At 38.3% G+C, this 121,896-nt stretch overlaps 3 protein-coding genes across 8 annotated transcripts; 1 reads left to right on the plus strand and 2 right to left on the minus strand.

The window, feature by feature from the left end:
• Positions 1-7,313: 7,313 nt before the first annotated feature.
• Positions 7,314-37,127, minus strand: kbtbd3 (kelch repeat and BTB (POZ) domain containing 3). Of its 4 annotated transcripts, XM_059964292.1 has the most exons (4): positions 36,976-37,127; positions 30,063-30,128; positions 29,693-29,923; positions 7,314-23,416 (listed from the first exon to the last, which is right to left on the minus strand). In XM_059964292.1, the coding sequence occupies exons 3-4, from the start codon at positions 29,896-29,898 to the stop codon at positions 21,817-21,819; spliced, it is 1,806 nt and encodes a 601-aa protein (XP_059820275.1). In that variant the 5' UTR covers positions 29,899-29,923; positions 30,063-30,128; positions 36,976-37,127; the 3' UTR covers positions 7,314-21,816. The 4 variants fall into 4 exon arrangements, with proteins under 4 accessions (XP_059820275.1, XP_059820274.1, XP_059820277.1 ...); XM_059964291.1 differs by lacking the exon at positions 30,063-30,128; XM_059964294.1 differs by lacking the exons at positions 30,063-30,128; positions 36,976-37,127 and adding an exon at positions 25,476-25,635 and having other exon boundaries at positions 29,693-29,826.
• A 3,414-nt stretch (positions 37,128-40,541) lies between these two features.
• Positions 40,542-85,627, minus strand: elmod1 (ELMO/CED-12 domain containing 1). Of its 3 annotated transcripts, none has more exons than XM_059964305.1 (11): positions 85,501-85,627; positions 81,414-81,559; positions 78,428-78,456; positions 67,289-67,386; positions 65,507-65,636; positions 63,377-63,510; positions 63,217-63,285; positions 59,468-59,491; positions 48,875-48,925; positions 47,470-47,603; positions 40,542-45,292 (listed from the first exon to the last, which is right to left on the minus strand). In XM_059964305.1, exons 2-11 carry the CDS (start codon positions 81,556-81,558, stop codon positions 45,120-45,122), a joined length of 987 nt encoding a protein of 328 aa, XP_059820288.1. In that variant the 5' UTR covers position 81,559; positions 85,501-85,627; the 3' UTR covers positions 40,542-45,119. The 3 variants fall into 3 exon arrangements, with proteins under 3 accessions (XP_059820288.1, XP_059820290.1, XP_059820289.1); XM_059964307.1 differs by lacking the exon at positions 85,501-85,627 and adding an exon at positions 68,052-68,109 and having other exon boundaries at positions 81,414-81,524; XM_059964306.1 differs by lacking the exon at positions 59,468-59,491.
• On the plus strand, positions 85,592-121,467 carry alkbh8 (alkB homolog 8, tRNA methyltransferase). The gene is made up of 11 exons (XM_059964304.1): positions 85,592-85,825; positions 87,085-87,325; positions 89,645-89,773; positions 90,258-90,353; positions 95,188-95,292; positions 97,548-97,618; positions 107,051-107,157; positions 109,787-109,938; positions 110,407-110,675; positions 112,830-112,979; positions 119,504-121,467. The coding sequence occupies exons 1-11, from the start codon at positions 85,697-85,699 to the stop codon at positions 120,050-120,052; spliced, it is 1,998 nt and encodes a 665-aa protein (XP_059820287.1). The 5' UTR covers positions 85,592-85,696; the 3' UTR covers positions 120,053-121,467.
• The last annotated feature ends 429 nt before the right edge of the window (positions 121,468-121,896 follow it).

A 121,896-nucleotide genomic window follows, 5' to 3' on the forward strand; every position in this document is an offset into this window, starting at 1 on the left:
GATGTGCCAACTAGTGGAGTGATGTTACAGCAACAACTTTTCACTCAACGTCAGTAAGACAGAAGACCTGATTATGGACTTCAGGAAGGATAAGACAAAAGAACACATACCAATCCTCATAGAGGTATCTGAAGTGGAGAGAGTGAGCAATTTCAAGTTTCTGGTTGTCAAAATCTCTAAGAACCTAACCTGGTCCCAACATATCGATTCAGTTATAAAGAAGGCAAGACAGTGACTATACTTCATTAGGAGTTTGAAGAGATTTGGTGTGTCACAAATACACTCAAGAACTTCTATAGTTTTCTGATAGGTTGCTTCACTGTCTGGTGCTGGGGGGCAGGGTACTGCACAGGACCGAAAGAAGCTGTAGAGGTTTGTAAATTTAGTCAGCTCCATTTTGGGTACTAGCCTACAAAGTACCCAAGACATCTTCAAGGAGCGGTGTCTCAGAAAGGCAGCTTTCATTATTAAGGACCTCCAGCACGCAGGACATGGCCTTTTCTCACTGTTACCATCAGGTAGGAGGTATAAAAGCCTGAAGGCACACTCTCAACTATTCAGGAACAACTTCTTCCCCTCTGCCATCCGATTCCTAAATGGACATTGAACCCTTGGACACTACCTTACTTTTTTAATATATATTATTTCTGTTTTTGCACAATTTTAAAAATCTATTCAATATATGTATACTATTATTTATTCCTTTTTCTGTATAATGTATTGCATTGAACTGCTGCTGCTGCTGCTAAGTTGACATATTTCATGACACATGCCAATGATAATAAACCTGATTCTGATTCTTCTAAACTCCAAATAAGGGGCCAGAGCCATCAAACGCTTCTTAATTGTTAAACCGTTCATTGCCAGGAACTTTTCTTGTGAACTTTCTCTACCACCTCCAATGCCAACACATCCTTTCTTAAATAATCAGACGAATGAGGGGTGACCTCATTGAAACCTATCAAATGGTGGAAGGCCTTGATATAGTGGATGTGGAGAGGACATTTCCTATGGTGGGAGAGTCTAAGACCAGAGGACACAGCCTCAGAATAGAGGGGTATCCTTTTAGAATGGAGATGAGGAGAAATTTCTTTAGCCAGAGAGTGGTGAATCTGTATAATCTGTTGCCACAGGCAGTTGTGGAGGACAAGTCTTTATGTATCTTTAAGAAAGAGGTTGATAGATTCTTGATATGTCAGGACATGAAGGGATAAAGGTAGAAGGCAGGAGACTGGAGCTGAGAAGAAAACTGGATCAGTCTTGATGAAATGGCGGAGCAGACTCGATAGGCCAAATGGCCAATTCTGCTCCTATATCTTATGGTCTTATAACAACCCTAGAACTGCTTGCAATCCTCCAAGTGCAGCCTGACCAATGCCTTATAAAGCCTCAGTATTACATCCTTGTTTCAATATTCCAGTTCTCTGAAAATGAAGGCTAACATTGCACTTGCCTTCCTTACCATTAAATCAATCTATAAGTTAGCCTTTGGGAATCCTCCACAAGGACCCCCAAGTCTCTTTGCAGCTGATGTTTGAATTTTCTCCCCATTTAGAAAATAGTCTATACATTTATTCCTTCTACCAAAGTGCATGACCATACATTTCTCTACATTATGTTCCAACTGCCACTTCTTTGCCATTCTCCCAATCTTACTCTTTCTGCAGACTCTCTGCTTCCTCAACACTACCTGCTCCTCCACCTGTCTTTGTATCATCTGCAAACCTGGCCACAAAGCCATCAATACCATCATCCTAATCCGTGATATATAATGTGAAAAGAAGCAGTCACAATACTGACCCTTGCAGAACACCACTAGTCACTGGCAGCCAATCAGAATAGGCCTTTATTTCCACTCCTTGTTTCCTGCCATTCACCCAATCTTCTATCCATCCTATTATTTTTCCTGTAATACCATGGGCTCTTATTTGTTAAGCAGCCTCATGTGCCGTACCTTGTCCAAGGCCTTCAAAAAATCAAAGTAAACAGCATCCACTGACTCTCCTTTGCCTATCCTACCTGCTATTTCCTCAAAAAAATTCAGCAGATTTGTTTAGCAAGATTTCTCCTTAAGGAAATCACGTTGACTTTGGTCTGCTTCATCATGTGCCTCCAAGTACTGTGAAACCTCATCCTTTAATAATTAACTCCAACATCTTCCCAACCACCAAGGTCAGGCTAACTGGCCTATAATTTTCTTTCTTCTGTGTCCCTTCTTTCTTAAAGACTAGACATTTTCAATTCTTTAGTCCTCCAGAATCTAGTGATTTTGAAAGATCATTACTAATGCCTCCAGTTTCTTCAGCCACTTCTTTCAGAACCCTGGGGGCAGTCCATCTGACATATCTACTTTCAAACCTTTCAGTTTCCCAAGCACCTTCTTCTTAGTAATAGCAACTACACTTACTTCTGCCCCTGTCACTCTTGAAATTCTGGCATACTGCTAATGCCTTCCACAGTGAAGACTGGCACAAAATATTTATTAAGTTTGTCTGCCATTTCTTTGCTCCCCATTACTAGCTCTCCAGCATCATTTTCCAGCGGCCCAATATCCACTCTTGCCTTTCTTTAACTCTTTAGATATCTGAAAAAGCTTTTGAGCTCTTATATTATTGGCTAGCTTACCTTCATATTTCATCTTTTCTCTTCTTACGACTTTTTAGTTGCCTATTGTTGGTTTTTAGAAGTTTCTGAATTCTCATACTTGAGGCTAATTTCTGTAAACAAGAGCGGTATGGCGGTATCTTCATTACTTAAGCCAGCCATGATAGAACTGCAAAACTGTCTCCCTCAGTGCTGACGGAACTAATATCTTACCCTCTTCAATAAACCTTGATAGCATCACATAGCATGACATTAGCATTACGTGTCTGGTGTAATAAATTCGATAGCCTAAAACTGGGTAATAGTGAGGAACCATGGTGATTTAAGGAACAATTGAATACCACCATATTCTGCAATGTAATACCCTAAGTGACAGGGGGAAGAATTGGTAATATAGTCTTTTGAGCCTATTCTGACATTTGTTAAGATCTTAGTTGATCTAATCTTTAGCCTCGCCTTTCCTGACCATCATTATCCTCATAACCGTTGATTTTTTTCTGGAGTTGAAATGCCATTTTAGTGTCTCAGCCTTGAATATGCATGACAGCATCTAGAGGATGAGGATGAAAATTCCAGAGATTCATAAAACACTGTAAGAAGGAATTCTTCATGTTTTGTTCTAGTCTAGTTTTCTGGATTACAATTTAACCACCACACTATAATAATAATCAAAAGTAGTGAGTCTAATCCAACCAGATAATGAGGATCATATTCTAATCTGATACACAGATTAGACGGTATAATACTAATCTGATATTCTGATATATAGACTTGGCAGATCAGGAGCCTTTGAGAAGTGTAAAAAATAGGCCTGGATGTTGTCAATATGCATGCACAGTTCACTCCAACATTGGTAAGTAAAATTCATCACTAAGAGAGGATAAAATGTGGATCCTTTAAGGGATTTTAAAAGTGCAAAGTAATTTAGTATTGCCTATCTCTTCTTTTATTGGCACTGTGATCAGAAGCCCATATTTGAAAGGTACCTTTAGTAACACACTTTGCACATGTGAACCTGCAACATAAAATGCGGAATCTTTGGGGGATTTTAAAAGTGCAAAGTAATTTAGTATTGCCTATCTCTTCTTTTATTTGCACTGTGATCAGAAGCTCATATTTGAAAGGCACCTTTAGTAATACACGTTGCATATGTGAACCTGCAACATGATTTAGGTTCTATCAGGATTGACTGCTTGAACATCTTTTCAATTTCACTTTTATATTGTCTCAAATCCAGACTGAGCAATTTGAAGATTAAAAACTGAAAATCTATTTGGATTGTGGTAATAAAATCACATTGATTTTAGTTTATCACTGGAAGATCAGGTGAGCAGTACAAGAAGTGCAAAATGAGAATAGAAAATTAGAGAGGCAGAGAGTGCACGATAAAGGATATTGACAGGTTAAATCAAGGATAACACTAGTAATTCTACACATATGTGAAATGAAAGAGGATAAGAAAGACAAGAGTAGATTCAATTAAAGGTCATTGTAGAGCCTGACTGGAGTCAGAAGATATGTAAAATTTTGAATGACAAATCTCATCTGTGTTCCTGGGATGAGGAAGACGATATACATTATATCAATAAGGAATAAAGTGAAGTTTTCAATATCGTAAATGTAGAAAGAAGAAGTATTAACATCCTGCATTTTTAAAAGTGGATAGATTTTCCAGTTAGATGGAATGTATCCCATGTTCTTAAGCAATGAATAAATAAAAAGCAAGTTTCTATCATTTTCCAATGCTCTTTAGCTACAGGTGTTTGATTAAAGATTGCTGTATGGTAATATTGTGTAAAGGGATACAGCAAGCAAATGTAGGACTGTCAACTTGACAGAAACAAAGTGTGGAAAATTTTCTTGGGTCTGACATCTAATCAATGTTTAGAAAGACGGGTAAATCAAGGAGTCAGTATGCAGTTATTAAAGAGAAGGTAAACCAACATAATTCAATTTTTGAAAGAGGGTACAAGAAATATCAATGAAGCTAGGCCACTGATATAGTATAAATAAATTTTATCAAGCTGTTTTACAAAATCCTACATGGAAGATTGAAGGTAAAGATCTAAAGTCAAAGGAAAATTTATTATCAGAGTACAAACACGTCACCACATAAAACAATGAAATTCTTTTTCCTGTGAGCATACCTGGCCAATCTATAGAATAGTAACTGTAAACAAAATCATTGAAAGAGCACGAGCATAAAAGATAACAAACTACAAACGCAATTAAAAGTAAATAACAATAAATAATGAGAGCATGAAATAACAAAATCAAGTGTCTTTAAAGTGAGATAATTGGTTTTGGGAACATCTCAACAGATGAGTGTAGTTATTCTCTTTTGTTCAAGAGCCTGATGGTTGAAGGGTAGTAACTTTTTGTGAACCTGGTGGTGAGAGTCCTGAGGCACTGCACCTTCTACCTGATGGCAGCAGCAAGAAAACAGCATGCTCTGGGTGGCGACGATCTTTAGTGAAAATGTTACTTGTCTACAACAGTGTTTCATATACCTGTATTCAGTGGTTGGGAAGATTATACCATGATGTACAAGGCAAAATCCACTACCTTTTGTATGATTTCCCACTGCAAGATATTGGTGTTTCCATACCAGACCATAATGCAGCCAGTTAATACACTTTCCACCACACATCTTTAGAATTTGTCAAGGTTTTTGACAAGTTGGGCTTAAAATTAGCTCAGTTTAGTGTCATCAGCAAATATTGCTATGCTACACTCAGTCCCTTCTTCCAAATTATCAATGTAAATAGTAAACAGCTGCAGACCCAGCACCGACCCCTGCAGCACCCCACTTCCAACCGGAGAAACACCCATTTATACCAACTTTCTGCCTTCTATCAGTTATATGACATCCACCTGCTCCCCTCTATCCATTGCACTTATTATGTCCTCAAAGAACTCCAAAAAGTTTGTCAAACAGGAACTGCCCTTTCTGAATCCATGCTGCGTCTGTCTAATGGAACCACTCCTTTCTAAATGTTTCACTATTTCTTCTTTAATGACAGCTTCAAGCATTTTCCCCGACTACAGATGTTAAGCTAACTGGCCTATAGTTGCCTGTCTTTGCCTTTTTTAAAAAGTGGCATAACATTTGCTGTCTTCCAATCCGCTGGGACCTGCCCATGAAGTTTTGATAAATGATTACCAATGTGTCTACTATAACCTTCGCCAATTCCTTCAGCATCCTGGGATGCATCCCATCAGGACCAAGGGGACTTATCTACAAACCCCATTTCCAGAAAAGTTGGGATATTTTCCAAAATGCAATAAAAACAAAAATCTGTGATATGTTAATTAACGTGAAGCTTTATTTAACTGACAAAAGTACAAAGAAAAGATTTTCAATAGTTTTACTGACCAACTTAATTGTGTTTTGTAAATATACACAAATTTAGAATTTGATGGCTGCAACACATTCAACAAAAGTTGGGACAGAGTTAAAATAAGACTGAAAAGTGCACAGAATATTCAAGTAACACCGGTTTGGAAGACTCCACATTAAGCAGGCTATTGGTAGCAGGTGAGGTATCATGACTGGGTATAAAAGTAGCGTCCATCAAAGGCTCAGTCTTTGCAAGCAAGGATGGGTCGTGGCTCACCCCTTTGTGCCAAAATTTGTGACAGAATTGTTAGTCAGTTCAAAAGGAACATTTCCCAACACAAGATTACAGAGAATTTAGGTCTTTCAACATCTACAGTACATAGTATTATGAAAAGATTCAGAGAATTCAGAGACATCTCAGTGCGTAAAGGGCAAGGTCGGAAACCACTGTTGAATGTGCATGATCTTCGAGCCCTCAGGCAGCACTGCCTAAGAAACCGTCATAGCCACCTGGGCTCGGGAGTACTTAGGCTGCATGTCAATAAATCCTTGAAAGTAGCATGTACAAAGAAGTTGTTAATTGGGTACATAGGAGATTGTGGAAATATTAGCAGGAAATTAGTTATAATTAGACTACTGTAATTATGTATAATTCCGGTCACCCAAACCGTAGGAAGGGTGTTAGTACAAGAGTGTGTGAAGGAATTTCATGAACATGTTGGGGTGGAAAGCTATGGATGGGATAACAGAATGTCAACGTTGCAATTCTATTCTTTCAAACAAAGAAAAGGGCAGTTACAGGTTAACAATCTACTTTCTTTAGTATAGACTAAAGGTTTGTTAATGATAGATGGATTAGTAGAGAGCTTAGGAACATTTCACTCAATGAGCGGTGGAAATCTGGAACTCACTGCCCGAAACATGATAAAGGTAGGAAACTTCATTTTTTAAAAAAAAACTGCATAATCACTTGAACAGTCATACACTGCAGGTTAGGGACTAAAAACTGGAAGACACCAGAGACGCTGATGCTGAAAGCTGAAGCAAAAAAAAAGAAAAAGTTGCTGGAGGAACTCGGAGAATCAAGCAGCTTCTGTAAGATGAAAGGAATTGTCCACATTTCAGGTTAAGATCTTGCATCAGTACTGAGAGTAGTGAGGAAAGATAGCCCGTTTGAAGAGAGGGTGAGGAGGTGTAAGACAGAGGTTGGTAGGTGATAGTGCTGGGGAGAGGTGTAGGTATGATACCTCAGTGATGTGGAGAGCGGTATGATAAAGATGGGAGGACCAGAGTTGGAAGGACAGAAATAGGAGAACATGGAAGGTAAAGGTTATCTGAATTAGGAAATGAGATTAATATGAAATCCAAGTAACCTCAATTTGATGATTCTATGATTACTTATGCTGTATATGATCAAGGCCAGTCAAGATCAGCATTGGGCCTCTCTTGAATAATCAGCAAGTTATACTTGCCACATTAGTTGCCATCAATACAACTTGCTAGTCAGGACATTTCAAATTTTAAATTAAAAAATTTTAATTCTGAAAAGGTTTTCAAGATTGTTTTCAAACAGCTTCCAGTAATGCCTTTAAGGACTGTTGACTTATAGCTACCAAAGGGCAGGGGGTACTTTAGTCCCACAACACGACATTCAAGAACAGCTTCAACCACTTGGTTCTTGAGTTAACCTGTATAACCCTAATCACTATCTCAGTATAGCAACAATATGGACACTTTGCATTACCAGACTTCTACAAAAATTCTAATTGTATTTTTTCTTGTAAAATTGTGTATAATTTATGCTTTACTTGGAAATGTGTTTCTGACGCTATGTGCACGTGATGCTGCTAGTTTTTCATTACAGCTGTGCTGACAAGTACTTTTGACAATAAACCCAACTTTTGAGTCCAGCTTCTTGAAAAATTCCTTTACTATTTTCAAACCTTACCCTCTAATAGTGTGCTTTAAAACCAAGTACTGTTTTCAATTTTTTTGGCCTTCTTTTTACTATTGATAACATCTTTCCACTTTCCTTGTCTGACCCTGAAACTAGCAAAAAAAAGATTGAAATGCAAGTGATACATCCTTCAGTTTTTACAGGTTTATTATCGGTCTTGATCCATGTAAATGCTCCATCCATGAATATACAGTGTGCTTTGGATTACATTCAGGACTAGATTAGGTAAATAAAATGACAGTTGGTGCAATGTGAGAAAGAACATACATGAACATGCTTCTTCACTATTAATTGACTGCATTGACAGCATGCTAAACTCCTGAATCTTACTGTTGCTCTGCAGCCTAAAATTCTTCATCCTCTTTGGGTCTAAACAATGCAGCATGCACTCCAGTGTAAAAGCATATTACTTATTATAGGCTTTATTTCAGCATCCCAGATACATTAAACTTCGGGAGAAGGTGGTGCAGCACAAGTTTTATTGCCATATTCTTCAAAGCCAAATAGCAAATTTAAGGAGATAACAACTTGAGTAATTCATTTATTTTATTGTGGTTAATAAAGTTAAATAGTTTTACACAGAATTCCAAAACGATCACATTTAAATATTTTGCCATTTTGCACTGCTCCTTTTGATAAATATATTATTGTGCAAAAGTCGTAAGCACCCTAGCTATATATATGTGTGCCAAACTGTTCACTTTGGAAAGGAGTCAAAAATATTGTTTCAAATGGCAAAGGACTGCAGACACCAACAGCACTGTGAATTAGAGGCCCTCCTAGCTGAAACAGAAATACAGCATTTAGTCACTGAAGGTCTATTAGGAAGGCTAACGGTTTCTATTTTGAGGGATCTAGAGAAAAGTTATCATTTGTGACACTTAGAATTCATTGGGGTGAATCTGGACATGCAGGAATTGTCAATGTGGATCAGAGAGCGAGCTTGTAAATCTGGAAGGAGTATAGAGTGTTGGGAATGGTGAGGGTGGAGCGCTGCAGGAAGGGTATAGGTATGGAAGAATATGCAGGCAGAAGGGATGAGCTGTGATTACATTAATTATCATTGGATTTTAGCACACTTTTAATAAGTTAGTGATGACTTTAAGCAGAAAAGACATTTCAAATCATTTTCAAAGTTCAAAGTAAATTAATTATCGAAATACATATATAACCCTGAGATTTATTTTTGTGCAGGCATTCACAGTAAATACAAGAAACAGAAGAGAATCAATGAAGGATTGCACCCAACAGGACAATCAATGTGCAAAAGACAACCAACTGTGCAAATACAAAAATAAAGATAATAATAAAAGAATAGTCCAGAAGTTCCCAGCAATTGAGAAGTGAGTGTGCTTGGCTACGCCCATACCTCAGGTTTTGCTAGCTTGAGTTGAGAAGAATAAAAATACAATATTAATAATAAATAAGCAATCAATATTGAGAACATGAGATGAAGAGTCCTTGAAAGTGAATCCATAGATTGTTAGAACATTTCAGTGATAGGGCAAGTGAAGTTGAGTGGGTCCTGAGACAGCGGTGCTTTCTTCCTGATGGTAGCAATGAGAAAAGAGAATTGCCTGGATGATGGGGGTCCACGATGAGGGATGTTGCTTTCCTGCGACAGCACTATTGTACACGTATTCAATGGTGGGGAGGGCTTCACCTGTGATGGACAAGGCTGTATCCACTACTTTTTGTAAGCATTTCTATTCAAGGGCATTTGTGTTTTCATATCAGGCCATGATGCAAGCTGTCAATATACTCTCCACCATGCATTTATAAAGTTTGTTAAAGTTTTAGATGCAATGCTAAATCTTTACAAATTTTTTTTAAGAGGTGCTACTGTGCTTTCTTCATAATGGCACTTGCGTGCTGGACCCAGGACAGATCCTCGGAAATGATAACACCAAGAAAATTAAAAGTTTCTGACCCTGTCCACCTCTAATCCCCCAATGAGGACTAGCTCATGGATCTCCAGTTTCCTCCTCCTGAAGTCAATTATCGGTTCCTTGGTCTTGCAGACATTGAGTGAAAAATTGTTGTGGCATCACTCAGCCAGATTCTCAATCCCTCTCATGTATGCTATCCCTTAAAATCTTTGATTTGGCCAATTAAAGCAGTGTCATCAACAAACCTAAATATAGTTTTGGAGCTGTGCTTAGCCTCAGTCATAAGTATAAAGTGAGTAAAGCCAGGAGCTAAGCACACAGTCTTGTGGTGCAACTGTACTGATGGTGATTGTGGAGGAGATGTTGTTGCCAATTCAAACCGACTGGGTCTGCAAGTGAGTAAATCGAGGTTCCAGTTACACAAGGTGTTGAGGTCAAGGTCTTGATACTTACTGTAGTCAATGAAGAGTATCCTAATGTAGGCATCTTCGCTGTTCAGATGTTCCAGGGTTGAGTGAAGAACCAATGAAATGGCATCTGCTGTTGACCTGTTGTGGCGTGAAGCAAACTGAAGCAGATCCAAGTTGCTTCTTAGACAGGAGCAACTTCATTTTCAGCTTTATCAAATATTTTAGTTAAAACACAACTGCATCAATTTAAAGCATACGTGTCCCAAATCACTTTTTAAAAGCATTAGCTGAAATAACTTGCTAGTTTATACATTAGTTGTATCATTGTACACTCATTTCAAATGGAATTTCCATCACATTCATTGGAAATATACATTGATGTAAGGAAGGGTTCACTACAATTTCAAAAGAAAATTTGCAGATGCTGGAAATCCAAGCAACACACACAAATTGCCTGAGGAACTCAGCAGGCCAGGCAGCATCTATGGAAAAGAGTACAGTTGACATTTTGGGCGCAAACACTTCATAGGGTCTTGGCCTGAAACACTGACTGTATTTTTCCATAGATGCTGTCTGACCCGTTGAGTTCCTCCAGCATTTTGTGTGTGTTCACAACAACATTGTATTCCAAAACTGTATGAAAGATTTATGCATAAAACAGTGCAGTCAATTCAATATTTGATTTGGAAGCTCACTGTTAAAAAGTCACCTTGAGGAAGATAGTAGCAATAACCCTTTGTATTTGGTTGCAGCAATTTTACAGTGGGTTGCACAGGGGAAGCATTTCTGTACTTACAAATTGCATTCATATATTACAAAACACTACTGCTTAACAAAAAAATTACGATTCTACTAGTAAACATCATTTTAAACTGTTCAGCCTTTTTATATTTTAAACCAGATGTAAACCTGAGCTTTCATTTTTGACATTCACAGATAATAAAGTTGCTAGCTACTGCTATTGTAAATAACCTTCATATGTAGAGGACTACTATTTATCAACGTTAATGTTCATTTGCTCACAAAAACACATGTATAATGACTAATTTCATTTTTTAATATTTTATATTAATATGATTGAAATTGTCCTTTTACGATTGGTAATTTAAAACTTTTATCAGAAAATGAAATTTCCTGGGTAGTAATACAACATGTAAAATACTTCTTCATTTCCCTGATCATTATGGTTCAATATTATCAGTCAATCAGGATGAAGAATCTTTGTCATCATCGAAGGCAAAATACCTCTCAGACCTGTTTTGCCTTAAAAATGAAAGCAAAAAACCATGTCATATTTACTTTATTTCTTTACATTGGGGGGGGGGGGGTCATTTTGGTTCATTCAATCAAAGGCAGATTACACAGCAAACCCATTCATCTACTTCTTTTTCCTGTAAACATTCATTTCGCATTTCCTCAAGCTTTTACCATCCACCAACACACTGAGGGTAATTTACCAGTACAGATATTGTTGGAATGGTGGAAGGAAATAGGAAATTGAGATAGTCACAGGAATATTAGAACAAGAACATCATCAGAATTGAACCCAGATCTTTGGAGCAATCAGGCACTGGCTCTACTAGCTTTGTCACTATGTTACCCATTGCTTTCTGTCTGGTATATTACTCTTTATGTATTTTCAGCTCCCTTCCATCATTGCTATAGTATCATTGATGATATGCAAAGAACAGAACTGCACTTTGTAAAGAAGAAATTGTTCATATATCTAAACTTAAAGAATAGAACACCAATTATAATGATAATGATGCATTTTTAATTAAAATTACTTGAAAAACATGATTTCATTTTCAGCTAGTTATGCTTAGATAGTTAAAATTTCAGCTAGGGTTGCCAGAATTCACAAGTACATCTTCAGGACATGTCTAAAGAAGTGACCTCAATGGCCATTAACAAAGCAACTCTCAAGGCTTCCAAAGTTACTAGTAGGAAATTGTGAAAACTCCATTGAGTTTCCAAGCAACAATATGGACCAAAGTTATCAGCGTTCAAAGTAAATTTATTATCACAGTAAATACAAGAAACACAATAGAACCAATTAAAGACCATAATGCAACAGGACAAACAACCAATGTGCAAAAGACAACTGAACAAATACAAAAAGAAAGAAATAAAAAAAATTACAATAATAAGTCAGAGTACCAGAAAAATACAACAGAAACAGGCCCTTTGGCCCATCTAGTCTGTGTCAAACCATTTAAACTGTCTATTCACATCAACCTGCATCAGGACCATAGCCCTCCATATCCTATATGCACCACTTGTGCTGGCAGCTCATTCCACACTCTCACAACCCTGAGTAAGAAAGCTTCCACTCATGTTCCCCTTAAACTTTTCACCTCCCACCCTTAACCTATGTCCTCTAGTTGTAGTCCCATCCAACCTCAGTGGAAAAAGCCTGTTTGCATTTATCCTATCTATACCCCTCATAAATTTGTACACCTCTATCAAATCTCCTCTCAATCTTCTATGCTCCAGGAATAAAGTTCTAACCTATTCAATTTTTTTCAGATAACTCGGTCCTCCAAACCTGGCAATAACCTTGTAAATTTTCTCTGTACTCATTTAAACCTTATTTGTATTTTTCCTGTACGTAGGTGACCAAAACTGCACATAATACTCCAAATTAAGCCACACAATGTCATACAACTTCAACAAAACATCCCATTTCCTGTACTCGATACTTTGATTTATGACAACCAATGTGCCAAAAGCTTTCTTTATGACCCTATCTATCTGTAACACCACCTTCAATGATTTATGGACCTGTATTTCCAGATCCCTTTGTTCTACTGCACTCCTTGGTTGGTCCTACTGAAGTGCAAGAACTCCAACTTGTCTGCATTAAATTCCATCTGCCATTTTTTCAGCCCAGTTCTCCAGCTGGTCTAGATCCTGCTGCAAACCATGATAGTCTTCTTCGCTGTCCACAATCTTGCTTATTTTATTGCTTATATATATTTATTTAATAGTAAATAAACAAACAATAATTATCAAGAACATGAGATGATTGTTAGTGTTCACTTCCTGTAGGGCTGGAGAGAAAACTGATAGCTGTCTATTAACTCAAATAGTGCCAGTCCTTAACCAAATGTTTTATTCTGCCTAAAGTGAAAATTAAATTAAAATCTCCACATTTCTTTTGAGCTTGTTCATTTTTTATTCATCAGTTCTCAACGCTTCTATAGATTTTACGTTATGATATAAAATACAGACGACAATTTGTAGTAATATTTAACCATGCAGAATTTTAAGATTATGCTCTAATCAATTTATGTACTCTCTGTAAACCTGAGATCAAAATTGAGCCTGTCCTAAGTCACACCTCTATTGTCTCCAGAATATCCTAGCTTCTGATCCAGAATTCTCATCCTGATTTTCCTTCTTAATGTTTGTGACTCACTCCAGCCTGGTGATATTTCTAGTTCTCATTTTGTTTTTTTTTATAAAACTTGCCCCTGATATTTAATGCTCTACCACTAAATGCTGTACACAAGTAATGAGATCTGTAATCTCTCCTTAAACCTTTCTTCTAAAGTTCCTAATACTGCCTTATGTTGTTTGGTGTTAATTGTGTCTTTTAATGATCTGACATGCCATATGGTATTTTGTTTTTGTCGGAAGTGCTATATAAATTGCAGCAATTTTTAAAGATATTATGCAATGTGCATGCATATTTATAAAAAGTTACTGTAAACAGCAGAAAAAATTCCTAAAATTTAAAAGCGTATGGTGCAAATCATCTCCATTATGGAACAAGAATAATTTTCTATCTGAGGGAAACCATTCACTAACAGAACTTGGGAAGATAAAGGTATTAATACTCTTCAAGATATTAATGGGGCAAGTACTACCCTTAGCTTTCAAGAACTGGTATCTCGATATAATATTTTTAAATACTCTCTGTTCTTCTACTTTAGAATAAGATCAGCTTGTAGAACCTACGGGGTTCCCTGGGGATCAGATTTAAAGGACCACTCCATTTTAAGTTGGGTACAGAGTTTTCCAAGACAGACAGTGTCATATATCTATGATAAATTAAACTCCCAGAAATATATGCCCACAACAGGAATGAAAGCCTGGGATAGGGACATATCTGAATCGGGACACTTAGACTGGGATGCGATTTGGTATAATGCTGCCAGTGCTTCAAAAAACCCAAATCATTGGTATATACACTTGAAATTTTGTCATAGAGCATATCTAACACCAAGAATTAGACATCAAATGGGACTGGTTCCTGACCCATATTGCTCATTTTGCCCCCACAAAACCATTGGCTCATTTATATACATTGTATGGGAACGTCCAGGGGTTTTTGGTTTGTGGGGAAGGCTATCAGTACTCTTACAGAACTAATGGGGGTACAATTACCAATGGACCTCGCTGTACATCTTCTAAATGACGACCACAAAATCTGACTGACAGGCCTCACTGCAGCTAAGAAGATTGTAGTCCAGTGTTGGAAATCTCCTCATGATACTTCAAGTACTCATGGGCTTCGGAGCTTCTTGGACATTTCTTACCTGGAATTATCATCAGCAAGAGTAAATGATGCATGACCAAACACAATCTTAATGTGGACAAATTTGATATCTAACTTAAAAGATCCTCTGTTAAAATAGGAATGCTCTGTCTGTGTAAGCACTACTATTCAGCTGGTTGGTGGAGGGGATGGGCTGGGGGGGGGGGGAGAGAGAGAAGGGTGGAGAGGGGAATGGGGATGAGGGTTGGGGTGGCTGGGTTAAACATTCAAAATGTAATCAGCAACTGGTTGTATTGAATGTAATTTGTTGGTGTTGCAATAAAAATTAGTGATAAAAAGTTACTGTATAGAATTCTAACTCTCAGATAGCTATCAAGATCTTGAGAATTAAACGTTCACATTATTTTGAAGAAATATCAGGTGTTCTCCTGAAGCTGCTTATTTTTATATTTAAATACTAATCTGACTCATCACATCAAGTTGTGCTGAATGATAAATGCACTCAATAAAATTCGATGATGCCAAGTGCAAACGATAAATGGTTACAATTTTTAAAGGAACATATACACCAGGAATCTGACAGAAAGTGGAGCTTTTAAAAGTTTATTTGCTGCTTCATTCATTATTTAATTTTACTTTGTAGTAATGAAAGTCTAGAAATGTGGGTATTTAAATCATCCTTAAGATGGGAAAGAAAGGAAACTGATATACTGTATAGCACTGATTGGAAATGAGGCAATAATTGTTTACAGGTTTGCTGTGGTGAACATGGAATATGTAGAACAGAGATTGCTTATGTTTACTTCACGGAAGTTTCGTATTGTACTGTAACTTTCAAAATAAACTGCAACTGACTAACACAGCCTTCTAAAATAGAACAAATAGCCATGTCTCCAGCTGCCGATGTTTTTTAGCTGCGAGTGTTAATGTAACCATAGCCCTAAATGTAACTGCAACAAACAAATGAGTGTACATAAAAATAAGTACATCAAATTCTCCTTTAGTCAGCAGTTACAAATTCTGGAACTGAAATTCTTGGAATTTCAGAGGTTCTTGGAAACAAATTACAAATGACTGCACACAAGATCATCATGCACTGCCATTCCTCAAAACAAAAGGGTAATCCTTTTTAAAGAACAACTGTTTTATTGCCAGCTCGCAAGTTGTAATGTCAACACTGAAGCATTTGCAACATGTTAAACCAAAAGTGGACAATAAATGATCCATCTTGACTTCCCCAAGAATCACCCTCATTTTAGAAGCTAGCCTTCAGCTACATTATTTCAATTCACTTCTTATGGCAGTGAGGTTACAGGATCAGAAAGCATTCTTCAAAAGGAAAAGTGCAATAGATGGGGTGACTGACAGTACGATTACTCTTACAAAATAAGTTGCTCGCCAATGCTTAGTAGAGTTTCTGGGACCACTTGGCTGAGACATCACCACAAACCTAAATATGACCAAAAAGTAGAACTCAAGAAGTAAGTTGGGAGAAGTGAGCACAAGTCACACCCTGGATGAATTTTATGAATATAAAGAATTCAACAGCCTCTTAATTGACACCTATTCATCATCTTAAATATTCATTCTTTCTACTCTTGTTCAGTAGCTGCCGTGTGTACTACATTCGGCCCTCCTTATCTGCAAGGGATTGGTTCCGGGACTCCTCGCGAATACCAAAATTTGCGGATGCTCAAGTCCTTTATTCAAGCTGTCTCAATGCGGTGGATCTTAGGACCCAGCAGAACTCCAGACCTTATTTAACCTGTCTCAGTGCGGTAGACATCAAGACCCAGCAGCAGAGATCTGAATCCACAGTGTTTCCGTTCATGAAAATAATCACGATCACAACTGAAAATAAAGTGGAAATAATAAAGCAATCGGAAAGAGGTGAAACGCCATCGGTCAATGGAAAAGCGTTAGGCTACGTCAGTCAACGATCAGAATAATCTTAAAGGATAAAGTGAGAAAGGCTGTGTCCCGATGAAAGCTACAATTATTACTAAGCAACACAGTGGTTTAATTATTGGGTTTTGGAGTTTTGGGTTTTTGATCCTCCACATCAACCCGGCACAGTGGAGAGCACACTCCATAGCGATCTGTCACTAGATCGAACTCAGGAACTTCCCGAGTCCAGCGCTGAAACATACGTTCTTAAGTGTTTTATATGCATAGAAAGGGAAAATATATACTATATACAAATGCAAACGTTTGACTAACTGATGCTAAATAATACCGGATGTACCTGTTCCGACTTACTTAGTAAAGAGAACTTCCGATCTTTATCGATCCCGATCCACGATAACCCACGCACATCCTCCCGTACACTTTAAATCATCTCTAGATTACTTATAATACCTAATACAATGTAAATGCTATGTAAAATAGTTGTTATATTGCATTGTTTAGGGAATAATGACAAGGAAAAAAAGTCTGTACATGCTCGAGCAACAAGTGCTGGAAGAGCACTTCTGAGCTTTCGCAATTCGTGGTTGATTGAATTCATGGATGCAGAATTCGTGGATAAGGAGGGCCGACTGTATGTACAAACAGCACTGCAGTTACTCACTTACAATACTCCCAAACAGATGACCTACATCAAAATGAAAATAAATAAGAGAAAGAACTTGGGAATATCACCTGCAAGTTTCCCTTCAAATCATATACCATTCTAATTTGTGAAAATACTATTAAGATCCATTGTTACTGGGTCTAAATCCAACAGCATTGTGGGTCTACCTTCACTGGGAAGACTGCTGTTATTCAGAAGGGTGGCATTCCACCACCTTTCTCCAGGGCAATTATAAATAAGCAGTAAACCCTGGCCTCATCAATGCTGCCCACATAATGAGAAATTAATGAATGAAAATACTTATCTATGGCAGCAAACATGATGCATATAAATTTTGTCAATCCAATGAAAGGCACATTATTACCAAACAATAGGGGGTTAATCCCTTGGTACAGATCCTTCATCATTTCTTTGAAGGAACATTTCTGGCTGACGGGATAGACAAAAAGCACCACATCGAACACTATAGGAAGAGCACACAAATGTCATCCTGAAACGGAGCTTTCAGTACCTTGACAGAATACTGTATTTCTTCAGTGTGGACCATGAAGAGAACTCAACATGTTTGCAGACCAATTTAGTAGCTCAAAGAAAGAAAAAGGAACCAGCAAAAAAAAAAATCCAATAAAAAAGGGCTCAAGGATAATAAATTTAGTGGGTCGGATGAAGTAAGAAAACAACTTACATAACTGTTAGCTACCTTTTTTTCTTGTGTAATGTTCCCCATGCAAATACACACACCTGTATTAATAATCATTTATCAAAGTCCATACACTGCACAATATGAAACCTCTATTTATTGACAAATGTACCACCTTCCTCTTTTGCACAGAACACAAAGCACAAGTTTGTTAACATCAGGATTTTGAAGTTTGTGGATACTTCAAAGTAAGTGAATGAATAAAATCAAACTGATGGAAATCAAAGTGTAAAGCCACTGTCTCCTACCTAGAGGAGCCTGCTGTGGCATCCACAAAGATCATATGCTGTTTTGAAAATCTGTATCAAATAAGAGGTATTTTATAATACCACCAATAATTTCAAACAATTTTCTTCCTATCAGACAAACCTTTGAAGTCACCATTCTGACTTTTGGAGAAAAGATCTAAACACCCAGACTTTACCATAATGAACCATATCCTCAGCTTTTCTTTTCACTAGCATGTGTTCTACCTATGTTCTAAATCACCATAAATTTATCTGAAGTGTTAGTTCACATGTTGGTGCCTCCAAAGTACAACAGTGCCCCCTTCTGATGACTGATTTCCTTCAAGGCTCTGAACCTTGGCAACAAATACAAAGGGAGAACGTTCATCTGTTTTGGAAAAAGTTATACAGATGACTGGCAGCACAGAAATGTTAGTTGGTAAAAGAACAAATGTGAAAAGCAAACTTGCTGTTGCCATGAGCTGCTTGTCACTGACGTTTTTCATCGATAATCAGAAAAGGTCAACACCCTTCAAGATTGAAATACTTTTCCTTCAATGAGTTGGAATGTTCACATGTACTTGTGAAGAACTATCTTGTGAGGAGTTGTACATCTCTGCAGCAAATTCATTTAGTGTGCATGCTGGAATGAAGTACAAGCTGAGAGAAGAATGGGAGAGCTATTCATGTGCAATGGTGGGGCTTCAGTGAGAAGCAAATGAGTAAATTCCATAATCAAGAATAGTTTCCATTTGCAGTCAAGTGAACAAAGACTACCTTTTGACACATAATGTGAGACCATCTGCAACAGGTGACTGGAATAGGGTAAAGTGCTGGTACAATGACAGACTAGACCAGATGAAATAAATGAGTATTTTGCATCAGTACTCACTATGGAAGACACTAGCAGTGAGCCAGATGTTGAAGTGCATGAGGGGAGAGAAGTGAGTGCAGTTACTAATACAAGAGAGCAGGTGCTCAAAAAGCTGAAAGATTTAAGGTACGCAAGTCACCCTTGCGCAAGGATGAACTGCATCCTAAGGTTCTGAAAGAGGAAAGTGGTAGAGATCGTGGAGGTATTAGTAACGATCTTTCAAAAATTATTGGACTCTAGCATGGTGTCAGAGGACTGGAAAATTGCAAATGTCACTCTACTCTTAAAGAAAGGAGGAAGACAGCAGAAAGGACATTATAGACCTGTTAGCCTGACCTCAGTGGTTGGGAAGTAGTCGAGTCAATTGTTCAAAATAAGGTTATGGAGTATGTGGTGACATAGGACAAAGTCAGCATGGTTTTCTTAAGGGAAAATAATCTTACCTGATGAATCTGTTGGAACTCTTTGAAGAGATTACATATAAGATAGATAAAGGGAATGCAGAGGCTGTTGTAAATATGGACTTTCAGAAGGCCTTTGACAAGGTACCATACCTGAGGCTGCTTACCAAGTTAAGAGCCCATGGCGTTACAGGAAAGTTACTGGCACGGTTAGAGCATTGGCTGATTGGTAGGAGGTAGCGAGTGGGAATAAAAGGATCCTTTTCTGGTTGGCTGCCAGTGACTAGTGGAGTTCCGCAGGGTTTGGTGTTGGGACCACTTCTTTTTATGCTGTATATCAATGATTTAGATGATGGAATAGATGGCTTTGTTGCCAAGTTTGCAGATGATACGAAGATGGGTGGAGGGGCAGGTAGTGTTGAGGAAACAGGTAGGCTGCAGAAGAACTTAGATTAGGAGAATGGGCACAAAAGTGGCAACTGAATTACAAAGTTAGAAAATGTATTGTCGTGCACTTTGGTAGAAGAAATAAATGTGGAGACTATTTTCTAAATGGGGAGAAAATCCAAAAATCTGAGATGTAAAGGGACTTGTGAGTCCTTGTGCAGAACACTCTAAAGGTTAACTTGCAGGTTGAACCGGTGGTAAGGAAGGCAAATGCAATGTTAGCATTCATTCCAAGAGGTGTAGAATACAAGGGCAGGGATGTGATGCTGAGGCTTTATAAGGTACTGGTGAGGCCTCACCTTGAGTATTGTGAACAGTTTTGGGCTCCTCAGATGTGCTGGCATTAGAGAGGGTCAGAGGAGGTTCACAAGGATGATTCCAGGAATGAAAGGATTATCATACGAGGAATGTTTGACAGCTCTGGGTCTTAGAATTTAGAAAGATCAGGGGAGATCTCATTGAAAGGCTGAAACAGAGTAGATGTGGAAAGGATGTTCCCCATGGCGGGAGAGTCTAGGACAAAAGGGCACTGCCTCAGGGTAGAGGGGCGCACACATAAAACAGAGATGTACAGAAATTTCTTTAGTCAGAGGGCGGTGAATTTATGGAATGTATAACCATAGGCATCTATAGAGGCCAGGTCATTGGGTGCATTTAAGGCAGAGCATGGAAGATTCTTGATTGGGGACGGCATCAAAGGCTACAGGGAGAAGGCTGGGCAGTGGGGCTGAAAAGGAGAAAAGGATCAGCCATGATTTAATGAAAGAGCAGACCCGATGGGTCAAATGGTTTAATTCTGTTCCCATGCCTTATGGTCTTTTAAATGGAGAGAAGTAAGTGGAGTGATGGCCACATATACGCTTAAACACAAAAGGTAATGCAAGTCAAATACAAAGACAAAAATATATTCACTGCTTTTTGATGGCTTTATCAAGCCCTTGTGGCATTGAACTTGTGTACTCAGAACACAGCTGCAAGCATATGATAATATCAGCCATCTCCTAGACAGTTTCATAATCAATTCTTTAGAGATCCCAGTGTGATTCTAAAGAATGAAAATGCATACTTTTGCCTTTAAGAGGCTCACCAGGAGCACCACTAAGATGTCACAGAATTAGAGAATTCATTTTGCGGATCATTGAAAGCCTTACAAATACACACAACCAGCCATCATTTTTTAAAATCGGTGAATGAACATTCCTTTTTGAAATGCATTCATAACACTTGCCTAAAATATCAGAGGGCAGGGTTGGGGAGGCTATACATCACAACTGTGAACAAGTGTTTACTCATTAATAATGTTTATTATTTATGCTTGAAAGTCAATATGCTCTTACGATGTTGGAAACAATGAAAATTAACCCCAGGTTGTTCCCATGCCAAGGGAGAATAGCTATTCACTGCTCCCCACTGATGTATGTTACAAAATGCATGAAAAAGTACTTCAAATAAGAAAAGGATTAAACACTGTCAATGGGCCTGTAAAAATTAATGACATAGAACTCAAGTTGAAGATAGATCACTGGATAAGGAACATGTACTGTGTACATGGAATCAAATTCCAGCCTCTATCCAAGAAGTATTGCAGTAAAGTGGTTAAATTATTGTACTAAACAGTCAAAGGTCTGGGCTGGAAATCAGAATTCTGTCGGTGTAGAAGCATACATCTGACTCCAGACACAGAACCCAATGAATTCAATATTCAAGTAATTAAATAAAATCAGGAATTTTGAAACTGGTCTTAGTAAGAAAAATTGAATTGCCACAAAAAGCCATGGGGGAAGGAAAATGTATGCTTGGAAATTAATATTTTAAGTTAAAAAGAGTTTAAATTAAAAAAACAGAATTTAAATAAATACTTGGACTAAATAATTTGTCAATTAACAAGTGATTATAATAGAGCTTTCCAAGGATCTTGATATCTATTGAACTGAATCACTTGACAATGAAACTCTGTTAAAGCCCTGGGCATTGGAGATACTTCCTCCCATTCAGATCTACTACTGTGGTACACTTGTACCTCATCTGTAATTTCATCAGGAGCATAATCCCCACCCAAAATATAAATTTTGTCTGCAATCCCAACAGCTCCAGCATTGAAACCTGCACATTCAAATGAGCCCTCACCTTTCCAAACACAGGTATCCGGACAAAAACTATAGACTTTGTAAGTAGAAAGATCACAAATATACAAGGTGCAGTTTACTGGGACAGCTTTCACTAGAGTAGCATGAAAAAACTGGCCAAATTCTGCAACAAGTTCTGACCATTGATCAGAAGATACATTGTACTTGAAGAAACAATCCAATGATGGATTGAACACATCAGCTATTTCTACCTCAGATCCAAGGACATATATAATGTCTTTGCAGGCACTTGCTTCTGGATAATAAATCCCTCTTGGCAAATGACTCACTGATCTCCATTCTTTGGTAAGAGGATTGTAAGCTTCAACATTTAAAAGAGTCCGGATTTCTCTTGCTCCTCTGGTTTTCCCACCTACTACAAAAAGCTGGTTCATTGCGATAACTGATGTGTGCATGGTCCGAGAGTTTTTCATTGATGAAACTGCATTGAAATTGTTGCTCCTCGGACAATAGCACCATGACTGATCAGTTGCATCATGACACCTTTCTGCAATATGGAGTCGTATGGACCTACTGCAACTAACATTACATCCTCCAGTAATAAATATTTTTTCTCCAAAGGTGACCAAACTTGATCCAGGAAAATCAATAATATTTGTAGCAGGCAATTCTTTCCACGTATCACTCTCAATGTTATAACAAAATGTATGTTTAACCATACTGGTTTCTTCTGTTTTGTGAACAAATATGTATTTCTCTGTTGTAGATGGTCTTGCATCAGGAAAGAGCCCATTAAACTCCTTAAGTTTGTTGAGAGCATCATCAATGGATTCTATACATTTAGGATTATTTACTAATAAACTTTCAGATTTCATAAAATCCTCCAGGGTTTCTTCGGATAACTGATGCAACCTTACCAGATTAATCAGCTGAGGCAAATGTTTTTCTCTTGAATCAGCATCATATCGAGTCCAGAGAAGAAGGGCATCTAGAACAGTGTCCTCATCAGGGACATTCAATGCATCTGCTTCAAGGCATTTTTCTAGCAGTCCAGCATTCATTTCTAAAAAGTCATTTGATTTTAACAGCAGAGCAAAATGCTGCACTACAAATAACAAAGCATGATTGTACAAAGCAGTAGAACCATAACTTTCAGACAAAGACAAAAGTTGTAAGCAATTGGTGAGATCAAGGGTTTTGATAAGAAAGTCACTGCAGGCTTTAGCTAGTAATGATACTTGAAGAAATGAAGACATCTGAAAGAACATTTCAACATTGGTCTCAGAAATCTCTGCGTGCCCTGTGTAAGCAAAATCCAGAAATGCCTTCACAGCCTCCGGAGACAAATTAGTGATTTTTACACTCCCATCATCCCTTTCCCTCATGTGAACTTCAAACATGGCTCTGTAAGGGAAACAGTAACATGGCTACAGCCTTTAACTGGATATTACAAAACTGAAACTCAATAATTTCTTAAACAATATGCAGTATTTTGATATACAGTACAATTTGCAGTATACTTCAGAATTTCTCAAATCACTTTTAGTCAGGTTTTGTACAAACTTACAAACAATATTTTATCTTAACCAACAGTCAATATCTACATACACTAAAACTATTCTTCTAGATCATGCAGAAAACTGAAATTACAATTTCACCAAATATATTTAGAGCAAGCATAATGCAGGGTAATGGTGAACAACCACAACAGTGAGATAGAGCATTTTAATAATGATGATGTTAATGATGGAGGCCACAAAAAAAACTGTGAGCATTAAATGAGTATACCTAGGGCAGTAAGGAGGTTATGATGTCCAATACCAATTTGACCAAAAATCCCAATATTAGGCATCCTATTTACTATCACAAACAAGAGAAAACCTGCAGATGCTGGAAATTCAAGCAACACACACAAAAGGCTAGAGTAACTCAGCAGGTCAGGCAGCATCAATGGAAAAGAGTACAGTTGAGGTTTCAGGCCAAGACTCCGCTGAAAGGTCTCAGACCAAAATGTCGACTGTACTTTTTTCTCATAGATGCTGTCTGGCCTGCTGAGTTCCTCCAGCATTTTGTGGGTGATCCTATTTACTTAGGTAGCTTTTAAAAACTGCAAGAAGAATTTAAAGTTTTCTATAATGAGAAATATTGCTATTTTAACTACCTTCAACTTTTTAAAATAGTATACAAGAGGAATGCATATGATGGTACATAAATGGACCAGCTGTGTATCTGATAAAGGTGTTGAAGAATTTCACATGAAAATTAAAGCAAGGAATAAATAGCTGGCATGTGGATATTAACACGATTGACCAAAATAAATGTTGTATAGTCCCTTGTCTTTTCAGTTTAATTTACTGGTTTCAGATTGGCATAAAAAGAATAATCTTGAATTTGTAAATTGGAAGAAAACTAAAACTTTTAACAGAAGTACCAAACAGATGGCATGTCCTTTAAGCAGATAATTCTGAAATAATTTGGGTAAATAAATTTTGTGGGTACTGTATACATAATACTAATATTAATACAGCCTGTACTAATATTTTCTGCTATATATACACCATCTGATTTTATACAGATCAATCAGTTCAGCTCGCATACACAGTAAGGAATATGATAGCCTGACTTTATTATAAAAGAACGTGAATGCAGGATTAACTATAACTATATAAGGCTTTGGTGACCCTGCATCTATAGTACTGTCTATGCTTTGGTCTTCTTATTTTAAAGAGAGGATACATTTGTCGAAGAGAAAGTGCAGTGAATTCCAGGAAGGGCAACTGATTCCAGAAATTGTGGATTTACCACATCAAAGATGAATGAGTTAAAAGAATCTCATTGAAATTCACAGCATTTTTACGGGGCTCAACTGGCTGGATGCAGTAAGGGTGTTTCTTCTGGCTGAGTGGTTTACCACCAAGAACTAGTCTCATTTACTACTGAGATATGGAGGTATTTCCCCATGAAGAGGGGAATGAAGCTTTGAAATTCATTATGTTAGAGAACTGTGGATTCAAGACAGAGATAAACAGATTTCTGGGTATCAAGGGAATCAAGAAATATGGAGACAGGAAAGTGGTGTTGATTTAACTATTATTTTGCTGATTGACAAAACATTTTGAAGGACCAAACTTGTACACTCACACTTGTAATTCTTTTATTTTGAATATAAATGGATTAGCTTAGAACACCTTCATGAACTTTATTCTTTAATTTATTTTCCATTTAATACATAACACAATGTATGAAATTTACCTTGCAAATTATTACTTTCATGACCTCAGAATATTTCACTGTCAATTTAGGAACTTACATTAAGTGAGTCACTACTGTAACACAGAAGGGCATGGAGCTCTTACAAGTTGCAAAGTGGAACACGTGATACTGAATGTTGTATAAATATTGGCCAAGACACTGAAGATTACATCCTTGCTGTTCTTGAAAACTGTTGATCTTATATACTTACCTGAGAGACCAGATGAGGCTGCTTTTTATATTCATGGTTGACGTGGTACTTTCACTGCATGCACTGGTGCATCTGTCTAGATCTTTGGCTCCTTAAGCACTTGCACAGGGACCCACATCCAGATCCTCCGACTCGAGAGACAAGAGAGCTTGCAACTTGCCTGCAGAATAATGGTATTACTTGCCAAACTCAGCATTTACTGTCCATCTCAAACTCCTTGGTGAATTAGGTGGGCAGTTAGGCCATTGCAAGAGGGAATTAAGTATCAACTACATTGATGATGGTCTGGGCTTGTTATCAGGCCAAAAAGAATAAGGATGGCAGTTTATTTGGCTGAAGAATGTTAATGAATTAAATATATTTAACATCAGAATGGTGGTTTTATGATTCTTATATAATGGTTAGATTTGAAGATTTAATGGTTTAGATACGTAAATAAATGAACATGTAAAGGAATAGGTTATCACAAGTAAGCCAGGGAATAGGATTGCTTTGAGATCTGGCATTGACTGATACACCAAATGGCCTTCCTCCACATCTTCATAAAATAAAATCAGTAGTCCAAGCTGCTACTTAGCTATATTGCACTGTCATAAAGGACATACCATAAGGGGCACACTTTTGGAAACCAAAATAAATTAAAAGAACAATGCAAATATAAGCAAAGAGAATGTATGGTGTGTATGGTGAAGCAGAATTAGCCTATTATTATTATTAATATTATTAAGCAGTTCTTACATTATTACAATATTTTAATAGCTACTAATTAACAGTGCAAATTTTGCATAAAATGACAAAAATGGATTGCAGTTTACAACTTAGTAAAAACACATGCTGGAAACAATGAGCAAGCCAACCACCATCTGCAGAAAGAGAACAGTTATTTTTCAGATCAAATCTTTGCAGAAAGGGGAAAAAAACAATTAAGATTGCATTTACAGATAAAATTAGGGAGATATAGATAGGAAGAAGAATACATCTGAAAGAGCAAGGCTAGGACTGCCAAGGTTGATTAGCTGTCAATAATGTCACCTGGTTGGTAGGTTAATGAGAAAGGTTACAGAGAAAGAACACAAAAGAATAATGTTAAAGCTAAGAAAAGCAGAACTCATAATCAGAATCAGGTTTATTATCACCTGCATGTGATGTGAAATTTGTTAACTCAGCAGCAGCCGTTCAATGCAATATATAATCTAGCAGAGAGAAAAATAAAGATAATAATAATAAATAAACAAGTAAATCAATTACATAACTGGATAGATTTTTAAAAAATCATACAAAAACTATATATTAAAAAAAATGAGGTAGTGTTCAAAGCTTCAATGTCCATTTAGGATGGCAGAGGGGAAGAAGCGGTTCCTGAATCACTGAGTGTATGCCTTCAGTCTTCTGTATCTCCTACCTGATGGTAACAGTGAGAAAAGGGCATGCCCTGGGTGCTGGAGGTACTTAAAAATGGATGCTGCCTTTCTGAGACACTGCTCCCTAAAGATGTCCTGGGTACTTTATAGGCTAGTACCCAAGATGGAGCTGACTAGATTTACAACCTTCTGCAGCTTCTTTTGGTTCTGTGCAGTAGCCCCTCCATACCAGACAGTGATGCTGCCTGTCAGAATGCTCTCCACGGTACAACTATAGAAATTATTCAGTGTATTTGTTGACATGCCAAATCTCTTCAAACTGCTAATGAAGTATAGCCGCTGTCTTGCCTTCTTTATGACTACATCGATATGTTGGGACCAGGTGAGATCCTCAGAGATCTCGATACCGAGGAACTTGAAGCTGCTCACCCTCTCCATTTCTGAGCCCTCTATGAGGATTGGTATGTGTTCCTTCGTCTTACCCTTCCTGAAGTCCACTATCAGCTCTTTTGTCTTACTGACGTTGAGTGACAGGTTGTTGCTGCAGCACCATTCCACTAGTTGGCATATCTTACTCCTGTATGCCCTCTCGTCACCACCTGAGATTCCACCAACAATGGTTGTATCAACAGCAAATTTATAGATGGTATTTGAGCTATGCCTAGCCACACAGTTATATGTATATAGAGAGTAGAGTAGTGGGTGAAGCACACACCCTTAAGGTGTGTCAGTGTTGATCGTCAGCGAGGAGGATATGCTATCACCAATCCGCAGACGGTGGTCTTCCGGTTAGGAAGTTGAGGATCCAATTGCAGAGGGAGGTACAGAGGTCCAGGCTCTGCAACTTCTCAATTAGGATTTTGGGAATGATGGTATTAAATGCTGAGCTATTATTGATGAGCAGCATCCTGAAGTAGGTGTCTGTGTTGTTTAGGTGGTCTAAAGCCGTGTGGAGAGCCATGGAGATTGCGTCTGCCGTTGACCTATTGTGGCAATAGGCTAATTGCAGTGGGTCCAGGTGCTTGCTGAGGCAGGAGTTCAGTCTAGTCATAACCAACCTCTCAAAGCATTTCATCACTGTCGATGTGAGTGCCACCGGGCGAAAGTTATTAAGGCAGCTCACATTATTCTTCCTAGGCACTGGAATAATCGTTGCCTTTTGAAGCACGTGGAACTATTGTCTGCAGCAATGAGAGGTTGAAAATGTCCTTGAATACTCTGCCAGTTGTTTGGCACAGGTTTTCAGAGCCTTACCAGGTACTCCATCGGGGACTAATGCCTTGCGAGGGTTCTCTCTCTTTAAAGACAGTCTAACATCAGCCTCTGAGACGGAAATCACAGGGTCATCAGGTGCAGCAGAGATCTTCACAGCTGTAGCTTGGTTCTCCCTTTCAAAGTGGGCATAGAAGACATTGAGTTCATCTGGTGGTGAAGCATTGCTGCCATTCATACTATTGGGTTTCGCTTTGTAGGAAGTAATGTGACCCTGCCAGAGTTGCCGTGCATCTGATATTGCCTCCAACCTCGTTTGAAATTGTCTCTTCGCCCTTGAGAGCGCCCTCCACAAATCATACCTGATTTTCTGGTACAGGCCTGGGTTGCCAGACATAAACGTCATAGATTTAGCCTTTAGCAGACGACGTACCTCCTGGTTCATCCACGGCTTTTGGTTTGGGAATGTACAGTAAGTCTTTGTAGGCACACACTCATCCACACAGGTTTTAATGAAGTCGGTAACAACTGCAGCGTACTCATCCAGATTCAAAGATGAATCCCTGAATACAGTCCAGTCCACCGATTCAAAGCAGTCCTGTAGGCACTCCTGTGCGTCCCTTGTCCATACATTCTTGGTCCTCACTGCTGGTGCTGCAGTCCTTAGTGTCTGCCTATACTCAGGGAGTAGAAGTACAGCTAGGTGATCAGACTTCCTGAAGTGAGGGCGTGGAATAGCAAGGTAGGCATTCTTGATGGTTTGTGTAGCAATGGTCCAGTATGTTGTTTCCTCTGGTATTGCAAGTGATCTGTTGATGATAGTTATTTAGCGATTTTTTCAGACTGGCCTGGTTAAAATTTCCCAAAACAATGGTGAAGGCATGTAGGAAATGTCCAACAAATTCTGTTGAACATAAAAATTAAGAAAGAGTCTCTGGAAAACAAAAAACTGAATAATACAGATGACCGACAGCAAACTGGGCAACTCTGATGCAGAGAAAGTAAAAAAAAACAAATAATCTGAAACTGCTGAATTTGATGGAGTACAAACAGCTACAATATGCTCAGATAGAAGATCAAATGCTGTTCCTCAAATTTGTGCTGTGCTTTGTTATCATACAGGATGCCAGACATTTAAGTCAAAGTGCAGTGATATATAGAATTAGAGGAACATTTCCCTGTATGCTTTGATATACATGTAATAAATAAATCTAAATCTGAACAGCTACTGCAAGTTTAGGATTGCAGTTGACAAGTTAACACAGTAAAATGGTTATCCAATTTTGTCTTGGTTTTCCAGTGTAGGGGAACGCAGTACATTAGATTAAAAGTTCACTTTAATTCACTATCCCATTTTAACCTATTTGTCGGTGTCTCCTGCAATTTTCTGTAATTTTAAAAGTTACTTTTTTTGCTAATTTCTAGTTCTGTTAAATAATCTTCATCCTGATCTCTTTACTGTTGCTCTTTCCACAAATATTACCTGATTTACTGAATGTTCACAGCATTTTCCATTTTCGTTTTAGATTGCCAGCATCTGCAGTTTTTTTGATTATTAACTTCACTTAAATATTTGCTAAAATACTGTACCATAACAAATCAGAGAAGCAATACTGTATTTAAAGGCTGCCCCTATGAATTTACCTGAAGAAATCACTGCATGCAGCAAGAATACACCTGTGACATGGGAACTTTTCTCCTTTGACAAATATTGTGAAATCAAAGAATACGTTCTGCTCCCGGAAGTTCTGAAGTACATTTAAAACCTGCTGTCCATGAGTCTCAGCCAGCAGAGAGATAGCTCTCTTTTCAGTCACTCCATTGCAAGCAGCCCTAGAAACTGAATCCATGATTGACTTGGTTTACTTCTCTAATCTGTAAAGAGAAGAAGTTCATAAATAAAAATAGAAAATGCAGGAAATACGAACAGACCTTAACAATTAAGAACTCAAATCAATGTGATTTCACCACATGATGTGAGTTTTAAAAAATCATTATTGATGAAATTCCTCACCTGCAGTAATTGGTTGAGTCAAGTTCCTTTGTTCAATAATTTATTTGAGCACAAATAAGGAGCCACCTAAACACAGAGTTCCACTGTGACTTACAAAATCACAATTTATTACAGTGATTATTATATTCCAAGCAAAGTTTGCATCATCCGGTTCCAGGGGCACATATCATTAACTTCCCAGTGTATAGACAAGTAGCTTTCACTTCTTGACCAACCCGAGATGATCCATAACAAGACTTCATTTTTGTTTCCATCAGTCAATAACACATCTACTTACAGGTCATATGTACTCAACAGGCTTGCTGTTGATACTCCACTTCCACTGGCAACATCTGTTTATAGACCTGTTGAAATTCATAGACTATATATCTGGAGATAAAAAGCTAGTTTAGTCTTTCCTATATATCTGTATCTGTGCTGTCCTGCTTGACAGATCCTAGGATATTATCTTCGAGAAAACATTCCAGAGAGATGTTTCCTATTGTTTTTGTTCTCACCAGGTCGACTTGTTTAAAATGACAGGGATATCTGTTTCACTACAATATGTTATATAAAAGTTTGTAAATGTACCAAATGGTATAAATGTGCCTTAATTCTTCACTCATCTTTATTCATAATCGATTTTCATAATTTACTAATAAGATCAACTATATTATCAAAAAAGGCATTTTACTTAGAAGTCTGGTAGGTATACAGGTATTTTAAGTAAATTGTGCACGAGTTCACCTTTTAAAATTTTGATTTAATTTGATTTTAAAAATGTTTAAAATTATCTCAATCCTTCTTTAGTTCACTGTAAGTGATACTTTAAACCTGACTTTAGAAACTATTTTTTTTCAAATTCTGTAAACATAAGCAAACAAATGGTCATCCATTTCCAAATCAACTATCACAGAGAGGTGCTGAATAGATGCCAGCCATATCTCAGAAAGGAACGTCAAATAATTAAGTACTTCTGGACTTGTACCTCAGTACCTCTGCGAATACATGGCTCCTCCATAGAGAGAGTTAAATGCACTAAGTTCCTTGGAATACACATCACGAATAACCTCATTTGGTCCCTCAACATCATCTCCCAGAACAAAGCACAACAGTGTCTCTACTTCCTAAGTAGATTGAGGCAAGCGAGGCTTCCCCTCTTACCCCCATCTTAACCGAATTTTACAGGAGCACCATTGGGAGTGTCCTGACAAGTTACATCTCTATTTGGCATGGCAGCAGCCGAGCATTGGACCAAAATGCCCTACAAAGAAACGTGAGAATGGCTGAGAGGATCATAGAGGTCTCCCTACCATCCAATGGGAACATTTATCCAGAGCGCTATGTACCTCAGGGCCCTGTGGAGGATTTTAGCCAATGACCTTTGTGAAACTACAGAATTCTGTGTCTGTATTGCTTAATGCCTAGATCAGCAGAGGATCGTGGTGCTGCCCTTTAGCCAACTGCTCTAAACACAAGATTACATGGTACTGCCCTATAGCCTACTGCTGTACACTACAAGACTACGTGACTTAATTGTGGAACAAACTTCTGAATAAAGGGTCAAAATATCGGAGTGGTTAACACCTTGCACCTTCCTTTAATTAGCAATATGCCTAGAGCTGATCTTAGTGCATAACACAGCAGTGTAAACAAGATGGAGACAGTGAGGGTCATAAATTGTAGAGAGGACCTTGTGGGCTGACAAGTTTCTGACAACTAAATAGTGTGTATGGTTTTCCCTAACCTGTGTAGTAATAACATATAAAACAAATTATACTTTTGTACTTTAATGACTTACTGGATCTAAGGATTTAATGAACCTTCTTTGTATCATAAATAAAGATTCATCATTCGGTCTGGGTTCTCAGCACATTTGCAATAATCTATCTTAGTTTCAAGGATGTTCTGACAAACTATCTCTGTGTGTTGTGGGCAGAAAAAAGTGGCATTTTTGTGGGAATTGATAAGATGCACAGGATTGGTTTTTAAAAAACTGACTGATATAAATGACTTTCAGTGTGCATGTATGAAAAAGGCTGAGACTATTGTTCTTTGGAAGGCTTGACAATCGCACCGTTGGTGAGTTGTTCTTCCCTTAGTCAAGAATAAAGGTATTCTATAGACACTTCGAAGCCCATGTTCAATTTATTAATTGAAATTCCTTAGCAAATTAATTTCCCTAACAGGCTCTTACTATCATCCAGGTTCCCACACATCCATTCAATATCCTCTTTGACTTTCTACCATCAGGCAGGAGACTCCAATGCACAAAAACAAGAATGGTCAGGATTAGAAACAGTTTCTTCCCTCATGCCATTAGGTTTCTGAACTCACTGCCTCACTGCATTCCAAGTGTCACCAATTAATTTCTTCTGAAACCTGACAATATTTATTTATGTGTAATTCATTTGTAGATTTTACCCTTGCTTTCCTAAGTTATTGTATGTTATATGTGTGTTATGTGTAATACTGTTCTTTACACCTTGCTTTAGAGAAATGTTGCCTCATTTGATGATAAACATGTAGCTAGTTAAATGACAATAAACTTGACTTGGTTTGACTCTGGGATACCTGACTGTTGAATCTAAAATAAAATAAAATATATTTTCAAAAGTATTCAGCTTCACATAGCACTTCCCTCAAAAGTAGATTCAGATTAGTTTGGAATACACATGGAGTCACATAGCATGGAAACAGGGCCTTTACTCTCCCATACCTAAGCTAATTATCAAGTACCCTCAGTACTAATTCATTTACCAGCACTTGGTCTGTAGCCTTCCATGCCTTGATGATTCAAGTGCTCATCAAGATATTTTTGAAATGCTGGGAGGGCACCCACCTTCTAGGTAATGCATTCCAGACTGCAAATCCTCCCCGAGTGAAAAAATAATCTGCAGTTCTCTTTATCCAAAAGGGTTAAAAATCAGTTCATCTCTCAATTATCCTTTTAGATACCTCTATTAGATTCTTCCTTCAGCCGCCTCTGAAAACAAACCTAGACAATCCAACCTCTCCTCATAACGGAAACATTCCATCACAGGCAACATTGCGATAAGTCTCCTCTGAAACCATCTCCAGTGCAATCATGTCCTTCTCCCAGACTATGGATCCCTTAGTTAATGCATAAAAAAGGATGAGAACCCCTGCTTACAATTCTCTAGCTGAGGCTTAATGGAAGTTTGTCTACATACCTTTCTACTCTTAAAATCTATGCGCTGGCTAATGAAAACCCATACAACCATATAACAATTACAGCATGGAAACAGGCCATCTTGGTCCTTCTAGTCCGTGCCGAACGTTTACTCTTATTTAGTCCCACTGACCTGCATGAGTGTCATAACCCTCCATTCCTTTCCTGTCCATATACCTACTCAATTTTTTTTAAAAAGACAGTATCGAACCTGCCTCTACCACTTCTACTGGAAGTTAATTCCACACAGCTACCGCTCTCTGAGTAAAGAAGTACCCCCTCGTGTTACCCCTAAAATTTTGCCCGCTAACTCAACTCATGTCCTCTTGCTTGAATCTCCTACTCTCAATGGAAAAAACCTATCCATGTCAACTCTATCTATCCCCTTCATAATTTTAAATACCTCTATCGTCCCCCCTCAACCTTCTACATTCCAAAGAATAAAGACCTAACTTGTTCAACTTTTCTTGGTGCCCAGAACTATACATAATACACCAAATTTGGCCTCACCAATGCCTTGTACAATTTTAGCATTACATCCCAACTCCTACATTCAATGTTCTGATTTATAAAGGCCAGCATACCAAAAGCTTTCTTCACCACCCTATCCACATGAGATTCCACCTTCAGGGTACTATGCATCATTATTCCTAGATCACTCTGCTCTACTGCATTCCTCAATGCCCTAACATTTACCATGTATGTCCTATTTTGATTAGTCCTACCATATGACTTCTTCACTACATTAACTACCCGTAGTGCTAAGTTCAGGGATCTATGGACACATTTGCCAAGGTCCCTCACATTCATGGTATATATACTTCCTTGTCAGTCCTCCCAAAAATCATCATTTTGTACTTCTTGGGATTAAACTCCATCTGCTTTAGCCAATTTATCAGATGATCAATATTGTCTATAATGTAAGACCATCCCTCTCACTATCAAAAACACTCAGAACTGTCATTTTATCTTCAAACTTATTAACTGTATCTATATTCATATCGAAATCATTAATGCATATGGCTAACGATAGGAATCCCAGCACCAAACTGATCACAGGCTTCCAACCATACATTTTCATCCCGTCTCCTTTAACCAAGCCAACCTTTTATTCAATTTGCCAACTTGTCTTTAACCTTTTGGACTAGCCTGGGACTTTGTCATAGGTCTTAATGAAGTGCATGAAGACTACATCAACTACACTACCCTCATCAATACAAACTGTTGATTTTTTTTGAAGAAAAATATTTTTAATTAAATCATTCAGACCAGATCTCCCAACAACAAAGCCAATGCTGACTATCCCTGCTTGACCTGTCTATCCCTGCTTTTATTCTTGGGACTGCTGTCCTCCATTATCTGGCACAATTTTAAAAGACTCCACAGCATCACACACTTGCTTTGGATAACAATGGAGAAATATCTCATCCACCTTAATAACCTCTGGCAGCTAAAGACTTTTTTCCGGAGTGGAAATATCTAATACAGTGGGGCATAATTTTAAGGTGATGAAAGGAAAGTATAGCGGGAATGACATAGATAGTTTTTTTAAAAACAGAGAGTTGTACATGCATGAAATGCACTGCCAGGAGTGGTTGTAGAGGCAGATACATTAGGACCATTTAAGAGACTCTTAGAAAGGTACATGGGTGGAAAAAAGTGGAGGGCTAAAGGGGAAGGAAGGGTTACATTGATCTTACAGTAAGTTATAAAGGGAGTACAATATTATGGGTCAAAGAGATTGTACTGTTCCACATTCAGTAGCCACTGTATAAGAGACACCTGCTTGTTAATGCAAATATCTAATCTGCCAATCACATGTGGCAACAACTCAATGCATAAAAGCATACAGATATGGTCAAGAGGTTCAGTTCAAACATCAGGATGGGGAAGAAATGTGATCTAAGTTACTTTGAATGTGAAATGATTGTTGGTGTGATATCTCAGACACTGCTGATCTCCTGAGATTTTCACACTAGTCCAAAAGGTTAGAGAGTCTCGGGAGTTTACAGTGAATGGTGTGAAAAACCAAGGGAAAAAATCTAGTGAGCAGTAGCTGTATGGGCAAAAATGCCTTGTTAATGAGAGGTCAGGAGATAATGGCCTGACTGGTTCAAGCTGACAAGAAGGCGAAGGTGAGTCAAATAACCATGCATTGCAACAGTAGTGCACAGAAGAGCATCTCAAACGCACTTATCAAAGCTTGAAATGGATAGGATTCAGCAGAAGACCATGAACGTACCCTTAGTGGTCATTTAGTGTTCATGATTTCTAAGACACCAAATGCGCTGACCTTTATAAATGATAACATGTTTTGGAATATCCTCATCCTCCTATGGTCTTTAAATGAACCTACCCTTTCTTCAGTTACCCTCATGCTCTTAATCTAGAGAATTCCAAGGGAATTTTCTTAATCTTGTCTGCCAGTGATACTTCATGACCCCTCTATGCCATTCTAATTTATTTTTGAAGCTTACATCCTTCCCATATATATTCTATGTACCATGATGTCTCTTCCCCCACCCATCATACCCTCAACATTGCTTTGTAGATTGCTGAGTTGAAAACATCCTTGGTAAAAGATGAACTGCATGTTTCAGTTTTGCAGTAAGAATGGGTATCCAGTCTATTAAATGTTATTACAAACTGTCAAAAAATTTTATGCAGATAAAAAAGCATCACAGCCACTCGGGTGACAATGTGACAGAAACTTTGGTGATATGGAAATAGGTATTTGTGTATTTATGCTCATAGGTCAATAAAACCCTAGAAAATAATCATTTTAATTGTATTCCTTTCTCTGTGTGTGAACTGAAAAATCATAACTGGCAAATTCAAAAAGAGCAATGGTTCATGTGGTTACCTTGCGTCTTCCAACAATGCACAGTCATGCACTGAAATCTTGACCAAAAAGAACCAATCACATCAACGTAAGTTTGTGTACGGTTACGGGCGGATTTGTTAATCATTTTCTTTGCCCCTCCATTGTCTTTTGTTTTATCAACATAAATATGCTAATTTTAAAAGTTACCTTGAAAGTATAAAAATAGAAATAAATATTTACCGATTTACTCCTTTCTGAAACAATGCATTCGGCAAAGCTATTGTAACATACTGAGGAAACTAGTATGGTCTTGTTAAGTTATGCGGATCATATTACAAGTAATTTTGGAATGAACAGAAAAATTTTGATTTTAACCTGCGCCTTACATCGTTAATTGACAACGTTTAACACACAAGTACAGCCACCAACTGAAAGATTAAACGGAATATTTAATTCAATCAACATTGGTTCGATGCAACTAGAAAGTTCCATCGTCTTGACTACATTTTCCATTAGCTTAATTCTGCACTTATCAGCACTTCTCAATAAATAAAATGGTGGAATGCATATTGTATGTAATTGGTCTAACAGGAAAACACTTAAAATTTCCATTGTGAATTCGGCCAGGCCAGAAAATCAAAATAAGATCCCTATTTGCTGCATTAAAGAAGTAGCAACAAAAGGTGCCATTCTTATTTTACCTTTACGCAAAATTTGATTGAGAAAAAGTGCTGTTAAAACTCAACAGAGCTATGTTTTGATTTTCACCAAAGACCTAAAATAGTTTTATGCTCCTGGAAAATTTTCAGAGCCCCATCCTAGCAACGGCCGCTTTATCCCCGTACTTTATGCGGCGCCAACGAACAGCCACCCTCCTCCCGGGATTTTATTGACAATAACGTTCAAATGCGCCCTACCTTTATACGGGTGACACGTGTGGAAAGAGGTGGCCGACACAAACGGAGGGAGCACGGCCCGACCTGACACGGCTGCCGAGGATCGCGGCGCGCTACCATAGCGGCCAGACCGAGCGGACGTGACGCAGCCAGGTGCCAAGGCGGACGCGACAGTGGCTGGTGGTGCATGGGGCAGGGTCTAAGTGCTGCACCGGGCTTTAATACCCATTACACACTGGAGGTTTGGCTTGACGTAACTCTGTCTTAGCCAGTATCACTGCGCTCGTGTGAATTTAAAACATGAGCCACTGCAATACAAATACACCTGGCCGGCGAAGTGAGAGTTGTGGCGTGTGGTGCCAGATGCGCAGCTTGGTTGATGGTGCTGCTGCCAGGATCTTCTCACTGTGGAAGCCACATACTGTAACAATATTGTATCATCCATTCTATGACACTATACTGTTGCATCAAAATAGGACTGCACTGCGCTGGTATTGTGATTACTTTAGAACGGATTATGTTGGGAAAGTATTGCAAGCAATATTTTCACGTGAAATCGTGCCAGTTGTGGAAATAATCCAGGCAGCACTGTGCGGAGATTAGCTTGTCCAGTCTTTCTTAGGCTGTGAGCCATGCATCTCACAAGCACATAAGAATATACAAAATAAAAGCAAGAATGGTGAGCCCGCACCTAGAATATTGTGTGCAGTTTTGGTCCCCTAATCTGAGGAAAGACATTCTTGCCATAGAGGGAGTACAGAGAAGGTTCACCAGATTGATTCCTGAGATGGCAGGACTTTCATATGAAGAAAGACTGGATCGACTAGGCTTATACTCACTGGAATTTAGAAGATTGAGGGGGAATCTTATTGAAACGTATAAAATTCTAAAGGGATTGGACAGGCTAAATGCAGGAAGATTGTTTCCGAGGTTGGGAAAGTCCAGAATGAGGGGCCACAGTTTAAGGATAAAGGCCTTTTAGGACCGAGATGAGGAAAAATTTCTTCACACAGAAAGTGGTGAATCTGTGGAATTCTCTGCCACAGGAAACAGTTGAGGCCAGTTCATTGGCTATATTTAAGAGGGAGTTAGATATGGCCCTTGGGGCTAAAGGGATCGGGGGTATGGAGAGAAAGCAGGTACAGGGTTCTGAGTTGAATGATCAGCCATGATCATACTGAATGGTGGTGCAGGTTTGAAGGGCCGAAGGGCCTACTTCTGCACTTATTTTCTATGTTTCTATGTTAATGGAACATTTGGACTCATTTAGGCCATCCAATAAGACCATTGTTAATTTTTATCTTGCTATTTCTTTCCTCATGAACCCCTTATCCTTCTATTCCCCTAAAAATCCAAATTACTACACATTTCTATCTTGAGTATACATAGCAATCTACCCTTCACACAGCTGTCTTTGGTAAAGCATTCCAAAGACATGCTATTTCTCAGTGAAGATATTTGTCCTCAGCTCTTCCCTAAACAGCCCCTTGTTCTGAGGCAATGACATCGGTTTCAGACAGCCAAGCCAGAAGAAACCTACCCCATAAAACACTTAAGATAAAATCAGCACCAGTTCTAATTTCAAGAGAATGCAAGTTTGGCGTTCCATCAAGTGACAACCTCTCCATCCCAGATATCAATCTGGGGAATGCGTTACAAACATTTCTGTCTGCACCAGTACAAATAAGAACAAAAAGCTAACAGTTTCATTTGAATCATTATGAAGGACCCCATGCACCCCTCATACAATCTCTTCTCCCTCCTGCTGTCTGGAAAAAGGCTCCGAAGCATTCGGGCTCTCAAGACCAGACTATGTAAGTTTCTTCCCCCAAGCTATCAGACTCCTCAATACCCAGAGCCTGGACTGACACCTTGTCCTATTGTCATGTTTTTGCCTGCACTGTTTTTGTGCACTTACACAGTCCTGTGTAGGTCTGTAGTCTAGTGTAGCTTTCTCTGTTTTTTTAAAAATGTAATTCAGTCTAGTTTTTGTACTGTGTCATGTAACATCATCGTCCTGAAAAACATCTCATTATTACTATGCACTGTACCAGCAGTTATGGTCGAAATGACAATAAAAGTGACTTGACTTGACTTGAAAACCTCACTGGGTTGAGTAGCATGGGTGGAGGAAAGAAATTTAGGACAAAACCCTACATCAGGACTAAGAGGAAGGACAGAAGATAGCCAGTATAAAGAGGAGGGGCGCAGAATGGTAAGACAGAGGATTGGTTGAGGAGGAGAGGTTGAGGATGATGAGCAGATCAAACCATCAGTTTTTTAAATCAAAATAATACACACAAAATGCTGAAGGAACTCAGCAGGCAGAGTAAACTGTTGATGTTTCAAGCTGAGACTCTTCATTAGGACTGGAAGAGAGAGATAAGAAGTCAGAGTAAGAAGGTGGGGGAAGAAGAGAAAGAAGTACAAGGCAGTAGGTAAGTACAAACCGGGGGGGGGGGGGGTGAAATAAAGAACTGGGAAGTCGATTGGTGAAAGAGGTAAAGGGCTGGAAAAAAGGAAATCTGATAGGAGATGATAGAAGGCCATGGAAGAAAGGGAAGGGAGAGAAGCACCAGAGGGAGTTGATGGGCAGGTAAGAAGGTAGGTGAGAGGGAAATGGGAATGGGTAAGGTGAAAGTCGGGGGTGGGGTGTCAATTACTGGAAGTTTGAGAAATCAATGTGACTTTATCTAATTTAGAATTAAGCCAAAAGAGATGAAATTTCCACTATCCACGGTAAACAATATGTTGTAACAAAGCTGTGTGTATGAATGTATTCTCCAAGGTGTTTGAACTGGTATGGTTTTTTTCATATTTAATGACTAAAATCACAGCTATTTTAAAGTTAATTATTTTAGACTGTGCTGCAGCATTAATTTTACCAAGAATTCATTCTCCATTATTAGTACAAGTTGGGAATGCTGAAATTTTTTTACTATACACTACCGGTTCCATATAGTCACTCTTGAATATCAGAAAACAGTTTAATCCATTAAACTAAAATATTATAATTGCTTAAAATATAGAATATAATTACTAAACATAGCTTGTAAAGCGTAGATCAATTGTGGATGTGAAATTCAGTGATCATCTATCTGTCTATTATATTTTTCTCATATAAACCTGTGTCAATGGATCTTTAGTTGTTTAAAGGAACAAAACAAGCAATATACATTGACATAGTATCTTCTATATTACACAAAAAATTGAAGTGACTGTTACATGTATATTCTTTTCTCTTGCTTATGAACAATGAGATATATCATAGGACACTGCCTATTGTTCCCATGATGCATTGAAACAGAGTTTTATGCGTCATATGAAGAGTAACACTTCTAATATATTAGAATATATATATTTGAATATATTAAAATATATTTATCTGTAAGAAAACTAAAATACCAGAAATAATTAATTTGCTCAAAAAATATTTGGGTCTGATTATTTCAACTAAGAGAGTATATTATTAAAAATAAATATAAAACCATCCAATTGACAGATCAGAATGGGAGAAACCTCTAGGTGTGGGCTTTAAAGGAAATAACAGAGAGAGAAAAAACACAATCTAAGAATGAAAATTTAAATGTAGTACTTTTATTTCAGTAATGAACTAAGGATTTTAGATTATTCTACATGGAAAATAGCATGTTATAGATACAACTTGGTATAGCTTGCTCTTCCCATTGGGGGAAAACAGAATAAGAACCTTTTTAAATTTTTCATTATTAAAGTTCAGATTTGTCTGTTACAAATTCCTAAGCATTTAGAACAAGCTATTGCACATTTTGAAATCCAAATTCATACACAACTATTCACATAACTAAATAAAAATACTTTATGAACTTCAAGAGTAAAGATACACTTAAACATCATATTGATTTAAACACTTTAGAATTGAGCGCTGAGTGCAAAATATACAAGTATGATCAACAAATTGTTTAAAGAATACAATCTGCTTAAATATATACAAATATTGAAGTTTGGCAAACATGATCATCCAAAATTACTCTCATTAAATATTTCATGGTTCAAGTTGAGCTAAAGGCTATTCAAGAGAAAACTGCTGATGAACTAAACATAACAAAAATGCATTTTAATCATGTCCAGTGACAATCCTGTTAATTGTTCAAAAACACATACTGTATTCGTTAATACATCATTCAACACTTCTTTGCCAAAAATCTAGAAAATGATAAAAAAATTAACAGAATTATGGAGCATCTACTGAAAAGGAAACTTTTAAAAAATATTGTTTCTTCTATATTGTTAGTTCTTTTGAATTCTCATAATAGACTTCAAATAATTGCCCAGCTGGCTCTGTATTGAGGTACACTGAATTTAAACTACATATTTCTCATCTGCCATTGTGAAGAAGAACAATAAAACCAATCTTCACAATAGAAAATTTGTGCAATTACACTTCACTCAGTTTTATGCCATTGAAAGCAAACAATAATATTGAGTGTAATGTAAACTGGTGCCTTGTTCATTGCTGGTTACAAGATTAGGTCAAGATTACACCAATGATTTTATTCATTTTTAATTTCATGTTTCCCTTGCCTTCTGCAGTTTTTTCATTGTTCCTGTATGGCATAACTTCATCATGCCTTTATCTTTTACTGCATTAAACTATATAATCTGCCAACTAAAACAATCACAACAGCATTTAAAATATAAAATTTTATATTAAATTTATGCGGGAATTTGTTTCCATCATTTTCTACATACAGTGCTCAGAAAGAGATTCTGCAGCAACCTTGTTCAAACGTAAGAGAGTGGATGGCAGGTTAGCTTTTGTGGCTCTGTTCTAGTGTTTTGGATCATCTTAGCTATAGCAGTATTCTTTTTAAATTATAGAGAGTTACAACCAATATTTAAGTTACATGTGCATATTTATTTAAAATAAATTTATATTATTAGTTATTTTAAGTGTAGAATAATAAGTTAATGAAGTGAACATTGGTTCTAATAAAAGGTGAATTTTGGAATTAATGAGAGAAAACAAGGAGCTGGTAAATTAATTAGACAGATATTTTATGTCGGTCTACACTAAACGAGATACAGGTAATGTTCTAGAATAACTGTAAATCAGGAAATGAAAGAGAGGGAGAAACTCTAGAAAATTACAATCACCAGGGAAGTGTTCCAGAGCAAATTGTCGCAGTTGTTGCCTGACAAGCTGCCTAGTGCCGATGGACTTTATCCCAAACTTTTAAAAATAGTAGTGGTTTTAATTTTCCTAGATTCTCTAGATTCAGAGATAATTCCATTAGACTGAAATAAAATAACTAACTTATCTATTCAAAAAAGGGAAATAAAGTAGGAAACTACAGACCATTTAACATCTGTCATAGGTGAAAATATTGGAAGAATTTATTAAAGATATTATAGCAGGGCACTTGGGAAAATTCAAGCTAATAAGACAAAAATATGGTTTTGTGAAAGAGAGATCACATTTGATAACATTATTGGAATTCCTTTTAGAAACATACTATAGATAAAGGGGAACCAGTGTGCCAATATTATAATTAGATTTTCCGAAGGCATATGATAAGAGGATACATTAATAGTTACTGTGGAAATTAAAAGCTCACATATTGGCATGGATAGAAGTCTGGCTGACTTACACAGAAAACAAAGAATCCATTATAGATAGCAAGATATAACAGCGATGTACCACAGGAATTAGTACACAGGCCTCTACATTTTACAATTTTTATAAATTATTTGGATGAAGACAAAGTTGCTAAGTTAGGAAAATAACTTGTGACGAGAACACAGAGGAGTTGCAAAGGGATGCAAATAAGTGAATGGGTAAAGGTCTGACAAATGCATCCGACTAGGTAGATATGGAAAGTTTCCTCTCAAGGGGAAATCTGGAAGATGAAAGCTTGGCAGAATAAATGAAAATCCATAACATGAATTGGGAGAAATATCTGAGCTGAGATATCCTTGGTATATCCACTTTATCAAGACTCCACTGAACTTTACACCTTCACCAAACTGTTACCTATGTTTGTGTCCTTTCCTAATAGATCAATGATGTATTTAGAAGAGATCCTACCTAAGCAACATGTAACTCAAACATTATATTCTATTTTTGTCAATAAATTTCTAAATGCTTTCCTATTTACTGACTGTGGTAGCATATTAGCCTTTTGAGGATCACTCCCCATGCCACCCAGATCCTGTTGACTTTCAGAGCTCTGCAATCTCTCACCTTCTGGATCATATGCTTCTGTATTATTCCTGCCAAAATGAATAACCTCACAGTTTTCCATACATGTGAACTAAATATCTAAAAGTGAAAAAACATGAAGAAAATTCAATACTTATTACAAAGATTACATATAGGAATTATCCTTTAAGATATTTTGCTCATGACAGAGGAGAGAAAAAATTAAATTTAGGTCAGTAAACATACTGTAGCTAACTTGCAAAAATTATGAAATGTATTGACTGCAGGCAAATAAATTTGATAATTAGTGAAAATATACATGATTAAAACTTTGGTTTGATCAGAGTATTCTTGAAGTTAGTAAGAATAGTAAATACAGTAAATACACTGATTCTTATCATTAAAGTTCAAAGTAAATTTATTATAAAAGTATGTGTATGCCACCATATGCTACCTTGAGATTTATTTTAATGGGATGTTTTGAGGTTAATTAGCAATACAGTATCAAAAGTTACATCTTCAAACATTTAGAATCATTTTAAACAATACCTGGCGTATCCTACGGTTACAACAGCACTATAATATTTGAATTAAAAACATTGAAATTTAGTATGCTCAAGTATAATCTTACTTCAAATTCTGAGGTGGTGAAAATGAGACATTAGTTCAAGGAATAATATATTTATAATATATACATTAAAATCTTATATTTTGTTTCATTAAGATACATTTTGAATTATCACCAATGAAGAAGTAAAATGACAGGTATACAGCTTGCTTAAAAACTAAGTTATAGCTAATCTGAGGGACATCAGCTTAATTGATCAAAGATTTGCTTGGTGGTTAAGAAAAAAACATACATAGTTTTCATATGATGTACATACAAGCAGTGGGTTGCAATTAAATACTATGAATTTTTATATTTGTTTCAGTTAATAAATACGTTTCATCTAGGTGATGCCCCTTTAACAAACTTAATAAACTACAATATTTTAAGTATAGATTCACCAACTGTTGTTTTGTAAAACAGTACCATATTTTTCTGTTTTCATATTCATACCGGTATATATGTATTGTCATAGCAGGGTTAACAAATCTTAAAAAAAAGTTTATCCCTTTTCAATCAGACGTATTTTAAACTAGATATGGCACTGATGTGATAATTCACAAAATACCTGTTTATTGGTCCAGAAATGCACTTAAAGCCAAATGTGTGCAATCTACTGCACCTTCACATGCTCCAATAGCTATTCTATGAATCAATAAGCAAGATTATTAATAGCACACTGTGCCAAGCTGCACATCACATTTCCTTTTGGGAACAAATAACCTTCTGGACATTTGACACACAGTCCAAGCTATTTGCCTCCAAACCTTCAAAGCAAATCTGTCAAAACACAAGATATTTGCTCTAATTTGTGCTGAAATGGAAGTACAATTTAAATAAACTCACCGAACAATATTTGCTGAGAAGTTAAAAGTTACCTTATAGCTAAATCCCAGAAAATGATATTGTGTGGTTATGAAAATTCTTTGATCAAAATACAGTATATTCTTCTACAATAAATATTGTTTGTAATTTTATGCAAATTATGAAAGAATTTTTTTTAAACTAAAGGGCTATATAGAATCATTGATCACAACATTATAAAGCACAATAGGAGAAAAGCAGCATATGAGAGATAATGTATGAAAACATTGAAAACATTTCTTCAAATTATTAAAAATGTAACACTCCATGCTGCCACAATATGAGCAAGTGTTTATGGAAAATATCTCCATTGTTCATGTGAATGTATAGCATGTGCAGTACTTTTACTGTTTCAAATAGAGAACTGTTATACTTAAAACAAAGCATGCATACAGTCACCATGGTCATCAGATATGCTGGTCATGATCAATACTGTGATTTAAATTCAGTTTCTTAAATTCAGCTCACAGACAAGTATGAAGTGAGGCAGTGATTGGAGAATGGGAATATGGTTTACAGATTCATTAGACCCTCAGAAGCTGCAAAATGGGGGCACAAGGTCATGTCTGGGTTTTGAAGCTGTTTTATAATCCGCTTGTGGAACTTCTCTCGAACACGATTAAATTCCATTATATCAAGAGGATCCTCTTCAACCCAGAATTTATGAAACTCATGCATCAGGTAGCCTGCGTGAAACATAGGTAAAGCAAAAAAAATCATTTGAAGGAAACTGTATACAGAATAGTAACCAATGCAATTTTATAATATTGCAATTTTATTTGTTAAATCCCAAGAATGAAAGCAGAGCCAGTTCTGAACAAAGCTTCTGAACAACTTGGATGCAGGATGTGTTGCATTAAAAAGACAACAAAAGTGTGAGTTTACAACAATAGAAAGAACACAAGGTGACAAGATGAATGAAGACGAGACTGCAGATGCTACATTCTGGTGCAACGAAGAATTTGCTGGAGGAATGGTTGGGCAAAATCTGCATTGGGGGGAGATGGAAAGAAAAATTGTAGAGGTTTTGGGTCAAAACCTTGCGTCAAGACTGAGAGTAGAAAGGGAAGATTGTTAGTATAATTTGTCTCCCAACTTTAACTCACCCCATTCCTTATCTGGTTCCATTTGCCTGTGATCTTTCATCTGTCCTCAGTGCACCAATCACCTATTAGCCCCTGCCTTACCACCCACTTTCCTCTTTATACTGGCTATGTTTCCTTTTCACTCTCAGTCCAGTTACAAAGGTTTGACCCCAAACATTGACAATCCTTCTCCCCCACTGATAGCTTCTCTACTTGCTGAGTTTTCCAGTGAATTGTTTATGGACAAGTTTACTATTGGTGGTTATAAAGATGGAAAAAACCTGGACAATTTGCATTAGATTAAAAAAAGAAAAAAAACATTATACATCAGGATCAGAGTTTTGCAAATGATAGTATATCTGAACAAGAGGTATGATGTCTCAGAGTTCTAAAATAGTGGTCGCCAACCCGTCGATCGCGATCGACTGGTTCATCTTTGAGACTTTCCCAGTAGATCCCGAAAAAAAAAGAAAAATAAATACACAAATACTGTTGAGAGATTGCTTCCAGGTTGCAGGGTTTTAGTTCCGTTCTTTCTGCCCAGTGTGCACGTGTCTAGCTCCCTCACCATGCACTACATAGTGTACTTCAGTGGTCCTCAACCACCGGGCTGTGAGGAAACGATATGAGTCAGCTGCACTTTTCCTCATTCCCTGTCAGCCCACTGTTGAACTTGAACCCACGAGAGGTCATCAGTCGCCTAAACGCAGTGATACCCTCGCGCCAAGGATCACTGGTTGGCCTCGGGTAACCGGCCAGCAGGAAGTGCCGTTGGTACTGGCCTGGAGTGCGGACAGATGGGTGCCGCCTATAAACCTGTTTACTACACCGAATGTTTGTGGGGAACCCGGTGCTAAAATATTCGTAGACAAACTAATTCAGGCTCAGAGTTTTGTAAGTAGCAGAGCAGCTACCTCGCTGCTATCTGTTGAAACAGACTTTTGTCGGCTGATAGATCCTACGGGGGGGAGGGGGGGGAGAGGCGTGTCCTGTTGCACTCCTCACTCGGTTGTTCTCTCTCTCTCCGGACTACAATCACTGCGGCACCGGTATGGGAATTTCCAACCTTGTCCTCTCACCCCACCTGTGACCACCCGCACCTGGCCAAGGTGGCGGACGGCGGGTGGGTGGGAGGCTGGAGTTCAGGCCTGGAGGCTGTCTAATGAGGCAATGAAGCCCTCAAAACTGCTTCGGCACCTTAAGTCCAAGCACCCAGCACTTAAAGACAAACCCGTTGAGTTTTTCTAGCTGAAAAAACATGAGCAAGCGGGACAGCAGCGAAGTGCCAAGAGCCGCAAAAACAATTGCGGAACAGACTGAACATAAGGAACCTGCTTCGAGTATCGCTGTATTCCCGTCGTGTTTAACACCCGCCCCCCCCCGTCGTCAGCCGGTCCACAAGAAAATTGTCAGTATTAAACCGGCCTGTAGTGCAAAAAAGGGTGGATACCCTTATTTCCACCATTTCCTTATTATTTCCACTTCCGGGTTGTGGGGTTTTACGTCCGGTCTTTCTGCCCCGGTGCGCATGTGTGTAACTAATCAATCTGGGGTCGATCTCGCCTTTCACTAAGGCCGAGGTAGGGGATCTTGGGCTTAAAAAGGTTGGTGACCACTACTCTAAAATGACAGCTGAACAAAATATAACTGGCAACCATGCATCTACACCCAAACTTTCAAGGAATACTAAAGTATATTAAGATAGTTATCAAAACTACATTTCAACAGAAATGCTTCACAGCAAATGATACTTAAGTTTATGTTTGGTATTAACTTACAGAAGACTTTGTGGAAGTGAAAGAGTGATGGTGATTCAGGAGCAACATTATACAAATGGGTCTTCAATGATCCACTTATAAGCAGAGAATATGCAAGGTCAGTTATATTAATTCCTACTATAGCAAATGAAAACCTGTAAGAGAATAGATATACATTTAAAAACGTAATCAAATCAGAATAACGTGGAATCAATACAAAAATTTCCCTGACAGTAAATTCTTATTTGGAGGGATTTTGGAGGCACTAAAGAAATAAAAAGCAAATTGCTGATGTTATTTATTCTGCCTAGGCAGTCCATCAGGATAAAGGCTGACTTGGTTGTTCTGCTCTGGTTTTATAGGTTCCATAGGTGGTGTTTACAGACTCTGCCAGAGATGGAGCAGGTGGTGACTGATGTGTGCAACTCATGAGGTGGTGTACTTCCTTAGCTATTCACACTTAACTTCTGTGTGCTTCCAACACGTTGCCTTGAGGTTCTCTGTACTATCTTGAACAATCTTTCTCCATTTTGAGCTAGAGATTTTCGGGAGCTGGTAGATTTGTTGAACTTCTTCAAAGAAGCTTTGAGCATGTCCATGAATATTTCTTTTGCTTATCTTGTAAATACTTTCCATGACAGAGCTCAAATTATATTATCTCTTCTGAGAGGCTGGTTTTGGGCATGAGAGCACATATACACAGAGTAACTAGGCCCTCGATGCTGGGGTTATTGGGCTGGGAGATCATTCTGATGTTGGGTTGTTTATCCTTACAGTGCCTTGAAATGCTTGCTGAAGATAGTCCAGGTCTCAAAATAAAAACATTTAGGAAGGATCAAAGTATCTGGTAGATCGTGACTTTTGTGCAAGAACTGAAATCTTCCTCTCCAAATCCCTTTTCCTCAAATGAGTAAATGACTAAAGACTAAGCTGGTACATTGACCTACTGATGATCTTTAGATCCCAAGCATTACTAGATAGATCTAGAAGCTCATTATTGAATACCAGTGGCAGTGGCACAGATCTGATATCTGATAAGAGTTGGTGTGTGTGAGGGATAGCACGAGAGAGAGCGTGAGAGAGTAACAGAAGTGGAAAACTTTTCATATTGTTGAAGTGCATCTTGCTAATGTTGCATAGGTATTTTGATACAACGTGGAGGAGACTGCAGAGAACTCTGGATGTAATAAACAAATGAAGGAGATGCATCTTAATGTTTGACCCTTTCAATTTCCACATTAAGGTCTTCTTTGAAGAATTTATTTTAAATGTCTAATCTTGAAAGTTTTTGTACAGCTTTTTATCTTCCCTCAACAGATGATTTTTACATCATGTTTTAAGTGAATGATTTGTATTGATACAACCAATAATTTCCGAATCTTTGTAAACATTACTTTGAAATGCAGAACGGGAGCGAAGTACTCACCCAATTGCTTGATCAATTTTTTTCTTTTCTAACTCTTTTTTATTCAATTTGCTGTTTAAAAATGTAAACAAAATATGGATTAGTTTTCTCATATCAATGTTGTTATGCATAAGCAGTAAATTTAAACAATTATTCTAAAAAGACAGCAACTGCATTTTGCTTACATCATTTGTATACTTTCCAATCTGAAAGATCTTGGCTGCGACCCAAATCACATGAACTAGGGCAGCAAGTAAATCCTCAAAATGTTATATCAATCTGCTTTTATAATGTTTAATTTGTAAAAGGAGAGATTTTGAGTGGATATGAAAATCAGCTTTGAAACAACAGGAAAATGCCAGATGGACAAGGTCTGTTTCATCATTCGATAATTGATTACTGAGCCTGTACCTCAAGCACTTATAACTCAATTATTATCACCTCTAATATCCATAGTTTCCAAAACACTATCAATATCAGCTTTGTATGACAAAGTATGGACAGTCCCTTTTGAAAAATAAAATAGCAAATTTACAGTTCTCTGCCTAAAGAAATGACGTCTTCATCTCAGTCCTAACTAACTGCCCTCTTATCCTGAGCTTCTCTGTCCTGTCTGAACTCTGCACAGAGGAAAAAAAGGCAGCACATTGGTAACTGTCTTGTTAAGCCCTCTCAGAATATTTATATGCCTCAATGCAAATATCTCTCATTCTGCTAAATTCTTTCATTCTGTTATTGTTCAGTTGTTAAGTTGAGTCTGAATCTTCGTGTCTTCATAGACCATAGAGTCCATCGGGTTTTCATGGAAGGATACGGAAGGAGATTGCCAGGCCTTTCTTCCGCCCAGACACTGCTACAGCCCAGGTTGGGACCCAGCTGGGTTTGAACTCAGGACCATCTGCCTTGAAGTCCAGTGCTGATGCCACTACTCCACCAGTCAGCCCAGGGTAAATATCAAACACAAATTTTAAGCTCAAATTTAATATCCAAATATTTCTGAAAGGTGCTCACAGATGCATGGATGGATGAAACCTATTGAGAAGTACTTGCTGCTATCATACCAACTGCACTAAGATATTGAATCTTTAACACAAATCAGCAGCAACAAGTCCTACAGTTTCTTGCAGATATGCTTTATAATCTGCCACTAAACCTGTGCCCAAGTAGATCTGGCGCTGGTAAGCTGTGGCATATTGCAGCAGCCTGCTTGATATGCTCCCTATTGACAACCAGTTCATTCCACCACTGATACACAGCTGTTCAATGACAAGATGCACTGCAGCAATTCACCAAGACTCCTTAAAAAGCTGCAATCTCAGTTTAAAAATTAAAGATCACAATTTAGGACGGTGATGGGGTGAATATTTCCTTTCCTCAGAGATTAACAAGCCTTTGTAAATCTTCCCCAAAAAGGATGATAGAAGCAAACTCTTAGAGAATTTTTAAGGCAGATAGACACAATAAATAGGGCTGAAAGGTTATGAAAATAGATGAGGATATGAGCTGAGATTACAATCAGATCATTTATGCTATTATTGAATGTTGAAGCTAGCGTGAAGGTCAAGTGACTTACTCCAGCCCTTGCTGCTTGTGTGCACATATGACTCAATTAATTTCAATGGAAAAGAATGACTCAAGGAAAATTCAGGTAACTTATAACTTTGTATTTTACACATTGTAAGTATTTTTTTCCAAAAGTATCACCAATTTTTATTGTAACATAATGCTTATTTTTCTCTGAATGTCAGAGCGATACCGGGTTACACAGTTTAAATTTGCTGTTTGCATTGGTAGGGTCCTGCTGGGCTGGGTGTTGTCAGTCAAGGACTACCTGCAAGTATAAGAAAATCTCCAATAATCTGGCACACAGGATTTATCAGTGTCATACTATTATTAATCCAACATACTTCTATAAACTTTAATTTAAAAATGTTACATAGCAAGTTTTAAAATGTATCAGACAAATTTAGATGGATCAACTGAGTGGAAAAGGAGTGGAGCACATCATCTGGTGAGTTGCCAAATCATTGGGTTATCAGAGTTCATTGTAAATTTAAATAGTAGAGTGCAAGTGTAGGTAACTGCTTGCTGTGGAAGGTTGGATATGAACATACCATGGACCTACAGGTTCTATTCTCTGTGCTTTTTTTTCCTTTTTAGTTATCACTGACTTTGTTGATTCTACCAAGGCATCCTTTAGAGAGTTAAACTTAATTTCTAAATGATTGCTATCATCTTCAACATATTCTATTTCTAGACTTAAAAATCTATTCCTTACTTCAATCGTAAATTTTTGTCTTAAGTTTTCTTCTTTAATCAATTGCGAGTAGTCAAGGGATTGTTCAGGTTTTTGAAAGGAGACGAAAGAAAACAAGTCCTATAGAATATAAGTTAAGAAGTTAAAGTCTGTCCTGAGCCTTATTGACTCATCAGGCCAGTGCTTATGCCGGTGTCTGTGGTTTGAAGCGACTGAGAGTACAAGACTCCACCCTCCCCCCCCCCCCCCCCAAGATAGGACGCCAGTCTATCGCGAGATTAAACCCAGCATTTTTGCCAGTACCCATTTTCAGCTGGATGGACTGGAGCAATGTGTGGTTAAGTGCCTTGCTCAAGGACACAACACGTTGCCTCGACTGGGGCTCAAACTCACAACCTTCAGATCGCTAGTCCAAAGCCTTAACCATTTGGCCATGCGCCACAATACACAATGTAAGTCCTTAGATAAAAAAGTTAAAAGCTTATGTCAAAAAGCCAAAGGAGAGGAATGTGAGCAGCTAGAAAGAATCCCTATTACTGATCCAAAAAAGTTACATCAACAAATTAAGAATATCACTGGTAAAAAGCTCCTCTGTTCTTCAGGTGGATATTATCATTATCATGGAAAAAGATGAGATTATGAACAGATGGACTATATTCAGGAATTGTTTGAAGACGATCAAAGCGAAAGACCAGAAATTAAGAAGAACATTGAAGGTCCAAGTATTTTAAAATCTGAAGTTCGTAATGCAATAAATAAGGTGAAGAAAGGAAAGGCATTAGGTCCTGATGAATTAGTAATAGAACAAATTATTGCCCTTGAAGATTATGGAATTGAAAAACTTACTGATTTAATCAATGACATATATGAGACTGGAATAATATCAGAAGAGATGGAAAAATCAGTATTTATCACTCTTCCTAAGAAACCTGAATGTGAACAGAATGTGAATTACATAGGACCATAAGCTTAATGAGTCATATCACCAAGATACTTCTAAGAATTTTGATGACAAGAGCTAAAAGTTACATGGTAAAGAAATAGGTAAAGAACAAAGTGGTTTTGTGAAAGATAAAGGTACAAAAAAAGCAATATTGATGTTAAGGATACTATCAGAATGAGCTATTCAAGTGCAAAAAGATTTGCTTGTTTGTTTTATCGACTACACAAAAGCATTTGATAAAGTGAAGCACAGTAAGCTATTTGAAATATTACAGGAAACCAGATCTAGATTCAAAAGACCTCCGCCTAATTAGAAATCTGTACTGGGAACAAACTGTCGCTGTAAGAATAGATGGAGAAGAGAGTCAGTTTACGAAAATCAAGAGAGGCGTTAAACAAGGGTGTGTTTTCTCCCCTGATTTGTTTAATGTGTGCAGTGAAACAATATCACAAAAAATAAGAGACATCTTGGGAATCAAACACAAAGTACACTGCAGATGCTGTGGTCAAATCAACATGCACAAACAAGCTGGATGAATTCAGCAGGTCAGGCAGCACCCGCTGAAACGAACAGACAACGTTTTGGGCCGAGACCCTTCGTCAGGACTGAAGGAGGAGGGGACAGGGGCCCTATAAAGAAGGTGGGGGGAGGGTGGAAGGTGCCAGGTGAAAAACCAATCAGAGGAAAGATCAAGGGGTGGGGGAGGGGAAGCTGGGAGGGGATAGGCAGGAGAGGTGAAGAAGGAATGTATGGGTAGTAGAAGAAGGCAGATTCATGAGAGAGATGATAGGCAGCTGGAAGAGGAGGCAGAGTGAAAGTGGGATGGGGGAAGGGAGAAGGAGGGAATTATTGGAAGTTGGAGAATTCAATGTTCATACCAAGGGGCTGGAAACTATCCAGATGGTATATGAGGTACCATCCTGAGTTTAGCCTCATCATGGCAGTAGAGGAGGCCATGTATGGACATATCCGAATGGGACTGTGAAGCAGAGTTGAAGCAGGTGGAACCGGGAGATCCTGTCTGTTGTGGCAGACAGAACGGAGGTGCTCGACGAAGTGGTCCCCCAATCTGCATTGGGTCTCGCCAATGTAGAGGAGGTTGCACCGGGAGCACTGGATGCAATAGATTACCCCAACAGACTCACAAGTGAAGTGTTGCCTCACCCGGAAGGACTGTTTGGGGCCCTGAATGGTGGTAAGAAAGGAGGTGTAGGGACAGGTGTAGCACTTACGCTTGCAGGGATAAGTACCAGGTGGGAGATCGGTGGGGAGGGACGTGTGGACCAGGTAGTTGCGGAGAGAATGATCCCTGTGAAAAGCAGAGAGGGAAAGATGTGCTTAGCAGTGGGGTCCTATTGAAGGTGGCAGAAGTTGAGGAGGATAATATACTGGATCTGGAGGCTGGTGGGGTGGTAGGTGAGGACAAGGGGAACTCGGTCCCTGTTGTGGTGATGAGAGGATGGGGTGAGGGCCGAAGTGCGGGAAATGGAGGAGATGCGGGTGAGGGCATCATTGATGACGGCAGAAGGGAAACCATGATTCTTAAAGAAAGAGGACATTTGGGATGTCCTAGAAAAGAAAGCCTCATCCTTGGAGCAGATGTGGCGGAGACGGAAGAACTGGGAATAGGGAATAGCATTTTTACATTTGGCTGGGTGGGAAGAGGTATAATCAAGGTAGTTATGGGAGTCAGTGGGTTTATAGAAGATGTCAGTGGACAGTCTCCATCAAGAGATGGAGACCGAGAGATCACAAAAGAGGAGAGAAGTGTCTGAGATGGACCAAGTGAGTTTGAGGGCTGGGTGAAAGTTAGAGGCAAAGTTGATGAAATTGATGAGCTGAGCATGGGTGCAGGAAGCAGCACCAATGTAGTCATCAATGTAGCGAAGGAAAAGTTGGGGAGCAGTACCAGTATAGATTTGGAGCATAGACTGTTCCACATAACCCACGAAGAGGCAGGCATAGCTGGGGCCCATGCAAGTGCCCATAGCTACACCCTTGGTCTGAAGAAAACCTTGGGAATCAAAGCTGGTGGTGAAAACAACAATAATTTCAGATATGCGGATGATACTTGTTAATTGCAAGTACGGAGGAAGAATTACAAAACTTAATTGATATAGTTGTTGAAGAAAGTGCAAAAATGGGTCTATCTATCAATTGCAAAAAGACAGAATGTATGGTGATATCCAAAAAGAAGGAGAATCCTATCTGCAAGCTGAGAATAAATGGGGAAGGCATAAAACAAGTACAGAGGTTTTGCTGCTTAGGAAGCTGGGTGACAGCAGGTGGCAGTTGCGATATGGATATCAAAAGAAGAATAGGGATGGCAAAAGACACCTTTATGAGAATGAAGAATATACTGACCAACACTAAACTAGGCATGACAACCCGCCTCAGAGTACTGAAATGTTACGTTTATCCAGTTATACTATATGGTTCAGAATGTCGGATAATATCTAGTAACATGAGGAAACGAATTGAAGCAGCAGAGATGTGGTTTTGGAGGAGGATGCAAAGAATATCATGGACGAAACAAATATCTAATGAGGATGACATGAACAAAGCAAGCACAAAAAGAGAAATAATATATGAGATCATAAAAAGCAACGTAACTTCATTGGACGTGATTAGGAAAGAGGAGTTAAAATGCATGGTAATTATGGGAATGATTGAAGGGAGAAAGGAAGAGGAAGGCAAAGACAAATGATGATGGAGGCAGCAGCTAGTGAACTGGAAATGAATACCAATGAATTGATCCACTTGACCCGAAACATGAGTGTGTGGGCCATGGCAGTCAAAGCTCAAACTGGGCATGGCACCTGATGATGACGACGATGACAAGTTCTATGTTGTGTACTGATAAATGCTAAGCTTCCTATTTACATTTCAGATGACAAACACCAAAACCTTACAACTCTTCTGCACTAATTCTATGGGAGATCTTCTTGGGCACAGAGAATAAAATCTATGCACTGTACTCCGAATGCGGTCTCAGCAAACACTGCATAATTTCTGCAAGACTTCCTTTATTATTCCAAATTGTTTCCAATAAATTTTAATGAACAATTTGCTTTTCCAGTTGTTTTCTATACTCTACATTCTTCACATTTTGAAGCCGCACACTCAGATTCTTCTGTACATATTTCACACCATTTAAAACACATCCAGTTTTCAGCACCCAACACCTGTAGTCTCATGTTTCCAGTTTCTTCCAAAGTACACCATCTCATATTTTTCAAACATTTACTCCATAGACCACCTTCTTCTCCATTCACCTGATCTATGCCCTTTAGAAGATGCTTTGAGTCCCCTTCACTTGCCTAAACAAACTTGTATACATTTATCTTATTGACTTTGAGGAAAAGACATAATGAACAGATGCATGCCTAACACTCTGTAGTTGCTTTTTTGCTACTTACAAAAGAATTTCTATCCTTGGTTTTCTGTTCATTATTCAATCTCTTCCCATGCCAATAAAGTTAATCAGATTATTTTTATTAGTTCAGCGGAATCCTGAGCTGTATGTCACATCATGGCTGTGGTACCACAGATCAGCAGATGACACCAGAACAAAAGTTGCTTCAGACCCCCGAACACATATTACGCCTGACCCTTTGTGGAAATTATTGTGAAAATTCTCATTGGTGGCATTTGGTAAGTAGGTAATTACTTTTAAATTGGTGAAATACATGATTACCATCTTTTTCTTTACTTGCTTGATAATTACATTTTATGATAATTAGTGAGTGCAACCGTGAAATACTTTGACATATTATCAAATTAAGTAATATATGTTTTATTGTACCAGTTATACACTGAAATGTAGTGATAGGCTATAATCTTGTTAATGTCTTAACTATCACTATATTTTTGTGGAGCTCTGGAATTCATATATTTCTTTCATCTTGGTTTACTGCTTGACATTATCAGAAGCCCTATTCATATGTGTATGTCACATCAAATTTGTGTAGCTGCTTATTACGTGAATGAGGCAAAGAAGTTGCCAAGTACATGAAATGAGCAGGTACACAAATCGGGTGTGACATATACATAGAGAGGATATAGGAAATGGCAAGCATTTTGTCAGCTCCGACACCTAAAACATTAGCACTGCACCCCTGGTAATAATCAATAAACCAATTGTTTGGAATCGAATAACTTACCTGTGTTTCAGAAATGGGTGTGTCTGCACCTGCACCACCCCCCCCCACCCCTACACTCCTTCTCTGCCACCTGTTGCACACCCATCCCTTAATGGTTGACCCTCGCTATTCTCAACAACCTTTGCCTCTGCCAGATTTAAAACTGTCTCTGCTCCATGCTGAAAAATACAGTACTGTACAAAAAGTCTTAGGCACCCTAGTTATATATATGCACCCATGATTTTTGCACAGTAGTGCAGATATACTACAGCCCAATAGTATTTATTAAACATGGTTTCCCCATCCTAAAAATCATGCTGATGTATAAAAATAAGATTACTCACAATAGTCAATCTATCAACTTCCCTCCTCAAGGAGATAATGAAAACAATTCAACACCCAAGGACTACTGGATGACATGAATTTCTCATAAAAAATATTACACCATGAAATTTGAATCTATTACCCTCAGTCTTCTGATCATGACCTGGAGAAATATTGAATTTTTGCAAAGAACTAGTATTTTCATTAACTGTGTAGCCTGGAGCAGGCTTGGGGCTGCTGTGCACGCACATGCAAATGCAGAAGTTCCAAACTACTAAATAACTGATCACTGTTGACAAGTCTATTGCACTTTAAAGCTGCTTGCTGCCGTTTCCTTACAGTTATCCCACTTGCATTGAAAGGAATTTATATTGAGTTAATCAGATTATTTTTATTTTCCAGTTTTACTTTTACTTAAAAACATGAATAATATGTTTTATTAAGAGCTTTTGACTATGAATGGCTAATATCAATGACAGCGGTTTCAGCTTGGCAATTGCAGCTTCATAAACTGACAAAGCTTTTATGTTGGAAAAATGATCAGAGGGCTCTAGACTGCCATGTCAGTAAGCATGGACTGCAGGCCACTCAAAGGAAATTCGGGGCCACTATACAGTATCTCACTTAGCAGTTAAACATATTGTAACAAGAAGTGTGGACAAAATTATTTATTCAACACACAAAATGTGATGTAGCACTTGATCACAATGAGCAAGTCAATTGTTTTATTTCCCACAGCACAATGATCACAGTCCAAAAGCGCTTCACCGGTTACAAAGCACTCTAGGAAAGTTGTGCATTTCTAAACGCAGATTCTCTCTACATAAATGCAAATTGTTCTTTTCCTATTGTCAGCAGCTACATGCCTTGCTGCAGCTTAGATGATACACCAATATCTTCAGTTTGGTGAAAAAGAGAGATTTCAACCTCTTAGCTTTTTCAATGTTCAACCTCAATGTTGTGAGCCTGACTTACTTATCATAAGGTCCTTAATGCAGATTCTTATGCAAGGGAATCTGGCACCATTGTCTTTTACCACTTGGTTCTGAACACAGTATGCTAAATTAAGTTATTCTACTGTGAGTTTCTGAACATGAAGAACTAGTTGAAAATATATCTAATTTGCCTCTCCTGTAATGAAAGGCCAGAGTGAATGTCATCCTTTTTTAGCATTGTCCTATAGAATTTAAAGTCAACTTTCACCAGGTATTGATACAAATCATAAGTTAGAGCCACTGCACTTGACCCAAGTCAACACCTCATAAGTCGTAACTTCATATCCATAATATCCTATATGTAAAAACAGAAAATGCTAGAGATGCAAGGTCAATAGCCTGAAATGTTAATTCAATTTCTTTCTCCACATCTGCTGCCTGGCCATTTGAATATCTGTACCATTTTATCATTTTATTTCAGATTTCCAATATTTTAGCTTGGTTAGCCTATATTCAAACAAAGGGGTTGAGGAGGGTTGACTAATGCATATTAATAACCCCCCCCCCCCCGCAATAGTGCACTGCACCTTTCAATACACTGATAATGAATTGTTTCCAAATGGAAGTAGAGCCCATGGCCATGTCTGGTAAGAACCCAGGTTTTTACTAAATATTCATACAGTTTCTGCAATAACAAGCAAGTGGGATAGCAAAAGGGCAAGAATCTCTGGGGTTGAATAGCTGAAAACTATTTTTCCAGTGAAATATTCCTCAGAGGTCTTGAGAAATAATCCAAGACTGAAGGCTTGGTGCCTCCTTGTGCAACTAGCTCTTTGATTTCTTCAGCTGAAGACTCTAGTCAGTTCAAATTGGCAACAACATCTCCTCCACAATACCCTGTTCTACTCACTTTATTGAGGCTAAGTATAGCTCCAATGTCATATCGGAAATTTGCTGATGATACAACTGCTGTTAACTAAATCAAAAGTGGTGACAAATCAGCACATCAGAGGAAGATAGAAAATCTGGTTGAATGGCTCAATAACAACTTCTTACTCGATGTCAGCAAAACCAAAGAACTGATTTACTCCAGGAGGAAGAAACCAGGGGTCCATGAGCGAGTCTTCATCAAGGGATCAGAGGTGGAGAGGGTCAGTAACTTTAAACTCCTTGGTGTTATCGGAGGAGGGTCTATCCTGGGATCAGCACATAAGTGCCACGTCAAAGAAGGTATGGCAGTGCCTCTACTTTCTTAGATGTATGCACAGGTTCAGCATGTCATCTAAAACTCTGATAAACTTCTATAGATGCACAGAGAAGAGTATCCTGTCTGGTTGCATCACGACCTGGTCTGTAAACACCAATACCCATGAATGGAAAAGCCGACAAAAAGTAGCAGATACAGCCCAGTCTTTTACGGGAGAAGTCCTCCCCGCCATTGAGCACATCTACAAGGAGCAATGGCACAAGAAAGCAGCATCCATCATCATCATCCCCACTATCAAAGCTATGTTCTCTTCTCACTGCTGCCTTGGGAATGAAGTGAAGGAGCCTTGGGGCACACACAACCATGTTCAAAAACAGTTATAACTCTTCAACCATCAGACTCCTGAATCAGCATGGACAACTTCTCTCACCTCAACACAGAAATGATACCACAACCTATGGACTCACTTTCAAGGACTATTCAACTCATGTTTTTAATATTATTTATTAATTCATTGCATTGCATAGTTTGTCTTCATTTGCACATTGGCTGTTTGACTGTCTTTGTATGTAGTTCCTCATTGATCCCATTATATTTCTTTGTATCGACTGTGAATGACTCCAAGAAAAAGAAACTCAGGGTAGTATATTGTAACATATACATACTTAAATAATAATAAATTTACTTCAAACTTTGAATACAATAACAATATTGCCTTTAAATGACTGTCCAATGACCATGCTTATCAAACAATAATAAAATATAAAGAACAATGCATGATTATGAAAGATGTTTTACAAAAGTACCTTACATCTTCTTTAGTTAGTTGCCTAAAAGAAAGGATGAAATTAAAATAATGGTAATGTCAAATATTATAAAAAGGAAAATAATATACAAAATGGAAATGAGGTGAAGATAATTTGCAGAAAAGGTTTGCAACTGGATGTGTTTATTATTTCACAGATACTATTCTTTTGCATACGAAAATGCTCAAGTCAGCTTTTTAAAAGATCTCAAGATATTTTACTGCATTTGAACAAATGTTGTGTGAGGTAGAATTGATCTTGCATGTACAAATGTGCACAAAAATCTTTCCTCTGAATGCCCTGCCTTAGATCTTAGTGGAGGGTGCATAGTAATTGGGCATTAGACAGGGGAAAGGTGAAGAAGTGTGGAGGTGACCAGGAAGATGACTGGGCAGAAGGAGCTCAAGGACACTAATTTGAAGGGGAGTAGAGTGGGTTGAACATGAACAATGAAAAGTTAAATAATAAACTTATCTCTGTGAGGAAAAAGTCCCAAGAAGCATCAGGGCCTTTTATCAAAACAGGTTTAAAGCCTTCAGTTTGGGCCCATTTTAGCCTTCAAGTCCCTAAATATAATGTTCAACCAATTATCAAAATAAGCCTATGTAACTTGGTGTAAATAAAAATCCACTACAATTGTCAACTGTTCATTCATTCAAACATTGAATGTGAAAGGGAAAGGTATAATTTTTATCAATGGCCTGAATTGCTGCTATTATCACAAAGTTTCACAAAAAATGGTGCAAGCACAATTTTCAAAATCCCTCCCACCACCAAGGTGTTTTTGCATGTAGTACACACTGAAAATCCCATTGAGCATAAAGTACCTGGTCTTATATTAGCAGTTCTTAAATATTGTGATTTGTTGCTTTGCTACTGTGAAATAACAAATTTCATGTCATCCAAGTCAGTGATAACAATTCTGATAAAACAAAATAAGGTATTCAGTAAGAATCAATGAAAATTTCAACAGTTCAGGGCTCCAACATTATGTTTATGTGGTCACTTAATGCCTGAGAAATGTGACAAAAGTAATCATCCTTCTGTTGATGTTCAGTGCTGTGATGAATTTAGCTTTCTGTGTAATGTTTTATACAAACTTCCATCTTTTGTCTTCCATCATCAAATTAGATTTTCCTAACCTTAAATGCTCATTTTTATGGTTGCTAATATTTAACTTCTCTTTTTAAAAAGTTTTTATTTTGTTTGTGGCATTTTAGTAAGATGCCACTGTAGACTTTATTTGGAGTGAAATCAAAACAAACTTTTAATGCCATCACTTTACTAGAATAAAGAATTCCATTTTTTTTATTACAGTGTATTGGATGAACTAAGTGCAAGTATTAAAGACATAGGAGCAGAATTAGTCTATTCAGCCCCAACTCCGTTCTCCTGCTTTCTCCCTGTAATCTTTGACCTCTTACTAATCAAGAATCTATCAATCTCCGCTTTAAGCATGACTTCCACAGTTCTCTGTGACAATGAATTCCACAGATTCACCATTTTTTGGCTAAAGAAATTCCTCCTCATCTCTGTTCTAAGAGGATGCCATTCTATTCTGAGGTGGTGCCCTCTGGTCCTAGACTCTCTCACTATTGAAAACATCCTCTCTACTAGGCCTTTCAATACAGTGGATTCCAGTTCATTGGGCCATTCGTTAACCAGGGCATCTGCATATTTGGACAAGTCTTAAAGAAAAAAAACTAAGAGAAATTAGACAGGATTCTCTTCATTTATTTGGGACAGGAGACTTCTGCTGAGCAGTTTCTATCTAATTTCTGTGCACTTCTGAGGCCATTAGATACACCAGCCTTAGAGCAAACAATTTTTAAATAGCACCCTTTGTGTTCTAAAAGCAGTGAATTCTGTCACTGATAGAGGGCGAGAAATAAGCAGTAAGACAATTTCACACTGTTTTGCTCACTGCAATTTCAAGCATTCAGACTCGGAGATGCCAGAAATGGCTGGGAGTGAAAATGAAATGATTTCACTATAAGTATTCAAAGATACAGTATTGACAATTATCCTGAAATTTATAATGAAATTGCAATTGTTGAAAGGGTTGTATGAAGGCAGCCCACGATCTGTACAAAGTCTCTGCAGTGATTTTGTTTATTTATGGTCAATCAAAAGAACATGGCAGCGTACAGGGGATGAATTCCTCTGTTGATAAATACTAGGAACAAATACACAGTTTTACAGTACCGTCATAGTACTGGTAATGTTCTAACTTGTTCTGTATTTCATTTATGTATATAATTTGTTACTCAGTTAGATGGTAGTTTGTCTCTTTTTAAATACCTTTTTAACTATTTCCATGAAAGTTCGATTAATTGGGACAGCCACTTAAATTGGGCTGAAATGTACTGATCCCGATGTGTCCTAACTAAGTGGAAGCCACTTTATTTGACAAATTTCAATGACATTCCCCCCCTCCAATTCTTCTAAATGCCAGTGCCATCAAACACTCCTCATACACAAACCCTTTCATTCCTGCTGTTTCTTGTAAACCTCCTCTGGACCCTCTCCAATGCCAGCTTCATAGATATGGGACCCAAAAGCTGCTCACAATACTCCAGATGTGGTCTGACCAATGCCTTATAAAGCCTCAGCATTACATTTTTGTTTGTATATTGTCTAGTTCTTTGGAAATAAATGTTAACATTGTATTTACCTTCCTTCTGCAGAGTCCCTGCTTCCTCAACACTACATGCTCCCTGCCCCAACTACTTTTGTTTCATCTCCAAACTTAGCCACAAAGCCATCAATTTCCATCATCCAGACCATCAACATTTAGTATGAAAATAAGTGGTCCCAACACCAAACACTTCGGAACACCACTAGTCACCGGCAGCCAACGAGAAAAAAACCCTCTTTATACCCAGTCTTTGCCTTCTTCCACTCAGCCAATCTTCTGTCAATACTGATATCTTAAAAAGATACCATGGGCTCTTATCTCGTTAAACAGCTTCAGCACAGCACTTTGTCAACAGCCTTCTGAAAATCCAAGAAAGCAACACCCACTGATACCCCTTTGTTTATCCCTGCTAGTTATTTCCTCAAATAATAGGCACAGATTTGCAGGCAAGACTTCCCCTGAAGAAAACGATGCTGAATTTGGCCTATTCTATTCTGTGCCTTCAAATATCCCAAAACCTCATCCTTAATATAGACTCTAATATCTTACCAAGTACTGAGATCAGGCTATGTGTCCTATAATTTCCAGTCTTCTGCCTCCTCCTTTTTTAACATCGAGTGACATTTATGAACTTCTAATCTTTTGGAACTATTGTAAAATCTAGTGATTCTTGAAAGATTGCTGCTAATGCCTCCACAGTGTCTTTGGTACATCTTTCAGAACTCTGGAGGGTAGTCCTTCTGGTCCAGGTGACTTACTTACTTTCAAACCTTTCAGCTTCCCAAGCACCTTCTTCTTAATAACAGCAACTACATGCATTTCTGCCTCCTGGGCTGCTGTTGGTGTCTTCCAGTGAAGACTGATGCAAAATACTTATTCATTTCATTCACCATTTATTTGTCCCTCATTGCTATCTCTCCATTATCATTTACCAGTGATCCACTGTTGCTTCTCTTTTGCTCAATACGTCTGAAAAAATGTTATATGTTATACATGCAAAAGGTGCAGATTTGGTTCTGGAGTAAAAACATGTTACCTAATTGAAATATGATCTACAGGGATTGATAACAGATTCTGAATAAAGGAATTTGGTAAAATATTATCCACTTACCTATACTTTGGCTGGTGAGAATCAAAGAGAACTCGGCGAGCAGTTACATTGTCATGTTCTGCAAAAAATCTGAACAAAACAATTAATGAATATAAACATGTGTTTTATATTCAGAAGTGAAGGAAAGCAAAAAAAAATCCTGCTTGTAATGTATACTTACACCAAATTATATAACCCCAACATTCCCATTCCTCTGAAGTCCGTCTTTGGGTCATCACCTTGGAAACCTATTTCACACCACTGCTTACTAATTCGACCATCCAATGTTACATCAGGACGAAGGGAGGTCCACAGCTGACAGCAAACATAGAGAGGAAAGAGCATCATTTTTCTAATTAAACTATAATGGTTAAATAATCAAGTTGGTTTGAATTGAAATGCAATGTCCTATCATCAACATTTGTATGGAATAAATGTATACCATAGTTTTAAGCAAAGCAGGTCTGTACAATGCAGTTACTATAATTGATGTTGACTCTTACAGTGCTGAAGGAGCAGGGAAATATGATAACACAGTGTAACAGGGAAACATTGAAATGACAGGAATTCATATGTCCTAATAAATATAACAAAAAACATAATTATTAATATCTCCATGTCCAACCAGTTGCCACCCAAAGTGATGACTAAGTAGAAAAATGTTAGTGTAGAAGGCCATAACTGAGAACCATTTGGGATTACCCTGACGTCAATGACAACATGCAGAGAAAATTGGAGGAAATTATTTTGTCATCAACATGGTGATGATGATTGATAAGACAGGTTAAGCACCCATTATCTTTAACACTTGGAGCAGGAAGTGTTTTGGATTCTGTATTTTTTAATATTTGCATCTATGTAATTTAATATTTTGGGGATTTGTCTCAAGTCTAAACACAAAGTCTACTTACATTACATATACAGCTTATACATATATCCTTAAGTTAGTTTTATATAATATTTTAAATAATTTTGTTAATGAAACAATAATGTGTACATTGAGTCATCAGAAAGTAAGCTATCACTAGCTCGGCTGCCCAGGTAGACAGTCAGTGGTTGTTCGGCATTGCCATCAGTCCTGACTCTGAATTATACGCTACCAGGAAGCAGTCTTTGTCTTACCCTTGTTACTCTCACTTATGTCCTGATGCAGTCATTCAGCGTGTTAGATTTTCATCAGCAACGATCTTGGCAAACTCAATGAATTTCTCTGCTTCTTTGTGATCAGCACTTTATCACCACAAATCTTTAAAGATTTAATGCTTGACTTTTCTTAAATTTCTGCAACTACCCTACTGAATATTCACAATTACTTTCAATTTTCAGTTTGTTTCATGATCAGCATACCATTAAGAGGCATATGTTCACTCCATCACTGATGAATCCACTCTATCAGTATACCAGTGAGGTCTTCATTTCTCACTTTATGCAGTATTATTCTATTTTTCATTAACGTGTTCATTACATATGTGAGGTCACTGCTCAGAACTATCTGTGGTATGCAGAGAGCTGCACATTGCCTGGAAACCTTCCATCGCCTCTGGAATGATCCATTTGTGACGCCATGTCAGTGCTTAAAAAAAAGGTTGGATTTCAAAGGCTTTCAGATTTTGAAATCTCAGTTAAGGGATGCTCAACTTGTATTTCATGAATTCCTGGATGAGGATTGACTGATTGATTGGTGGTGGCATAAGATTTGCTTGCAGAGCTTGGTGCTAATGCCACACCGCAAAGAGTGCCATATAAGGGATTTACCTGGAGACACAAGAGAGATTACAGATGCTGGAATCTGGAAGAATAAGCAAACTGCTGGAGTAACTCAGTGGATCAGGCAGGATTTATGTAGGATTGTCAATGTTTCAGATAAAGGCCCTGCATCAACTCCTTTGCCCCCACAGTTGCTGCTTGCTCAGCTGAGGTTCCTCCAGTAGTTTGCTTTTTGCTAATGCATCAAGATATTCCTACCTCTCTTTAACTACCAAATTTCCTCAAGCTTTGGGAATCCTATCTAGATAGCAGTTTTTGCCATAACTAATACAATTTATTTTTCTTTTCAACACCCCTCCCCTTCCACTGCAGACTGCTGAAAGACACCTGGAAGTCAGTATTAATCAATGGTTAATAGAAATGTTTAAGTTTAGCATACATAGTTTAAATAGGAAAATAATTTATTTGAGAAATTAGCAAGGAAAATCTACTCAATGCCATAGGTTCAGTACACACTAATAATTTCAAATAGATCATCTTCCATGATTACACTGGAATGGAAGATATAAACAAAATGTATTCTGTAGTCTGTCCATCTACTAACCTTCATTAACATTTCTTCATGATGTGGATTTTCTGAATCATATTGATCTTTGCGGAGTTTTTCCACTTCTGTAATCAATCTTGTATATCCTACAATCTGTAGGAGACAGGCCTGCAGAGAAATTCCAAACCTTGGCAGAAATGAAAAGCACATGTATTTTGAGAAACAGGTTATTATTCAAGTGCAATTTACCATTGTAAATTATTTTATCTATATGAAATATATATTGCATATTGATACGAACATGATTTTGAAATTAGAAAGAAACCTAATTGTGTTGTCTTCTGCCTTGACATTGCCCGTTACTGCCATTAATATAACATTGCAGAGAAGGTAAGGCAATCAAAAATTTCAGAATCATAATTTGACCAATTCCTTTCTTGTACCTGATGGAAATGGATGATGAGGGAAAGTGATTTGTTGAACTTGAGCACAAACTCTGCAACCTTGATTTCTTAAGGGGAGCAAAATTGCACACAATATCTGTCCTGACCACCAGTTTGTGATTTCTCTTGTTTAGAGCATAATTGCAAATGGAAAACCAGCAAAGGACAGCTAAGGCCAAATTGACATTGAAAACTGTCGAGCTAGAATTACACGATTGTGTAATTTGCTGTTAGCGTGGAGTCCCTACAATCTTTTTAAAAGGAAATTAAATAATTGTTCCCTAATCTGATAAATCATAAAGGGTTAAAGTTTCTTGGGTAATTTAACAAATATAAATATAAAATGTATAAAAGCCAAGTATACCTCTGCTTTTGTGGTATAACAAAGCAATGAAGTAATCTTATTTCCCTTTTTCCTACTTTACCATATTCCTTCCTTCCCCACGATACATTCTTTCCTTTCTTGCCATACTTTCCAATTTCTTACTTCCTATTCATCATCCTTTTCCCCATCTCCAATGTTATCTTTCTCTCCATTAACCCTATTTGATGATTCAAGTTCAGAACTGGTCCTAAGTACTTGCATGCAGTGCCATGAGATTGACCAATGATAAGGTTGAGAAGTCTTATCTATTTAACAATGATTCTTACTTATTAAAACAAAATGAGGTCCCATCTACCCGCTCTGCTCTTCCATAAATGCACAGCTCTTACTCTACCTCAATGCCACTTTCAATCAACCCACACTCCCCATTCCTTTAAATGGAAAATTCACTCAATATCTGCCAAAATTCAAACAATTTTGAGCCTCCATACAATCCAATCGTGCAGAGAATTCCAAGAGTCATAATCTACTAAGTAATGAAATTGCATTCATCTCAATCCTGAATGCCTGACCCAACGCTTTGAAGCTCTGATCGCAGTTTCTATATACTGTACTATATCTTGGCCAGGAGAAGCATCATCCAGGTGTCACATATTCTAATGACTTTTTCAATGTTTCAATAAGATCATCTATCAGTCTGCTAAACCCTGGAAAGTAACGGTTCAGTCTGCTATATCTGATGGCATTAATCTCTCTAATGTGCTTTGACAACATTGGAAAATTGTCTCATCCTTCATGAGAAGCATGAGAAATCATATCTTTCACCTTCCTTAGGTAACCAACTATATTCCAAAGTTGAGGTTGTTTTATTCATCAGCAATTTTCAAATTGTTTTATAATGCTGACTTCTGGCATGAGTGGCTTCAACATGAAATTGTCTTAGACACAGTCACTTTCATATTCTCTGTATGTATATGATACACTACCACATATCAAGTATTTACATTTCAGGTTACAGAAAATTTATCATATCTGATAAAAGATCTTAGAATAAAGTTAAAGTTTCATTACTGTGGATTGGTGTCAGGATTAATCTTTTTCAGCTGCATTATGTTATCAACAGTCTTTTCTATATCATCCATTTGGGCAAATACAGCTGACTGGAGTACCTGCAGACATAAAGAAAACAGACCGAAACAAATACAATGAAAGATATTGCAAAACAATAGCAAAACAGCACCTACTTCAATAAAACTAAATTGAAGCAATCTGATTTCACCATGTTGTTATAAGCCTCTAAAAAGTAAATTGCGGAGACCTGTTTCTTTAATACATTGTTGATTTGAGATTACAAAAGATTACAAAATGAAAGGCATTTCAAAATTAAGCTGACAGCTATTGAAATTTCTAGGTCATTTGAAAAACACTGAAATTTTAAGTTAAAATACTGTTATTTATATCTCATTTAATGCTAATCATATTATGCAATCTTCAAATTTTACAAATACATGGAGGATATTTATCTCTGAATTACTATTTTCTTTATAGTTATCATTCTCAAATTGTTTGTTTGAACAATTAAGTTTATGCAACTTTCATTCTCAGTGGAGAGATCAATTAGAATGAGGCAATAAACTGGAGAGATATAAATAACTGGAATCATGGAAGGAGAAAAAGTAGTCCTGTGGTCTATGCTTAAAAATAGATAGATTCAACAGGGAAATTAAGTTAAATTTGAATAGTATCATCAGCATGTATTAAAGGATTAACTCATTAATGGACTATTTCAGTTCAATTACACCACTGTGATCTACCAGACAATATAGAAAATCACCTGTTCATGTCCTGTTGAACAAATCAAATACAGTCTGGGTAGTTGCAGCTTAATCTGTCTAATGAAAAATGTGATAATATTTGTCATCAACCAAATCTAACCTAGAAATATAGCGCCTATAAAAAGTATTCATCCCCCCCAGATGTTTTCACGTTTAATAAAATATAGTTTTACAATATTGAATTGTAGTGCGCTTAATTTGGTGTTTTTTTTACACTGATCAACAGAAAAAGACTCTCCTCTATCAAAGTAACAACAGATCTCTACAAAGTGATCAAATTACAAATATAAAACACAATTAATTGCTAAGTATTAAACCTCCTATAATATGACACACCAAATCATCACTGGTGCAGCAAATTGGTTTTAGAAGTCACATAACAGGAGACCCGTGTGCAGTCAATGTGTTTCAATTGATTTTAGTAAAAATACACCAGACCCTGGAAGGTCCAACTGCTGGTGAAACAGTATCCTAGCAAAATTACACCATGAAGACAAAAAAACACTCCAAGCAACTCCACAAAAAAGTTATTGAAAGGCACAAGTCATGAAATAGATACAAGAATTATTCCAAGACCCTGAATATCCCTTGGAGTACAGTTAAGTCAATCATTAAGAATGTAAAGAATATGGCACAACTGTAAATCTGCCAAAAACAGGCTGCCCTCAAAAACTGAGTGACTGTGCAAGAAGGGGATTAGTGAGGGAGGCCACCAAGAAACCCATGACAACTCTGAAGGAGTTACAAGCTTCAGCGGCTGAGATGGGAGAGACTGTGCATACAACAACTGTTCTTCGGGTGCTTCACCAGTCGCAGCTTTATGGGAGGATGGCAAAGAGAAAGCCATTGTTGGAAAAAAATTGCATGAAATCTCAGCTAGAGTTTCCCAGAAGGCATGTGGGAGACTCTGAAGTCAGCTGGAAGAATGTTTTATGGTCTGATGAAACCAAAATTGAGCCTTTGTAGCCATCAGACTAAATGCTATATTTGGTGTAAGCCAAACACTGCACGTTATCAAAAACACACCATCCCTACCATGAAGCATGGTGGTGGTTGCTTCACTGCAGCAGGCCCTGGAAGGCTTGTGAAGGTAGAGGGTAAAATGAATGCAGCAAAATACAGGGAAATCCTGGAGGAAACCCTGATGCAGTCTGCAAGAGAACTGCAACTTGGGAGTTCCTTTCCAGCAAGACAATAACCCCAAGCATAAAACCAAAGCTACAGAGGAATGGCTTAAAAACAGCAAAGTTAATGTCCCGGAGTCAGAATCCAGGCCTTAATCCAATTGAGAATTTGTGGCTTGAGTTGAAAAGAGCTGTTCACTCACGATCCCCATGCAATCTGACAGAGCTTGAGCAATTTTCTAAAGAAGAATGGGGGAAACTGCAGTGTCCAGGTGAGCAAAGCTGATGATCTATCCACACAAACTCAAGACTGGAATTGCTATCAAAGGTGCATCTACTAAATACTGATTTGAAGAGGTTGAGTAATTATGCAATCAATTATTTTGTGTTTAATAATTAAATACATTTAGACCAATTTGTAGAAATTTGTTTTCCCTTTGACACAGAGTGTATTTTCTGTTGATCAGTGTCAAAAAAGCCAAGTTAAATCCTCTGTGATTCAATGTTGTAAAACAATAAAACATGAGAATTCCCACGGTGGGGGGGGGGGACTTCTAGGCACTGTATATCACCAATGCTTGGGCCTAAATCTTGGCACACCCATGCCAACAATGCTGTGTAAGGGTTTCTTTTCTCAGAGGAAAGAAAATATCTATAATGCCCTCCCCACATACCCCTGATAATGGTGGAAGCAGATCATTAGATATTCTTAATGAGGAGATGAATAAATAGTTCAAGGATTGAGCAATTGCCACAGATGAGGAGTTGGGGTCAATATAGGTGAATACAATGTACCTACTTGACTGGGGTCTTTTTGTTTCTGGGTGGAAAACAGTGTATTGTGATTTTATTTGCTGTATTAATTGATGCAAAGGACAGATACAAGTACACTTTAATAGTTTGTATTTTGTTTTAAATGAAGTCTTGTTCCACATAATCTTTGGTGACCAGGAGGTTGAGCCTTTCAAAGAGAAATGTATTTTTATTGCAATCTACATTACCTCATGATGTCCTCCTGAATATCTTACAAGATAGTTTTTGAAGTGTAATTATTATTTTGATGCAGCAAGCAACTAATTTCTATAATTAGCAAACTTCCTCAGATAGTAAAATGACCATTACCAAAAATCTCTATTTTTAAGTGATGCTAAGTATTAGTCAGGATACCCGTGATAAATTTGTTGTTCTTCAATGCAAGATCACAAGATATAGGTGCAGAATTAGGCCATTTAGCCCAGCCATTCAATTCATCACTGATATTTTTTTCTCACTCAGTCTCCTGCTTTAACCCCTTACTAATTAAGAACCTATCAATTTCTTCCTTAAATACCCCAGTAAATTGGCCTCTACAACCTTCTGTAGCAAAGTTGTCCACAGATTCACCACCCTTTGGCTGAAAAAATTATTCTCATTTTAGTTTGGAAGGGATATCTTTTATTCATAGGTCCTGCTCTTGGATCCTGTGCTGTATCAGATAAGTGCTGGGCAAAGAATGAACAAAGTACGGAAAAGAGGAGACAACTGATTAAACAATTTTGTGAAATGGAGGCAGGGCTGGAAGATGAGCGAAAGCAATGGTCCTTGGCTGTTACTGCCAAGGAAAATTGGAGATCGATTTCAAGGATTTGGATGGACAAACTGAAGCTTCAAATAAAGGCTGTGATAAAGCCATTAAGCAGCTCTGCAATCTGTAGACTCAATTGAAAGACTGGATAATGTTTAAAAGATGTGAACTGGATGATGCTTGTAGCTCTCAAGAGGAAATCCTGACCCAGTCCAAAGAAACTGGAGGTAGAAATGATTCAGTTACAGGAGGAGCTTGCTGCAGCTGAGTGTGCAAAATGTCAGATACAACAGGAAATAGATGAACTAGCTGGAGAGTTTGCAAGCAACAGTTCCAGAAAATCTTTGGCTCTGGATGAGAAAAGACACCTTGAAGCCAGGATTGCTCAGCTGGAAGAGGAGGTATAACAAGAGCAAACAAATGCTGAAATGGCTAATGATAGATTCATGAAAGCCAATCTGCAGGTTGATCAAATAAATGCTGATCTTCCCGCTCAACACAGCAATGCCCAGAAGGCAGAAAATGCTTGTCAGCAACTTGATTGTCAGAACAAGGTGTTGAAAGCCAAGTTACAGGAGACAGAAAATGCTCTTAGATGCAAATACATGGCAAACATTGTAGCACTGGAGGTGAAAGTCCCTCAGTCAAGTAACAATTTGATGCAGAAACAAGGGTTAGAGCTAATCCCCATATTCTACTAGACATCTGAATTGTTTGGACATTTGAATTGTCTTTAAATTTTTAAAAATTTAATTAAGGAGGATGGGAGATTGTTGAGTTCTGTTCAATTGCACTATGCATGTATTTAGTATGCACACACACTCTCTGTTATGCACATGTATGTGGGTGGTGGAGAGAGGAATTGTGAGATGTAAAGGTAGTAAGTAGCCCGCTGATATTGAAGGGAGATATAGAAAGTAAAGTTGTTTAAATAAAAGAAAGAGGAGTCCTTGTTGCTTGGACATTAACACCTGGATCATTCTCATGTAGCTTCTCTGGATGTTCTCCAGGGCCAATGCATCTTTCCTTTGATACAACACCCAAAACTGTTCATAATATTCCAAATGTGGGCTGACAAAAGCCTTACAAACCCTGGCTGTGGATCCTTCCTTTAATAATCTAGCCCTCCCAAAATGATTACTAATGTTTATTTGTGTTTTTTTACTACTAATTCAACCTGCAAATTAAGAGAATCCTGAATCAGGACATTAAAGTCCTTTTGCACCTCTAATTCTTGAATTATCTCCCCATTTAACACTTCCTACCAAAGTGTATAATCTTACACTTCTGTATTCTATCAGTCACTCTTTGCCCATTTTCCTAACCAATCCAAGCCTTTCTGCAGACCCCTTGCCTCTACTACAGTATCTAACCCTTCACTGCATCATTTTCAGACTTCACCACAATGTCACCAGTTTCTTCAGCCAGATCATTAATGTAGAAAGTGTAAAGACTCAAAACTGACACCTGCTGTTACTGGCAGCCATCCTTTATCCCCACTCTCTACCTTACACAAGTCAATCCTTTGTCTATGCTAGCCCCATAGGCTCTTATTTCACTTAGCAACCTTGTCTGTGACACCTTGTCAAAAGCCATCAGAAAATCCACTGTCTCCTTTGCCTAACCTGTTTGTTACCTCTTCAAATAATTCTAACAGATTTGTCAGGCATGATCTCCCCTTAACAAAACCATTTTGTCATGTACTTCAATATTTCACCCTTAATAATCTTATTTACCACTGAGGTAAGTAAGACCAGTCTATAGTTTCTGTCTAAGTAACACACACAAAATGCTGTTTGAACTCAGCAGGCCAGGCAGCATCATGGGGAAAAAAAGAGTACAGCTGACGTTTCGAGTCAAGGCCCTTCATCTATCCAGCTGAAGGGTCTGGGCCTGAAATGTCGACTATACTCTTTTCCATAGATGCTGCCTGACCTGCTGAGTTCAAATAGCATTAGCAGATTTTCTGTTATTTATAGTTTCTCTTTTGCCCCTCTCTCTCTCTCCTTAAACAGCAGTGTTATATTTGTGATTTTTACAGTCCCCTAGAATCCTTGACTCCAGTGATTCTTGAAAAATCACTAGTAATGCCTTGGCAAACCATTTAGCTACCTCCTTCAGTACTCTGATATAAAGTATTGCTAGAAGATCTTTCACATACAATAAGATGGCATGAGCTGTATTTTATCGTATTATCATTAAGATGGCCTCCTCTGAGTGTAGTGTTCTAAGAATTGCACTGGAGTTTTATCCTAGATTTTTGAGCTGGTTTCTGGAGTAGAATTTGTACCCATAACCTCTTGACCCAGATTAAGAGTGCTTATAAGCGAGTCTCCTATAGCACTAAATCAGACATTTTGATCTTAAACACATCTATTTTATGTATTCTACAAGAAATTTTGCCTTGTACTTCCTGAATTGAATTTATTAGTTTGCACAAATTTGGCCTTTTTTTTTAAAAAATACTTCATGTTCTATAAATTGTTTGGTTAAATATCCTGATTGAAAATGGAGTCTTCCAAAATCTTGCCACTTTCTGAGACCATAACTGCACAGAAAAGTTTTGGAGTCCTTAACAAATAAGAATACATTTAATTACAGAGAAGCAATGAAGATTGTGCTGATCAATTTCTGTGATAAGAGGAGCAATCATTTTGGGAGAAATAAAGTGAAAAGGGATTGTATTTCTTGAACTTTCGAAGAATGAAATTGCTTGAATTTTTTTTAAGAGTAAGGTTGAGGATAAGGCATCCAAGATCATATTGAAGGATAAAGGATCAGTTATTTAACATTGATGAGGAAAATTTCTCCACATAGAAAATTGTGCTCAGATAATGGTAAGTCAGAGACCAGGAAGAAGATTGCAACATGGTGTCATGACCTTTGCTCAATGTCAGCCAAACCAAAGAACTGGTCTTTGGCTTCGTGAAGGTGGGGGTGGAGGGGAAATGCTCATGCTCCTGTCTACATCAACGGTGTTGAGGTCGAGAGGGTGGAGATCTTCAAGTTTCTCGGGATGAAGAGTACCGATAGCCTCTCCTGGTCCAACCTATAGACACTATATCCAGGAAAGCTCACCAATGCCTCTACTTCCCCGGGAGCTAAATAAATTTGGTATGTCCCCATGCACAGTTACCAACTTTTATCAATGCACCATGCAAAGCATTGGAAAGCATCCTATCTGGATGCCTGATGACTTGGTATGGCAGTTGCTCTGCTTGTGAGTGCAAGGAACTGCAGAGATTGCAGACATACCTGAGCATATCACTGAAATCAGCTTCCACACCATGTACTCTGTCTATATTTCTTGTTGCATTAGTAAAGCAGCCAGCATGATCAAAGATCCCACCTACCCTGGACATTCTCTCTTCTTGCCAAATGGAAGAGGGTAGAAGAGAAAAAAAGCCTGAAAGCACATACCACCAGGCAGAAGGACAGCTTCTACCCCACTCTCATTAGACTATTAAATTCAATAATTCCCTAGTACAATAAGATGGACTCTTCTCCTCGTGATCTACTTTGTTATGATTTTACACTTTATTGTTTACTGGCACAGCACTTTCTCAGCAGCTGTTACACTTATTTTTGCATTTTTATTGTTTTACCTTGCTCTACCTTAGTGCACTGTGTAATAAGCTGATCTATATAAATATTATGCAAGGCAAGCTCTTCACTATATCTAGGTACACATGACAATAATAAACCAATTTCAGTTCTTTGGAATTTTGTACTCAGAGGGCTGTGGATGCTCAGACTAATGACTTCTGAAGAGTAATGCTTATTTTCACATTGGAGCCGATAAGACAAGTACAGCCGTGATCTTATTGAATGAAACTATAGACTACCAGGATTAAATAAACTGCTCCTGTTTTTTTTATATACCTGTAAAATTATATTTCAGTTTATAGGCATCAAAGTCTTGTTTCTAGAAGGAAACCTTTGTATATTATAAATAGAAAGGATCTGAGAAAATTTAGAAATTTAGCAGTAATTTTAACAAAGTCACAAATTTTAACAAAATTGGTTCAATGTGCAGAAATCAAGAAAAATTGCACATAAAAAAGCATTTCAGTTGAATATTGACACCATAGAAATTAAAGTTTAAATTGCATCATTCAACTCACAGACCTCCGTTGATACCCCTGCCCCCCCACCCCATCCCTATCTATAATTTTAGTCGGGTTCTCTTTCTCTCTCTTTTCCTCCCTCATTGTAATCTGCCCCCAGCCCTACCCTTCTTTCTGTTTTATTTCCCATAATTCTCCACCTTCCCCCTAGCCCATTTCCATTCAGCCTATCACTTTCCAGCTCTCTACTTCATCCCTCCCCCCACTTCTTATCCCCCCTCGACCATCCCATGTTACTTCACTCCTGATGAAGGGTTTCAGCCCAAAACATCGTCACTACCTCCTCCCATAGATGCTGACTGGCCTGCTGAGTTCTGCCAGCATTTTGTGCTTTTATTTATTTCCAGCATCTGCAGATTCATTCGTGTTGCCTTTAAATTGCATCATTCCAATTTAACGTGGTGACCAGATGGTAATGGATTGCAAAGATGCCATGGGGGAGGGGAATTTTAAATTAAAATTTCTGTGAGTGATCGAGAACCATTAAGTTTGTAGGGACAAAAATTAATCTTTTTGTCCCCAAAATTAATCTTTTCCAATATTACACCATCTTCTGCATGCATCAGGGAAAAAGTAAAAAAATAACAAAAAGTACAGGACTCCAACATTTTTGCAAAGCTAATTTCTTTCTTGCATTTCTTTAACAATAATGACATCAGTTGTTCCAATATTCTAAGATGCAGTTCCAAGTGTAACACTAACAAAATTGACTAAACCGCATTTAAATAATCACATCTAACTGTGGTGTCAAATAATATTATACATTATTATAAAATAGTAGCACAACAATTTACAGAAAAATAAGAGGCAATGTTGGGTTTTAATTAAGGCAAGGTTAATTGAAATTGATGGTGATTTGGATAAAAACATGTCAATTTCTAGAAATAAACTATACTTGACTTTAGTTTTTAAGAAAAAGGACAAAAACCAAACACAACTTTTAAAGCTTTAATATCACAAAATTAAGACCAGTTTTAACTTGGATCCAACTATACTGCAATGAAGCAAATATTGCTGCAACTTTAGAAGTGGTGTAAGCAAGCATCGGTGTTTATAAGGTCTATCCACATTCCTGTTGAAATGGGACAAAAAAAAATACACATCGATTTGCTCATAGGTATCATGTCAACATTACACAATGATAATAACAATTAAATATCATGATTGAAATTTCCATACAATTTCATTGTTTAACATAATAATTTTTAGTCTTTAATGCAGTGTTTTCTACCCACAGATTTGTTTGTCTTTTGAAATTGTTTAAAAAATTAATTTCTAATGTTGGATTTAGCATCCAAACTCAAAGGGATGGAGCAGCAAGGTAGAGATGGGCAGAAGGAAACTAACAGAGGTGGAGCAAAGAATGCAAGGAGAATAGACAGATAAAAGGAAACAATGTTTGAACAGGAATTTTAAGCCTTTTTGGTGCTTAGTTGTAGAATGTTGCTAATGCTTGAGAATACTTTTGATAAAAAAAACACTTATCTGTTTATTTAGTTTAAGCATTCCAACTACATTGTAATACTTATAAGTGGAACCCATGGCAAGAGTAAAGGTTCTGACATTTGAGCTAATCATTTGACAAGTCTGTGATTGTAAATTGCTCATGTTTATTTTAGACTTGAAAGAAAAAGTAAAAAAAATGCATTTATATTCAGCAAAATTCAGTTAATCAGGCACGCCCAGGGTTTTGGTGCTGCCGGACTAGCAGATTATCCCAGCTACCAGATTTTATTGTACTATTAGAATTGGCACACTTTTAATTTACTTCTTCAGATTTTATGGCTTAGAATGACAAATTTTTGAATTTATTGAATTCAGTGAATTTAAAGGGAGTGTGACAAACAGGAGATATGGCAGGTTTGAGGGGAGTACAGAGAACTGGTTTAAAGGCCAGTGAACTTTAATGCCAGTGGTGAAAGATTGCATTGTAAGCACAAAGTACACTACAGATGCTGGGGTCAAAGCAACATGTACAACAAGCTGGAGGAACTCAGCAGGTCAGACAGCATCTGTGGAAATGAGCAGTCAACGTTTCGGGCCAAGACTCTTCGTCAGGACTGAAGGAGGAGGGGGCAGGGGCCCTATAAAGAAGGTTGGGGGTGGGGTGGGAAGGAGAAGGCTGGTAGGTGCCAGGTGAAAAACCAGTAAGAGGAAAGATCAAGGGGTGGGGGAGGCAATGCAGGGAAGGGATAGGCAGAAAAGGTGAAGGAGGAATGTAAGGGGAAAGCACTATGTGTAGTAGAAGAAGGCAGAATCATGAGAGAGGTGAAAGGCAGCTGGAGGAGGAGGCAGAGTGAAACTGGAATGGGGGAAGGGAGAGGGAGGGAATTACCAGAAGTTGGAGAATTCAATGTTCATCCCAAGGGGCTGGAGACTACCCAGACGGTATGTGAGGTGTTGCTCCTCCAATCTGAGTTTGGCTTCATCATGGCAGTAGAGGAGGCCATGTATGGACATATCCAAATGGGCACGGGAAGTAGAGTTGAAGTGGGTGGCAACTGGGAGATCCTGTCTGTTGTGGCGGACAGAATGGAAGTGTTCGACGAAGCGGTCCCCCAATCTGCGTTGGGTCTCGCCAATGAAGAAGAGGCCACACCGGGTGCACCGGATACAATAGATTACCCCAACAGACTCACAAGTGTTGCCTCACCTGGAAGGACTGTTTGGGGCCCTGAATGGTGGTAAGAGAGGAGGTATAGGGACAGGTGTAGCAATTATGCTTGCAGGGTACCAGGTGGGAGATCTGTGGGGAGGGACGTGTGGACCAGGGAGTCAAGGAGGTAACGCTCCCTGCGGAAAGCGGAGAGGGGTAGAGAGGGAAAGATATGCTTAGTGGTGGAGTCCTGTTGAAGGTGGTGGAAGTTGCCGAGGATAATATGCTGGATCCGGAGGCTGGTGGGGTGGTAGGTGAGGACAAGAGGGAACTCGATCCCTGCTGTGGTGATGGGAGGATGGGGTGAGGGCCGAAGTGCAGGAAATGGAGGAGACGCAGGTGAGGGCATCATTGATGACGGCAGAAGGGAAACCACAATCCTTAAAGTGGACACGAGATGTCCTGGAGCAGAAAGCCTCATCCTGGGAGCAGATGTGGCGGAGACATTGGAACTGGGAATAAGGAATAGCATTTTTGCATTTGGCAGGGTGGGAAGAGGTATAGTAGAGGTAGTTATGAGAGTCAGTGGGTTTATAGAAGATGTCAGTGGACAGTCTGTCTCCAGAGATGGAGACCGAGAGATCAAGAAAGGGGAGAGAAGTGTCTGAGATGGACCAAGTAAATTGAGGGCTGGGTGGAAGTTAGAGGCAAAGTCGATGAAACTGATGAGTGCAGGAAGCAGTTACTGATCCAAAATTAGTCACATTATAGTAATACAAAATCTAGCATTCATATGGTTTGGGAGATCTGGACTGTGGCATTATGAAACAGTTTTACACTTAGTAATATTAGCACTGTCACAGATTAATTGTTTTGGCCTTATTTATCAAAAAAGATTCATGTCCATACTGTTTATACCTTGCTAATAATTATGAAAACAATTTCAATTAAGTATTCTACTTACTTCATTTCTGGAGGACTTCAATGATGATTCTGGCAAAAAAATACAGACATCAAATTATTCTATTGTGCAATCAAGGAAATTTAATAGTTCACAATAAGCTTGGAATAGTAAATACAAAGCATTGCACTGGGCTTAAAATGACTTACTTTGTTATTACTGATCAACAATCTTAATGCAATTTGAGTCTTTAACAGTAGAGTTACACTTTCAGAATGCAATAAAGCAGTCAATCAATCAAATAATGTTTTCCCTGTTAACACCAGGTAAATTGACAAAGTACATTACCATTTATATTTTAGGAGAATGTAAAAAAACCTTATATTCAGTAAGATTTGTAAAGGAAAATGCTGTTATTTATGCCTTGCACTTCAAAACTATTAATAAATATCTTCTAATGATCACTCTGAGATATAAATGGCACTATTTCTACACTCCCCAACTCAGTCAAATTTCAATCTGCTGTAATCGCTAAGCTCCAAGACCTGGGCCTCAATACCTTCTTGTGCAATTGGATCCTTGATTTCCTCACGTGTAAAGCCCATTCAGTTTGGCTGGGCAATAACATCTCCTCCACGATCACCAGTGATGTGTGCTTAGTCCCCTGCTTTACTCACTTCACGCCTATGACAGGGTGGCTAAGCACAGCCCCAACACCATATTCAAGTTTGCTGATGACACCACTATTGTGGGCTGTATCAAAGATGGTGATGAATCAGTGTACGGGAGGGAGATTGAAAATTTGGCTGAGTAGTGTCATAACAACGACCTCTCAGTCAATGTCAGCAAGACCAAGGAAATGGTTGTAGACTTCAAGAGAGGAAAACCAGAGATCCACGGGTTAGTCCTTATTGGAGGTTCAGAGGTGGAGAGGGTTAGAAACCAAATTCCTGGATGTCACTATTTCAGAGGACCTGTCCTGGACCCAGCATGTAAGTGCAATTATGAAGAAAGCACGACAGTGCCTTTACTTCCTTTGGAGTCTGCAGGAATTCAGCATGACATCAAGAACGTGCACAAATTTCTACAGAGGTGGAGAGTGTATTAACTGGCATCGCAGCCTAGTATGGAAACACCAATGCCTTTGAATGGAAAATTCCTACAAAAGGTGATGGATTCAGCTCAGTACATCACAGATAAAGCCCTCCCAACCACTGAGCACATCTACGTGAAACATTGCCATAGAAAAGCAGCATCCATCATCAGAGATTGTCACTACCCAGGCCATGTCCATTTCTTGCTGTTGCCATCAGGTACAGAGCCTCAGGACTCACACCACCAGGTTCAAGAACAGTTATTACCCCTCAACCATCAGGCTCTTGAACAAAAGGGGCCAACTATATTCACTTCCCACAACCAATGATTTCACTTTAAAGACTCTTCATGTTATTATTTCATGTTCCCATTATTTATCACTATTTATTTATATCTGCATTTGCACAGTTTGTTGTCTTCTGCACTCTACCTGATCTTTCATTGATCCTGTTGTAGTTACTATTCTAGATTTGGCTGCAGGAAAATAAATCTCAGTGTGGTATGTGGTGACATATGTGTACTCTGACAATAATATTTACTTTGAATATTTTCTTCTGGATCAAGATTATCATTGGACCTCCTTTGACAGACAAACAAGAGAAAACAATTTTTTTAACATACAGATTTCTTTTTAAAATAAGGCGCTATTAATAATAGTAATGTCATTGTAAGCTTTATGGGTAATCCCTATAATTGATGTAAAGTGCATTCTTAAATTAATTTTTATGGACAACATCTGGACAGTTGTTTTAAACCTTCTACAAATCTTTCATTGAAGGAACTAGGCTCCTTGACTTTCTGACCAGAACTGTGCAATCTGTCATCAACCGGCCCTGGTCAACAATTGGGGATCTATTTTTACTGATATTTCAATAATCCATAAATTGAAAGCAGATAGATTAATGAAATTGTTCATTACTCCCAACCTATTGATCCATTTTCATTAACATAGCTTAATCTTTTTAAATATGCTTAAATTACAGTGTAATTGCTATTTTGGCCATTTTAAAGTTTATTAATTGTTCATTATAAAACTATTTTCTTCTTTTTTTAAAAAAACACACTGAATGTTTCTGAATGTTCTTCACATCTAAGGGAAGGAATACAATACAATCAGATGTGGCAATTTAAGATGATGGGCCCAGGCTGGATTTTGCCAATTACATGATAACTGAAATAATGTTTCTCCACAGTATTTTGTTGGTTACCATCATTGCAAATGCTTAATTTGTAATAGATAGATAGCTTTATCATAACATTTTTACAATGTTAAGGAAATGTCAAAAGGACAAATTATCCCTCCTCAAAATATGGCACATAATTTTGTCAGTGCCAAACAATCTTTCTAAGAAGCAGCTTGTGGACCTTGAAATAAGAAATCAGATGGGACTGCTTAAGTACACCAGCACTTAGAAGGAAAGAAGTCAAATCTGTAGGCAAGGACAAGTGGCACTTTTAAAAGTTTGAAAACCAATCACAAATTTGCACGAAAATGTGTACCAAGCCCACATCTAGTTTCCTCTACCTACAGTTGAATATCCTCATTTATGCAGACAATAGTCACCTTCCAACTTGTTTCAGCATATTCGTTGGATCTATAGATTAGAATTTCTATTAGTTATACAGAAGCATGTAACATCCAATCTAGAACAAATTATCTTAAAATATATATTAGATCACCACAGAATACTTCATATTTAAAAGCTAGTTTAAATAAAATAATGAATAGGGTTCAAATGGATAAGATGGATAATTTCAGTATTGAAATGAGAGTCCTCTTTTGGCGGTAGGCAACAGCACTTTTAACTTTCTCTGCATTGTAAAACGGTGCAGGACAAGTTCAAAAATGCTTTTCAAAACAAATATCTGAAATTGAATTGCATCTCTTTCCTCAGTTGAAAAAGGTATCAGACACAAGAGTTTTATATTTTTAAAAAAATGGTGTGTAGCTTACCTATTTTCAGTGTTCTTTGAGCTCCAGGCTTTCTGCTGTAGCAGATTCTCTGCAACTCACATTTTCCAGTTATTTTTCTCAAGGCAAACTTGAGAAAACGCCATAGACATGTACAGTAAAAGTACCAACACAATTGGACCAACATCCTGCAGTCAAACAGTAAAAACTGAGAGATTGGACCAAGCCAAGAAACATTTATTATCAAGAACCTATTAACTAATATTTAAGAACTTATAACTATATTGAAAATGTATTTTGAATTTTACTAGTAATATTAAATGAATATATTTTAGTAAATGTCAGTTTTTTTGTAAGAATGTATATATTCTTATACTTCTGTGTTTGAACTTTACACAATCCTTTCAGCCAATTTTTTGCTCTTCTCTTTCTGTATTATCAGAAGCTTAAATGGCATGTCCCACTTCCCAACTCATCTTTGAGACCCTGGAGGTCTCATTATGTAGCTTCCCAACTGCAACCAAGTTGCTCGCCATACACTATTTCATGCCGATGACCACATATAAACCTTACATAAAAAGGAATAAGGGCATATGTGTAAGGACAATGAAAAAAACATTAATTTTAATATCACATTTATTTTCTCTCTGCAAAACCAGAAGACTCTACTCTAACTCTTGGAGCTTTTGACAACTCTTAGCCACAATTGTAAACTTACTTTACACAGTTCAAACCAAAACACTTTTTCAAACAAACTTTTTGAGGTTTAAACATTTGCCAGAGTCTGTATATCAAATTTGAAGGAATTATTGCCAATACAGTCAATACCTTCAATTATCCAATAGGCTCTTGTCAAGTACTTCTGAAATTATCATTCTTTGACGATACCCCGTTTTCTACACCAAATTATAGATTTACAGAGTTACTGGACCCACTGTGTATCTGCCCCTTTGACAGAGCCATCCCTTACAAGCATTCCCACATCACATCCCAGTCTTCAAGTTACCTACCAATAGCCACATTACACAACTGGCCTCACTGTCTTTTGATTAGGGAGATGGAGAAAAAAAACCCAAGTTCTTACTCTTTTCAGTTATTTAGTAATCCTTACTGAAATTCATCTCAAAGCTGAACAGCAATAGGATTTGGGTCAACTTTGATGCCAATTTAACTAATTAACCTGAGGACACTCAAAAGGTCAGTTTGGATAAGGAACTGGGAACTCAAATGCTTGCAGCTGTATCACTTCTTCAGCACAGAGGAAATGGGACAGGAATACAATTGAGGAGGAAAACATACCAATTACTAATTGCAGCAATAATTCTCTGCTCATTCTGCAAGTTCAATCATCACAAGAAATACATCATAGAAACTCAGCAAGATATATAGCCTTTTCAGCCAATTTCACTACTCATAGTTGATCTGTGATCTAATTTAACAAAGTCACCTTTTCTGCACAGCTTTCAATTGTGACCTAAGAGGTCACAGACGATTTGCTACTTTTTAAGATTTTCTACCTTTATCTTATCTACAGCTCCTGCTAGTTATTTTGAATGGACATCCAACATCTTACTTGCATGGAAGTTAATCTGACCAGACTTGAGAATTAAGAATCAGCGTAGCTACTTTGTTTTTTTTCCCTTTTGAATATCACAGTGAACTCAGACTACTATAATTTTTCACAAAGAATTAGGCTGTTTATAATGTTTTCCCAAATGCAAGATTAAAGTCACATTTACTTTACACATTATATGACATACATCTGTGGATTGATGTCTTTGTACATTTGCTAGTAGATTTCTTTTGACATTCAAATTTTCAATTAAATATGATTGCATCCCAGTGTGTGGAACCACTTGATTAGTAAAGGATACCTTAAGATTGAAAAAGCCATATATATATATATATATATATATAAAACTTTTTTCTCATCCTATCATGTCTCTTACAAAACGAATGATTTTCTTTGTTTTGTTGACTCAAGCATTCTCCATAGAGAATCCAAGACAATTTTTTCCTGAAGTTTTCACTTCAGCTCAAGAGGGGTTTCCCTTTCATAGCAATATTTCAGCCTTATTTATGAGCATCAATTAGCACAGACATGACCACCACCAAGTGAGCTAACTAATTCAGAGCCTATTTTCTGCAATGAATTTAGACTTCTTGGAAATGGATCAAGACCATTGAAATAAACACACTTATAATTCAGTGATGAGAATCTGATTCCAATAACAGACACAGGATGGACTGTAACATACAGTAAATTTAAAAACAAAACAGCACTATTTTTAAACTTTCAGTCCATTTTCAGCAAGTTTTCTTTTAAAAATAGGTGCACTTATACAATTGCTAATACAAGTATTGCTCAAAATTGAAAGAACTGATAAGACAACATTTGTCTCCTTTATTGTCATGGGAGAATGTATGAATTTATTTGTACAAGTTGACATTTGTGTATATGTTTATTTTGGTTGAAATGACATTGGGATACCACATGGTTGGGAAAAGCACAACAATGAGAGAAGAGATTCTAAAGATTAGCTTTATTTGTCACACATAGATTGAAACCTACAATGAAAAGTATTGTTTTGCATCAATGAACAACAGCCCAAAGGTGTCTGGGCAGCCTGCCAATGTCCTCATGCCTCTTGCACTGATATTGCTTGCCCAAAACTTACTAACTCTAACACACAAGTCTTATGAATGTGGGAGGAAAATCAGAGCACTTGGAGGAAACCCACATGGTCATGGGGAGAAGGACAAACACCTTACAGACAGCGGTGGGAACTGAACCTTGATCACTAGTGCTGTAAAGCACTGTACCAACCGTTATGATACCATGCTGCCCTTGCATATTTATTCTGTAAGCGTACAAATTCTAAAACAGCACGTATAAAATGCTAATTAGCACAGTTGCAGATGTGTGTATAACTAGTATTTCAACTAAATAATTATTATTTCAGAGGAATAACTACCGCACTTTCTTGGGATTTTGAATGAGTTAGGTAAGTTAATACCAATTTTGAGAAATGAGCAGGCTTTACTCTTCAGCTTTTCCTTGACTCTGATTCTGAAATATTTTATAAAGGAATGCTGAAACCATGTTGTTCACATCGCTGCAGCTTCAATGAAGGCAACCCGAGCTCTTAATTAAAATGGCCTTAACACTACCTCACAGCTCTCAGCTTCAATCTTGACGCATCGTATTAATTTAACAATTATATCACCCAAAAGCATATCAACAGTAATATTATGCTTGGTTTACAATGAATTAAATGAAACGGCCTTAAACTCATGCAATTATGTCCAATACGCACCCTAAATGACACGGGAGTAACTAAACGTGACAATATTGAGGCAGTGACACTATTCATCTTAAATGATCAAAAATACCTGAATTACAGATTCAGTTTTATTTCCAGGGCGATAGGCGGTACAAAAATCCTGTACGCCTAGTCGTCAAGGTTTTAAAAATTAAATAAATCTATAGAAAATATAGCTTCATACAGCACTTTCAAAGAACAATCGAATTATATGTCGCAGACCGTATAACCGGCATATTTTTCTTCGATGCCTATGTATCAATTCCGATAATTTTTTAAAAAAATACGGTAAATTGCAATCGGCAGGCTGACCCCTCCCCCACTGGACACAATGATGCGGTTACTGCCTGGACCACGTTAAATGATGCTGTCCGGTGCTGCGTCCGACTCCATTAGCTGCATCTCGCTGAAGAATCGGGGAGGGGAGGCACGTACACTAGGGGTGTGGGGGAGTGGCCGCAGAATGTTTCTGCAGTCAGCCTGGGAGAGGAATGTTCATATTAAATTCAAATGTTTGAATCAACTTGCCAATCTTTCAATAAAATCCAGGAATGACGGATGAGATGGGTTCATACACCGGACGCCGCAGGAGGGGATTGGATCTCTGCACGGTGCAGTGGGGAAATAAACAACCGACCACCCCTCATTTTGTCTCCAGGGTTCAGCCGCACTCGGGGGCAAGATTCCGCACACCCGCAGGTGTTTGGACTGCGCTGAGGTCCGGGGGAAGATGCAGGTCACCCGCCTCCAGCTTTCCCCTCTCTCCTTCTCTTCTCTTCCCCTCCCCACGGCGGACCCTCACCCACCTTCACAGACGGAGCCTCCGCCAGCGGGCTCGGGCGTTCGCCACTACTTCAGTCAGCCGGCGAGTGACGCTGTTACCATGGCAGAGGCTGCGACGGAAGTACAGGCGAAGAGCACCGGAAATGGGGAACGGCGACTCTGTGTCCGTCAGTGCGGGTACCGAGCAAGCACTGAGGGTGGGCCGGTGACTGCATTGACATGGCAGCCCTCAGCCACGGAAACGTCAAGTTATCCAAAGGGCAGAAGAAATTACTGAGGAAACAAGTGAGAGCGCAACATGTTCTCTTGAGGCACGACGGTATTGCAACCGTGTCGGGTCCGACTGAAGTAAGTTTATTTCTTCTGCTGGTGGTCTTCGGAAACTTTCTGATACTTAAAGCATCCAATCGAAAATAGTTGGAGGGTTGGGATAGTGATTAACGTGTGTGCAATGTTGCCGATCTCTGCCCTTTCCTGAAAGTTGAGTGTCATCTGCGACTTTAACTGTTCTGAATCCTAATTATTAATATGGGTTAAGAATAAAAGGCGATTCACATCCACGCTGAACTCTAAAAGTTCCTTCCGCGAAACTAGCTGATTAATAGCTACCACTTCATTCTTTTAGGCTGCTTAAGTTAAAGTTATACTGGCTTCCACTGTTCCTCTTAGGTTGTGTGGCCACGTAGTAACGGAGATGTTCCTGCGCACATTCCCTTTGTGGTCACGCAGTTTGAACTTTCTTCTATATAATGTTAATGTAAATTTAAAATTTCTGTTAATATAATTGAAATAACCTGTAATTGTAATAATGAATATAATCCATACATTTAATAAATAATAAATTTACTACAATCTTTGCTTTTAAACATTTTAGAGCTTCAATGTATTTACCTTGTCAGTGTTTAAAGTTATAATACTTATAAATTGTAACAATAAACGGAACGGAAGCTGGTAGTTCATTGTTAATAAACTGCTGGACCGCTGAACGCCAACACCATCTAGTCAAAACGTTTTATTTTTGCCACTGTACCTGTTAGTTTTTTTTTTGACTGCAGACATTGGTTACTTACGCTGTGTGTTGTAGTTTGTGCATATTATTAAAAAAAAACATTTAAAGTCCCGCAGTTTTCAGGCCATGTAAAAAGAAAAATTCTGCTCAGAGCAATGTCCACATAGCAGTAAAAAATAAATTAAAAGGAACTTTGCTGCTGTAACTTCATAATCCCCATTTCCTTCATTCCCTACATCCCTGTTTTTGATCTTTGACTATTCATCCGTCTCACTTACCGATTTACCTTCTATTTATTTTACTATACAAGTCCTCATACCTGGTTTTGATGATTAAATGATGTTTTTTTTGGGAAAATAATGAGGTAATAATTTGTAGTATTCTGCAGCAAATTATAAATACGCAATTCTAATTTATAGCCTATGGTAAACAATTATGGGCCTACCCTTGCAGTTTTTGTAGGATAGCAAAAGTTTAATTCAATGGTCATGTTGTTGGAAAAATTGTCTTAATTTTAAATTGGTCTATAATTTTTCTCATTTAAATTGTTTTGCTTGAAATGTGTGGATTTTTTTATCACTGGTGTTATATCCTTTAGCACTTGGTCATAGCCAATGGTGGTTTGGGCAATGGTGTCAGTCGCCAGCAACTACTTGAAGTACTACAGGTGTTTGGGACAGTGGAAACCCTGTTGATGTCTCCTAATAAACCACATGCATTGGCAACATATAGTACAATTCAAGAAGCCAAGAAGGCTCATGATCATCTTAATGGACAAGTCTTGAAGACTGATGGAAGTACCCAACCTATTACTCTGTATGTGAATTTTGTAGAGAAAGGCAAGTTCATTTCCATTTTACGATCTTGAGTGTTGACATTTTTAAAGGTAAATCATTTTAGTTTCCTTATAAGATCATGAGACACGAGAGCAGAAGTAAGCCATTTGGCCTTCAAGTCTGCTCTAACATTCCTTCATGGCTGATTCAGAAATCACCATAAACCCATTCTGCTGTCTTCTCCCCATATTCTTTGACTCCTATCAACCTCCGCTGCAGATCAAAATATCAAAATCAAGAACCTATCAACCTCTGCTGTAGATATACCCAATGACTTGTCCTCCACAGCTGTATGTGGTAATGAATTCCACAGATTCATCGCCCGCTAGCTAAATAAATTCCTCCTTGCCTCTGTTCTGAATGGACGTTCCTCTGTTCTGAGGCCTTCCCTCACTATAGGAAACCACCTCTCCATATCCACTTTATCTAGGCCTTTCAATATTCGATAGGTTTCAATGAGATTACTACCCCTCTCCCCCAATTCTAAACAGGATCAGAGTCATCAAACACTCCTCATACATTAATTCTTTCCTTTCTGGGGTCACTCTTGTGAAACTTCTCTGGACCCCCTCCATGCCAGCACATCCTTTCTTAGATAAGGGGCCCAAAACTGCTCAGGATTCTCCAAGTGCGGTTATATTCTTGTTTTTATATTCTAGTCCTTTCAAAATGAATGCTAATTTTGCGATTGCCTTCCTTGCCACCGGCTGAACCTGCAAATTAAACTTTAGGGAATCCTGTACGAGGACTCCAAAGCTCCTTTGCACCTCTGATAGTTGAATTTCCTCCCCGTTTAGAAAGTAGTCCAGTGAGGTGTTTGGTCATTGTTCAACTCGCTGCTCGGTAAGGTTTACTCGGCTTTGCGCTGAAGTGAGGCTGTGGTCTGTGACTAACAAGCTCAAGGACCAGCTGCAGTGATGATTGGCTTTGCGGCTGTGAACTTAAGTTCTGAATGTTATTCGCTTACTTTTTCAAAGTACACTTATTATCAAAGCATGTATACATTATACAACTTAGAGATTCATCTCCTTACAGGCAGCCACAAAACAAAGAAATCCAAAGAGAACACCCCCCCCCAAAAAAAAAACCAAGCACCCTATGTACCGAGAGGAAAAAAAACAAATTGTGCAAATGATAAGAGTAAGCAAATAGCATTCAGAACTAAAGCAAGTCCACAGACACGAAACCTGGAGCACCTGGAGCAGGCCACATCTCAGTCTCAGTTCTGCGCAGAGCCAAATAATGTCACGGAGCAGCGAGCAGAGCCAGCCCGATCCTTGCCTGTAGCCTGTGCGTCTGCATGATTTGTTCTTTTGTTTTGCACAGGGTGTTTGACAAACTTTTTGTGCATTCTGTTGGGTTTCTTTGTCTCCTTACAGGCAACCACAAAACATCAAGGTTGCATACAGTATACACACTTTGATAAAGAATATACTTCGAAGTGCATGACCATGCACTTCCCTACACTGCATTCCATCTGCCCCTTTGCCCATTCTCCTAATCTAAGTCCTTCTGCAGACTCTTCGCCCTTCCACCTATCATGAATTTCTCTTTAAAGACGATAAACCTTGTTCCAACAATATTAAAGATTACATGATGTCTTCCATGCTCATTTCTGAGTAAGTTTATTAACTTAAAACATCATCTGATTTTGCTTTCCACAGATGCTGTTCACTAAATTCTTGCAGCATTTTTTGCTATTGTTTAAAGGTTCAGTTTTGTGCTGATCTACCTCAGTACAAATTTATGTAAAGCCAAATGGGTCTAAAATGATTTCTTCTGTCCTCCCCCACCCCCCAGGAACAGTGAACCAATTGGTAATAATCTAACCCTGATTCCTCAAATGTAGTGTAGATTTTGCAGCAATACTCCATTTAAGTCTTGCATAAGTATAATCTGGCCTCAAAAGTAGTGGTAGAAAAATCAGTTGATAAATTATTTGGTAGAGAAAATTTTGCCTTCCATGTGTACAATAGAACAGCATTCAGTTCTGAATTCTTTGTGTTGTGAAGTTAAGCATATCTAACAAATTACAAATACCAGTCAATTACATTCCAGATGTATTTGGTGTTAATTTGAAAACCTAGCTAGTTGTGTTATCAAGTGTTTGCTTATTATTATTGGGTATCACTTCTATCTTTCCCAGCTTTAAGGATACTTTGAAGGTTTAGTGTTTGGAAATATCCAGTAATCCTGGAATATGATCTAATTATATGTTAGAAATGAGTGTTAATAATAAGAATGAACAAAGAAAGATATCGTTGTTTATGGTAACTTAAACATTTGTTTGTAAAATAACAAAACTTTTGATTTTTTTAAAAGTTGTTAGCGAAGGAAGTTCTCCTTTGAGCCTACCACCAGGCCTTCTGGTGATTGAAGAGGTTATTTCTCCTGATTATGAGAAAAGACTTCTGGCATTTGCAGATGGAAGTACAGACTCAAAAGAAAATGGTGAGCAAAACATGGGGAAGAGGAACTCAGTGGGTTGAGTAGCACCTGTGATGTTTCAAGTGGACACTCTGCAGTCGTGATTCAGGGTATCAACCTGACACAACAGCAGTTCGATAGACACTGAGGCTGTGTTCTTCAGTAAGTTTTTTTTGTTTTGTCTTCATTGGGATCTGTTCTACTATCAAGGCATGCATGAATTTCTGTTCATATCTTTAACTGTAATAGCATAGTTATGGAAATAAGTTGTAGTACCATTCTGAATGCAGTGAAGGTACAGTGGTGTAATTTGCCTATTGGCATCTAATTTTTGCCATTTTGGTAACTGATTTTCATTTAGTTTTACACATAGGCACCAGAAGCTTGTGTATTTCAAATCCTGAGTCTGGAATTATTTATTTATACATTTTTATGTAAAAAAAGTGATGTTAGAACATTGTAGGCAATCTTCTAAAGTATTTTTGTACATTTTTTCTTCTTTTCATAGTCCAGAAGTCTTTGAAACATCGAAAAGTAAAGCACTTTGGATATGAGTTCTGCTACGACAACAACAACATAGACAAAGATAAGCCTCTACTAGGAGGTACTTTAGACCATATATTTCTGGATGTGATGCAATAAGTATTTGGAACACAAGTGTTATCAACACTTTCTGTAATGATATATGTACAATTTTCCACGTTTCTTAGTTTTGACTGACTTTTTAAAAATACTTTTGATAAACATAATTGAGTTCTATAACATGCATTTTGCTTAAAAAAAAACTGAGTTGCAAAAGTGCTCACCTCAAACTAATCCCTTGCGAATTCTGCATTTGTGTTTCTGCTTGGAAAGTGACAATGCTGGTTGATAGGGTAGTAAAGAAGGCGTATGACATATTTGTCTTTGTTAGTTTAGGCACTGAGTTTCAGAGTCAGGAGTTATGTTGATAACTTTATAAAATTCATTTTGGGCTACATCTAGAGTATCGCCACTATAAAAAGGATGAGGAGACTTTGGAGAGGGTGTAGAAAATATTTACCAGGATGCTGCCTGGATTAGTGGATAGGTGCAATGCGGAGAGATTGGACAGCTAGGGTTTTTTTTTGGAGCAGTGAAGGCTGAGGAGAGACCTGATGGATGAGAGGTGTAGATGGATAGCTGGTATCTTTTCTCAAAGGGTTGAAATACTGAATACTAGAGGACATGCATTTAAGGTGAAAGGGGATAAATTGAAAAGAGAAGTGATGGGCATTTTTTTCCGTTTACAAGCAGTTGTTGCTGCCTGGAATGAACTGCCAGTCATGGTAGTAGAGGCAAATAGGTAGGCACAAAGATATGAAGGGAATGGAGGGATATGGATATTGTGGAGGCTGAAGGGAATTAGTTTAATTAGGTCTCATTAACCTAACTAGTTGAGCACACCATGGTGGGCTAAAGGGCCTGTTCCTATGCTGCTAATCTAGATTTTCTTCAAACCCTCCCCTATCCCTTTGTTCTGTTACTTGCATATTGCAGTGTTAGTGTTTTCACTGGAGGTGTTGGATTGTCTCGACACCAGTGACCCAGCATCAATCTTGGCCTATGCTTTGAGTTTGCATGTTCTCCCCGTCTTGTGGGTTTTTCCCTGGTGCTTTGGTCCCCCCGCCCCAGATGGATTCCTTTTTGCTTGATGTTCAATCAATGCTATTCCAGTTGGTCATTCTCCTAGCATAGTTAGTTTTCCTTTTCACTTTATTTTGTGCTAGCACTTCTTGTCTATTACTTGTTTACCAAAGGGTAAACCTCTTCCTATATTTGATATACCTTTATCAAATACTATCCATTGCCCTCCACCACCACCAACACCTATTCAATGAAAATGTTCTCAACCCCTCTTACCTGTTTTGTGACTGGTCCCTCATACAAGGAGCTATTCTGTGAATTTCTTGTGGATCCTCTTTACTGGCTTCACATTTTCTATAATTAGGTGACCAGAACTGAAAACAGCTCTCCACTTGAGATTGGACCTGTGTTTTATAAAGGTTCAGCATAATTTCCCTATATTTATGCTGGTCAGAATAGTATATACCTTTATCAACCATTACAAAGTCCTATGGAGGTTCTCATACACCATGTTAACTACTTTATCTTCTTCTTCCTTGAGTTTTAATGGTAGTTGGCATCCACACTGTTGCATTACTGCCATCTTCAGGATTTACTGTCTCTCATTGTCCATTCACTTGACTGTCTAAAGTCTTCTTTCCAGTCCCATCGCCCTTAAAAAAACTAAACAACCATTTCCTCCCCTGATCATTCTCCCCACATTTCAATAAACCTTTAACACTGTTCTCTACCAGTCCTATTTTGTGTAATTGTTGTAGCATTTGTTGTCTTTCCTGTGCAAGTTTCCTGCATGAAATAAGGATATGTACTGTTTCAGTCCCCTGACATAGATCTCAGAAACTTGTCAGATGTTTATTTATGATGGCCAGATTACCATTAAGGTTGCTGTGCCCAATTCTCAGTCTATTTATAATTACTTGCTCCTTCCGCTTTACTCCCCTACTCCTTCCCTTATCTACTGTCTTCTGAATGGAATGTAAATGTCTTCCTTTTATTGCTGTATCCCAATGCTGCTGCCACTGTTGATTTATCCTTCTCCACACTATGCTCTTCCCCTCTGATTTTGATAGTTTAATATTGACCTCTACAGATCCTTTTTTGACTGCTGCTTTTGCCAGCTTATCTGCTGTCTCATTCCCCATAATACCCGAATGTGCTGGAACCTACATGAATGCGATATTTTTGCCTTGTCTAGCCAGTCTTGAATTTGCAAACAGGATTTCATAAAGCAGATCCTGGTGTCCTCTAGCTGTACCCGCCTTGATGCTTGCAAGGGCCGATATAGAATCGCTGCATATCACAATATTACTACAATCAACCTGCTCACTCCATTCTAGTGCTAATAATATGGCAAACATTTCAACTGCATAAACACTCAAGCAATCCGGCATTCTCTTGCTAATTTCCACTTGATAACTTGGCACAACAATTGCAGACCCTGTTGCACCCATTTCTGGATCCTTTGATCCATCCGTAAAAATCTGTACGTCTTTATATTTACATTCCCTTTACCTATGATATTCACTGAGTATATCAGCCCTTTTATTACTGCATTTAATCTTAAGCAATTCCAAATCTACAGAGGAATTTTCTAATACCCAGAAAGGTCTGACAGGCCACAAAACTCTTTATCATGTACACCCATATCTTTTGCTGTTTGGTCTCCTGTCCAGCCACAACTTTCTTTTTGTGTCCTTTCCTTCTCCCAGCATGTGTCCAACACCCTTTTTGTAGGATGGCTATCACCATGCCTACTTAAATTAATCCAGTAATTGGCCTCCAGCTGTTTACGTCGCAGCCCCAATGGCATTTCGTTTGCTTCAACTTGAAGTGCACACACTGGGGAAGTTCTAACCGCTCCCAAGCGCACCCTTAGAGCCCGAGCTTGTACGATATTCAGTTCTGTTAACACAGATTTTGCTGCTGACCCGTATACAATACTTCCATAATCTAATCTTGACCTTATTAGTGCTACATAAATATACTTAAGTGATGCAAAATCAGCAACCCATTCCAAACCAGCAAGACACCTCATGACATTTATTACATTTAGCAACTACATATCTAACATGTTCTCTCCATGTTAATCTCAAGTCAAAGTGCACTCCCAAAAACTTTCAACTCTCTCCAGGTTATTTCCATACAGAGTCAGATTAAGTCCCCTGAGCTTTTTCTTTGTAAAGAACATGGTTTTCGACTTCTCTACTGAAAATTTAACACCCCACTTTGTCCCCCATTCTTCAGCTTGATTAATTCCATCTTGCATTTTCATAACTATATGTTCAATATTTCTCCCTCTTTTCCACAAAGCCCCATCGTCTGCAAATGACCTCCCCACGTCCGTTGGTATATTTACGAATATATCATTTATCAAAATGGAGAATAAAGTTGGACTCACCACACTCCCCTGAGGCATCCCATTTTCTACAACATACTGGCTTGATAGCTCTGATCCTGTCTTCACCTGAATAGTTCTCCCGTTTAAAAAGTCCTTAACCCAATTGAACATTGCCCCCCCCCCCCAGCGATTCCCATTAAATGCAGCTTGATTAACTACTTTATCCTCAATATTATACTCACTCAGAAAAAACTTTACACCTGTACACCTTGTTAATGCAAACATCTAATCAGTGGCAGCAATTCAAGGTTCAGTTGTTGTTCAAACCAAACATCAGAATGGATAAGAAATGTGATCTAAGTGACTTTGTCCATGGAATGATTGTTGATGCTAGATGGGGTGATTTGAGCATCTCAGAATTTGCTGATCTGATATTTTCGTGCACAGCAGAGAATGGTGTGAAAAACGAAATGCAACCAGTGAGCGGCAATTCTGTGGGTGAGAATGCTTTATTAATGAGAGAGGTCACAGGTGAATGGCCAGACTGGTTCTTATTGTCTGCCTGCACTGCACTGACCCTAACTATAATACTTCATTTTACATTGTTATTGCTATCTCAATGCTCTGATGTGGTGAAATGATCTGGATTGATGATGTGCAGAGTGCAGCTTTTCACTATATCTTAGTACACATGACAATCAACAAATGTTCCACTTGCTCTCCAATCCTCTGCACTAACCTCATATTCAAAGAGCACTGAAAGGCTCTTGGTCCCTCAAACCTTCCTTCCATACTTTCTTCAAAAATCTTAGGATGCATTCTAGGACCATGTTAAATTACTATTACAAGGAAATCTACATCAGCTTTTGGAGTGGGCCTTTTTGTAAATACAAATTAAAGTTAACTGGCCAGTTATATATTGTAAGTAGAGTGAAAGAGTGTATGTTTATCTCTTGCGGTTTTGAATTTGCAGTTAAGTTAATAGGCTTTAAAACAGAAGATCTATTGAAATTTCAGAAATGGACAATTCATGATGATAAGGATAAAACCGGAGTGCATCCATTAATTCTTACAGCTTGCCCTTTGTAAAATTTGGATTTTACAAATACAGCTTTGGTAATGCTTCTCCAGTATCTTGAGTTGTCTACCTTCTGTTATTGGTATACAGGAGAGGGAATTACTTCTGCCAGGTAGACCATGAGGTTCCTGATTCAGCTTCCTGACATTAAAACTGAATACAGGTGACACTGTTGGCATGGCTTCAAGAAATGAGATACTGCCTATTTTCTAGAACTGCTGCCCCCCGCCCCCCTACATAACTCGGGTTTCCTTAACTCAGTGGCATGGAAGCAATAGAATCCCACACTTTTTCCCATTCCTGCCCAATGATCCTCGTTGCCTTCGGCCTCATTTTCAGCATTTGGTGTGTTCTCTTGTTGTGCGTAGTTGCTAGTATTCATGCACTTTGATCATTTTTGTCTCTTTTTAATATCAGGTCTTCCTGAAATTTGCGATGGCATTTTGGAGGAATCATTGGAAAAAGGCTATGTGAAATTCAAACCTGATCAGCTGACGATAAATCAGTATGAACCTGGACAAGGTGAAATATAGTGCATAAATCTACTTCATATTGTACTTTGTGCTGTTATTGAATGCATGAGCTAGGTAAATGGAAAAAGCTTGGGCTGAGAGAAACTCTTGGTAGCTAAACATCAGTTTTGTTAACTTTAAATTGTTTCAATAGGTAATGTCAGAGAAATGTATACAATATACATCCTGAAATTCTTTTTCTTTGCACACCTCCACAGAGGAGTGCCCCAAAGAATAAATGACAGTTAAACATTAGAACCACAAAGCCCCCTCCCACCCATGCACAAGCAGCAGCAAAGCAACGCCCTCCCCACCAGTAAAAAAAGCATCGGCATCGTCCACCGTGCACTCAAGCGTGCAGCAAAGCGTGAATAAAGACACAGACTTGCGGTACCCCAAAGACTACTCATTCACCTAGTATTCGACATACCACCGACTCTTTCTCCCTAATAAGGGAAAAAGAGATGTCTCCATTTCACAGCGAGGGGGAGACATAACAAAGCAACTCACTGATTTCTGGTATTACAAATCTGTTGCGTTGCTTTTTACAAGCTCTGTGCCCAAAGAACTCGGGTCTCTGGGCACACAGCCAGTAGATAGCTCGCTGCTTTTGAACTTCCGTCTCCCACGATGCATTAGGCGGCAGCACCTGCCTCGAATCCCCCGCCTTCAGAGCCACAAGAAGGCGCGTTAGTCTGCCTGGCCGCATCCTTGGCATATCGAAAAGCGGCTGGTTTTGAGGTCCCGAGATCAGGTCCCATTTCTGCAAAGAAAAGAAGTCTGCCTGTAACTCTAGGTTAAGGTGTTCAAAAGACCTTAAGGAAAGGAAAAAAAGAGATATCGAAGATAGAAATAGAGCTGTTTCTTAAGATGCGAGCAAAGGAGTTGCTGCTAGGCACCATCGTCCTCCTAAACTCTGTCCATGCAATTGTGTGCTTAATTCATATTGCAGTGGTCATGATTTTTCTACTTTGTACACATGTATATTTAAAAAATTTTGGATGTTTTTAAAATCATTAGAAAAATAAAAATAAATATACATTGGTATTCCACACAATATTTCAGGGATTCTTATTTTGGGATTATACTCCATTGGTATTGGGGTTAATTTATTAAGTTTCGTCACCTTCACAAAATTAGACTCATCCAATTGCAGTATTTATGGAGGAATCTCTCTGCTACCTGCTGCATAGGAAGTCATAATAGAGGTTGTCCTCAAAAGCTGCCTCACTATATGACAGTTCCCACATAAAGTAACATTGTAAAAGTGCAAGTGTAAAAGTCAAAATTGTTTGAATGTCAAGAGATAAGAGATCCTTTTGAAATTTGGTTGCCACTGAAAATTCATCTGTGCCTACTCTGTGATAAATCGTGTTACTAAAGAATTCAGCACCGATTTAATCCCATTGAGCACAGGGCAAGCAAGCCTGTACTCTTACTCAAACCCACTTCTTGATCCTCCTTGCCATATTGTTCACCTCCAACAAAATCACCACTGGAGTAGAGCAAATCTGCAGTCATATGGGAATCCATCTCTCCCGCCTTGTTGAGCTGTAGTTTGAAGGTCAGGATGTAAGATCAGGAACTAAGCTCATGGTCTACAGGGCAAACCTGATTCCTGGTGTGCTTCAGTCAGGGGTGCTATTGACAACAGGAATCTCAAGCCACTAAAGATTTATTATTGATGTTTTTACCGAATAAGCAGGTCAATACAATAAGCAGACCATTGTCAATATTTTCCAAAATTGACATTCCCAGCATCAACACTTTTAACACCAGTTGACCGAATCAACAAGCTTGAGGCATGATCTGAAATCATGGATTCCATCCTCCATTACATTTGGACATTTAAAGGAGGATAGAGAATTGCTCAAAATCTTCTTGAGGGATTGTGCAGGGGTGAGAGGGAGGGAGTGTAGCATTAGCATAGAACTCCTCTCTTGCAATAATTAAAAATAGAGAAAGTGTGTACAAGAAGTCAGAAAACACCAGGTCTTTTCAGGAGCATGTAGAAAGCACAGAGAACCTCGCAAACAGCTCATTGTCCTGCCACGTCCTACTCTATTTCTGGCAGTCTATAGATTTTCCTCCATAGGAATCTTCCTAACAGCATAACAATCGAGTGAAAGCAGACTATCTTCAATGAGTGCCTGGCTAAAGAAAAAGAAAATGTGTTGTGTATAATACAGGATATGTGATTTAATTTTGATTTTTTTTAAATCGAGCAACACTAATATTTGTGTTTTCTTTTGCACTTTCGGTCAGGAATTCCACCTCACATTGATACTCATTCACCATTTGAGGATGGGATTATCTGCCTGAGCCTTGGAGCAGAGGTAAATTTAGGCTTGTTTCCGAACTGGTAGAAACTATTTGATTTCTGAATTTTAAAGAGAATATCTAACAGGACAGAGTTAAATACACTGGAAATATTTTATTTCCAGCATTTATTTTGATCTAGAACTGGCAAAATGGTTCATTTTTACTCAGTGAAGGTGTGTGGTTTTTTTTAACAGTAGACTTGTTTATATCTGAACTTTTGAGTTTAACCGATTTTTCTATTTTTCATTTTCTGTGTTACACTGCCCTTAATTTTAAGGTTCTGCTTTTAGTTATGGTTGGGGTGCAAATAGGCAAGCATAATTAATATTAGGCAAATCTGCAAAAGACCCAATGCCACATTTGTAATGTACAGTGTAATGTAACATTTAATCAGATTGCTGAAGAAAATGAAATGAGATTCCCTGTACATTCATTCTCTTCTGTTTTACTTTATTTGGTTTACAGTTTTTTGTACTTATAGCATAACATCTAATATTTATTGGAGTCTAACTAGGACAATTTGATTTGTGTATCATCATAAGAACAGATTGGGTTTGAAGATTACTTGTTCATGTTCACAATTGATAAGGCACTTGTTCTATGAGTAAACATGGATCTCTTGTCCTCAAATATTGATAGTCAAGTTGAGGAATTAGATGCTGAGTACATCTGTTCCACTGTCTGATGAATGTTGGGGAGCTGTTTTTCTCAAGTTATTTGTGCTTCCATTGGGACTTACAACACTCTCAGCTTGCAGAGCTGTTTGCCTTTTCATGTACTTACTGACGCTGCAATGCTCTGACCCTTATTGGTTCTTTAGCTCTCTGACAACAGTGAATACTGAAGGAATATACTTGGGTATGCACACAGGAACAAGTAAACTATCAACGGTTTAATCTCTTCATATTAAAATTGGCATATATATTAATACATGGACATGATCAATAGTTGACTTTCATTGATAAGGCAAATGAGTGGAACTGAACGTCAGGACACAGGATAGTGCATTATTTAATACACTCCTGTCTGCTTTAGTCATATCCAACTGTGCAATGGATGACTGCACTCCTTTTGCCTTTCCATTGGTACATTACAAACAATTCATTTGAGCAAATCATTCTTAAATCCAATTCTCAACCTTGCCATGCTCAGAAATGTACAGAATGTTACTAATTTCAATTAAATACAATTTTGAATATTTCAAGATAAAACCTTTGTGCCTGCACTGTTACATAATTCACTAAGATTAGATGTCTTGCTTCCTGTAAGCTCTGTGACTGCCTACAATATGCAAGGCATGAAATATTGATCTTGGGTTTAAAGCCTTAAGGAGCATTAGAGGAACACATTTCATATGGCAACGGGTTAGAGGAAGAATTAGTAGAAGTAACTAAGGAGGAAATTTGAACACAAGAAAAGCCTTTCTAGTTGAGATAGTACCTCTGCAGAAAGAAAAAATTTGAATGAATAACCTTTATAACAACTGATTTTCACTCTCTACAGACACTATCTAAGCTGTCCATTTTTTTAGTTCTATAGGTGTATTTTATCAAACTCTTGCTACTCCATGTCATAGGGTTAATGGAATGGAATGTCAATGGAAACAGGTCCTTCGAGCTAACTTGTGCATGCCAACCAAGTTGCTTACTGGCCTTAGTCCCACTTCCTACCATTTGAACTATATCCATTTATGCTTTTTCCATTCATGTATCTGTTTAAATGTCTTATAAACATTGTAATTGTACCCACCTCTACCACATCCGTTGGTAGCTTGTTCCATATACCCATCACCTCTGTATGGAGAAAGCTAGCCCTCAGCTCCAATTTAAATCTTTCTCTTCCCACCTTAAACTCAAACTCAAAGATTTAGACTCCCCTACTTGGGACAAAAACTATGATCATTCATCTTGCCACTTATGATTTGATAAGACTCAGTATGGTCCCCTTAAGCTTTCTTTGCTCAAAAGAATTCCTTGCCTATTAAGTCATTAAAACCTATGTGGATGAGTGTGTGCCTATGAGAATTTGCTGTACATACCCAAATCAAAAGACTTGGATGAACCGGGAGGTTTGTCCTCTACTGAGGGCTAGATCTGTGCATTCAAGTCTGGCGACTGAGGACTATACTAGAAAACCTGAAGCGACTTGCAGAGAGCTATCTCAAGAGCAAAGCAACAATTCTGAATGAGGTTGGATGCAGAACTGGATACACATTAACCCTGGCAGGGTTTACAGGCCATTACTTCCTACAAAGCGAAACCTACCACCATGAATGGCAGTCATACTTATTCCCATATGAGCTCAACACCTTTTATGCATGCTTTGAAAGGTAGAATAACCCTAAAGTTTTGAGGATCCCTGCAGCACCCAGTGACCATGTGATCTCTGTCTCGGAGGATGATGTAAGACTGTCTTTAAGAGGATGAACACTCGCAAGACAAAAGGCCCTAATGAAGTGCCTGTTAGGGCTCTGAAAACAATTAACACTGGTGCTCCTCAGGGATATGTGCTGAACCCAATGCTCTACTCTCTCAACACCCATGACTGTGAGGCTAGGCACAGCTCACAGGCCATATATAAATTTGCTGATGACTCGACTATTGTTGGCAGAAATTCGGATGGTGATGAGAGATTGTACAGGAGTGAGATATATCAGCTAGTTTAGTTGTGTTGTGACAACAACCTTGCACTCAAAGTCAGTAAGACCAAAGAACTTATTGTGGACTTCAGCAAGGGTAAGATGAGGGAACACACACCAGTCTTCAAAGGGGGATCAGAAGTAGAAAGAGTGAGGAATTTCAGGTTCCTGGGTGTCAACACCTCTGAGGCTGTATCCTGGGCCCAACATATTAATGCAGCTGCAAAGAAGGCACGACAGTGGCTATATTTCATTAGAGTTTGAGATTTTTAATGTCATCAAAGACATTTGTAAATTTTTACACATATACTGTGGAGAGCATTCTAACTGGCTACATCACTGTCTGGTACGGGGAGAGCTACTGCACAGGATCGAAATAATGGCATACCAGGCCAAGTACTACAGGTCTGTGTGGATCTGCTTGCTGTTGAATTTACAGACACATTCAGTCTCTCACTTCTGTGATCTGAGGTTCCCACATACCTCAGAAAGTCATCTATGCCCAAGAAGAGTATGGTGACCTACAGTCCAGTGGCCCTTAAATCAATCATAATGAAATGAGAAATTGGTTATGGTGCAAATCACCTTCTGCCTCAGATGACCTGGATCTGCACAATTTGCTTACTGCCACAACAGGTCAACAGCAAATGTAATTTCTCTGGCTCTTCACAACGCCCTCAACAGCTGGGCAATTGTGACACATACATTAAGCTGCAGTTTATCAATTACAGCTTGGCGTTCAAAACAGTCATCCTATCCAAGCTCATCATCAAGTTTCAAGACTTGGACCTCTACCTTCGTCTGCAATTGTACACTTAACTTCAGGAGATACTGTCTCAAGAATGAACATCCATTCATCAAAGATACCTTCCATTCGTGTCATACCATCTTTTGATGGATACCATCGGGCAGGAGGTACAAAAGTCCCACACCATCACGTTCAAGAACAGCTTCAAGCCTTAAACCATTTGGTTCCTGAACTAACCAGGAAAACCCTATTCACTACAATTTATCAACACCGACCATTTTGATCAACTTTGTTAAAATGAACTTAATTGTTTTAATTTTTTCTTGTAAAAATTGTGTATAATTTATATTTAATTTGACTTTAACCAAGTTTAATCCTAAAATGGAGGAAAATCTGAGGCATTTGCTCATCTTATTTAAATAAGTAAATTGTCTCCCAAAAGCAGTATGTTTGCTCAAAATTCTTCGCCTCTGTTTATACAGTAAGGGGGAAGCTTAGAAATGTTTGGTTTCAAGTTTGAAATCTTCAACATTTAAACAATCCCTCTTTAAAACTATAAGATTCCTTTATATGCTCCTCATTGAGTGCTGGTATTGGCTTGTCTTTCACATTTCATGTTTACGAAAGAATAAACTTGTTTATCCATATTCATTCCATTGTCCATCGCTTCATCTATATCCTTATATACTTGGGTGATTCAAGAACTCATTCAGACAATTATCAAATGTCAGTGAATTCATTTCCTCCACTCCTGAAGGCAGTGTATTATAGCTGCTGACTGCTTTCTCATGCACATCAAAATAAAAGGGTGTTAATAAAGGGATGTTGGCTTTTTGGACCAACTAAGTTTTTAAGTTAATAAGTTAAGTGGGTGGAAAAGCAATCTTGTAGATGGAATTCTTTGGGTAGACTAAGCTTGGGGGGAGGATGGAATGGAAGAGCAATATATAAAATTGAACAACTTTTTCAATCTTAAGTGAGATGTAATGAGTTATTAGAATGTTGGCATTTGTAATGTTGAACAAGATAATTGGCAGCTGAAAATGGAAGCCTCAAGTCCAATTGAGTGTATTAATGGACTTGATTTTTAAATTCACAACTTTAAAAACAAACCTATTTGCTGCAACACACACAAAATGCGGAGGGACTCAGCAAGCCAGGCGACTGTACTTATTTCCATAGATGCTACCTGGCCTGCTGAGTCCCTCCGCATTTTGTGTGTGTTGCTCTGATTTCCAGCATTCCAGATTTTCTCTTGTTTGCTATTTGCTGCAGATAATGTACAATATTGTCAGTGTATTTTCTAATGTTTGGTCTATTTGAGTTTTTGTTTGTATTGTTGTGATATTTTCTAGTTAGAATTTGCTTGGAAGTGTTTGGAATTCTGTACGGAACTGTCAGTATTTATCACAAATGCAACCACATTTGCTTGGAATATCCCAACTACACTCTAATATTAGACATGCTGGGGAATCTTGTCATTGAGTTGTGCTAATTTAAGTGTGACACATCGGGATGCTTGCCAAGTCAGGTAGCAGTAAGCATACTGGTCTCTAGCAATGGACTCTGACCCTGTGTCACTCAGCATTTTCTCATGGTATTATTTACAATGTTCCTTAAGGTTGTTTTAGCTGGAGCTGATAATGGAAATAAGCTCCCACTACCTCTTAAATGCTCTCAGTGGCCTATGCCTTAAATACCCTCTAACAACCAAGTCCAGCTCCTGGCTTTCATGCATGACTTGGCTACTAAGCCTGGTGAAACTGTTTCTGCCAACAGAAGAGGCAAAGGCAGGTTATTGGCACCATAAAACCAATCGCCTTGGGCAGATGGGGCTCATCAGCTGTGGTTGGGAGCTCACCTAGAAGGAGGAAAACTCTGATCTCAAACCTCAGCTGCCTTGTGGATTACCCACTCATGGGGAAAACTTTGGGAGTAAACCCTCATGGGGGGGGGTGGGGGGGAGGTAGGAATCCAGAACTGGAGTCCCTAAGGCAGTCCTATGTTGAGTTCAATGTTGACTGATGACTCTTTCAATGCTGCTGGTGCCAAACTGCATCGGTCTCTGTCAATCATTTGGATTCATCAGATATGTGGAGAGGGGGAGCTTGCGACATAGGCAACAGCTTGCTCTCCATATTGTCTTGCCCTGGGCTGTGCATCTGGACAGCTAGGACGTAATATCCATAGTTGACCCTGACCAATGGAAATCTCGGAATTTACAATGGGGTTAGTTTTGGGATAAGGGGAGGTATGGATTATTGGTTGGATTATTAGGCTGATTTATGGTTTAGTTTTCTTTTGGTTTAATTGGGAGATGGAGAATAGAAGATGGCCCTTTTAACTGGTATCTTGATTGACAAGGTAAGTAATAATGACTAATCTTAAAAAAAAGTTAAAGAATGTTAAGTGACCCACAATTCTGGTAGAGTTTACTTTTTAATCTAAACAGTAATAATTAGTTTTCAGTGAAGTGTGATTAATGGAATACTTCTTGATTTTCAAATTCCAGATGCAATTTATCTTTTCATTAATGTGAATAATGGAGTTTCTTTTAATGGCAAGAGTTTTGGATTCTGGCTAACTAGTCAACAGTTAATCAGGGCAGCTGCTTATTTGGGACAACTCTGAAAGAACAAAAACTAATTAAGATATTATTTGTTTTAAATTTTGGATATTATGCCACTTAATTGGGACAAAAGACTTGCCTAACAGTTTCTTACCAGCTTATTTAATTTGTGGTGGCGTGCTGGCCCAGCATTAAGAAGGACCCCTCTCCAACGCCATTCGGCTCTACAATTCAACCACCAGGGCAAGACATGTTAAAGTGCAGGGGTTAGGACTGAGCTTAAGTTACCACTCAATGCACTTTAGTAAACTATTTAAGAACTTTTTAAAAGCTATTTATTAATGCTTTTTGGGAGGGTGATTTTAGATGCATATCATATTTATACTGAGTTAAATACTGTATGTAATTAGTTTTGCTACAATAAGTGTATGGGACACTGGAAAAATGTTGAATTTCCCCTTGGGGATGAATAAAGTATCTGTCTATTTATCTATCTATCTTGATCTTTGTTTATTTGCAAACTTAAATTTATTCCATCATTTTTATACTGCTCGTCCTACTGCTCTGCCAATTCAGTCCTGCGATTAAAATGAGGGGATAGTAGTAACTAAGTATTTAGCTAGAGACAATCTAATATTGAGATTCTAAGATCTTCACTGTCAGTCTTTCTACTAAATAGCTTTGTATATTATGGTAGTTTTTTGTGTTAACTGATTAACTTGTAAGTATTGATGCTAGATTTGACTACAATTTGAATGGAGATGCTAATTTATTTGAACCTGCTGATGCATGAAGTTACTGCTGTAATATCTCCAGATGGTGCTGTAGAATAGAATTTGAAAAACATGGTTTCTGTCAAAAGCTAGATACCTTTCATAATTTGGCATTGTTTTGCTGATTTCCGTATAATTGCTATAGGTGTTGCATTCCTAGAAAACCATCCATCTTGCAAATTTCTGTAACTTGAAGCAGTGTCATCTGTGAATGTGTCAACAAATGAGTTGAAACACAATACATTTTGTTTAGTTACTTCATTTTTTCCACATAAATTCTGTGAAGAGTAAATTTTCAGTATCTCATATTTTTGTTTAATGATTTGTGAATTCTGTGAGGAAGAATTCCTGTTATGCAAATAACTGCAATGCACCAGTATTGTTCAAGATGCACAACACATATTTCTAATGTACAGCAGTTGTTCCAATGATTACAGTAGGAACCTGTAAAGTATATCCTGGAACAGATGATCTTCAGTTAAGATGAGCATTCTGTTATGCCTTGTAAAATAGAGATTGCATGTCACATGTTGTATCCTTTAGGATTTCCCAAGGTAGTGAATAGACTGTTTTGAAAACAGAATCTACTGTTTTGAAGGTAACTCATTGTGCATGTTAAGGTTCTGTAAACATACATGATGATTAGCTATGTTGGTGTGAATAAATTATGAACTGACTTCCAGAAGCTTCACCTATTATACGTTGTGCTATATGTTCTTTTATATCCAAACTAAGCAAAAGTTAAAGCTGGAATTGGGCTGAATGTGGGTTACGCATGTGTTTTGGGTGAAACCTACTCAATTTATAGTTAAATTTTCTCCCATTGTATTTTTGGAAGCAGAGAGGGTGAAGGCGGAGACTGAATTTGAATCGTGTTCTATATTAGGTCCAAAGGTTTTAAGAAAAAGTGTGCCACTTTTTTTTTTAAATGGTATACTTTTGAAACTAAAAGTTGTAATGTTGGGCTCTACAGATACATCTTGACTTTTCATTATACCAAAGTTTTTGGATAAATAAATATTGTCTCTTATTCCTGGTCCAAAATGCAGACTGTTAACAGCACATTGTCTGTAATACTTTGAAAATTATCCAATTTCCAGCACGGGTACTATTAATGCATGGATTTTCAATTTGAATATTTCTGCTTTGAAAACAGAGAAAATCATATAACCATATAACAATTACAGCACGGAAACAGGCCATCTCGGCCCTTCTAGTCCGTGCCAAACAGAGGCCGAAAATCAGGGATATAAGAAGAAAGCATCTTATCAAGGTTTACCTTGAACAACTGGGCAAGCAGACTAGTTAACGTTTCCCTTCCTATACACACACATTGCTGTTGAAATACATATGTGGTAATGAGAGGCCTCTATTGGTTGACCATGGATGTTGCTTCCTAGCTGTCTAGATAGCATGCCTGGGCAATACAATATGGAGAGCAGACTGTTGCCCTTGTAGCAAGCCACCCTCTCCGTGCATCTGAAGAACCCAAAGGACTGACAGAGACAGATACAGTTTTGCACCAGTAGCGTCACAGGAGTTGCCTGTCACCGTTGAACTCAATGTGGGACTGCCTTATGGACTCCAGCTCCAGATTTTTCCCTCAGGATTTGCTCCCATAGCCTTCCCTATGAGTTCGTATATCTGCAAGATTTGAGATCAGAGTTTTCCTTCTGGAAGAGCTGCCAATTATGGCTGACGAGCTCCATCTGCCCAAAGCGACTGGTTTTAAGGTGCCAGTAACTCGCCTTTGCCCCTTCTCCTGTCAGTAGCAATGGTTCCATTGGGCTTAGTAGCTCAGCCTCCTGCAAAGTTCAGGAGCTGGTCTTGGTTGTCGGAGGCTATTTTAGGCACAGGTCTTTAGGAGCATTTAATAGGTAGGAGGAGCTTGTTTCCATTACCACCCCCAACTATAACAACCTTAAGGAAGCACATACATGGTATTCAACGTAATATATCAGGACCACAAGAGATTTGGATTGATCTAAGTCAAGACTAATTTTAATTTGAATTATTCTTTTCCTTATTACATTAAAGAATTTGGGAGAATTAGGGAGTTCAGAACTAGGGGACACAGATGGGGGTGAGAGGTGAAAGATTTAGAAGGAACTTGAAGGGCACCTTTCTTCAGAGGCTGGATGTGGAGAGGAAATCTTGAGGCAAGTACAATAGTAGATTTTAAGAAACACTTGCACAATTACATAGAAGGGTAGGGTTAGAGGGATATGGGCCAAAGGTAGGAGATTGGGACTACTGAGTGGGCATCATGGTCAGCATGACTTATTTGGGCCGAAGGGGACTGTATCAGTTTTTTGTTCTTTGACTCTGACTCTTTGAGGAATATGTGTGCATTACTTGTGTGGATAGGTTAACGTTAGTTGTAGCTTGGGTGTCAAGATTAGATTTGCTGACATTGTTTCAGTACTGAACATGTATGAATTAGGAACCATAGTAACTTGCTAGGACCCTCAAACCTGCTGTGGATTCAATTAGCTCATGGTTGATATGATTGTAAGCTCAATTCTGCTTTCTTGTCTACTCCTTTTCACTCTCTTGTTTTTTAAGAATCTACCTCTAATTTTTTTTTAAAAAATCAAGTACTATAACTACCCTTTAAGGAAAAGCTCCTTTGACTTTTCATTTGTTGCACGTATTTTTTTTTTAGCTTTAAATTAGTTACTTTGGACTTAACACAATTACTTGTGTTGGAATCTCTAGACTGTGATGGAGTTTCGGCATCCAGCAGGACATAGCGTTCCAGTGTTGTTACCTCGTCGCAGTTTGCTGGTCATGACTGGTGAATCCAGATATCTTTGGAGTCATGGGTGAGTGATGAACATAACTCTTACTTGAATCTGAAAACAAATGGCTGAAAAAAATTCTGAGATGTATGAAGTTTTGAAGAAAAATTAACGGGGGTTTTTAAAGAGAATTGCTCTTGCTGTATTATACCATGCCAACTAGCTCCAGGTCCTTGTTGCCTCTTTGGCTCAGAACATAACTGTAGGGAATGATACTCATGATTTTTCATAAGGTAAAAAGAAAGGCACTGAATGTGGAAATATACTTATATTGGGCACATAAACAGGAGGACAGATTATCCTTTGTTACAGCTGAACTTGTTGAGAATGTTTTAGATGCTAACCGAACTTTGTGAAAGAAATGATGAAAATTTGTGTATGATTTAAATTTCATTTGAATGTATTTTCTTTGAATGCATTTTCTTAGCTATTACACTGGTTATGATGAAGCAGTGGCATTGTAAATTCAGTGACATTTCTAATGTAGTCTGCAGAACGATTTAAATGGAATTTAAAAAGCCATTCAAAGTTGAGAAAGTAGATGAATGTTGGTACCATATCAGGAAATTGTGGATATATGTTCATATTAACCCTTTTTGAAAAAAAGGGAGGAGGAGTGTTGGGGCAAAATTTACTAGATACTGCAGGACTGCAGTGTCGGTCTGTCTGGTGAATAGAGGAACAGCTGACAGGCAGGAGGCAGCTAGTGGGAATAAAGGGGCCTTTTCTGGTTGGTTGTTGGTGACTTGTGGTGTTCTTCAGGAGTTGGTACTGGGACCACTACTTTTCACGTTGTTTGCCAATGATTTCAATAATGGAATTGATGGCTTTATGGCAAAGTTTGCGGATGATACGAAGATGAGAGGAGGGGTAGGTAGTGCTGAGGAAGCAATGTGATTGCAGCAGGACTTGGACAAATTGGAAGAATGGGCAAAAAAGTTGGCAGATGGAATAGTGTTAGGAAATGTACGATAATGCATTTTAGTAAAAGGAACAATAGTGTGAACTAATATCTAAATGGGAGAAGGTTCAAACATCTGAGGCTCAGAGGGACTTATGAGTCTTTGTCCAAGACTTCCAGAAGGTTAATTTACAAGTTGAGTCTGTGGTGAAGAAGGCAAATGCAATATTGGCATTTATTTCAAGGGGAATAGAATATAAAAGCAAGGAGATAATGCTGAGCCTTTATAAGACACCTAGTAAGGATGCACTTGGAGTATTGCCAACAGTTCTGGGCCCCAAATTTCAGAAAGGATGTGTTGTCATTGGAGAGAGTCCAGTTGAGATTCATGAGGATGATTCTAGGAATGAAGGGGTTAACATATGAGGAGTGTTTGGCATATTTAGGTCTGTACTCACTGGAATTTAGTAGAATGCATTGGGGATCGCATTGAAACCTACCAAATGTTGAAAGGACCAGGTAGGGTGGATGTGGAGAGGATGTTTCTTATGGTGGGCGTATCCAGAACTGGAGGGCACAGTCTCAAAATTGAGGGACAACCTTTTAGAGCAGAGGTAAGGAGAAATTTTTGAGCCAGAGAGTAATGAATCTGGAATGTTATGCCACAGCCTGTGGTGGAGGCAAAGTCCATGGGTTTATTTAAGAGGGAAGTTGATAGTTTCTTTATCGGTCAAGGCATCAAAGAATATGGTGAGAAGGCAGATGTATGGAGTTGAGTGGAATCCGGGATCAGCCATGATGGAATGGCAGAGCAGACTTGATGGACTGAATGGCCTAATTTTGCTGCTACGTCTTGTGCCTTATTTGGATTTTACTGGGAGTCGGGGAGACTGCAGTCATATAAGGGAGGCAAATGGCTGAGTTCTGTGGGACTCCAATGCCAGTCTGGCCGGCATCTTGTTTGGATTTTGCCAGTAGTTGGAGAAGTCACTGGGATGTAAGGGGACAAGTTTGTTGGGTTCTTCGGGACTGTAGTTTTAGTGGCTGGTTTCTTATTTGGATTCTGTCAGTGGTCCAGTAAGCTGCAGTAGTGTAAGGGCGCCAGTTTTTCCAGGTTCTGTGGCATTGCAGGCCCAGTCTAACGGGTAGCTGGGTTGCATTTTCCAGGTAAGCAGAGAAGGGTTGGGAGTGTCAGGGGCGGAATTTACCGGGTTCTACCAGGCTGTTGTGTGGATCTGGCAGGTGGCTGGGTGGGATTTTGCTGGAAGTCTGAGACGGGGTAGGACGGGGTGAATTTGCCAGTTACTGGGAGGCTGCAGAGCAGGTTGGGATTCGTTGGATTTTGGCAGCTGGGTTAATAAATTTAGAGAGGGGTAATAAATCATCCATTATGAAATGGTGGAGCAGACTCTGGACTGAATGGCCTAAGTCTGCTCCTACATCTTATGGTCTTGCATTTATTCCCAATTTGCTTGTACCATTAGTAGTATCATTAGAGAAAATTTAGCACAGGAAGTCTAATAAACAAAACTGCAGTTATTTATTTTGTCATTACAACTGCCATTCGACAAGATAAATTGTTGTTTATACCTTTGTTCACTATTTATTTTATGCCTAGGCCAACTTGTGGATGAAAAGTTTACTCTTTTAATTAGTTATTAGCTATAGTGGGTTTATCTATATTTCAGAGATTTGGAAAATTATGTAAAGGGTCAGACAATGACCAAAGAATCATTGTTTTTTATTTAATAGAATTACCCCTCGGAAGTTTGATGTAGTGCCAGCTTCAGATATGCAAAAGACTGGAACTATCAGTGGCGATGTTAGCAACTTGACCTTGAATAAAAGGGGAACAAGGACCAGTTTTACTTTCCGAAAAGTCAGGAAGAAACCATGTGATTGTCGTAAGTTTGTATATTTTTTCCAAGTTTGTTCTATTGAGATACAAGTACGGTTAGGCCCCTCCAGCCCTTTGAGTCACTCTGCCCAGCAACTCCCAATTTAACCATAGCTTAATCATGTGACAATTTACAATGACCAATTAACCTACCAACTGGTACATTTTTGGACTGCGGGAGGAAACTGGATTGTTAGAGGGAGAATGTACAAACTCCTTACAGGCAGCAGCAGGAATAAAACCCAGGTTGCTGGTACTATAAAGCATTGTGCTAACCACTACGCCACTGTGCTGCCTGTGTTTGAAAATAAAACTCTGCTCAACTTCAGAGAAACTTGTAATGCCATGTTTTGTTTGGAACTATATTCATTACAATACCTGAAAAATACAGAAGTTTTACATTTGCAATTTGTTGTTTTTTTTAAGCAAATTTCCATTCATATGAGAAAAAGTTGTGTTCTGCTCATTTCTACAGCTTACCGAGAAGTTTGTGACAGTCAAAATGGTTGCAAATGCACAGATCCCCCTCCCTCTATTCCAGTCACTGATGGAGATGCCTCAAAGCTGGAACACAAGTACGTGCATGATGTCTATGACGAGATTGCTGGCCATTTCAGCAATACTAGGCACACCCCTTGGCCAAAGGTGGTTGAATTTCTCAAAACACTCCCAGATGGAGCATTGGTGGCTGATGTTGGTTGTGGAAATGGCAAATACTTGAGCATTAACAAGGACTTGTTTATGGTAAATATATATACTACTTTATCTTATAAAATGTGAGATATATAACTATTGTGTTTAATGTAAAGTTGTATTCTGTTCATTCATTGAAATGTCACTTTTTTTTTCATTTCTCATTTTCTTTGCCTTCAAACCACACATTTAAATTTGCTGCTTGCCCCTTTCAAACTTCTCAAACCACATTCATAGCCTTCTCAGTGGCCATGCCACCTTGAAATGATTTCTGACCTTTAAGGGCTTTTTCTGATCACTTGCTCTTTTTCTTTACCATATGCATTTCTTTCTATCTTCGATACACATTAGTTACAGTCTGCTCCAGATTTATGACTACCATGCCTATGCTGTAGAATTCTGTCCTCATTGCTGCATTAGTGTTCCAATAATTCATCCTCCAATCAAACTGTTGGTCATTTGTCCTAGCATTTTCCTTTGTAGCCTACTGTTGATTCTTTAAACAACGCTTCTATGAAGCACTTTGGGATGTTTTTGCAAAGCTAAGGGTTGATGTATTTGCAGGTTAAGTTAATGTAATACAACTAGCTATAAAGAGCAATGATAGTTTTGATGTTATATCTACACCTATCAGTGCAAATTGTGTGAGCTTCTATTCATTTCTTGTGGAATTCCATTCAGAAAATCAGAAGCAGATTGCCTACCACTCACTTTCATTACCTGACTTATTGTAAAATTTAGTTAAACTTTATTGATGCCAGTTTCCTTACTCTTAATCCTTGCAGGCTATGTCCAAGTTCAGCTAGTAAGCATGAACATTGATACCAGTTTAAAAACTAGATAAATGTGCAAATTGAAAGATTGACACAAATCTATTATCTATAAAGATTTAAGAGAAAAGCATATTGAAGTGATATTCCCAAATAAATAATTCACTGGCTGGCTGTTTGTCAGGGTAATATGGCATGAATACAGGCTCTTCAGCCCAATAAGTCTGTGTTGACCATTTTGCACACCCAATCAATCCCAATTTCCTGTGTTCAACGCATATTCCTCGAAGCTCTATCCCTCCATTTCCCTGTCCAAGTGCTTCTTAAATGATACTATTGTACTTCGTTCAGTCACTCTCTGGCAACTTGTTCATATGCTCACCACCCAGTGAGTGGAAAAAGTTGTGCCTCAGGTTCCTTTTATTATGCATAATAATATTAAAAAATAAATATGCAAATCAATTACAGTTGTGTGTACATTAAATAGTTAAATTAAAAGTAGTGTAAAAACAGAAATAATAAAAGAGTGAGGTGGTGCCCATGGGTTCAATGTTCACTTAGGAATCGGATGGCAGAGGGGAAGAATCTATTCCTGAATCACTGAGTGTGTGTGCCTTTAGGCTTCTGTACTTCCTTCCTGATATTAACAGTGAGAAGAAGGCCTGTCCTGGGTAATGGGAGTCCTTAATAATGGATGCCGCCTTTCTGAGACACCGCTCCTTGAAGATGTCTTGGATAATACGAAGGCTGGTACTCAAGATGGAGCTGACCAATTATAGAGTTTTCTATAGCTTTTGATTCTGTGCAGTAGTCCCCCCCACAATACCAGACAGTGATGTAGCCTGTCAGAATGTTCTTCATGGTACATCTGTAGAAGCTTTCAAGTGTTTTAGGTGACAAACCAAATCTCTCCAAATTCCTAATGAAATGTAGCTGTTACCTTTCTTTTATAGCTGCATCAATATGTTGGGACCTGATGGATCCCCATGAACCTGAAATTGTTCACTCTCTTGACTTCTCATCCCTCTGAGGATTGGTTTGTGCTCCCTCGTCCTAAACACTGAGCTGTAGTCAATGAACAGCACCTTGATGTAGGTGTTTGTATTGTCCAGGTGATCTAAGACCGTGTGAAGAGCCATTGAGATTGCCGTAGACCTATTTTGGCTATAGGCAAATTGCAATGGATCCAAGTCCTTGCTGAGGCAGGAGCTGATTCTAGCCATGACAAACCACTCAAAGCATTTCATCACTGTGGATATAAGTGTTATTGGATGATGGTCATGAAGGCTCTTCTTGGGCACCAGTATAATTGAATACTCCAGCCTGTTGGTTGACAGTGTATTCAAGTGTGTTAACATTGACTTTAGAATTTTGTAATTGCCTAATCTGTATTTCTAAGAATTCATATTGTGGTATTTTCATTCTCATTTAACAGATTGGTTGTGATCGCAGCAAAAGTCTTGTTGATATTTGCAGAGAGAGAAAATTTGAGGTCTTCATCTGTGATGCCTTGCTTGTGCCCCTGCGTGGTGGCATTTGTGATGCTTGTATTTCTATAGCTGTTATTCACCACTTTTCAACAGAGGCAAGTATAAACTTAATTTCAGTGAAGAAATGTTCCTAAGCTGGGAATGTTTCTTTATTTTGTGTCCTTGCTTAGTTTGAAGTATTTCTGAATCTTTAATGGGAATAAAATGTTTTACTTAAATGTGTAAACATCTAAAAGGTCATATTGACATGGTGTAGGAACTGGGTTGTGTGTTCATCAAAGTAAATAGGAATTTAAAAATGCCACCATCTATGCTCCCGAGTTTTTGTTCTGGCTTGAGAAATGCCATGCATAACCCAAAAATCAAAATATAGAGTTAGTGACATAATTTGCTTTAAAAAGAAAGGAATTAGTAAATGGTTGTGAATGGCAACTGTTACTAACTCTGGGTAAATATTTATTATATGTGCATTCTTGAAGATGGAGGGACAATTGTAAAATAGACTAAAATACAATTTGTGTATCTGTTTCCTAAACCCACTGTATGAGTTGTGCTCCTTCAAAAAACTTTGTTATTCTGCAGCTTTTGTTTTGCTCACTGTTTTTCCTTATTTATCTGAATAAGCTGCTGTAGCCCTATAACTTTCCTTTAACCTAAAACTAATATGGCAGGGGGATGGGAACCCACACAGAAAAGAAGAGGTAAGTGATGCAGAGATGAAAACTAGTTAGTAAAGAAAGAAGTAAGAGTAGAGTGCCTAAAAGTAAAAAGCCAAAATCGTATAGGCCTCTAGATTCTAAAAGGACAATGAGTATAAGGGCCCTTTATCTAAATGCCCATAGTATTAGAAACAAGGTTAGTGAACTTGTGGCACAGATCAGTACCAAGGCAGATGATTTAATGGCCATTACAGAAACCTGGTTGCAAGGTGGAGATGACTGGGAATTAAATATCCAAGGGTATCAGGTATAACGGAAAGACAGGCAGGATGGCAAAGGAGGTCGGGTGGTGCTCTTAATTAAGGATGAGATCAGGGCAATTGTGAGAGACGATGTAAGATCTACGGAGAAGAATGTTGAGTCCATCTGGGTAGAGATTAAGAATAGTAAAGGGGAAAAAAATTCACTGGTGAGAGTTATCTATAGGCCACCTAATAAAAATATTGCAGTGGCAGAGGTGATTAACCAAGAAATAACCGAGGCTTGTAAGAACAGAATGGCAGTTGTCATGGGGGATTTTAACTTCTACATAGATTGGGTGAATCAGGTTGGTCAAGGAGGTCTTGAGGAGGACTTCATAGAATGTATCTGTGATGGCTTTCTTGAGCACCATGTTAGTGAACCCACAAGGGAAAATGCTATCTTAGATCCAGTCCTGTGCAATGAGACAGGTAAGATTAACGATCTTGTAGTCAGAGATCCTCTTGGAAAGAGTGATCATAGTATGATTGAATATCGCGTTCTGATGGAGGATGAAATAGTTAGATCTAAAACTAGTGTATTTTGCTTGAACAAGGGAGACTACAACAGGATGAGGAAGGAGTTGGCTAATGTGGATTGGGAGCACAGGCTATTTGGTAGGGCAGTTGAGGAACAGTGGAATACTTTCAAAGAGATTTTTTACAGTGCTCAACAAAAGTATATTCCAGTCAAAAGTAAGGACAGTAAGTGTGGGGAGAGCCAGCCTTGGATAACTAAGGGAATAAAAGATAGTATCAAACTAAAAGCTCATGTACAAAGTCGCAAAGAATAGTGGGAGACTGGAGGATTGGGAAAACTTTTAAAAAGCAACAAAGAACAACTAAACAAGAAATAAGGAAAAGGAAGACTTTAACTTCCCTGATATTGATTGGGACCTGATTATTTCCAGTGGTTTAGATGGGGCAGAGTTTAAGTGCATCCAGGACGGATTCCTGTCACAGTACGTTGACAGACCGACTCGGGAATGCCATACTAGATCTAGTATTAGGTAATGAACCGGGTCAGGTCACAGATCTCTCAGTGGGTGAGCATCTGGGGGACAATGACCATCGCTCCCTAGCCTTCAACAATATCATGGAGAAGGATACAATCAGAGAGGACAGGAAAATTTTTAATTGGGGAAGGGCAAATTATGAGGCTATAAGGCTAGAACTTGCGGGTGTGAATTGGAATGATGTTTTTGCAGGGAAATGTACTGTGGGTATATGGTTGATGTTTAGGGATCTCTTGCAGGATGTTAGGGATAAATTTTTCCTGGTGAGGAAGATAAAGAATGGTAGGGTGAAGGAACCATGGGTGACAAGTGAGGTGGAGAATCTTGTCAGATGGAAGAAGGCAGCATACATGAGGTTTAGGAAGCAAGGATCAGATGGGTCTATTGAGGAATATAGGGTAGCAAGACAGGAGCTTAAGAAGGGGCTGAGGAGAGCAAGAAGGGGGCATGAGAAGGCCTTGGTGAGTAGGGTAAAGGAAGACCCCAAGGCATTTTTCAATTATATGAAGAACAAAAGGTTGACAGGAGTGAAGATAAAGGTGGGAAGATGTGCCTGGAGGCTGTGGAAGCGAGCGAGGTCCTCAATGAATACTTCTCTTTGATATTCACCACTGAGAGGGAACTTGATGACAGTAGGGACAATATGAGTGAGGTTGATGTTCTGGAGCATGTTGATATTAAGGCAGAAGAGGTGTTGGAGTTGTTAAAATACATTAGGACAGTTAAGTCTCCGGGGCCTGATAGAATATTCCCCAGGCTGCTCCACGAAGCAAGGAAAGAGATTGCTGAACCTCTGGCTAGGATCTTTATGTCCCTGTTGTGCAAGGGAATGGTACCGGAGGATTGGAGGGAGGCGAATGTTGTCCCCTTGTTCAAAAAAGGTAGTGGGGATAGTCAAGGTAATTATAGACCAGTGAGCCTTACGTCTGAGGTGGGAAAGCTGTTGGAAAAGATTCTCAGAGATAGAATCTATGGGCACTTAGAGAATCATGGTCTGATCAGGGACAGTCAGCATGGCTTTGTGAAGGGCAGATCGTGTCTAACAAGCCTGATAGAGTTCATTGTGGAGGTGACCAGGCATATAGATGAGAGTAGTGCAGTGGATGTGATCTACATGGATTTTAGTAAGGCATTTGACAAGGTTCCACATGGTAGGCTTATTTAGAAAGTCAGAAGGCATGGGATCCAGGGAAGTTTGGCCAGGTGGATTCAGAATTGGCTTGCCTGCAGAAAGCAGAGGGTCGTGGTGGAGGGAGTACATTCAGATTGGAGGGTTGTGACTAGTGGTGTTCCACAAGGATCGGTTCTGGGACCTCTACGTGATTTTTACTAACAACCTGGATGTGGGGGTAGAAGGGTGGGTTGGCAGGATTGCAGATGACACAAAGGTTGGTGATGTTGTGGATAGTGTAGAGGATTGTCTAGATTACAGAGAGACATTGATAGGATGCAGGAGTGGGCTGAGAAGTGGCAGATGGAGTTCAACCCGGAGAAGTGTGAGGTGGTACACTTTGGAAGGACAGACTCCAAGGCAGAGTACAATGTAAATGACAGGATACTTGGTAGTGTGGAGGAGCAGAGGGATTTTGGGGTACATGTCCACAGATCCCTTAAAGTTGCCTCACAGGTAGCTAGGGTAGTTAAGAAAGCTTATGGAGTGTTAGCTTTCATAAGTCAAGGGATAGAGTTTAAGAGTCATGGGGTAATGATGCAACTCTATAAAATTCTGGTTAGGCTACACTTGGAGTACTGTGTCCATTTCTGGTTGCCTCACTATAGGAAGGATGTGGAAGCATTGAAAAGGGCACAGAGGAGATTTACCAGGATGCTGCCTGGTTTAGAGAGTATGCATTAAGATCAGGGATTAAGGGAGCTAGGGCTTTACTCATTGGAGAGAAGGAGGATGAGAGGAGACATGGTAGAGGTATACAAGATATACAAGATAGAGTGGACAGCCAGCGCCTCTTCCCCAGGGCACCACTGCTCAGTACAAGAGGACATAGCTTTAAGGTAAGGGGTGGAAGGTTCAAGGGGGATATTAGAGGAAGGTTTTACACTCAGAGAGTGGTTGGTGCGTGGAATGCACTGCCCAAGTTAGTGGTGGAGGCTGATACACTAGTGAAATTTAAGACAGGTATATGGAGGAATTTAAGGTGGAGGGTTATATGGGAGGCAGGGTTTAAGGGTCAGCACAACATTGTAAGCCAAAGGGATGGTACTGTGCTGTATTGTTCTATGTTCTAAGATAGAGTATGAAAGTAAATTAGCACAAAATATACAAACAGCATAAGTTTTTATAAATATATAAAGTGGAAGAGGGTGGCTAAAGTCAACATAGGTCCCTTGGAAGACGAGAAGGGGAAATTGATATTGGGTGATAAAGGAAATGGCTGAGGCATTGAATGACTGTTTTGTGTCGGTCTTCATGGTGGAGGACTCGTCTAATATGCCAAAGAATGGTGTTATGGATGAAACGGGAGGTGAGGACCTCGATTAAAATCACTGTCATTTAGAGATAGTGATGAGCAAACTAGAGGGCTTGAAGGTAGGTAAGTTCCCTGATCCTGATGGGATGCATCCTAGGGTGCTGAGGGAATTGGTGGAGGTTATAGTAGACATGTTGGTAATCATTTACCAAAATTCTCTAGATTCCGGGCAGGTCCCAGCGGATTGGAAGACAGCAAATGTCACGCCATTTTTTAAAAAAGGATGTAGGCAAAAGACAGGCAACTATAAGCCAGTTAGCTTAAAATCTGTAGTAATGGGAAATGCTTGAAGCTGTCATTAAGGAAGAAATCGCGAAGCATTTAGAAAGGAGTGGTCCATTAGACAGATGCAGCATGGATTCAGAAAGGGCAGGTCCTATTTGGCAAACTTACTGGACTTCTTTGAGGACATAATGAGTGCAGTGGATAGAGAACAAGTGGATGCCATATACGTGGATGTCATATACTTGGATTTCTAGGAAGTGTTTGATAAGGTGCCGCACAAGAGACTTATAAATAAGATATGAATGCATGGGGTTGGGGGAAGTGTATTGGCAAGAATAGTGAATTGGTTAACTGATAGAAGGCAGAGAGTTGGTATAAATGGATGTTTCTCTGGTTGGCAGTCAGTGGTGAGTGGGGTGCCGCAGGGGTCACTGCTGGGTCCGCAGCTGTTTACCATTTACATTGATGATTTGGAAGAGGGGACTGAGTGCAGCGTAGCAAAATTTGCTGATGACACTAAACTTGAGTGGAAAAGCAAATTGTACAGAGGATGTGGAGAGACTGCAGAGGGATATGGAAAGGTTAAGTGAGTGGGCCAAGGTCTGGCAGATGAAATACAACATTTGATAAATGTGAGATCATCCACTTTGGAAGGAATAATAAAGAACAGATTATTATTTAAATGGTGAAAGATTGCAGCATGCTGTTGTGCAGCAGGACTTGGGAGTGCTTGTGCATGAATTGCAAGAAGTTGGCTTGTAGGTACAACAGGTATTAAGAAGGTGAATGGAATGTTGGCCTTCTAGAGGGATTGAATTCAAGAGCAGGGAGGTCATGCTGCAACTACACAGGGTACTGGTGAGGCAGCACTTGGAGTACTGTGTGCAGTTCTGGTCTCCATACTTGAAGGATATACTGGCTTTGGAGGCAGTGCAGAGGAGGTTCACCAGGCTGATTCCAGGGATGAAAGGGTTAACCTATGAGGCGAGATTGAGTTGCCTGGAACTATACTGTCTGGAATTCAGAAGAATGAGAGAGGATCTTATAGAAACATACAAAATTTTGAAAGAGATAGATGAGATAGAAGTAGGAAAGTTGTTTCCATTGGTAGGTGAGACTAGAACTAGGGGACATTGCCTCAAGATTCAGGGGAGAAGATTTAGGATGGAGATGAGGAGAAACTGTTTTTCCCAGAGAGCGGTGAACCTATGAAATTCTCTGCCCAGGGAAGCAGTTGAGGCTTCTTCACTAAATATATTTAAGATACAGTCAGATAGATTTTTACATAGTAGGGGAATTAAGGGCTATGGGGGGAAAGGCAGATAGATGGAGCTGAGTTTACAGACAGATCAGCCATGATCTTAATGAGTGGCGGGGCAGGCTCGATGGGCCGGTTGGCCTACTCCTGCTTCTATTCTTATGTACTCAGAGACAATGCTTGGGAAAACTTTGCAATAATTTCTCCATTTTAAAATCATCATTCTACTTGTAAATATCTGTTTTATAAATATTGTATTCAGTTATTGACTTGAAATATGAAAGATTGCCCACATTTTCCATCGCTACTGAAGAATTTTGCACCTTACAACTTGTACTTTTGCAATCAAAATAAATTGAATAGTAGATTGTACACTCGACAAACTTTGTTATTCTGTATTTTTCAAAATTACAATACCTTTTCAGGACAATATATTAATCCTGACGCATTAACTAATCCATGCTTAATACAAATTATTTGGAGTGCAAAGTTAGAAGTTGTTTTCTGTACAAAATGTTATCTATTCAACTCTTATCTGGGATTTGTCATATGATTTGAGAAGCTAAAATGGACAACTATGTAGTGAGTTGGTTGATGTAAAATAGTAACTATAACATTTATAAATTTCTTCCTCTGTTTTAGTTTGGGTTTATTCAATGATTATTTTCAATTACAGGAAAGGAGGCTGTCAGCTGTCAAAGAGATTGTGAGACTACTACGGCTGGGAGGCAGAGGACTTATCTATGTTTGGGCAATGGAACAGGAACACAACAAAGTAAAGTCTAAATATCTCATGGAAAGGAAAGAAAAATTAGTCCAATCCAAAACTAATTGTCCTGATGTACAAGCAGAAACTGAATACTCTTGCATCAATCAAGATGCCAATAGGATGAATTTAACTTGTTTGGAGCAGTTACCAGATGTTATAAAGGATCCAATAGATAAACAAAATGGTGCAAAGCTGCCTATTCATACAAATAGAACTTCCTTTGATTCACAAGATCTGCTTGTTCCTTGGCATTTAAAAGGAGTCGGAGGCCAGCACAAAGCTAATGGTGCCACAACGCTAACTCCTGAAGTCAAAGAACAAGTGGTTTATCATCGTTTTTATCATGTTTTTTCTGCTGGGGAATTGGAAAACCTCTGCAGAAGTATATCAAATATTAGGATTCTTCAGAGTTATTATGATCAAGGAAATTGGTGTGTCATAATTGAAAAATGCTAAAATGATGTAACTTCATATTTAATTGATGCATATGACAATATAGTATAATTAGAATCTTAACAGCAGTGGACTTTTTAAAAGGAAAAACACTTAATAGAGAGGTAATAATGATTAAATCATGTGGTAATAATCATTGAGTTGTTTGTATTTTAAATGCTTGTTTTCATCTGAGTCTTCAGGATAACTAATGCACAAAAGTTCCATGTGAGAAGTTCATTTCAGAAGGTAGAAGTTGGATTGGGTTGGTTTATAAATGTCACATACTCTGCAATAGAGTGAAAAGCTGTTCATATAGTTTTATTCATTACACAGTGCATTGTGGTAGTACAAGGTAAGACAATAGATGCAGATAAGATCTGACAACTACAGAGAGTGCAATGCAAGTAAACAATAATCTGCAAGATTAAGATAGGTAGATTGTGAGGGCAAGAGACCATTTTGTTATCCTTGGGAACTATTCAATAGTCTTATAAGAGCGGGGTGGAATCTGCCCTTATGCCTGGTGTGTCATACTTTTAGACTTTTTAATCTGCCTAGTAGGAGAGGAGAGAAATTACAAATCCTTTTTATAATGTATCCATCTGGAACTATTTGAAGCAATCTAAAAACATTGTTGATCTCTCTCACGCTCTCTTTCTTGCGCGCGCTCTCAACTTCGTGTCATTATGATGCATGTTTAAATAGAGACTTCAACACAGGAAATCATTGGTCACATTGCAGGAAATGAATGCACCAATAATGCGATGTGTGAAACAACTTGAATCTTGGGTCACCATGGCCATGTCAGGTTTATATAAGAAACGTCCCAGTAAGGGAGTAGGAGAAGATTTGGTAGAATCGCTCTTAAACGGGCATTATTCATGCGTGAATAATTGTTTTTGCTTTGAGTGTGAAGAGACAATGACAGTTGTGCATTTTCAAGTCACTCGCAAGTGAGGAAAGTAGAACCACTAAACTTTAATTTTAAAAACGTAGGAGTACATTGATGTGTTGAATGTTTCCCAGAGTCTTCATGCATTCCTAGAAAGCTTGAGTATTTACAATGCTGTTTGTTTGGTTTTCTTTTCTATTTATTATATAGCTGTTCCAACTGAAATTGTTCCCAGTTTTGAAACAAACATGAATTGGAAATGCACCTTAAAGAGGGTTTAAAATTTTGTGTGCTATATAAAAAAATCTATCACTGATACAAAAACACCCAATAAGTGAAGAATAACATTTTATAACCGGTGTATGTAATACCTTTTAAAAAAAAAATGGGGAATAATGCTAGTGAAATGAACTGGATTGTGGCTAATGTGTTTGACTTGCCCCATTTATCTTAATAAGATAGAGTGTAAGTGTTTCAATAGATGTGTAGGAAATTTCAGATTTTTAAAAAAAATCCTTGGCAATCAATAAAAATGTCCTCCAATTTTCTGGGTTTACCATTTTAATGTTGAATTTACAGTTTACAATTGTTTTTTCCATTAGCTGGTTTGGATAAAGTTACTGGTAATGTTAAATTTATTCAAGGTTTACTTTCAATACAAAAGTCACTAACAGTTTTGTTTTGAACTAGTTTCCTGTGCTGTTTGCATCAAGATTTTTTTTTGTAATGCATGCAACATTTTAGTTCACAGAATTACCAGGATATGTACATTAATATAAGTTGTCAAATTGTGACATTCTTTTACCAGGTTTTCAAATACCAACATTATTCTGTTATTCCACTATGAAGTATTCTACCTTGTCTAATATAACCTTCCTCTAGGCGTACGTTAGAAATTTGCTTTGTCTTGCATTTTGGGAAGATGAGAATGATGACTGGTGACAGGCATCCTGTATTGGAAGAGTTTAGTGGA

Source organism: Hypanus sabinus, chromosome 3 (assembly GCF_030144855.1).
Source record: "Hypanus sabinus isolate sHypSab1 chromosome 3, sHypSab1.hap1, whole genome shotgun sequence".
Lineage (NCBI taxonomy): Eukaryota > Metazoa > Chordata > Chondrichthyes > Myliobatiformes > Dasyatidae > Hypanus > Hypanus sabinus.

Coding starts and splice junctions, on each gene's coding strand:
- kbtbd3 (XM_059964291.1), bottom strand. CDS start 29,898: ATGGATTCAGTTTCTAGGGCTGCTTGCAATGGAGTGACTGAAAAGAGA. Junction 23,417..29,692: donor GCATGCAGTGATTTCTTCAG/GTAAATTCATAG, acceptor TTTCCCTTACAG/AGCCATGTTTGAAGTTCACA.
- elmod1 (XM_059964305.1), bottom strand. CDS start 81,558: ATGTTGGTCCAATTGTGTTGGTACTTTTACTGTACATGTCTATGGCGT. Junction 63,511..65,506: donor ATGAAGAAATGTTAATGAAG/GTTAGTAGATGG, acceptor GTTTGCTGTCAG/CTGTGGACCTCCCTTCGTCC. Junction 63,286..63,376: donor TTGGGGTTATATAATTTGGT/GTAAGTATACAT, acceptor TGTTTTGTTCAG/ATTTTTTGCAGAACATGACA.
- alkbh8 (XM_059964304.1), top strand. CDS start 85,697: ATGGCAGCCCTCAGCCACGGAAACGTCAAGTTATCCAAAGGGCAGAAG. Junction 85,826..87,084: donor CCGTGTCGGGTCCGACTGAA/GTAAGTTTATTT, acceptor TATATCCTTTAG/CACTTGGTCATAGCCAATGG. Junction 87,326..89,644: donor TGTGAATTTTGTAGAGAAAG/GCAAGTTCATTT, acceptor TTTTTTTAAAAG/TTGTTAGCGAAGGAAGTTCT.